The 144,179-nt window shown below is 44.2% G+C and overlaps 5 protein-coding genes across 6 annotated transcripts; 1 reads left to right on the top strand and 4 right to left on the bottom strand.

The window, feature by feature from the left end:
* Positions 1-15,674: 15,674 nt before the first annotated feature.
* On the top strand, positions 15,675-19,518 carry nphs2 (NPHS2 stomatin family member, podocin). Its single transcript, XM_014215965.2, has 8 exons — positions 15,675-16,109; positions 16,323-16,426; positions 16,991-17,063; positions 17,192-17,274; positions 17,442-17,645; positions 18,028-18,083; positions 18,260-18,338; positions 18,609-19,518. The coding sequence occupies exons 1-8, from the start codon at positions 15,749-15,751 to the stop codon at positions 18,897-18,899; spliced, it is 1,251 nt and encodes a 416-aa protein (XP_014071440.1). The 5' UTR covers positions 15,675-15,748; the 3' UTR covers positions 18,900-19,518.
* Positions 19,519-28,702: 9,184 nt separating this feature from the next.
* LOC106613566 (nardilysin) lies at positions 28,703-53,766 on the bottom strand. 2 transcript variants are annotated; one of them, XM_045687370.1, is made up of 29 exons: positions 53,723-53,766; positions 52,270-52,488; positions 51,776-52,034; positions 51,460-51,541; positions 51,088-51,241; positions 50,743-50,816; positions 50,382-50,477; positions 49,886-50,008; positions 49,566-49,623; positions 49,417-49,490; positions 49,243-49,312; positions 48,913-49,111; positions 48,631-48,744; positions 48,396-48,500; positions 48,052-48,175; positions 46,461-46,547; positions 46,129-46,248; positions 45,861-45,912; positions 45,587-45,737; positions 35,578-35,705; positions 35,124-35,286; positions 34,788-34,819; positions 34,172-34,310; positions 33,944-33,991; positions 32,384-32,436; positions 32,160-32,243; positions 31,508-31,715; positions 29,961-30,050; positions 28,703-29,760 (listed from the first exon to the last, which is right to left on the bottom strand). In XM_045687370.1, exons 1-29 carry the CDS (start codon positions 53,749-53,751, stop codon positions 29,524-29,526), a joined length of 3,372 nt encoding a protein of 1,123 aa, XP_045543326.1. In that variant the 5' UTR covers positions 53,752-53,766; the 3' UTR covers positions 28,703-29,523. The 2 variants fall into 2 exon arrangements, with proteins under 2 accessions (XP_045543326.1, XP_045543327.1); XM_045687371.1 differs by lacking the exon at positions 53,723-53,766 and adding an exon at positions 53,336-53,451 and having other exon boundaries at positions 52,270-52,490.
* Positions 53,767-55,047: 1,281 nt separating this feature from the next.
* On the bottom strand, positions 55,048-67,174 carry rab3b (RAB3B, member RAS oncogene family). The gene is made up of 5 exons (NM_001173892.1): positions 67,105-67,174; positions 66,142-66,366; positions 57,685-57,803; positions 57,369-57,493; positions 55,048-56,692 (listed from the first exon to the last, which is right to left on the bottom strand). The coding sequence occupies exons 2-5, from the start codon at positions 66,364-66,366 to the stop codon at positions 56,502-56,504; spliced, it is 660 nt and encodes a 219-aa protein (NP_001167363.1). The 5' UTR covers positions 67,105-67,174; the 3' UTR covers positions 55,048-56,501.
* Positions 67,175-67,789: 615 nt separating this feature from the next.
* Positions 67,790-78,135, bottom strand: LOC106613565 (ATP synthase mitochondrial F1 complex assembly factor 1). Its single transcript, XM_014215963.2, has 9 exons — positions 77,885-78,135; positions 74,327-74,435; positions 74,029-74,082; positions 73,757-73,819; positions 73,589-73,639; positions 73,440-73,487; positions 72,861-72,956; positions 69,065-69,172; positions 67,790-68,702 (listed from the first exon to the last, which is right to left on the bottom strand). Exons 1-9 carry the CDS (start codon positions 78,094-78,096, stop codon positions 68,523-68,525), a joined length of 921 nt encoding a protein of 306 aa, XP_014071438.1. The 5' UTR covers positions 78,097-78,135; the 3' UTR covers positions 67,790-68,522.
* Positions 78,136-78,414: 279 nt separating this feature from the next.
* On the bottom strand, positions 78,415-134,852 carry LOC106613563 (FRAS1-related extracellular matrix protein 1). The gene is made up of 37 exons (XM_045687368.1): positions 134,388-134,852; positions 133,106-133,172; positions 132,179-132,487; positions 131,879-131,973; positions 131,454-131,713; positions 130,549-130,748; positions 129,096-129,419; positions 128,771-128,879; positions 128,358-128,489; positions 123,499-123,843; positions 123,082-123,224; positions 122,607-122,803; positions 122,184-122,274; positions 121,893-122,060; positions 121,398-121,606; positions 121,167-121,260; positions 119,207-119,459; positions 116,694-116,888; positions 111,314-111,499; positions 109,978-110,174; positions 109,427-109,652; positions 104,885-105,029; positions 102,763-102,904; positions 97,210-97,405; positions 95,965-96,229; positions 93,516-93,933; positions 90,812-91,022; positions 90,292-90,436; positions 89,645-89,774; positions 89,358-89,430; positions 89,027-89,176; positions 88,215-88,513; positions 87,865-87,912; positions 87,401-87,610; positions 79,506-79,624; positions 79,255-79,340; positions 78,415-79,158 (listed from the first exon to the last, which is right to left on the bottom strand). The coding sequence occupies exons 3-37, from the start codon at positions 132,413-132,415 to the stop codon at positions 78,941-78,943; spliced, it is 6,516 nt and encodes a 2,171-aa protein (XP_045543324.1). The 5' UTR covers positions 132,416-132,487; positions 133,106-133,172; positions 134,388-134,852; the 3' UTR covers positions 78,415-78,940.
* Between the last annotated feature and the right edge of the window lie 9,327 nt (positions 134,853-144,179).

Raw genomic sequence — 144,179 nt, 5'->3', positions numbered from 1 at the left:
GCAGCTCCAGTACACATAGCCAGCAATAGATAGACAGAGAAGCCAATGAGAGAGCACACTGTTCTCATTGCAGGGAACATTCATTGCCAGTACAACCAACTTTTTTTTTTTTGGGGGGGGGGGGCTAAAAAAGCCTTCTTTCTATGAAATGGGAATAAATAACAGTCTTTAATAATTATGTACCCAAGAGTAAAACAGGATAACTTTTAATTCACCCGCCAGCGGGGTACATTTTCCTTCATGTCCCCGCTACTACATTCAGGGTGGCAGCTTGAAGACCCTGACCCTTGGCACACTCCCCATCTACAAGATGATGACAGCTGACAGAGTTGCGCTGTGCATCTGCATATCTATTACATGTGGCTCTCGTAAATAACCTGTAATGGAACTGTCATCTCACTAGTGCCATCACATATTAACTCCGCCTCAACTCCAACAGAGCAGCAGACGAGAGCTGTGCTTGACTACGGTAAACTGTGTTTGAGTACTGCAGATTGTGGCCGCACACTGGTATCCAGTGCACGTCTGATCGAATTAGGAGTGGATTGCCATCTCGAACCTGGTGGTTAAAAACCCATTCTCTAGAATGTTTTTGGGTACGGACCCAAGAACAATACACATCTATTTGCGGTTCAACTCCACCTCATCCCTGTCGCCAAACCCCTCCATCGGCGCGCCGCCCTCATCCCCCAACCCCATCCCCTGACCGCCTTACATAAACCACCAAGTCTTCATTGGCCAGTTATTCAGTTACGTAATATATGTGGGGTTGCCCGTCCCAGCACTCGTGTACAGGGGTTTTCCCTCTTTGATGAGGTTGCTAGAGCGTTTAAGTTACTAGTGAAAAGAGACAAAATGCTTGTTACCAGCGTGAAAAAATACTATTGCTATCACTATAATGTCTATAGAACTTGGATGATCAACCCTCATGCAATGGTTAACGAAATCGAATCAAATTTTATTGGTCACATACACGTGTTTAGCAGATGTTATTGCGGGTGTAGCAAAATGCTTGTGTTTCTAGCTCCAACAGTGCAGTAGTATCAAACAGTAATATCTAACAATTTCACAACAATACACACAAATCTAAAGTAAAGGAATGGAACTAAGCATATATTTATATTGGACGAGCAATGTCGGAGCAGCATAGACATAGATACAGTCGAATAGTATAGAATACAATATATACATATGAGATGAGTAATACAAAATATGTAAACATTATTAAGGTGGCCAGTGATTCCAAGTCTATGTATATAGGGCAGCAGCCTCTAATGTGCTAGTGATGGATGTTTTAACAGCATTTAACAGTCTGATGGCCTTGAGATAAAAGCCGTTTTTCAGTCTCTCAGTCCCAGCTTTGATTCACCTGTACTGACCTCACCTTCTGGATGGTAGCGGGGTGAACAGGCAGTGGCTCGGGTGGTTATTGTCCTTGATGATCTTTTTGGCCTTCCTGTGACATCGGGTGCTGTAGGTGTCCTGGAGGGCAGGTAGTTTGCCCCCGGTGATGCGTTGGGCAGACCGCACCACCCTCTGGAGAGCCTTGCGGTTGCGGGCAGTGCAGTTGCCAGCGTTAGTCGGTATGCGAAACCAAATATGCCCCGGGGGGGGTCTGGGGGGGACTCACTTTGCTTCCAATTAATTAATTCCTCAAATGTAATATATTGGAGATAATACTTTCAAAGCAGGATCAAAATAAGAATGCTCCTCATTTTTACATTTTGCTCTGCAGCCCGCTGTGCCCCTCAAACGCAAACACACACATAAATGCTCAAATAACCCGGTGCTCAGAGCCCCTCTTGAATATGGAGTTTATTATTGGTGCTGGCGGAGTTGGGCTGAAGCCATTAGAATTCAGCAGCAGAGACGGATGCAGCGGCAGCAGAAGACCCCAGCAGTGCATATAAGTGGGAAGTACAGTGGGAGCACAAACACAGCTAATGACTGTGTGTGCGTGTGTGTGTAAAATTGCTTACCGTATGTTTGCATATCGGTCCATATGCCCTGAGCTAGTTTTCTTGGGGTAACAATGTGAATAGGAAGATGGGATGGCATTTGCGGCTAGATCATACAACGGTTTGGACTTAACACATAGGCCTACTTTAGATTGTCTATCCTCCTACTGCCCTTCATCTCGGATATCTTCCTCATTCCTTTTTTTTGTGTGACTTAAAAATTATTACACGCGACAAACGTGATCAGATGATGATGCCTGCCGTTGTTCTTGGTCTGCAGTATTACATTTGAATCACTAAAGTGACCCTCGGGAGATGCTATATAGATTTCTCATCAACCTGTGACTCGTCAGAGTGTGAAGCAAATGATAAAGCAGTGTTTCTTAACTTATTTTTATACCCGGGAATAGGGTTGGACATTTGAAATGATTTCACTATTTGAATAATATCATATTTTTGGGGATATTTGGATATCTAGCGCGACTCAGGAGAGAGCTGGTGCGCTGTGTTCTGCTTGTTTCAGCAGAAGGTGGAGGGGGGGGGTAATAAAGGCCTTCTATGCAATCAAAAGGAACATAAAACTCAACATCCCAATTAGGGTTTGGTTAAAAATACTTCAATCAGTTATCGAACCCATTGCCCTCTACGGTTGTGAGGTCTGGGATCCGCTCACCAACCAAGAATTCACAAAATGGGGCAAACACCCAATTGAGATATATGGTGGAAATTACAAGCTTATTTTATAACACTTTTATTTTATCAAATGGTTGTTTTATGCAACAGAATAGAGGGTTCTTATAACTCTCTTGTGTCTGTGTGAACTGAAAGTGGACCTCTGGGGAAAAAACGAAATCTACACCGTTGGAAAACTGGGATTCCCCTCTATTAACCAGTAGCCATGTAATTGCGACAACGTTAAACAAATATTCTAAGGATAGCCTAATTGACAAATAACTTGCTGTGCATAGACCTCCCATGAAACATTAATATTTGAGCCTTATATAAAACAAGTTAGATACCTTGCTTTGAAGTAGCCTACCTAATCCATTTGATCCCTGATTCATTGATTGAGGAAACAATTTTATAAAAGACAAAAGTATTTGGTTGTAATGTTACAATATTTTACATCAAGGGTGGCAACCACATTGTAGGCTAAACATTAGCTGCTCAACAGGACCTTGATTAGCAGATTTGGCTGTTTCAGGGATGGATTAAAAGCCTTCACACCCAGGATCTCTCCAGATGGAGGGTTGACAACATGTGACCAGCAGTGCAGTTCTTCTACTTTGTGGGAGGTTAAGTGCCTTGATCAAGGGCACAACAGCAGGAGATGGTAGGCCTAAATGGGATCAGACACAGCAGCTTTCCAGTGTCAATAATGCTTACTTTTTCATGTAGGCTATAATAAGAGTCATGAAAATGTGGTTAAAAGTAATTGAGAAGTCATGGGAAATGTGAATAAACCCTTAAGAGTGAATAATCAGAGTTCTCTATAGAATAATGTCATTTGAGAAACTAGTTTAATGGGCCGTCAAGCACTGGCTATACAGCATCATAACAAGATGCTAGTCTGAGCATATTGCTGCACGTTTCAGGGCAAATCATGTTTCTGTGTTTTCCTCCCCCCTTTGAGCTGCAATGAGGCATAACCCTGAAGGCAGCCTACGTTCTACCTGCAAATGCCTTCTAAATGACCAGGCCTCCTCCGGGACCGCTGGAGCAGGGTTCATTAACGCTCAGTTGGTAGAGCATGGCGCTTGCCATGTCAGGGTTGTGGGTTCGATTCCCACAGGGGACCAGTACGAAAAAGTAAAAAAAATGTATGCACTCTCTACTGTAAGTCGCTCTGGATAAATGTACATGAAGGAACCTTTTCAGAGGCTAATTGACGCAGAGTTCGGTGTACAGCGGCCAGTGGGGATCCAAGGACACAACACCTGCGCTTCCGAGTGCATCCGGACCCCTGCCTCGCCATTGATTCCAAAATGGAGGACGGAAGAGGTCGTGGCAAGGGCAGCACCTCGGTAGAAGAAGACATGCTGTTTGGATAATTTCCCCCGTGTCCTCTCACAGTGATCGTTTTGACAGGGGGAACATTTTTAGATGCAGCGGTGTAGAGGAGTGAGTGGGTGGTGGTTACTGATGAGGCAGAGAGTAGTTTAGTCATAGGGAAACAAGTCGTCAACTTGGCTCACTCACGGCCTGATGCGGACGAGAGTTTGGCGCTCCACCGCAAGTTGTTTTATTTATTGTTTTCCCGTAATTATTCCAGGATGATTCACCCACTCGCTGAGTACACCTCGCCACGGCGTAGGCCCGCTGTAATGCATTATTGGAAGTGAATGCGCCTCAGAGTGCAGGGAGACCGGAGAGAGCATAAATAAATGAGGGGAACGAGTGAGTAAAGGGATGAATCAGTGGATCATGGTTGGGGGGTTACTAGTTCTGTCAGACGTGATGGACGCTCAGGGAGGTGATGGGTGAAGGCAGCCTTGGCCTGAGGGCCGGGGAGCCAGTGAGAGCACAGTGGGGGGCGACGGAGGGCGAGAGGCAGCTTTCTCCTGTCCTTTACTCTTTTTACATCCTAACCACCTCTTCACACTTATGACGACTACTTTGGGTAGTTGGCACAAACAGGAGAAAAGTTTTTGAAATTGTAAACAAGGCATGGTCTTTTGCGACAGGTTTGGGCATTGCTGTCCACAGTACTTCCTCTATTTCAAAAGGTTTTCTGTCATTTGTGTGTCATTTTACCCCAATGTGTGGCCATAATTGGTTGGACAGCACCTGGGCCACATTTAATAAGCATTTTGCAACCAGTTTGAACCTGACAATGGAAAGAGGGAACACAGTAGACCAAAAGGTCAAATAAAGATTCTACAAAACTAAATTCCACAAAACAAGCTTTCTGATTATTTTAGATATTGAGGAAGGAGCGATCGACTGTGCACACACTCCTCATAGTGTTAGCGAAAACATATGGAATTGTTTTAAGATGGTCATACCAAGGATCATTTAGATATTTGATTTTAATTTTTGGACCCCTTTAGGTATATAAAAAAATATATATATATAAACAATTATTTGATGTATTTGGCTTTACTGTTATTACCCCATAGAAACACATTGAATAACAGTTTCATACATGGAAAAACTGTCAAAAACTGTTCGGACGCTACAGATATTTTTGGGATGTCTCATGGTCTGACAAACGTATCATAAACATTTTGATGGGGATGTTTGTATTATCCTAATTACATTTCAATGCACGATTTCCGTGAAAGTCAGAGGTATGCATGCTTTGCTCAAGCATCTCAAGTTAAGATCTGTCCCAAAATTCATATAACAGCTAGACATAGAAGTAATACTGCTGCTGAACGATGGCACATTCTGTGTAAAGCTCAGCGGGCTTGTTGTACTTCATGGCCTGTTCGGGTCTTTTGTTCACAGCTTAATCGAAAGCACTGCACTGTAACAGTGTATCAATATCAAGCCTACTGCAATTAGGAAACCCAATTGGGTCAAATAGCTATGGTAACAGGTCTAATTGAATCGGTGTCAGTTTCTCAGTGCAGGGCCATCCACTAGTGGGGATGCAGGTTGAAATCAATATGCTCTGCTGGCGTCGATGGCACAGGCTAATTTCATTGCATTTTTCTAGCATCATTAGCGCTCCGGCTAACCCCTGTGTGTTGCGTGTGCACGTTGGGGTGGGAGCATGTTAAATGGTTACTGCATCGTGTGTGTGTGTATGTAATGGTTAGTTCACTGCATGTGTGTGTGTGTATAATGGTTTGTTTACTGCGTGTGTGTGTGTGTGTGTGTGTGTGTGTGTGTGTGTGTGTGTGTGTGTGTGTGTGTGTGTGTGTGTGTGTGTGTGTGTGTGTGTGTGTGTGTGTGTGTGTGTGTGTGTGTTAACTGTACCGTATGGGGCACTCTGGGTCTGCATCAGTCCAGGGTTTTGGAGGCTCAAGATTTTCAGTTTGGGGGTCATGAGGGACACAGGGGTCACTTTACCTCCACCATATACATGCCAGGTTGCTTCAGCTCACTAGTTCCCGCACTAGGTGGAGGAGGGGGCGGATGAAACGTCTGAGGGAAAGGGTAGGAATGTTTATTCATGCATTAACTGGGACTTTGAAAAGCGCCAAATCGTCGGAACAGACCCGGCTAAAGCGAATCCATATCTCAGGCACTAACAATGTAATTACACAACAAACAGAATTGAGAGTACCTTTAGAAGCATGTGAAAACAAAACAAAAGCCAACCAATGGAAATAAAAAGCTAATCTCAATGCCTATTTATGTTTTGTTTTGTTCCTCTCACAGGGATTTGGCACAAACAAGCTTTTTTCATTCCAGTCTTTTGGTTAATGAGTTCACCAATGAGAATGGTGGGAGAGGAATTGTTCTTCCAATTAACAAACAATGAAGTGTGTGTTGCCTCTGGGATTCCTGGGAGGATGTGCAGGGGCAGAGGTCTAATGCGTGACAAACAACACTACAACAGGAGGTGAGACTGCATTCTGCAATTGCTTTCCAATGAAATTAGTTCTAACCAGCTGCTTAGTCATGTGAGCAAAAGGCACATTGCCGGATAACGACTCAAACAACTGGACCTCAGGTAGAATATAGTAAAGTCTAGTTGGGACTTTGGTCATTTAGTTTTGTTTTAGGTCAGGTTTTATTCCCATGTAAAAAAAAATGATATAAAAAAAATGGCACTTTTCAATCTGGCAACAACATTTTTTAACGTACAATCTGGCAACCAAAACGTCTGGCCTCTGTCCTTACCTTAGGGGTATCTCCATGGTTACCCAGGTTTGATTTGGGCTGTACCACCTCTGGGCTGGGGGTGGTGGTGGGGTTGGGTGTCCAGCCCTGGTCCCAGTCACTACAGCACAGCAACGGGTTCTTACTCCGCAGAGCTGCAAACGAGATTGCCTTCTGGCTCCCCTGGAGAAACACAACCACACGACATTAGACAATTCCTTTTTTAACCCCAGTTGCACTATACATTAGCCTGGTTCCAGGTCTGTTTGTGTGGTCTCATCACGAATGACCAAAATAGTAGGCCCAAAACAGATATGGGACCAGGCTAATTACACACATGACAACAAGATATTTTAATGTCTACCTGTTCTAGAACTATGTTCTGATAAGAGTGTGTAACGGGGGGAGGGGGGGGTCAAAGGTCATACCTGCTCCTACAATTGCTTGACTTTTTTCCCACCCACAAGGTTAGGGGTCTAAAAATATGGATTACTCAACTACTGCACTTCATATGCAAATCCTTCTTCCCTCCTATCCTTGATAAAGTGACTGATATCACCCATTGGGATAGGTATAGGCAAGGATACCATTATAAGGCTTTCTAGAACCCCACTGTGTAAGGTGATCACTTTTGGGAAAGGAGGAAGAAAGGACATATTTTAAAGTATTCCAACAAGGCCGCTAATTTATGCCACATCATTTTTGACAAATATAATCATTCTCTCCCTGCACATCATGAGACTGTGGACTTTTAATATCCTTTTACTGCAGTGGGATAAATCAGGGTCACACAGAGTGTGTTTCTTGGTAGTCAAACAAATTCTTGGTAGTCTTCAACAAAAGTAAACACCTCACACACTTGCTCATGTGCTTAAAAGAAAGAAGACACCTGTACCATGTCAGATAATAGTTGAAATGTATTAAACAGTGAGTTTACCTCCCAGCATTACACTTTATATAGAGACTGAAATATAGCAAAACCGTTTGACATAGAAACGGCAGATTTTTTGGCTTAAAAAAAAAACTTTCAAAAAAGTGTATTAATTAGGACAAATATGAATAATATTCCACCAATGAGGACACTAAAAGGCATTTTTTTTCCCGAACAATTCGAAAATCAAAACAGATCTAAAGCTGAAAACGCCTCCAAATGTTCTATTTGATAAGGATTCCCATTAGCTGATGCCAATGGCGACCGCTAGTCTTACTGGGGTCCAACACAAAACAAAAACGTAATTACAGACAAAATACTTTACAGTTGACATACACTTAAAACACTGCAGACTTAAATGCGCGACAACAAAACCCATGTCTGTTAACCAGCCTCCAGCCAAGCCCCAGACCTCCACACAGTACAGTGTCCATAAAGGGTGGATGATGCTCTCTCTCCCTCTTCCATCCCCACATAACACAGCCCTGACGGACCACTGGAATTGATCACTTTCCTGTTTCAGCAGAACGACTTTAACTGCCCCTCCGCCCCTCTCTCTCCCTCCCTCCCTTGCCGTTTTTCTCTCTCCCCTCTCTGTATCCCCGTCCCTCCTTCTCTCCCTCTCCCCCTGTGGGTGGGGAGGCAGTGTGGCAGTAATTCACTTAGGGAGGAGCGGGAGAGCTAAAGCTGGAGCGGGGCCGTTGCTACTAACTCTGGGACTGCTCTGCCTGAGCCTCCTCTACTCTGATAAGGGCTGTTATGTGGACAGTGTTGGAGGAAGAGGAAGAGGAGGAGAGAATGCTATAGTTAATGAGAGAGAGGGAGGTAGACAGAGAGTTGTCTGCGTGTTTGTGTGTGTGTCAGTCTGTCTGTGTGCGTGCGCATGTGCTTGAGAGATAGGCCAGTTGTTCTGTACCGCGTGTGCGTGGGAAGGGGAGCTCTTAGGCTGGGGTTGGATGATGGCGCGCTGGGGAGTGGTGCTGGTGGTGGCGTCGGGGCAAGGCTCCAGGGTGGGGTCTTCGTCCTCTATTTCCATCCCCTCGTCGAACACGCCTTCGCCCAGATAGAAGCTTACGGGGTTGAACTGGCCACACAGCTGAGAGGAGGGATCGGATGAAGAGGTTATGAGAGATTGAATTGGATCATTGAATGGGAAACGTTTGTGTCTGTATGACTACAGTGTGTGTGTGGTGTGTTTGTGTGCTAGCACGTGTGCGCTAACATGTGTAATCTGTGAATGTAGTGTGTAGCGTGTGTGACCGACTGCTGCGCTGACGGCTGGGGGCGCAGCTGAGCCCGTGGCCCGTGGCCCTGCAGGGCGCTGTGGATGTACACATCCTCCTGGGTGTGTCTGTCGCACAGGAAGAGCTGCAGGAAGCCGGCGTGGTAGCTGTGCAGTTCCACCACCAGGGTCCGCTCCGGCTGCCCTGGGAGGAGAGAGAGAACACAAAGGGGGTGGGTTAAAACTGTTCTTAGACCAGTCTGTATGTATCAAAGTCAGAGGAGGAGTGCTGGAATGGGATTCGTTTTTTCGATTATATGGAATGGGAGGGGATCTGGTCCTAGATCAGGACTAATACTCTGAGACACTATATGAATGAATGAATGAATGAATGAATGAATGAATGAATGAATGAATGAATGAATGAATGAATACGGCCCAGGGATGGGAATGTCAGTCATGGTAGCATGTCAGTCATTGTGTAAACGGTAGCATATTAGGTCTTACACCAAAAGGCTTGATTCCTGCCAGCGATGAGGGGACTGCTTGTGCCGGGAGCTCTGAGCAACATGACCTGAGAGGGAGAGAATCCTTCTGTTACCACCTTGCACAGAGCAACACATCAACACATGGTGAGACCAGAGATGCAAACATTCACTTCAAATAAAAGGACTACATTTTACGGCTGTTGATTAGTCTGGGCAAGAGTAAGGAATAGATTGGCCACATCACAAGTGACACCCTATTCCCTTTTAAGTGCACTGAATGTCCGGTCTTCTCAGATCAAAACAAGTGCCTAGGGGTTGGTTGTGGACAGGGGTTCCATCCCAAACAGCACCCTATTCCCTATATAGTGCACTTCTTTTGAGCAGAGCAATAGGGCACCATTTGGTCCCAGCCAGGCCCTGCTTGAGGAACTTGAGGCTGCTCCTCCAGACAGTGGTGAGGCGTCCGATGTCCACGTGGAAGACCTCAGCCTGGGTGTGGCTGAGGACCCGGTGGACGACAACGTGGTAGAACCAGATGCCCTGGGGGCACCACGCAGCACACCTGGCAGGGTCGCACGTAGCGCTCAGACACCTCCAGACAGGTGTAGTAGCTCCTGGAAGGAGGGAAGGAAGGATGGATAGGGAGGGAGGGAGGGAGGGAGGGAGGAGGGAGGGAGGGAGGGAGGGAGGGAGGGAGGGGGAAAGATAAAGAGAGTGAGGGAAAGAGGGATAGAGAGGAAGGGAGAAAACGAGAGAGCATCCCCAAAACCGCAGGATCTCAATAGCGTTCAGTAGCTTCCTTCCCTTTTCTCCTGTCCTTCATCTGCACTGGTCTGAAAACAGTTTAAATAGTTGAGCCCAATATGGTGGACTCCTACTACATATGAGCAGTTATGGAAAATTCATACAGAATAAGGCAATTGGACTACATGTCTATGACTACAACTCCCACCCACTGAGGCAGGGAAGCCTCATGTTCCTCTCCCTAACCCTCCAGTCTAGCAGAGGGCTGTTGCGGTGTTTGTTGTGGTTCACCTCATCTTGATCATCCTGTTCTCCAGGGCGCGCGGCTCCTGGCTCTCGTCAAAGCGGATGTAGAAGTGTGAGAGCGACTCCACGTGCTCCACAAGCATAGCCACCAGCTCCCGGGGGCCCCAGGGCGTGAGGGTCCTCAGGCTCTGGGCTTGCAATAGCACCACCGCCCAGCGCCGACACCGCACCAAGCCGTAAATGTCCACCATCTGAGTGAGCGGAGCAGCCACACACATAATATGTGTGTCCATACATTACATTACGTATGTAATATGACGCATACATAAACACATATGGACCGTTGTGAGATGCTGGGAGACATAAACGGGGCGACATTTCCTGTCCACAAAACCGCAGCAATTGTGTAGGCTTTCATTCTTTCCCAGCACTATTTTATCTGAAGTTTTAGAACTAGGTCAGACACACTTAGCTGCCCTTTGTCTCAACACAAAAGTTTGGTTGTATTCATTAGGGCACACCGCAGCCAAATGTTTTGCAACGGGAAAAAAACTGAAAAACAGGCATTTCTGATTGGACCAGGTAGTCCCTTCCTTGTTTCAGTCCGTTTTTTACCCATTTGGTGCGTAATGAACACCACCTAGAAACTGGTCCAGCTAGCTCACCTGGTGAAAGGTGTTGATGGTAATGTGGAGCTCCGTGTCTTCCTCCAGGTCGGTGTTGGTCTCGCTTTCCTCTCCCCACCCGTCTCTCCCAGGGAGACCCTGCAGCTGAAGTCGTAGCCTGTACTGGACGGATTCAGAGCCTCGCCACCCTCACTGGGGCCTTCGGGCTCTGCCATGCCTGCCAGGCTGCCACAATACAGTACCACTTAAAGATAGCAGGGTGACACATTCATAGATATCGGTCGTGACATAGTAAGACCCAAAATACCTGTTTTCTTGAATCTTAATGTGCACCAAAATCTCCACTTTCTAGTAATAACAATTAGTTAATAATCAATTAGAATTTGATTGTCCTGAATTCTAAACATCTATGGCTGTGGTTAGGACAAAAGTGCTGGTAGTGGTGTAATCTGATCCTAGATCTGTGTTTAGAGCCCGAGATGTGAAGCAGACCTGGTTGTTGTGGCGCGTGGTGCCCAGGGGCATGATGGATGTCCATGACCATCATCCAGTGGTTGCCCTCGTCGCAAGCCACTGGCCGCGGGTAGAGTGTGTCGCTTAGGGCGCCCACGGAAGCTGCTCTGGACCACTGGCAGCTCCTTCCTAAACACCCCCGAGGGTCAACCGAGGGTCGAGAGGGCGTCGGCCAACAAAGGTCAGAGCAACAGGGAAATGGACAGCGGTTGCGGCACATCGGAGAGAAGAGCTACTTTGCAATTTGAAAGACGCTCAATGATTAGAATTAGGATTTATTAGCCATTCGTTAGAATGTAGGCATTCAAATGGGAAAGTGATTATTTGTCTACGTATGTAAAAGGAAACAGGGGACAATGGAAGGTAAATCCTTCATGACCTTGTATTCTGCAGGGAGATCATGAATGGATATTCCCTCACCGTTTTGAGCTACAACCTATAGGGGAATCTCCATGTGTTAGGAACTCTTTGGCTTTCTGAATGATAGATTTGGCTCTTGGGTGAGGTTGGAGACTGAGTGGACTGACCTAGTGTAGCTTGGGCTTCAGTTATGGACTGACCGTGCCCGCGAGCCCATTCTCCAGAATACGCTGCCTAAGCTCCTCCTCCAGTGGCACAGGCCAATCAAAGCAGGCAATACATGACAAGAGGGAGGGGCTACAGTGCATTTGTTACCGCTCTTCCCTACAGCTATTCAGAAGTTCATTCGATTCGCATCTCTAAAAATCATGACATAATTTGTTCTCCGAAGCTTCGCAAACACAGACGCAAATTACAGCGTTTGTTCTGTCGATGTTATAGACCTGAATGTTACATTGGAGGGCTTTGCACCCAATCAAAAACAAGCTCAAGGGGGGAAACGATTTCTATGTTGTTGAACACACATCACAGAGGTAAAGGCAGCGGCACACACATCTTGATGACACGCTTCTGAAACGGTTGTCTGTTCTGGCTGGGCTCAGGCTCAGATTGGCTCCATTGGCTGTGAGCCCTGGTGCCTCTCTGGGCCATTAGGGACTGCAGCCTCGGGGAATGGTGCCACATGATTCTGAGTACTGGACACTATGATGGGTTTTTCTACCGGGACTGGATTTCATACACAGACAGGTCAATACAGAAAATAATTTCTGTCATGACAAGGGAGAGATAACTAGTTTGATTATAATGCTTCTATGATGAAGAGACTACTCCAACTCTACCATTCAATACTACACTCGACGTTGTACTGAAAATAGCGTGAAGAAATTGTGAACCTAAACACTTCAGAAGTAGTTTGCAAAGTGCTCGCCACAGGTGCGTTTGACAGGTATGTGTTTTGCAGGATGCTTTGAATGGATACATGCAATGCGCAGTGTACTTGAGTAGAAATTCAATCAATTCAATTCTACAATCTGCCAACCAACCAAGCAACCTGAGTTCGTCTGTTTGTCTGTCATCGGCCTTACTCATCAGTGGCGCCCCCTCCGCCCCCCTGAGGGACAGCAGGGAGCCCATCTGGCTCTGTGTGACCGCCACCAGGTCGTTGGCCTCCGCCAGCATCTCGGCGGTGGAGTAGAAGCCGTAGTTGGTAGCACCTAAATGGAAGTCATAGCGGAGGGCAAAGGCGGTCTCCAGCTCCGACAGGCCCACGGCCCCTTGGGAGGAGCAGCCGGCGGAGTTGGGCAGGCAGTGCCGGGGGAGTGTGGCCGAGCCAGGGCAGGACCATGGGCCTGTGCTGCTGGTAGCATGGGGAGAAGAAGCCCACACCAACACACCCGGGCCTTGTTGGCGTTGTGCTGCCTGGCCACCAACTCCACGATGCCTCTGGTGGTGTCGTCCGCCACCACTGCAGAATGGGAAGAGAGAGAGAGGTTGGTCTGCTGAGTTTAGAAGGGAACAGAGCGGAATTGACATCTGTGTTGTACAACGATATCTGTGCTCAGCTTCTCAGACTCCTCATACTGCATACTACACTCAAGGAAGAACCAAAAATGTTAACTCCATAAACATGAAAACAATAGAAAGATATGTGCCAAAACATTATAACTTCATAAGCCAAAGATGGGACTAGTGCTCAGTATTACTATCCTTCAACACCAAGTTGCAATCTCCCAGATAGTCAATGTACACCACGTCAGGCATCTCCCGGATCAGGTCCAGCACTTTGCGGAAGCCGAGGGTCCTCAGGGGCACGGGGTGGCCCAGCATGTTGACGTAGTCCTGACTCAGCTGATCTGGGGTCAGGCCCTGCTTGGCTGAGATGAGCAGGGAGCGCACATCATTCTTTAGGCACTAGAGCAGCTGCTCCTGGGTCATTCTGTCAACTGTCAGACAGAGAGCGGTGGAGGGGGGGAGAGAGAGGTGAGGGTATGAGAGTAAATAAGTGGGGAGTGGGGGTGTTGGAATGCAATACTCTGAATGTTTCTTGAATGTTTGAATATTTAAGTGAATGTCTCTCCCATTTAAAAGTAGCTAATGCATTTTCTCAACAATGACACTTTGAAAGGTGCGAAGAATCCACCCCCACTGTCCACCCCTGGACCCAGAGCCATCTAAATATATGGCTCGAATTGTACCTAATTAGGCCTACAACAGGTGCAATTTGACTTAGAGAAAAACGGAATAATGCATCTGAACAACATTACCCACTGGGCACACACTGGTTGGAATCAACGTTGTTTCCAGGTCATTTCAATGAAACTATAGTAGCAGCATAGCACCTCTCTCCATTAAATATAGGCGGTTGACGTCAACAACCCTAATGAAATATTCCAAAAAGTATTAAAATAACTAGATGTATCCACCAATCCAAAGAGAGGAATAGGCGAGGGCTTAATATCCCGCCGTTCCGCTCCGTGGACAACAAATCCCATTGTTAGTGTGGAGACATAGGTCTCTCTCATCATTATATCCAAATCTCTGACAGGAGCTAGCTACATTCGTCTGAGGCTAAAGCTAATCGTTGCACAAGCCATACAGTTTTAAAGATAGCTAGCTACTCAGGTACCTATTTATTTCGTCTTCAAAATCCATTTGGCTTGTTCACATCCAATTACTAGTCTCAAAACATGTTTTGTTCAAAAACTACGCAACACAAAGAAAAATGTAATGGCTTTTACACACTTCAGTCAGATACATTTTCTCGTAAAATACAGCCACTGCACGCGCAAGCATGGCGACAGAATACGTATCCTTGTCAGTGAATTGATTAGAAACTGGGTGGTTCGAGCCCTGAATGCTGACTGGCTGAAAGCCGTGGTATATCAGACCGTATACCACGGATATGACGAAACCTTTATATTTACTTTTCTAATTATACCACAACCCCTAGTGCCTTATTGCTTAATGGACCCTCTTCTGGCCAGGGCAGTGATCCAGGGAAGTTACTGGAAGTGATCAAAAGTTATTACACACAATTACAACAATTGAAACAAAAATCTATTAAATTATTATAATACCACAATTAATACAAACCCATAAAATGGAGTGAGATTCCTTAAACGCTTTAGCTATAATAATAAATAGTATTTAATAATTAATAATAAAACATCTGAAATGCAGACTACTCAGTCATCTTCTAATTAAATCTAATAATGTCTAATCAACTGAACTACTTTGTTTCTTGCAGGCCTTATGAGAATAACTACAGCAAGGAAAATGTAGGTCATATGGTTCATTTACAGTCTAATTAAATTGTGTCTGGGAGGATGTGTGTCTTTCCTGTACAGAGAAATATGGGGAAACTGACATCAGCTTTTTGGAAAAGAGACAAACATCAGAGTCTGCACATTCCCAACAGTGACTCCCCAAGCACACAGATCTACAAGGTTGTCTCATTTCCAATGACAATCCTCACATATTCATCTCACATTACTGGCTACGATGTCAACAGGACAAAAACGTCAACTTATATTTCCAATGCCTTTCCAAAAGTTGTCCGTTTTCCTATCTATGTCATGTTAATAGGGTTTCAAGTTTAATGCCTACCCTGTGTGTGTGTGTGTGTGTGTGTGTGTGTGTGTGTGTGTGTGTGTGTGTGTGTGTGTGTGTGTGTGTGTGTGTGTGTGTGTGTGTGTGTGTGTGTGTGTGTGTGTGTGTGTGTGCGTGCGTGCGCGTGCATGCGCATGTGTGCTAGCAGGGAGGGAGGAAGGATAAACAGCAAAAGACAACAAGTATTGCCAGCTAGCAGCCCTTGTCATAGGCTTGTCGTAGGTGATTGCAGCTGAGGAAGAGAAGGGCAGTTGAAACCACCACTAGCTTTGGGTTGGATGCCTCTTCTCATCACAGAGATTCCAAGAGGGATGGAGAAACGTCCGGAGTCAGCTTCCCCTCGCCGCACTCCGCGAGCAGGGAGGGTGGCCAAGAGAGAACTTTCTGGGTCTCTGACTTCCAGGGGCCGCCGTCACAAGGGCACCAAGACAGTGAGGCTCCCTGAGGAACATGAGAAGAGAGAGGGGCCAAAAAGGGATACCCAGGAGGCAGAGACCAACGGAGAGGCGGATAAAATGATAGACAGGCCAGTCAAGTCCACGTCTACTGTTGTGGATGTGGATAATGTGAGAGAGAAAGAGAGGGGAGAGGAGAACGAGGAGTTCATGGCGCTACTAGAGAGTGAGTGGCAGGAGGAAGGTAAGACATGTTTCTAAACATCAATATTTGGACCCCTATTCGCAAAGCATCGTAGAGTAGGAATACGGGTCTAGGATCAGTTTTACCTTCGCAGTCATAATGAATAAGAGACTCTTATGAATATGGGCCCTGGTCTTTGATTTTAAATGATGATATCTTTGATAAGGACATTAGCTTACTGTGAGTGTGAATCGTGGTATTTGTCATCACCAGGCGTGAAGCCGAGGAGTCTTGGAGTCTGTGAGTGGCTACTCATGGTGATGGCTCTAACCCTGGTCATCCTGTTCTTTCCCATCTCCATCTGGTTCTGTGTGAAGGTAAGGATGTTCTACCTCCATTACATAGACAACACAGAACGAAAGGGGATGCCTAGTCAGTTGCACAACTGAAATTTGTCTTCAGCATTTAACCCAAAACCCTCTGAATCAGAGAGGTGCGGGAGGCTGCCTTAATCGACGTCCACGTCTTCGGTGCCCGGGGAGCAGTTGTTGTTGGGGGTCAACTGCCTTGATCAAGGGCAGAACGGTTCGAACTTGGTTACTGGCCCAACTCTCTTAATCGCTAGGCTACCTACCGCCCACAGGTGACACAGTATAACAACTTGATGATGACTGTGTAAAAAATGTTCAAGCAATATTTCAGAGTTGGACATCACTCACCAAATGGTAGATTTCTATAATGTACAATGAAGGCTCAGTGTCTGGTGAATGACGACATTTACAAGGATTCAGCACCTCATTTCTTGGTAAGAATAGTATCAACTTTGGAGTGAAAATGTGTGATTTGTAGGTTTCATTGAACGACACTGTGGGCTGTCTTCTGTCTGTTATTCCGTTATGGCAAAGTCTTGATTGACAGCTTGTCACTACGTTGACTGACAGGTTGTGAGGGAGCATGAAAGAGCTGTGATCTTCAGACTGGGTCACCTACTGCGAGGGAGACCCAGGGGACCAGGTTTGTGCTTGTTATTATATTACTTGAGGACTCGTTCGACGAGTGCTTATCAAACTGTGCATGTACATTACACAGTATGTACTAATATCCTCCAATCTCTCTCTACTGTATGTTCATTCGGGACCAAGGTCTACTTTTCTACCTCCCACTGCTCGATGTTTTCCAGAAAGTGGACATCCGTCTAAAAATGCTCAAGGTCCCAGCTCACACGGTACGGTAACTCCTCTGACAGCCTACAGAAAAAATGAAATCTACGTCAAATATCCCCCCCCAAAAAAAATTCCTCTGAGCATGAATCTTTTACTGCTGGGTTGTGTGTGTTTCTTCCTGTGTGTGTGTGTGTGTGTGTGTGTGTGTGTGTGTGTGTGTGTGTTCCAGGTGGTGACAAAGGATCTGGTGCGCACGGAGCTGAGCGCGGTGTGTTACTACCGTATAGAGAATGTGGCTCTGTGCAGCACGGCCTTGTCGGGTGTGAGTGCCGTGCTGCAGGCCCTGGTACAGGTGGCAGACAGAGACGTTCTTGCCCACCACAACTTCACCCACATCCTGCTGGACAGGAAGAGGATCGCCCAGGAGATCCAGGTACCTAACCTGCTGTACAGTCTTTGTATGGGTCTGTATATTGACCAGACCTGGGTTCAAATGCTATTTGAATTTGTGTTTGCTCTAACCTAGAATGCCAAATGGGTAGGGTTTACAGTTTGTGGACTATCCAATTGTTCCATTAAGTCAGGCAAGCTCAATCAAGCACAGACGAAGTATTTGAAATGATTTCCAATATTATTTGAACCCAGGTGCGATATTGACATTTGATATTGACAATGGTTATTTGTGTAATTTGGTATTGAGCGGTGTAAAATCACATGGATTGTCCAGGAATTTTAGTGAGTGGATGGGTGGTGACGTGGTGTGTCTTCTCAACACTGGAGCATGAATCATTCTGCTCTTTTATATCGATCCACAGGTGGCCATCGATTCAGTAGCTTGTCAGTGGGGGATCAAGGTGGAGAGAGCAGAAATGTAAGACTATCATCGATGACTGATTACATACAGGCATTTGTAACAACGAGTTGCCATGTTGGCTGGTGGTGTCGTAAACGAAGGTTAAAAGAACACGGTACATGTCGGAATGGTCAACTTGTGTCTTCCCTGCTGACGTGTGTGTGTGTGTGCGCTTTTCACTGTGCTCATTTCAGAGAGGATCTTTCTCTCCCCGCTGAGCTGCAGCAGAGCCTAGCGGCAGAGGCTGAGGCTAAGAGACAAGCCCAAATCAAAGTATGTCATCAGTTCTTTTGGCGTGTATGTGTACAGTGGGAAAGGGGAGATGCCTAGTCAGTTGTACAACTGAATGCATTCAACTGAAATGTGTCTTCCGCATTTAACCCATTCAAGCCTGCGCACACACGCGTATGTGTGTGCGCGTGCGTTGGCATGTACGCACGTCAGAAGGGAGGTAGGATAAACAGCAAAAGCGAAACGACAAGCGTTGCCAATTTGGGACCCTTGAACTCTAACCCCTAGGCTCCCCTCCTCCCTGTTCTGTAGGTGATTGCAGCAGAGGGAGAGAGGGCAGCCTGCGAGGCTCTGAAGGCATCTCTGGACTCCCTCTCTGGTTCCCCTGCCGCCATCCACCTCCGTCTCCTCCAGCTGCTACACACCCTCCGCACCGAATGCCCAGCACTGGTCCTCACCCTCCCCTCGGACCTTCTAACCCTGCCCCGTGACCCCTCACCCTTAGCCTTACCCGCCCCAGCTCCAAACCTGGCTCCAGCCAGTCCCATCCCAAAAGGAGGAGAAACCAAAGAGGAGCGGAAGACAGACTCGCCGATGATGTAGTAGACAGAGAGAAAGGGAAGCATCATAATTCGGGGTGCATTTCAATTGTCTGAAGTGGCTGCGCTGGTCTAAAGAGCTGTGTGGTGGGTACCAGGGAACCTGATTCTGCCTCTCCAGTTCTTTCATATCAGTGCTGATGAAGTGAAGAAAGCAGAGGACGCCACTTTCGACTATTGATATGCACCCCTCATATCAGATTGAAGAAGTGTGAAAATCGTATTCTATGATTGTTTTGTTTCTTCCTCTGTAAAGAAATGTTAGTCCGTATAGAAATGAGTGTTTTTATTGTATGATTTATACACCACACTGATGACACACTCCACCTACATTTAGACAGTGTGAGGGTAAATAGGGTCCATAATAAATCAATAATAATTATAATAATATCATTTAAAAAAAGGAACCATACAGTATCAACATGATTAAGGAAACATGTTTCACACCATTTTTATTTTTCATTTTTTATTTAACCTTTATTTAACTAGGCAAGTCAGTTAAGAACAAATTCTGACACATTCTTAACAGTAACCCTGTAGGACATGATTGCTTAACAAATAGCATGCAAATTACAGAACAACAAAAAAAGACAAATTATTAAATACTGTTGAATGCCCAGACATATGATACTTCCCTGTTCTTTTATTCATTTGTCAAATACCGAGGAGCCGAGTTCCCATTACCTCTAAAACTACTGTACTGTTTTCAAGGTTCAGCGTTTCTTGGGCTTGGTGTGTTTGGGGCTAGTCTCAGGCTTCTGACTCACTGTTTTGGGTTCAGGGGTGGACACCTTTGACTTGAAAAACCGCTGCCACAGACTTCTTGCTCACTGCAATGCAAATTGTATAGATGAGTGTCCAAATCCCAAATCCAACAGTGTTGACCTACAGATGTAGGATCTTCATTTGATCAGCCTGCTGCAGGAGAACCTTCCTGCAAAGCAGGAGATTTAAAACGTGTAGTGTATTTGAGGTTTAAAAAGGCTGAAGCTTGTCATTTCCACTTTGAAATTCAAGACATAATTTCCCTTTGTATCAAATGTATCAACCCCTACAAAAATGTCCAGTAATTATAATCCACATAATAATTCACATTTCCTGTTGCTGCAGGATTATGTGGCTGCTGTTAGCGAACTGGCTCAAATTAAGATCCTACAATCCGATGGTATTGCCCTACCGCTGAGGTATGTTACGGTATTGACCTACTATAGAGGTGTGTCTCGGTGTTGACCGACCTTTGGCCTCCAGGCAAGGCCTGCCCTGTAGCAGTCTCTACAGATCCTGGATCTTCTCCAGCGCTGACTGGAGGGCCTCCTCTGCCTTTAGGGCCCGCTCCTCTGCACTCTGGGCCTGAACCCCACTGACACACACAATTAAGTAAACAGTTGTGTACATTACAGTTGCGAAAAAGGCTTTTGTGACAAACTATTACGGGTGCAAGTGAAGCACTTTACAAGAGATAACCAAATGTGTGTGTGTGTGTGTGTGTGTGTGTGTGTGTGTGTGTGTGTGTGTGTGTGTGTGTGTGTGTGGGTGTGTGTGTGCGTTTTCAATGTAATACTCCGGTAATAATCCTTCGATGGGAGATACAGAGTGCTGAGGGAGTGTGAACCCTCAATAAAGACCAATAACTTACAGTAACTTGTGCTGCAGAATCCCCACTGTAGCCAGGGCATCAAAGGCTCTGCTGTGTGTGGATGAGCCACCATGACTCCAGTCTGCCAGAGGCCAAACAAAGAAGATTTGGACAGAATGCATGTCTTGCTACATCAATGTTTTCACAATGAAACGAGGCACACAGGACCCCATCCAGCTGAATAGTATCCTCCCCCGAGGGTTTGCTCAATGATGTTACCATCATGGCTTATCAGCTTGATAATAGAGCCGGCTAGTGAGCACTCCATGGGTCCTCCACCTCCACCTGCTGGTCAATAATAGGTATTGCAGACAAATTCCAAAACTGCAGTCGATGAGCCACAACCTACACTTTTTTTTTTTTTTTTTACATTTTATTTAACAAGACACTACATTACAAAAAGTATGTGGACACCTGTTCATTGAACATCTCATTCCAAAATCATGGGCATTAATGTGGAGTTGGTCCCCCCTTTGCTGCTACAACAGCCTCCACTCTTCTGGGGAGGCTTTCCACTAGATTTTGGGCGATTAGGCCTGGCTTGCAGTCGGCGTTCCAAATCATCCCAAAGGTGTTTGATGAGGTTGAGGTCAGGGCTCTGTGCAGGCCAGTCAAGTTCTTCCACACCGATCTCAACAAACCACTTCTGTATGGGCCTTGCTTTGTGTACGGGGGTATCGTCATGCCGAAACAGGAAAGGGCCTTCCCCAAACTGTACAGAATTGTCTAGAATGTTATTGTTGGCTGTAACATTAAGATTTCCCTTCACTGGAACTAAGGGGCCTAGCCTGAACCATGAAAAACAGCCCCAGACCATTATTCCTCCTCCACCAAACTTTACCGTTGGCACTATGCATTGGGGCATGTAGCGTTCTCCTAGCATCCGCCAAACCCAGATTTGTCAGTTGGATTGTCAGATGGTGACACCTGATTCATCCCTCCAGAGAACGCATTTCCACTGCTCCAGAGTACAATGGTGGTGAGCTTTACACCACTCCAGCCGGTGCTTGGCATTGCGCGTGGTGATCTTAGGCTTGTTTGCGGCTGCTCGGCCATGGAAACCCATTTCATTAAGCTCCCGACAAACAGTTATTGTGCTGACATTGTTTCCAGAGGCAGTTTGGAACTCAGTAGTGAGTGTTGCAACCGAGGACAGATGATTTTTACACACTTCAGCACTCGGCAGTCCCATTCTGTGAGCTTGTGTGGCCTACCAATTTGCGGCGGAGCCGTTGTTGCTCCTTGACATTTCCACTACACATAACAGCACTTACAGTTGACCGGGGCAGCTCTAGCAGGGCAGAAATTTGAGGAACTAACTTGTTGAATAGGTGGCATCCTATGACGGTGCCACGTTGAAGGTCACTGAGCTCTTCAGTAAGGCCATTCTACTGCCAATGTTTGTCTATGGATATTGTATGGCTGTGTGCTCGATTTTATACACTTGTCAGCAACGGGCGTGGCTGAAATAGCCAAATCCACTAATTTGAAAGGGTGCCCACATACTTTTGTATGTATAGTGTACTTCTGGCTCTGGACTTCATTCATTTTGAATGAAAATTAGTGAAGGGTGAAGTTGCCCCTAGGCCTAGACCTTGGGTCAGTTTAGCATTTCCCAATTAATGATTAAGGTTAGGACTAGAGGAGAAGCTGATCCTAGATCTGCAACTAGGGGAAATCTCACCACAAATCTGGAAGATGCAAATGACTAGCATTAATAATAATAATCATGATTATAATTAGTATAGTAATAATAATAATCATTAATATTAATAATAATAATTATTATTATTATTTGTTGAGCACCTCTCAGATACTGAACAGTTTTGTTCTAAATCTTTTTTGTGGTAAATTGGTCACCATGTGACTGCCCTCAGTTAATTGGTCACCATGTGACTGCCCTCAGTTAATTGGTCACCATGTGACCACAGTTAATTGGCCACCATGTGACCACAGTTAATTGGTCACCATGTGACCTCAGTTAATTGGTCACCATGTGACCTCAGTTAATTGGATCTGCCTGTCATTTTGCTCCTCATCTTCTTTATCAAAAGCCTCTAGTGGATACACCGCTACACTGCAGCTAGGTTCATCTAGTGATATCATTATTCTGTATATCACATCAACTAAAAACCTGTGATGCTACAAATGTTCAAATGACTGCCCACTGGGTGCAAGCTGGTTGAATCCACATCATTTCAACAAAATAATTATAGTATATATTTTTTTCCTGATGATTTGAAAGAACTCATCAATGTGAAATGAAAAAAATGTTTAACCTTTATCCAATGTCAGTTAAATCACTTTGAATTTACATCAGTAACTGCAAGGTAGAGAGGGACCCCAGTACAAGGATTATCACAGAGATCATATGCTGGGCAATGGGGGATGCAGTTCAGTGTGACGCACAGCTCCACGGAACTGCCCTTCACGTCAGACAGCAGGATCTGACAGGACTCCGTCCAATCGCCACACTCCCTCTGAGCAGCATAAGCACACACACACACACACACACACACACACACACACACACAAACTCTCTCTCTCTCTGCTGGCTCTTTTTGTAGATCAGGTCTGTACATTTACTCTACTGAAGCTTATTGTCCAAGAGGAGACCCAGGTATTTGTATTCCTCTACAATCTCTATATTCTGACCTCTGATAGATGTTGCAGAGGTCGGTGTTGTATGCTTCCTGAAGTCTATGCACATCTCTTTGGTCTTGTTGGTATTGAGGCTCAGGAAGTCCAACAGCCCCAAAACCAGCCCCCCATCTAAGGAGAAGTCCCAAACGAGTCTCTGTGCCAGAATGAAAGGCTGGATTGTGTTGAAGGCAGAAGAAAAGTCAACAAACAGAACCCTGACATGGGATTTGGCACCCTCTAGATGTCTATAGACCATGTTCAGAAGGGTAAGAATGGCATCATCAACTTTTCTGCGAGGCTGATAGGCAAACTGAAATGGGTCGAGAAGCTTCTGGGTGACGCTGAGAATATGACTTTTCACAAGTTTCTCAAGGCATTTCATTACTAAGGATGTCAAGGCGACAGGGCGGTAGTCATTCAGCACAGAGGGATTAGATTAGATTACAACTCTCTCAAACATTTGTAGTGATGCTTCCATTTGTTTTACCTCCGACACAAAGTTGTCTGATTCAAATCTTGAGAAGAAAACATTCAGTTCATTAGCCATGTTCTGGCCCTCATATCTCCCAAGGTCAGCACTGGTTTTTCCCCTGCCCATGTGGGGGGCACTAGCCATGGATTTAATCCCTTTCCAGGTGCGTGTGTACGCGCGCGCTTGCGCACACACACACACACACACACACACACACACACACACACACACACACACACACACACACACACACACACACACACACACACACACACACACACACACCCCCTGAGTGCAAAACACTGATAATGGTAGGACCCCTGTTAGCATGCTGCACATAGAAAGTCTGGGTGCGGGGGCATATGTGCCGGAGCGGAGGCCTTATCGACCTACTCCAGGAACTGGTTCAGTAGCTTTACATGGCGACATATTTGGAGAAGTTGTTCAGTTTCTGGGAGAGGTTCTTGGCGTCCTTCGCTAGTTGCTCCAGGGAAACCTCCATGGTGACGGTGGTGTGGGGTCCCGCCGGCAGGAGGGCTCGCTCCTGGTCGTCACAGTGGTCCGGGACTATCTGGAGGAGCAGGTCCACCATCCAGCGAGTCAGAGACGCGTGGATGGAGTTCACCTGGAAACCCAGGGGCATGGACATTATGTAAGGGAGATGATTTGTCTGTGTCCCAAATGGCACCCTATTCCCCTTTGTAGTGCACTACCTTTGACCAGGGGCCCAATCTTCCGTTGATTCATCCCTCCTGTAGAATTCATTGCTTTACCTTGATGTCCTCCTAATAAATCCTTTGTGTTTATAAAGTATGAGTTGCCTCGGAGATAGACAAGAAATTAATTGCCTTCAGACAGAATTATAAAATAAATTGTATTTCTCCCTTGTCGCTAAATTATAGTTCCTTATTGACTAAAAATAAACAAGTGGTGCCCCTTTTAATTTAACATGACGTCATCATAGCATATTCTTCTTTTTACATTTTTTGTAATTTTACCCCCTTTGCCTCCCCAATTTCGTGACATCCAATTGCGATCCAATTATGATCTTGTCTCATCGCTACAACTCCCCAACGAGCTCGGGGGAGGCGAAGGTCGAGTCATGCGTCCTCTGAAACATGACCTGCCAAGCCACGCTTCTTAACACCCGCTCGCTTAACCCGGAAGCCAGCTGCACCAATGTGTCAGAGGAAACACTGTTCAACTGACAACCGATGGTCAGCTTGCAGGCGACCGGCCCGCCACAAGGAGTCACTAGAGCGCGATGAGCCATGTAAAGCACCCCCCCCCCTCAGCATGAAAGGGGGAAAAAAATGTAATTCTCTGATCTGGTGGAAATGTCATAAAAAAAAGCCTACCTGATTACTTCTTATCCCTTGAGCAAGGCACTTAACCCAAATTGCTCCTGTAAGTCAGTCTGGATAAGAGCGTCTGCTAAATGACTAAAATTATCAAATGTAAGGTAAACGCATGCCTGTGTCTGCCAGTGTCTAGTACACAGTGTTTGTTTCACCCAACACCCAAAGTCTCCCTGCATATTTAAAACATTTAAAAAAAATTTATTTATTTATTACAAAAAACACTAGGAAGGGGTAACATTAAAGTATTAGAACATGAAGGACAAACAATACAGCATCAAGACACTATCAAACATGTATCAGTCTTTCCGCAACAGAGCCATCCTTGTGTGTGAGGGTGCGTGTGCATGACAGTGATATAAAATATATGTCATAGTTTCCTTTTTCATGATCACAATCTAGATCCCTCCACAGTTCCCCAATTCATTTCATTCCCCACCCCCAAGAACCTCCCAATGCACCAACAACCAAGAGAATGAACTAAAGAGAAACAAGGAAAAGATAAGAAAACAGAAAACAACAATGCAAAAATAATAAAACTAAATAATACATTTAAAACATAGGACATCAAGGACAACTGAAATCATAACAGCAATGCCAACTGTATGTTTGTGTGCATGTCTGGCACTATTACATGTATGTGTGTGTTCTTGTATGCGTTTATTTGAATGAGAGTGTGTATATGCATGTGTACCAACACCTGCATGGCATCAGCCTCAGGCAAACCGGCATTAGTTGTAAAAACACTGCCACTTAGTGTCATTCAAATGTACTTTTATTATGTTTTATTTTGACTTTTTTTCCCCCTTTATCTTTTGACCATCATTCTCTCTCTCACACAGCAACTCCACTCCCACACACCAACCCTCAGCTTCCCTCAGCCCATCCCATCTATCTCTGCTGGCCACCCACTTCGTATTTCTTCGCAACACATATCTTTCAACTACGTTATGATGTTTAACGTACAATTTCAATCTATCTAACTGAATAGAATCTACAGATTGCATGTTGAAGATAAATACTTTTACTAAGAGTATTAGTATATTAGTAATTGACTGACCCGGTCTCTCCAGATCTCCTAACAGTACTATTTCTAGGGTGAATTTTAGATAAATGCTATGCATTTTCAGCCATTCCTGAACCTGAGACCAGAAACAGGCTACCTGAGGGCAATACCAAAATAAATGGTCTATTGATTCTATATCCTTACAACAACATCTGCAGAGCTCTCCCTGCATATTTAGGTTGACTGTGATTGGATGCGTGACACCAACGGATGTCTCTCTCTCTCTCTCTCTCTCTCTCACTCAAATGACAAGGATGTGCACACATTTGTAATCCTGTCTACTCTCAGAGGAATAGCTTTTGATCCGTGTGATAGCTTTTATGTCCTTCAACCAAGATATGGGGGAATCAGGCAGTCAGCCATCATTCCACTGCTTCTACTCTGTGTCATATGCCAAAGAATAGGCTAGGAACCATCCATTACTTCCACCTATCAGTGATCACAAAGGGACAAAGTTAAGGAAGGTCAGGAACAATACGGTTGAGTTCAGGTAAGTCTGTAACAATATGGTTGAGTTCAGGTAGGTCTGGAACAACATGGTTGAGTTCAGGTAGGTCTGGAACAATATGGTTGAGTTCAGGTAGGTCTGGAACAATATGGGGTTGAGTTCAGGTAGGTCTGGAACAATATGGCTGAGTTCAGGTAGGTCATGAACAACATGGTTGAGTTCAGGTAGGTCTGGAACAATATGGCTGAGTTCAGGTAGGTCTGGAACAACATGGTTGAGTTCAGGTAAGTCAGGAACAATATGGTTTAGTTCAGGAACAACATGGTTGAGTTCAGGTAAGTCAGGAACAATATGGGGTTGAGTTCAGGTAGGTCTGGAACAACATGGTTTAGTTCAGGTAAGTCAGGAACAATATGGGGTTGAGTTCAGGTAGGTCTGGAACAACATGGTTGAGTTCAGGTAGGTCTGGAACAACATGGTTGAGTTCAGGTAGGTCTGGAACAACATGGTTTAGTTCAGGTAAGTCAGGAACAACATGGTTTAGTTCAGGTAGGTCTGGAACAACATGGTTGAGTTCAGGTAAGTCAGGAACAATATGGGGTTGAGCTCAGGTAGGTCAGGAACAACATGGTTTAGTTCAGGTAAGTCAGGAACAACATGGTTTAGTTCAGGTAGGTCTGGAACAATATGGTTTAGTTCAGGTAGGTCAGGAACAATATGGTTTAGTTCAGGTAAGTCAGGAACAACATGGTTTGTTTCAGGTAGGTCTGGAACATTTGTGTGTGAATGGTTGCGTGTAAACGTTGTTAAGTCCAAAAGCACTGATCTAAAGTCAGCCTGGGAAGAGGCCTGGAACCTGCCTCTTCACCTTAATAAGGCCAAGCCATCTATTGATATTAGAACTGCTTCGAGTAAGTCTGTATTACTTTAGAGGCCCAGTGACTAGAACAGTTCCTTTCTCACTCTCCTCTTGTTCCTCTGATCTGATCTCGTAGAATTCACTGGTCTTTTCCAACTCAGGTGTTTGACAACAGCTGATAAGAGAGATATGTTGACACGCTGCACCAGAATGAATGAATGGCAAGAGTCAACACAATGGAGCAGCAGAGGACTCAGTCTGACTACTGTATCATAAAGAAAGAAAAACCCTTGAATGAGTAGGTGTCCAAACGTTTGACTGGTAATCTATGTCTATATCACCGTGTAGTGGGCCTACAATAAGGTCCTCAAATGCAAATTGCCATTAAATCTAGAAACAATGGGGATGCATACTAATCCGCTTTCTTATGCATTGAGCTATAAATGTGCATGCTGAGCATGTTGTATTAGGTATAAACTGAGTGGTTCCAGCCCTGAATGCTGAATGGCTGACAGCTGTGGTATATCAGACTGTATACCACAGGTATGGCAAAACATGTATTTTTAGTACTACAACTACATTGATAACCAGTTTATAATAGCGATAAGGCACCTCAGGGGTTTGTGGTATATGGCCAATATACCACGGCTAAGGACTGTGTCCAGGCACTCTGCAACAAGAACAGCCCTTAGCCATGGTATATTGGCCATATACCACATCTCCTCAAGACTTATTGCTAAAGTATAACATTTTCTAAGGAACTCCAAGACAAGGTACAAAATGGTATTTCGTGAACATCAATGGAATATTATGTTAAAGCCTACAAGAAATATGCTATGAACTTCATAAAAACTAACATGTTTGGAAATTGCGGAACATTGTAGTAATGTTTGGTGCAACCTTCGGGAATATCACAAGAACATTCTTGCAACATCCCAGGCAATTCTGGGAACTTTCAAAAGAACCAATTTTCATTTGCAGGGTAGATATTGATTGCTTTACAATTAACACCCCCCACCAAGCTTGAAGGTCCTATCCACGAGAAGACAATCCACAATGGGTCTAGAGGGTCTCGGGTAACAATAGGTTGTGCATCGTTCCATACCCACCTGATCAACTGGGGATCGAAGGATCCAGCTTTGAGAGTTGGCATTAATCCCAGTGCTTTACATGTATTTCAGGGACAGTACAAGGTAAGTACGCTATGAAAACGTACCTCACCCATCAACAATGTTTCAGCACCAACTGTAAAATGGGCATTTAACAGAATTGGTCATCAATGCCGCATGACATCATATGAAAGAGAAGACCAAAAACACCTGAAATATCCTACATTTCACGTTTAATAAATATTTACATGTAAAGATGATAACAACAGGCTATAGATTAAAACATACCAGTCATCCAGTGGTTTTAAAGGCAGAGGTAGGGCTGAAATGTTAAACCTACAGTATACAGTAACAGTGAGGTTTTCCCTTTAGCCTCTTTACAAACACAATTACAGTTAAAACAATACCTTGAAAACAAATCAGAAACTACGTCACATACCGAACATGAATCAGGCTTACTGGTATGACAAACATACTTCACTTTTCTACGGTCAGAATCTTACAGCATGAACGGATGTTAACCCTGATGTCCATTGTTAAAATACACACAATCCTTCAATGTTAGCGGTGATGCTTCATACGATATGTGATAATAAGTTCAAAAAACAACAAAATGAAGATATGACAGATACATGATAGAACCCTCTCTTCTTTCCCACCCTCTCTGTCTGCCCTCCTGCCAGCCAGACCCGGAGTCCCTACTACTACCATTCACAGCAGAGGTGATTCCTCCGATTCAATCCATCAGGGACCGGTGAGAATAAATGGACAAGCTCTCGACCAATTTCGTTTAACACCGGCTGCTTTTGAGCCTAGCGAACTAGTGGTGATTGCAATTATTAATACTAGTGCCTGCTGCTGCTGTTATTTTATTATCTTGGATGAAAAGAGAAAGTGAAAAAGTGGGGAACGAAGAGGGAGAAAGGAGCGTTTCCCTTCTGACGACGCCACTGCACTGCGTTGTGGCCTGGATCGTTGTCCTGAGCTAATATGGCTCCCCCTGCTCCTTCATTCGCCTCCCGCTTTGCGGAAACGATTTACTTGAGGATTTTGTGGTAGGGGTAGAGGGTGAGGGAGGAGGTGAACGCGCGGATGTCGTTGATGAGCGTGGCGTCGGCCAGCATGGGCGAGGCGGGCAGGAAGGTCAGCTTGGACACTTCTCCGTAGGAGGAGGTTTTAAGGGCCTGGCCTTGGTCCTCGTTGCCCTCTGCGGGGTTCGGGCCGCAGCTGCTCTGGCCTGCCTGGTCGTTCTCCTCCTCTCCGAAGCCTACCACCTGACACAAAGAGACAGGGAGAGAGCGCGAGATTACAGTATGCTCTGGAATAGCTGAGAGTAGGATAGTGCCAATGACTGTGAATATTAAAAATGGACAAAGCGAATGAGATCCCTCTCCATTCATTCCATGGGGAATGCTCAACGCACTCCCTCTCCCTTGCACGCACGCACGCACACAGTCAAAGCTGGCAGACTTACATGCACGCTGAGTTTCTTGCTGGTGGTGTCTCTGTGCTCCATGAACCAGGACACCAGCTCTGCTTTGGTGATGAGCTTCAGAGCCTCAATCTGCAGCACAGCGGGACAGGATGACATAATGCATGAATAAACATTCCTACCCTTTCTCTCCCCCAGACGTTTCTTCCGCCCCCTCCTCCACCTAGTGCGGGAACTAGTGAGCTGAAGCAACCTGGCATGTACACTAAATATAGAAAAGTATGTGGACACACCTTCAAATTAGTGCATTTGGCTATTTCAGCCACCCTAGTTGCTGACAGGTGTATAAAATCGAGCACACAGCCATGTAATCTCCATTGATAAAACATTGACAGAAGAATGGCCTGTACTGAAGAGCTCAGTGACTTTCAACGTGGCACCGTCATAGGATGCCACCTTTCCAACAAGTGAGTCCTGCTAAAGCTGCCCAGTCAACTGTAAGTGCGGCCATGGTGAAGTGGAAACGTCTAGGAGCCGCGAAGTGTCTCAGCCGCGAAGTGATAGGCCACACAAGCTCACAGAACGGGATCGCCGAGTGCTGAAGCACGTAAAAATCATCGGTCCTCGGTTGCAATACTCATAGTGAGTGTTACAACCGTGCTTTAGCACTCACTGCCTCTGGAAGCAACGTCAACACAATAACTGTCAGAAGCTTGATGAAATGGGTTTCCATGGCCGAGCAGCCGCAAACAAGCCTAAGATCCCCATGTGCAATGCCAAGTGTCGGCTGGAGGGGTGTAAAGCTCACCGCCATTGGACTCTGGAGCAGTGGAAACACATTCTCTGGAGTGATGAATTACGCTTCACCATCTGACAATCCAATGGACAAATCTGGGTTTGGCGGATGCCAGGACAACGCTACCGGCCCGAATGTATAGTGCCAACGGTAAAGTTTGGTGGAAGAGGAATAATGGTCTGGGGCTGTTTTTCATGGTTCAGGCTAGGCTCCTTAGTTCCAGTGAAGGGAAATCTTAATGTTACAGCCTACAATGAAATTCAAAATGATTCTGTGATTCCATCTTTGTGGCAACAGTTTGGGGAAGGCCCTTTCTTGTTTTAGCATGAGAATGCCCCCATTCACAAAGTGAGGTCCATACAGAAATGGTTTGTCGAGATCAGTGTGGAACAACTTGACTGGCCTGCACAGACCTCAACCCCATCAAACACCTTTGGGATGAATTGTAACGCCAATTGCGAGCCAGGCCTAATTGCCCAACATCTGTGCCTGACCTCACTAATGCTCGTGGCTGAATGGAAGCAAGTCCCCGCAGCAATGTTCCAACATTGAGTGGAAAGCCTTCCCAGAATAGCGGAGGCTGTTATAGCAGAAAAGGTGGGACCAACTCCATATTAATGCCCATGATTTTGGAACGAGATTTTCGACGAGCAGGTGTCCACATACTTTTGGTCATGTAGTGTTTGATGGAGGGGTAGTGCCCCCCAGTGTCCCTGGAGGAGAGCCACCCCTGATGTCGACATTATGACAGAGTTCGAGTAAAGCATGCGGCTGTGACCGTGTACAGTCTTACCTCTCTGTTGAGGCGGTCGAAGACGTACTGCTGGGTGACCACCTCGAACCAGTTGCGGTCCACCTCCTCCCCCAGGTGCGTGTCCTCACACTCTTTGAGCTTGATGAGAGCGGTCACCTGGGTCTTGAAGGCCTCGTCCGTGAGGTTGGTCATCTTCTCCCCGAAGCTCACCAGGAACTCCTCGATCTTGGTCTCCACGTAGTCCGTGCTGGGAGGGAGAGAAAAGGACACCAGGGGCGTCAGACTGCCTCTTATTTGTATATATATAAAAAAAACGAAAGGGGATGGCATCTCCCAAAAAGAGAGTTATTTTCAATGCATCTGTGCTCTTTTTTTATACAAATCTTGCCCTTGTAATCTTTCGATAACCTTCTCAGGCTTATGAGAAGCATATTGTGAAGCTACTGTGTAATACACTTCTACTATCAACAATGCTAACCATCTGACCTGAATATGACGCTACCATCCTCCTCCTCTGAACTGCCCCTGACAAAACATCAGCAGCTGTCACTGACCCTGACGCACAGCTACAAGTTGGGTTTCCTTATGCATGTTGAATATTCCAATACATCATACATGAAATTAAATAATTGTATCGCAACAACATTTTGATCAAGTGTAGCGTAAGAGATTTACAGTGCTGGTGACTCACTTGAACTTGGTGGCCTGCGTTTCCACGGTGATGGAGAAGCCCAGGACTCCCGAAGTGTTTCTGCATGTGGGGTACACCTGATAGCTGATGGATACAAGGTCAAAGTTGAAATCAGTCAACACTGCTCTGTTAAGTAAATGGTTATTAAGTAGTAGTTACTTATTAGATATTATTACATTAGTTATTTTTTTTTTTATAGTTATGAAGGGGGGGGGGGGACTAACCCAAGAGTCTCCTTTGTCCTGAGGAAATCAAAGCAAGGTTCCTCCATGTGCATCTGGGAACAGAGCAGCAAAGATAGTACACCTCATTAAAGGGATAATTTGGGATTTTGGCAAATCAGATGAAGTCGTGGATACCATTTTTATGTCTCTGCATGCAGTTTGAAAGAAGTTGTTAACTAGCATTAGCTCAGTGACTGGAAGTCTATGGTAACAGCTAGCATACCATAGACTTCCAGTCATTTTGTGAACGCTAGTTAGCATTGGCTCTCGAAACTACCTCTTACTTCCTTCATACAGGATGCAGACATAAAAATGGTATCGATGAGTTCATCTGACTCTGAGGAAGTAGATAAAGGGCGTAGCAAAATCCTGAAGTATCCCTTTAACCCATAACACCACTCACTGACTCAGGGCTCTATTTTAAAAAACCTAACGCAATGGTAAATCGAATCGCTGGCGGTAGCACTATAGGTCTGTCCGAAATATTAGTATTTATTTTCACAGCTCGAATTTTGAGCGCAATAGTTGGCAGTGGTGCGAAAGGACTAGGTTTTGATGAATAAACAAATTGTAGGTATGACGAAAACTTGGCCACTCACTGGCCAATCAAAGTGTTCCATGGATTAATACTGTACTGCATGCATTTGCCTCAAGTTCTGTATGTTATTGACGGTCTTTGCATTGTCATCAACTCCAATTCGGCTGGGGGCATGGACTATTCTCATCCTGGTCCACTGTGGATTGGTACTACAGTTTATTAAACTGCATAGGCTACAGTAACGAATAGCCTAATAGCAACAGAAAAAAATTTCTAAAATATAAAACAGTACTTGCTCAACGCCTATGTTTGGATTGTCGGCAGTCAGGTCAACATTGTTGTAATTGGCTTCAATGAGTACAGCCCTCGGAAATTGTATTGTATGTGTGAAACACGTTCTCAATAAGCAAAATATAGCCTAGGCCTGTCGTTGATACTTAAATGATTCAGTCCTATAATGCAGTAAGTTAAGAGGGGTGCATCTTTGGTAACCAGACGCGCTCTCTGGCGTAGATACTTGAACAAACGAAATGAAGTACGCAGGTAGGATGTGCAGCGTATTTTCAATTCAAGGCACTCTGACGAATAGACCATTTAAACACCTTTTATGGATAGGCTACTTTGCAGGGCCAGGATTAAAAAAGACAAAGACACATTGCTGCTGGAGCAGCCTTATTAGTCTAGGCCTGGGGTAAGGGTCAAATATGGAGGGCTTGAAATGAAACGGAAAACAAGCACCTGTTTTTTAATACAACAATATTTCCAAATAGGATGGGCTGCAGGAAATTGTCACTTTGGATCTTGTATTTAAGGACACATCTCAAATATTGCCACCCCTCCCACCTCAGCGCGAGCGAGCTGTTAAGACGGGTAAATTGCCGAACCTGGCGTTAAGGCTGGAAAATGCCAGTGCACCAGGTTTTACGTGACGAAATTGCAAACTAACGTGCGTTTGACACTTGCGCCACCCGAAAATAGATCCCTCAGTATTCCAGTCAGGCCTTGTTAGCTACAACACTTACCACCAGTAACTCCATCAGCGTGTGTTCTCTTAGGTTCTTCAGGCCTGACTGGACAAGGACAGAAAAAGACAGGTTATTTATCGACAGCAAAAGACCACATACACAGACATAACCATAATACACCGAACTGTAATGTTGAGCGAATGTTGGTTGAAGGTCGGGGGAAATGTTTTTTTTTTGCTTAATGTTGGGTGAAGGTTGGCTGACTGTTGGGTGAACGTTAGGTACCTGGTAGTAGACAGTAACTTCAGAGTTGGCATCTCCTTTGTTGAGGGACTTGACTTTGCACAGGTAAGGCTTCTGAGGAAGCTCCACCACTCTGAAGAGCACAGGGACCTCCACGGACAGACGCTTGAACTGCAGTTTGCTGTAGAGCGCAGAAGATTATTGCATTTACATGTTATTCATTTAGCTGACGGTCTTGTACAGAGTGACTTACAATCAGTTCATTCAACTGAAGTAGGTCATACCAACCACAAATCTCAATCATCGCAAGTAATAACAATAGTAAGTACTGTGTTGCTTGACGATAATAATAAAAGCGGGTGCTTATATTTGTCCTGTTACACACAAGTGTGTGATGTAAATGTTTTATTTTATAAATTTTTTTGCATTTGCCAACTCCCCCCGAGTCACCCCGCAGAGAGTGGGGTCACGCCCAGGGTCGCCATTTTACAGGGCCCCTGCTAAGCTCAAGGGCACAGCGACAGATTTTTTTTTTCATTCACTTTGGTCGGCTCCGGTATTTGAACCAGCAACCTTTCGGTTACTGGTCCAACGCGCTAACCTGAAGGCTACAGACCTGCTTTTCAGAGTTAAGAAAGAGAGTGAGGAGGATACTTACTCAATAAAATACTGCAGAAACTTCATTGACTCCTGTGGGCAAAGAACAATTACATAATGCCTAATAGCATGACTATTATAGCATAGGGATAGCAGCAGAATAATTAAAATGTATTACTTCACATCACCTACTTGATTAGGACAATAATTAGCATGCAAGAAAGATCTGGGATGCAAGTGCTGGGGTTAGTGCTAAACAGCTATTTTAGTCTGTCCTCTCTAGACAAGCTAAAAACAGTGTGTGTAGGTGTGTTTATGTGCATCAGACAGTGTTCGTGTGTGTTTATAAAGAGGCTTACAGTGCTAGTGAAGTGTGTGTGTGTCAGTTTGTGCTCACAGTGCTAGTGAAGTTGCCCTGCACCAGCCCCTCGGTGTAGAGCTGGGCTTTGAGGCCGCTGACAAAGGTCATGAGGTCATCCACGGTGAGGCCCTTCATGATGGCCTGGTACTTCTGGATGACCGACCAGCGACAGTGTTCCAGGATCAACAGACGCACGTCCCTGAGAGAGGGAGAGGAAAGGAAGGAGAGAGATGTAGGAGAGGGGGAGGAAGAGGGAAAAAAATGTGTTCAAATAATTCACCATCACACCAAATGTATAATTGTTACTGTTTTGAAGGTAGTGTATCACTTTACAACTCTGACTCGTGTTCCGAGAGAGAGAGATAAAAGAGAAAGACAGCTAGAGAGAGACACATAAAAAGAAAATGGGTGGGTGGAGTTGCAGAGAACGAGCAGCCAGATGCTGTATGCTATACAGGGCTGAGAAGTCAGTGTCAGAAATCCAACTCACTTCCCCAGCCTCTCTGGCTTGATGAGGATGTTGAAGTAGGTCTTCTTCAGCTGCTCCGCGAACATGTTAAACACACCGGGCTCAGCCGTGAAGTCTGCCAGGTGGTCCACTATCAAGTTCAACAGCAACTAACACAGGGACAGAGGCAGGGAGGTTGAGTTGGCAGGTCAGCTTTAGGGTTGTCTGAAGCTAGGGCACATTTGCTGAAGTGCAGAATGGGTTTATAGACGGAGTGTACAATACATTAGGAAAACCCTCCTAATATTGAGTTGCACCCCCTCACTTTTGCCCTCGGAACAGCCTCAATTTGTTGGGGTATGTACTCTACAAGGTGTCGAAAGCATTCCACAGGGATGCTGGCCCATGTTGACTCCAGTGCTTCCCACAGTTGTGTCAAGTTGGCTGGATGTCCTTTTGGTGGTGGACCTTCTTGATACACATGGGAAATGTTGGGTGTGGAAAAACTGATTGAAGTGTATTTAACAAGTGACATCAATAAGGGATCATAGCTTTCTTTCACTTGGATTCACCTGGTCAGTCCATGTCATGGAAAGAGCAGGTGTTCCTGATGTATTGTACACTCAGTGTAGACTAGGGTTGCATGAATTGGTAGAATGAGTGCAGAATAGCTGTATGTAAGTGTGTGTATACTGTACGTGTGTGTGAGGGTGGACATAATGTGCGTGTCTGTATGTGTATAGAATGTGTATGTACAGTGCCTTTGGGAAGTATTCAGACGCCTTGACTTTTTCCACATTTTGTTGCGTTACACCCTTATTCTAAAATGGATTAAATGAACAAAAATCTTCAGCAACCTACACACAATTGAATGCCCTGTAATGACAAGGAAATCTTTGCTAATTTATTAAACTGAAAAAACAGAAATACCTTATTACATACAGTACCAGTCAAATTAGGATACACCTACTCATTCAAGGGTTCTTCTTCATTTTGACTACTTTCTACATTGTAGAATAATAGTGAAGACATCAACACTATGAAATAACACATATGGAATCATGTAGTAACCAAAAGAGTGTTAAATCAAAATGTATCTTATATTTGAGATTCTTGAAAGTAGCCACCATTTGCCTTGATGACAGTTTTGCACATTCTTGGCATTCTCTCAACCAGCTTCATGAAGTCACCACCTGGAATGCATTTAAATTAGCAGGTGTGCCTTGTTAAAGTTATTTTGTGGAATTTCTTTCCTTCTTAATGTGTTTGAGCCAATCAGTTGTGTTGTGACAAGGCTGGGGTGGTATACAGAAGATATCCCTACTTGGTAAAAGACCAAGTCCATATTATGGCAAATGACAGCATCATTACTTTAAGACATGAAGATCAGTCAATACGGAACATTTCAAGAACTTTTAAAGTTTCTTCAAGTGCAGTTGCAAAAACCATCAAGCGCTATGATGAAACTGGCTCTCATGAGGACACCCACATGAATGGAAGACCCAGAGTTACCTCTGCTGCAGAGAATATGTTCATTAGAGTTACCAGCCTCAGAAATTGCAGCCCAAATAAATGCTTCAGGGTTCAAGTAAGAGACACATCTCAACTGCGTGAATCAAGCCTTCATGGTCGAATTGCTGCAAAGAAACCACTACTGAAGGACACCAGAGAAGAAAAACTTGCTTGGGCCAAGAAACACGAGCAATGGACATTAGACCAGTGGAAATCTGTCCTTTGGTCTGATGAGTCCAAATTTGAGATTTGCGGTTCCAACCGCTGTGCCTTTGTGAGATGCAGAGTAGGTGAAAGGATGATCTCCGCATGTGTGGTTCCCACCGTGAAGCATGGAGGTGGTGTGATGGTGCTTTGCTGGTGACAATGTGATTTATTTAGAATTCAAGGTACATTCTGCAGCGATACGCCATCCCATCTGGTTTGCGCTTGGTGGAACTATCATTTGTTTTTCAACAGGACAATGACGCACCTCCAGGCAATGTAAGGGCTATTTGACCAAGAAGGAGAGTGATGGAGTACTGCATCAGATGACCTGACCTCCACAATCACCCAACCTCATCCCCATTTGAGATGGTTTGGGATGAGTTGGAATGCAGAGTGAAGGAAAAGCAGCCAACAAGTGCTCAGCATATGTGGGAACTCCTCCAAGACAGTTGGAAAAGCATTCCAGGTGAAACTGCTTGAGAGAATGCAAAGAGTGTGCAAAGCTGTAATCAAGGCAAAGGGTGGCTACTTTACAGAATCTAAAATATATTTTGATTTGATTAACACTTTTTTGGTTACTTCATTATTTCATAGTTTTGATGTCTTCACTATTATTCTACAACGTAAAATTAAAGAAAAACCCTTGAATGGTACTGTAAGTATTCAGAACCTTTGCTATGATACTAGAAATTGAGCTCAGGTGAATCCTGTTCTCATTGATCATCATTGAGATGTTTCTACCACTTGGAGTCCACCTGTGGTAAATTCAATTGATTGGACATGATTTGGAAAGGCACACACCTGTCTATATAAGGTCCCACAATTGACAGTACATGTCAGAGCAAAAACCAAGCCATGAGGTCAAAGGAATTGTCCGTAGAGCTCTGAGACAGGATTGTGTCGAGGCACAGATCTGGGGAAGGGTACCAAAAAATGTCTGGAGCATTGATGGTCCCAAAGAACACAGTGACCTCCATCATTCTTAAATGGAATAAGTTTGGAACCCCCAAGACTCCTCCTACAGCTGTCCGACTGGCCAAACTAAGCAATCGGGAGAGAAGGGCCTTGGTCAGGGAGGTGACTAGGAACCCGATAGTCACTCTGAAAGAGCTCTAGAGTTCCTCTGTGGAAATGGGAGAAACTTCCAGAAGGCCAACCATCTCTGCAGCACTCCACCAATCAGGCCTTCCTGGTAGAGTGGCCTAGACGGAAGCAACTCCTCAGTAAAAGGCACATGACAGTCTGCTTGGAGTTGGCCAAAAGGCACCCAAATACTCCCAAGACCATGAGAAACAAGATTCTCTGGTCTGATGAAACCAAGATTGAACTCTATGGCCTGATTGCCAAGCATCACGTCTGGAGGAAACCTGGCACCATCCCTACTGTGAAGCATGGCAGGCAGCATCACGCTGTGGGGATGTTTTTCCAGCAGCAGGGACTGGGAGACTAGTCAGGATCAAGGCAAAGACTAACAGAGCACAATACAGAGAGAGATCCTTGATGAAAACCTGCTCCAGAGCGCTCAGGACCACTGACTGGGGCAAAAATTAATCTTCCAACAGGACAACGACCAGTCTCTGAATGTCTTTGAGTGGCCCAGCCAGAGCCTGGACTTGAACCCGATCGAACACTCAAGTTTTTTAATACTATATCTGTTGACACATTGATGAAAATAGTCATCACCTCAACCTTCAAGCTGCATACTGGACCCTATTCCAACTAAACTACTGAAAGAGCTGCTTCCTGTGCTTAGCACTCCTATGTTGAACATAATAAACGGCTCCCTATCCACCGGATCTGTACCAAACTCACTAAAGGTGTCAGTAATAAAACCTCTCTTGAAAAAGCCAAACCTTGACCCAGAAAATATTTTTTTAAACTAAAAATAAATAAAATCGGCCTATATCGAATCTCCCATTCCTCTCAACAAATTTGGAAAAAGCTTTTGCGCAGCAACTCACTGCCTTCATGAAGACAAACAATGTATACGAAACGCTTCAGTCTGGTTTTAGACCCCATCATAGCACTGAGACTGCACTCGTGAGGGTGGTAAATTTCCTTTTAATGCTGTCAGACCAAGGCATCTGTCCTCGTGCTCCTAGACCTTAGTGCTGCTTTTGATACCATCGATCACCACATTCTTTTGGAGAGATTGGAAACCCAAATTGGTCTACATGGACAAGTTCTGACCTGGTTTAGATCTTATCTGTCGGAAAGATATTAGTTTGTCTCTGTGGATGGTTTGCCATCTGACAAATCAACTGAACATTTTGGTGTTGCTCAAGGTTCCGTTTTAGGACCACTATTGTTTTCACTATATATATTCTACCTCTTGGTGATGTCATTCGGAAACATAATGTTAACTTTCACTGCTATGCGGACGATACCCAGCTGTACATTTCGATGAAACATGGTGAAGCCCCAAAATTGCCCTCCCTGGAAGCCTGTGTTTCAGACATAAGTAATTGGATGGCGGCAAATGTTTTACTTTTAAACTCAGACAAAACAGAGACGCTAGTTCTAGGTCCCAAGGAACAAAGAGGTCTTCTGTTGGATCTGACAATTAATCTTGATGGTTGTTCAATCGTCTCAAATAAAATTGAAGGACCTCGGCGTTACTCTGGACCCTGATCTCTCTTTTGACGAACATATCAAGACTGTTTCAAGGACAGCTTTTTTCCATCTACGTAACATTGCAAAAATCCAAAACTATGTCCAAAAATGCATCCATGCTTTTGTCACTTCTAGATTAGACTACTGCAATGCTCTACTTTCCAGCTACCTGGATAAAGCACTAAATAAACTTCAGTTAGTGATAAACCCGGCTGCTAGAATCTTGACTAGAACACACAAATTTGATAATATTACTCCAGTGCTAGCCTACACTGGCTTCCTGTTAAGGAAACAGCTGGAGGCAGGGCTTTCTCCTATAGAGCAACATTTTTATGGAATGGTCTGCCTATCCATGTGAGAGACGCAGACTCAGTCTCAACCTTTAAGTCTTTATTGAAGACTCATCTCTTCAGTAGGTCTGATGATTGAGTGTAGTCTGGCCCAGGGGTGTGAGGGAGAACGGAAAGGCACTGGAGCAACGAACCTCCCTTGCTGTCTGCCTGGCTGGTTCCCCTCTCTCCACTGGGATTCTCTCCCTCTAAACCTATTACGGGGGCTGAGTCACTGGCTTACTGGTGCTCTTCCATGCCGTCCCTAGGAGGGGTGTGTCACTTGAGTGGGTTGAGTCACTGACGTGATCTTCCTGTCCGGGTTGACGCCCTCCTCGGATTCGTGCCGTGGGGGAGATCTTCGTGGGCTATACTTGGCCTTGTCTCAGGGTAGAAAGTTGGTGGTTGAAGATATCCCTCTAGTGGTGTGGGGGCTGTGCTTTGGCAAAGTGGGTGGGGTTATATCCTGCCTGGTTGGCCCTGTCCGGGGGTATCGTCAGACGGGGCCACAGTGTCTCCCGACCCCTCTCCCGGCTCAGCCTCCAGTATTTATGCTGCAGTAGTTTATGTGTCGGGGGCTGGGGTCAGTATGTTATATCTGGAGTATTTCTCCTGTCTCCGTGTGAGTTTAAGTAGCTCCCTCTAATTCTCTCTCTTCTCTCGGAGGACCTGAGCCCTAGGACCATGCCTCAGGACAACCTGGCCTGATGACTCCTTGCTATCCCCAGTCCACCTGGTCATGCCGCTGCTCCAGTTTCAACTGTTCTGCCTGCGGCTATGGAACCCTGATCTGCTCACCGGACGTGCTACCTTGTCCCGGAACTTCTGTTTTCGACTCCCTCTCTCTCTACTGCACCCGCTGTCTCTAACTCTGAACGATCGGCTATGAAAAGCCAACTGACATTTAGTCCCGAGGTGCTTACCTGTCGCACCCTCTACAACTACTGTGATTATTATTTGACCCTGCTGGTCATCTATGAACATTTGAACATCTTGGCCATGTACTGTTATAATCTCCAACCTGATAAAGCCTGACAGAGTTTCAGAGGATCTGCAGAGAAGATTGGTAGAAACTCATCAAATACAGGCGTGCTAAGCTTGTATCGTCATACCCAAGAAGAATCGTGGCTGTAATCGCTGCCAAAGGTGCTTCAACAACTGAGTAAAGGGATCGAATACTTATGTAAATGTGATATTTCCATTTTTTTTAAAGCAAAAAAAAATCTAAAATACTGTTTTTGCTTTGTCATTATGGGGTATTGTGTGTAGATGGATGAGGGGAAAAAACAATTTAATCAATTTTAAAATAAGGAAGTAACATAACAAAATGTGGAAAAAGTCAAGGGGTCTGAATACTTTCCAAAGGCACTGTATGTACAGTATGTATGATACCACAACACCCCTCAAGGAACTTCACTGGACTCTATGTAAACTGGAAACCATATATCCTGAGGCTGCATTTACTGTAGCTGGGGATTTTAACAAAGCAAATTTGAGAACAAGGCTACCTAAATTCTATCAGCATATTGATTGCAGCACTCACGCAGGCAATACACCGGACCACTACTACTCTAACTTCCACGATGCATAAAAAGCTTGCCCTCCCGTCGGCAAATCCGACCATGACTCCATCTTGCTCCTATCGTCCTATAGGCAGAAACTCAAAACAGGATGTACCCGTGACTAGAACCATTAAACGCTGGTCTGACCAATCAGAATCCACGATTCAAGATTGTTTTGATCACGCGGACTGAGAAACGTTCCGGGCAGCCTCAGAGAATAACATCGATCTATAGGCTGACTCGGTGATTGAGTTTATAAAGGAAGTGCATTGGAGATGTTGTACCCACTGTGACTATTAAAACCTACCCTAACCAAAAACCATGGATGGATGGCGGTATTCACGGAAAACTGAAGGCGCAAAACCACCACATTTAACCATGGAAAGAGGACTGGGAATATGGCCGAATACAAACAGTGTAGTTATTCCCTCCGCAACGCAATCAAACAAGCAAAATGTCAGTATAGGGACAAAGTGGAGTCGCAATTCAACGGCTCAGACACGAGACGTATGTGGCAGGGTGTACAGGAAATCACGGACTACAAAAAGAAAACCAACCACGTCACAGACACCGACGTACTGCTTCCAGACAAACTAAACATCTTCTTTGCCCGCTTTGAGGATAATACAGTTCCACCGACGCGGCCTGCTAACAAGGACTGTGCCCCCCCTCCTTCTCTGTGGCTGAAGTGAGCAAGACATTTAAATGTGTTAACCCTCGCAAGGCTGCTGGCCCAGACGGCATCCCTAGCCGCGTCCTCAGCGCATGAGCAGACCAGCTGGCTGATGTGTTTACGAACATATTCAATCACTCCTTATCCCAGTCTGCTGCCCCCACATGCTTCAAGATGGCCACCATTGTTCCTGTTCCCAAGAAGGCAAAGAAAACTGAACTAAATGACTACCGCCCCGTAGCACTCACTTCTATCATCATGAAGTGCTTTGAGAGACTAGTCAAGGAACATATCACCTCCACCTTACCGGCCACCCTAGACCCACTTCAGTTTGCATACCGCCCAACAGGTCCACAGACGATGCAATCGCCATCACGCTGGACAATGCCCTATCCCATCTGGACAAGAGGAATGTAAAAATGATGTTTATTGACTACAGCTCAGCATTCAACACCATAGTTTGCAGATGACAACAATAGTGGGCTTGATTACCAACAACGAGACAGCCTACAGGGAGGAGGTGAGGGCACTGGGAGTGTGGTGTCAGGAAAACAAACTCTCACTCAACGTCAACAAAACAAAGGAGATGATCGTGGACTTCAAGAAAAAGCAGAGGGAGCACCCCCCATCCACATCGAAGGGACAGTAGTGGAGAAGGTGGAAAGTTTTAAAGTTCCTCGGCGTACACATCACAGACAAACTGAAATGGTCCACCGACACAGACGGCGTGGTGAAGAAGGCAGAGCAGCGCCTCTTCAACCTCAGGAGGCTGAAGAAATTTGGCTTGTCACCTAAAACCCTGACAAACTTTTACAGATGCACAATTGAGAGCATCCTGTCGGGCTGCATCACCACCTGGTACGGCAACTGCACCGCCCTCAACCGCAAGGCTCTCCAGAGGGTGGTGCAGTCTGCACAATGCATCACGGGGGGCAAACTACCTGCACCCGATGTCACAGGAAGGCCAAAAAGATCATCAAGGACAACAACCACCCGAGCCACTGCCTGTTCACCCAGCTACCATCCAGAAGGCGAGGTCAGTACAGGTGCATCAAAGCTGTGACCGAGAGAATGATAAACAGCTTCTATCTCAAGGCCATCAGACTGCTAAACAGCCATCACTAACTCAGAGAGGCTGCTGCCTACATAGAGACTCACTCGTCACTTTAAACAATTCCACTTTAATAATGTTTACATATCTTACATTACTCATCTCATATGTATATACTCTATCTTATACCATCTATTGCATCTTGCCTATGCCACTCGGCCACCTCTCATCCATATATTTATATGTACATATTCTTATTCCATCCCTTCAGATTTGTGTGTATTAGGTAGTTGTTGGGGAATTGTTAGATTACTTGTTAGATATTACTGCACTGTCGGAACTAGAAGCACAAGCATTTCGCTACACTCGCATTAACATCTGCTAACCATGTGTATGTAACCAATAATATTTGATTTGAAATTTCATTTGATATGTATGTACAGTTGAAGTCGGAAGTTAACATACACTTAGGATGGAGTCATTAAAACTTGTTCTTCAACCACTCCAAAGTTCTTGTTAAAAAACTATAGTTTTGGCAAGTCGGGTAACACATCTACTTTGTGCATGACACAAGTAATGTTTCCAACAATTGTTTACAGACAGATTATTTCACTTATAATTCACTGTGTCACAATTCTAGTGGGTCAGAAGTTTACATACACTAAGTTGACTGTGCCTTTAAACAGCTTGGAAAATTCCAGAAAATGATGTCATGGCTTTAGAAGCTTCTGATAGGCTAATTGACATCATTTGAGTCAATTGGAGGTGTACCTGTGGATGTATTGCAAAGCCTACCTTCAAACTCAGTGCCTCTTTGCTTGACATCATGAGAAAATCAAAAGAAATCAGCCAAGACCTCAGAAAAAAAATTGTAGACCTCCACAAATCTGGTTAATCATTGGCAGTCAATGTCCAAATGCCTGAAGGTACCACGTTCATCTGTACAAATAACAGTACATAAGTATAAACACCATGGGACCACGCAGCCGTCATACCGCTCAGAAAGAAGAAGCGTTCTGTCTCCTAGAGATGAACGTACTTTGGTGCGAAAAGTGCAAATCAATCCCAGAACAACAGCAAAGGACCTTGTGAAGATGCTGGAGGAAACAGGTACAAAAGTATCTATATCCACAGTAAAACGAGTCCTATATCGACATAACCTGAAAGGCCGCTCAGCAAGGAAGAAGCCACTGCTCCAAAACCGCAATAAAAAAGCCAGACTACGGTTTGCAACTGCACATGGGGACAAAGATCGTACTTTTTGGAGAAATGTCCTCTGGTCTGATGAAACAAAAATAGAACTGTTTGGCCATAATGACAATCGTTATGTTTGGAGGAAAAAGGGGGAGGCTTGCAAGCCGAAGAACACCATCCCAACCGTGAAGCACGGGGGTGGCAGCATCATGTTGTGGGGGTGCTTTGCTGCAGGAGGGGCTGGTGCACTTCACAAAATAGATGGCATCATGAGGCAGGAAAATTATGTGGATATATTGAAGCAACATCTCAAGACATCAGTCAGGAAGTTAAAGCTTGGTCGCAAATGGGTCTTCCAAATGGACAAGCATACTTCCAAAGTTGTGGCAAAATGGCTTAAGGACAACAAAGTCAAGGTATTGGAGTGGCCATCACAAAGCTCTGACCTCAATCCTATAGAAAATGTGTGGGCAGAACTGAAAAATCGTGTGCGAGCAAGGAGGCCTACAAACCTGACTCAGTTACACCAGCTCTGTCAGGAGGAATGGGACAAAATTCACCCAACTTATTGTGGGAAGCTTGTGGAGGCTATCCGAAACGTTTGACCCAAGATAAACTATTTAAAGGCAATGCTACCAAATACTAATTGAGTGTATGTACATTTCTGACCCACTGGGAATGTGATGAAAGAAAAGCTGAAATAAATAATTCTCTCTACTATTATTCTGACATTTCACATTCTTAAAATAACGTGGTGATCCTAACAGACCTAAGACAGGGAATTTTTACTAGGATTAAATGTCAGGAATTGTGAAAAACTGAGTTTAAATGTCTTTGGTTAAGGTGTATGTAAACTTCTGACTTCAACTGTATGCATGTATGGATGTATGCATGCATGCATGCGACTCACAGGCAGCTTGTGGTTGAAGCCCTTGACCCTGATGACGAGGCCGTGCTCCCCGGCAATCAGTTTGTACTCCAGTTGGGCCACATCAGCCTCGTAGGCTGGCTCTGCCAGGTTATGGGCCAAGATGTTCACAAAGACATCAAACAGCACCAGGCTACAGGGGCACAATACATAGCCATTTAGAAACCACCTCTAGAACTTTTGCAGCTAGGAGTGATTGTGAATAGCAATCAAAAGCAAAGATTTAGTAAGAAATTGATTCATATAAAATACTAACTTCTCTGGAGATTTCTGAATCATTGGGGAGAGGAGGTTGAAACGGACATAAGCTAACAGAAGAAAGAAAATAGGGAAGGTATTAAATCACAAGAACATTATGTCATCTGACATGTGTTAAATAGCTTAGTAGCTACTAACATTTCTGTCTTACACATATTGAAACAGAGTAAATCACGTCACTACAATTCCCTTGGGTTATACATTACCAAAGTAAGCCAATAAACACACACTCCAATAAACAAACACACACACACACACACACACACCTTTAGGTATCTTGAACTTATTGTCCTTTTTGAACCAGAGACAGCCCCTCTCATTGTTCACTATCCGCACCGGGACTTCTGTGTCTGGACAGTCCGATGGTTTCAGGGTGAAATCCGTTGCTATGGAAACAAAGGAAAAGGATAAACGCCTATTGTCTGTGTCAATCCCAGTATTTATTTATGTTTGATTAAAAAAAAAACATTCACACACACACACAAAAAAAAAGATAGGACTATGGCCCCCCAAAAATTGTACACATCAATAGACTGAAAAGTGAATATTGTAGAGTCAATATGATTGGCACACAACAATGTCCATCATCTGTACTGACCAATGAACTTGTTTTCAGCAGGCAGGTGGAGGTCGGGGTTGAGGTCAAAGTCTCCGGCCCAGCGCTGTGCCCACTCCTCTGGGAGGTCTACCAGTACAGAACAGGACACTCAGTCAGTCACAGACCAACACAACACAATAACATCACACACCAACGTATCATGTCACGAAAGAAGCTGCTGAATATACGGCCACCGAGTATGTGTTTTTGCTTTGTCATTATGGGGTATTGTGTGCAGATTTCAGGGGAAAAAACGATTTAATCAATTTTAAAATAAGGCTGTAATGTAACAAAACGTGGAAAAAGTCAAGAGGTCTGAATACTTTCCAAATGCACTGTAAGCCTACTTTGTAGTTAACATTTAATTTAGAAGGTTTAGGGAAAAGTCTGTCTACCCAGAAGACGGTTATCTTTAAAGCTAACTGGCAACGTGCGCACCACACAGACAGGGGCAATATTGCTGGAAATGAATTGGCAGATAGCGTAACATTTGGCTTTTTATGCCAATTGTGGCTAACCAGGTGTGGGATAACGTCAATGTGAATTTAATTGGATCTTGAGGTGTCTGTGACGTGTGAGATTTGTTTACGGTAGTTTGTGGTGGAACAAGTGAAGAAAAAAAAAAACACATGCACTTTTAGAATTGTTTGGCGAGCTACTCATAGGTGGAACTGGAAGCTCGCGATTGACCTGTTGCAGAACCCCCTGCTCTAGGATGGTGTTATATACCAAGCTAACATATAAATTGTTTAAGGATGTTCATACAATGGAGCATTTAGCCATTTGATAGGACCCCTGGAGGTAAACATGCCTGGGTGAGCAGAAATAATAACAGCAAGCATAGGCATGGATCACAACATAACGCAGACGTTGTCAGCAATGGAATAATTATACAGACAAAGTAGGTCTAATAAACAACGCCAAGGAGACAGATAAAAGCGTCCGTATGGCCTCAGCAAAGTCTACAGAAAATACCTTGACTGAACAACAATGACTAGCTACGGATTCTGACTCATACATGTTGGTAGAAGGGGAGACTTGTGCCCTGAGACGAGTGGCGGTGCGAGTGTCTGTCTGGGGAAATGAAAGCCGAGGGAGAAGCGGCTTGTTCTGATCCAATCGTTGCAGCAGGCTCAACCGATACCCCGCCTGTTTCTTAACAGACAGAAGAACTAGCCAATAGTTATTTTGAGAACACAGCGCTTCACTCGGTTTGAGTGAAAGAGAGATGCGTGCTGGCAGATGAAAATTACTTTATTCTGATCGCGGAAAATAAAATAAAAATACTTGTGTCATAATCGTATTTGGAAAAATCTCCAAATCCTTTACGATACTCGTTTTGTCAGAGTATTCGGCACATCCCTACAGCACTGTAAGAAGAATCATATAAAAGGTAATATCTTGTTATGACAATAACAGCTATTGTAGTTCCAATTCAGCCAATCTCACTTTAAGCAAATCCTGGGCCGGTATTCACAGTGTCTCAGAGTAGTGCAGATCTAGGATCAGATTTGCCTTTTAGATCAAAATGAATGGAAAAGCGGCACCTGATCCTAGATCAGCACTCCTAATCAGAGACACTTGCTCTTACCCTCAATGCTGTAGTTGGTGCCGAACCACTTCTCCTTGTGGGCGCAGTGGCCCTCGTGCTCCGGGGACAGCAGTAGCAGGTTGGCCCTCTCTGGGGTAAGCAGGGCCAGGGCCAAGGAGATCACCTGTAGAGGACAGACACACATGCACACACTTCAATGAAGAATACAGTTGCGTGCATTCCAGTTACAGTACAGGCTTTGGTATGGGCAATTGTTCTGACAATACTGTGGGGTGACCTAACTTTTTAGGGCCTGCAAAAGTACAAAGAGTGTCCGGAAATTAGCCATTACAGATTAACTAGGAATGATCCAATGTCTACTTGGTGAGACAGACAGACAGTACCTCTGGGTTGTACTCAAACATGAGCTGGTCTCCAGTCAGGAAGTCCTCTTTGGGGAAGAGCTGCATGTTCTCACAGATGTTCTCCACATACTCTATGGGGTCGGTCTGTGGTGGGACAGAAGTTCGTACAGAGCCCTCACTCACTTATGACATGCTTATGACGCGTTATGTCATGGCAGTGACAGCTTAAAGTCAGCTTCGTGACAGAGGGTTAGACCGGGAAGTGTGACTGTACCTGCTCCTGGTAGTGGAACTCATTGGCTTCGATCTTCTGGATTTCTTCATAGATCCTCTGCTGTGGACCCAGAGTCTGCAGCATCTTCATATACTGGAACACTAGATGAACCACCTGTCCAGGGAAAACGGCTGCACTTTACATCCAGACTGTGTGTGTCATCACACATGGGCATGTATGAGTTTTTGCACAGTGTGTGTGTGTGTCATCACACATTGGCACGTGTGTGTGTTTATGTGTTTTTGCATGTGTGTGGGTGTGTGTGTGTGTGCGCCAGTTGACCTGATGAAAGTTCTGGAATCCTTCATCAGTGAGCGTGATAGATATGGAGAAAATGGAGTAGGTGGTGTTCTGGTCAAAGCCTGTCTCACTGTTCCCTCCAAACAGAGCCAGGGCCCAGCACTTCTTCCGGAGCAAGGATAGGATGCTGCCGGCGCCTTCGTGCCCAATCAACCAGGAGATGTAGTGCAGGGGCTTCACCCTACATGGAGACACCAAGACAAACCAAGCAGTTTGTATGGAGCGCAGGATTACTGTGAGGTGGAAATATTTGCTAAATTGATCTTTGAAAAGGTTCAACAAGTGAGGGTGCCATCGTTGAGGGGGGCTTACCTGTACTGCTTGCCCTGAGGAGGTAACGCCCAGGTGACTGTGAGAGCATGCACCTTCCTCACAGGAACAACTGCCACACACACACACGATTGAAATTGAGGAATTGGTATAGTCAGTAAGTAAGCACAGGTTGATAAAATGACATGTATGAATGTTAGTTTATAGCCTGTGTACTTCTGTAGAGCTTGTTGAAGGTTGGTGTGTCAAACGGGTCCTGGAGGTCAGAGAAGTCAGGTCTCGGTTGAGCGCTGCAAAAAAAGTGACGGAGTGAGCGAGCGAGCGCGAGTATGTTTGACAGCATGCATGTGGCCGTGTGCACTTACTTGTTGGGCACCTTGCTGAAGACCTCTCTAACCCATTCCTCCAGTGTGTTCAATGTCTCTGATGGACAAACAAGGACAGTTGAGTCAAGTTTACGTCAACAGATCGACTACAATCGTCATTCATTTCAGTAGACGGACCGCAATCCCCATTCACTTCAGTAGACCGACTACAATCCCCATTCACTTCAGTAGACTGACTACAATCCCCATTCACTTCAGTAGACTGACTACAATCCCCATTCACTTCAGTAGACTGACTACAATCCCCATTCACTTCAGTGGAGTAGGGATCCTTTGTGTCTGGCCGGGTGGCTAGCTACCTTTGGACTGCACTGTGAGGGTCATGTAGTGAGCAGAGTAGTATCTCTTCCAGAAGTCTCGGAGACGCTGGTAGGTGTTGATCTGCTTCTCTCTGGGCTCGTGCTTCAGTGTCTGAGCATTTCCTGGGGGAGACCGAGGACAGGGACATATCCGTTATTACACCTTCAATGAACGTTTTAAAACACAGTTATTTCAGTCATTCAAGTTATTACACTGTTATTCAGCATTATTAACCGCGCAGATAGACATTACCATCCTAAAGCATGTAATAAAAGCTCACCGTGTACATATTTAAAAGGCAGACATCACTTGACGATCACAGAGACATTTACAAGCAGGAAGGTGCAAATGAAAATACATCCAACTATTTGTTTTACAAGCAGGATAAAGTACAATTAGAATGTTTGTCGAACAACGGAAGCCTTTGGTACCTGGGTAGCATTTGCGATGGAGGAGAGATAATTGGGAAATGACAGCCAATGCGTGTATCCTTACCCCAGCAGAACTTGCCCATGGGGTGCTTGGGCCTGGCCAGGCTTCCGAACAGCATCTCCTTGCGGTGGGAGTCTGATGGACGAGCCAGTTGGTACTCTGCACATCAAAGGGAGAGGCATGGACAATCCATTAGAGGAGAGAGTGGGAACTGTGACTGAGGCTGGGGCATGGAAAAAGCCTGTGGTATTCAACATTGGAAGGGTCTCAGTTGTCTACACTGGTCTCCCTTCGTCGTGAGTCCTTCACTCATGCTGACCAGCTGTGTGAAACCAATCTGAGCAGATGAAGGAGAAAGGGGGAGGAGGCTTCTTTAGACTATTGAGACGCGGCCGTGGTTTCCTCTAACTATTCCCCGACTCACCACTGTCCACTGCTTCCACCTCTCTGTCGATGGCGTCCTCGATCATCAGCGGGCAGATGAAGAACTGGGCCCATCTGGGGAATGGGAGAGATCATCCAATGACAAACTGCACACCTGGGTCGTATTCATTAGGCACGAAACGGAAGGACACCTATTTAAACAGAGAGTAAACTTGTCCAATAATAAATACTTATTTTAATTTTCCATTGCAAAACTTTTTGAACAGTGTGCACTATTGTAAACGACCCTGGACAAGTTAGATTTAGGACCACTTTTGAGGCATGAAAACAGCTAACAAAATGTTGGTTTGGGGCTGAACTGTTCCTTTAAGGCTGCTTGGCTCACCTGTCGAGAGCCTCACGGAAGTACTTCCTCTGGACGTCAAACTGAAAGATGGTCCGCTCACAGTCGGTGGAGGCATTGTCGCTTCCGCCGTGCTTCTTCAGGAAGGCATCGAAGCCGTTCTCAGCGGGGTACTTCTCACTGCCCATGAACACCACTGAGAGAAGAGAGGAAGAGCGGAAAAGAGTGAGGGAGCGAGAGAGAGAGAGTGCAAAAAGAGTCAAGAGATTAGAGGGAAGACCAGGTAAAGAAATAGAGAGAAAGACAGACAGACGTGTTGTTTAGAGGTAGTGTTCCAATGTAGTGTTCAATTGAGAATGTGCATCATCTTCTATAGCACTACAATACATAAGGTCCCCTGTTAAAAGCACTCACTGTGCTCAAGGAAATGGGCCAGGCCTGGAAGGTCCTCCGGGTCACTGAAGCTCCCCACACTGATACAGAGAGCAGCTGCAGACTGGGAGACACGGGAGGGATGAGTAAACACATTAAAAAACACACATCATGCACGAACATGCAAGTATGCACACCTTTTCAGTTCATAAATTCCATCAGTCCCCACACTTTATCACACTATCCCTAGAGTGAACTAGCTGACTGCATAGCACCCTTGTGGCTATGCTCCCTCTGTGAGCTGTTGGATCAGTCATCTGAAAGCATTAGCCTAATATTGTGCTATAGGGAAACCAACCTGTTTCTCTGAACTCCCCTTCTTCTGTTTCCCTTCTTGCTCCTCATCTAGCTCCTCAAAGTCACTGTCGTGCTCTTCTTCCGCATCCTCGTCCTCCTCTTCTGTGCCCTCCCCTGAATCCCCCTCTTCTTCCGCTTCCTCTCCACCTCCTGATGCGCCATCCTCTTCCTCCTCCTCCTCTCTGCAGGCGTCCTTGCCGTCTGCCCCGCTAAAGTCTGAGATGAGGAGAACTCTCAGGCCATTGGTCAGCTCGATATACCTTCAGAGCGAGTAAAATAAATTAACATGATAAGCCAGTTCTATTTCAGTGAAACTGAAAACATCACAACCTGGGACGGGTAGAGAAATTCGCACGCACTCTGATGATGCAGCTATTAATCTCGGTTAACCCAGAACTAGTGTTGCGTAATTGGTCAGCTGCTCAATTAAGTTCTGGGTCCATACGCGGGCTATATCTGAATTTAGAAATGTTCTTTATTTCAAGTTGATCTTACCTGTACTTCTTAGGATCGCTGGGTGACTTGTTGATCTGGAGGTCTCCCTGGTCTTCATCAACTCCTACCCCTCCATCCCCAGAAGCCAGGTCCCTGGGCTCGGCTTGGGGTGGCGGCGGCTCACCGTGGTCTGGTGCAGAAACCTGCCCAGGGCCGCCTGCTGCAGAATTATTCACTTTACTCGTCTGAGGCATTCTCTCAGGAGCTGCAGGTTTCTCACTGCAATTGCACAACATGAAAACCCTCAGATAGTGCAGCATTTGAGCATAAAGAGTTAAGAATGTGTGAAATTGAGCACGCAGCCGAAATCAACTCTTAGCCCCCACCCACTCATTCCTATAGATCTGAGAAGATCAGACCTGTTTAAAGGATTTTAAGGGGGGGTTCGCCACATTGCCTACACCTTTCCAACCCCTTCAGATCTAATAGATAGGGGCAGTTGGGAATCAGGAGGGAACTGTGACAGTAGTTAGTTAGCAGGTCTGATGCTGAAATGTGGTGGCCAGACTAATCGCATTGTAGCTAAACAAGATCAGCAATTATGTCGTTACGCTGGCTAGTGTTTGTGGCTACATCATGCCCTGGCTGACTAGCTAGCTAGCTACCTTAACTAACTATTTGCAACGTCAAAGAGTAGTGGAAGATTCGGAAGATAGCTAGCTAACGTAAAACGTTAGTACCACACGCTGACATGATGAAGCGGATAAGACACATTAGTTCAGTGTCACGTATGCACAAAAAAGGGGTATCAACAGCCAGGGTCTGTTACTTTCTAGCTAGCTACGTCACTGTCAATGCAGGTCATCAGTCAAAACCCAAAATTGCAAAAAAAATTAAACAAAATACTAAATTGCAGACAGCGGGAGCTAGCTAGCTAGCTAGCTAAGAGTTAGCATGACGACTTTCAGTAATCCCATCCGGCTATCGATAGCAGCCAGACCGCCATTGAAATGTCGGATTTTGAATACAAAAACTGCTCTGTATCAACGTGTATAACACAATACCACTAGCTAATAAAAACATCAAATATTGGCTATTATGCACAGCATTTGTAAATGTACTTACCTTTTTTTTTCTTCTAAATAATGAAAGTTATCTAGCACTCGTCTCGACAACCTAACCCACTACCCAATCGTGTGCATGCCGCGATATGATTCGCTGGAAACAACGCACAGAGCAACAACGGAAAATCTGATTGCTTCAAACAGAAAATATATTTTACGACACACAGTAATGGTCGCTTGTTAGACCGGTGCAAAACATTTCAGCGAAGAAAAAAAACACACGGCTGAGCAGGATTATGCGCAGGTAAAGTGTGTGTGTGTGTGTGTGTGTGTGTGTGTGTGTGTTTTCACAAATCTTCACATACTCTGGATGGGATTATCAGCAATTGCATGAACGGATGTCATCCACATGCATGATTGATCCGCGATATGCCCTGAAGCATACTCACCACAATTTTCCGCAACACCACCAATTCATGATTATTTTTCAGGTGTGATATGACGGGGAGAATTGAAATAGACAAGAAAAATGTCACTTCACCCGCTTGACATTGATCTTTGTCTGTCTGACAATCAGAAAACAATCTGAAATATCAGTGATGATTCGGTCCTAAGAATAAGAATTCTATTGTGATGATTCTGTCCATATAATTAGAATGATTCATTCTAATTCTATGATTCTGTCATTGAATAAATACATGTATAAACTGGGTGGTTCGAGCCCTGAATTCTGATTGGCTGACAGCCGTGGCATATTTAAGATCCAAGGAGGTGTGGTACATTGCCAATATACCACGACAAAGGGCTGTTCTTATGCAGGATGTAACGCGGACTGCCTGGATACAGACCTTAGCCGTGGTATATCAGCCATATACCACAAACCCCCGAGGTGCCTTATTGCTATTTTAAACTGGTTACCAACGTGGCGCAGACAGAGAGGGCCACCTCGCTTCTAGTCCTTAGGAAACATTTCAGTATTTTGTTTTTTTTATGTATTATTTCTTACATTGTTAGCCCAGAAAATCTTAAGTGTTATTACATACAGCCAAAAACATTTTTTTCTCATCCATATATTTATATGTAAATATTCTTATTACATTCCTTTACTTAGATTTGTGTGTATTAGGTCGTTTTTGTGGAATTGTTAGATTACTTGTTAGATATTGCTGCACTGTCGGAACTAGAAGCACAAGAATTTCGCTACACTCGCAATAACATCTGCTAATCATGTGTATGTAACCAATCAAATTTGATTTGATTTGAATTAGAGCAGTAAAAATAAAAGTTTTGTCATACCTGTGGTATAGGGTCTATTATAAACTGGGTGGTTCAAGCCCTGAATGCTGATTGGCTGACAGCCGTGGTATATCAGACCGCATAGCACGGGTATGACAAAACATGTATTTCTACTATTGGCCATATACCACACCATAGCGGTCAGCCAATCAGCATTCTGGGTTCGAACACCCAGTTTATAACAGACCGCATACCACGGGTGTGACAAAACATGTATTTTTACTGCTCTAATTACGTTGGTAACCAGTTTATAATAGCAATAAGGCACCTCGGGGGTTTGTGGTACATGGCCAATATACCACAGCTAAGGGCTGTATCCAGGCAGTCCGCATTGCGTCGTGCTTAAGAACAGCCCTTAGCCGTGGTATATTGGCAATATACCACACCCGCTCATGCCTTATTGTTAATTAGATCAGAGTTATAGATTTTTTTTAACCAATATTACAGACTTCAATATCCCATAAATAAAATGAAGGAATTCAAGTAAAGATTTGTGCTTTAATATACTAAATTGCATCTACCTATAATATACAAACATTCACAATATTTTGTACAATCACTTTGTGCTTTTCTCCCATTTTTTCAAGGAGTTTACTGTAACACGTTTACATAAATGGTCTATATTTTTTCCCATGATACAGCATAAAAATAAATTCAGCAACACCATTATAGATTCTAACTCTATAATTTACTAATTTACTTAGAAAATAATTATATTAAGACATTGTCAGCGTTATTGCAAATCTAGCAATTCAATAAAAAACTGAAAATACACATGGTGGGAAGTTACACATAAAAACGTGCTACTATGCGATACATAAAGATTTGGCAAAGTATGTTTCACATTGGTTGTAATCCATCATTTTTTCAACAATTTTTTTCAATATTTTCAGTTTTTATCCCATTTCACAAAGTATTTCGATGTGTCTCAGTTGACATTACATGATTTAAAGATTTCACATCTGCCCAAGATACATCAAACACTAATAAAACCGTTACAACTGAACACTTAATTATACAGTATATGCTTTGCTTTCTAAAACGCACACGTTCATGAAATAAACATTGTAAACATGGCTTACATGACGGCTACAAGATTATATTAGCTGAAGGGTAAGGAGGGAAAAGGGTGTGCTCTTCAATGAACATCTATATTCTACAACGTTATAGTCCCTCAGAATGTCAGAACACCCTGAACATGGCATTGGCTTAGTGTTGGTGGTGCAAGACGTATTGGCCATCTTGTCGTTTTATCAGTGTTATTACTCCCTTCATATCGTTGAGAATGAAAAATCAACGGGGCAGATTACGTTCGTTTGTCTTAGCTTTAGTGCTTGCGAAATGCTAGTAGGATGGCCAAGAGCACGAGACAAAATGACTCGGGAACTTCTGCAGCTATCAAGGCTTATCTCCTCACCCGTGTAAACTCGTAACGTGAACAGCTGTGTGTGTTTCTTTGTGCGGTGGTGAAGCCACTTTTGTTTGGAGGAGGAGAGAGGCAGTGCTGTGCTTACCTGTATAACCCTGCTTAAGGTTCTCTGACCTCTGAACCAGCTGGAGGTCAAAGCTATAGGGGTGAAACAGATATGTAATGCTAAAGAAAAGTAGTAGTAGTAGTAGTTATTGGGAGCTTGCAGTCATGAAATATATTGTATGGAGAGCTACCTTTGGAAAGAGGTTGGTGGAACTCGTAATAGCTTAACAGAGAATAGGAAAAGACCAGTAGTGGAATGGCAAGTGTATTAGGGGAGAACTGGGTGACCAAATCAGTATTAGCTATTTCACACTATAGGGCCGGCTCGAACCGCACTGTTCTGAACATTTTCTTTTCACATTGTCCTTTGCAGCACGGTTCCAGCAACTACGGTGGATGCGTATCCAGGCCAGCCCAGCACGGCTCGGCATGGCTTGACTCGGCCCTCTAAGTGTGAGTCAGGCACAGGTGCACTTCTGAGGTAGCTGGGGGGGCTTGTCGGTGAGCCTTGTGGTCTTGATGCTGGGGGCCATGGGCGGCTCCACGTCCACTCGTTCGGACATCTTGACGCAGATGATGTCGACCAGCCGCTCAAACACCTGCCGGACATTAATGTTCTCCTTGGCGCTGGCCTCGTAGTACTCGAACCCTGCAGACAGGCAGGACGTGTACATACAGCATGGTGAGTACATAGCTCTGGTCCAGGGTGTTAGTAGAGGAAGTACTAACGCCCTGGACCAGAGCTAGATGAGTACACAGCACACTGGATATTATACAAGTGTACCATGCTGTGTGTTTCATGTACCAACACGCTTTAAGATTCAATAAGATACTCGTACGCAGTAGTCACACTTTAGCCAACTGTACAAACTTTTAAAGCAAGAAGCTAGCATAGTGCTCCAGGAGTGACAGTAGGTCTCAGGAAGATGACTGAATGAAACAGCTAGCAGGGAATAGCTTGCCTTCACAACATGGGGTGCAAAGCACAGACATGACACATTATAGACATTAAATGTGTAGACTGGTTTGCAAGCCAACTCTTGACAAGACTAGAGCACTGCTAATAACATCTATAGGAAGAACTTATGTGGATTTGCTTATACAGCCCCTGGGGATAAGTCTTTACAGGGTTTTATCAACTTGACGAGAGTAGACGCCATTTGTTCACCACCTCAATGCGTCAGTGGGGTTTTAATTCAAATCTCATGCAAAACAGGAAAATGTGGCTAACGCACCCACAGGCATGCCAGAAATTACAGAAGCTGGATGACAGTATGGTAGTTCAGAGTGCAATTTAAGGCAATTAACACCACCAATTAACTCACCTAATTGGTCAGCCAAGTGCTTGCCCTTCTCTGCGGGCACTACCCTCTCCTCGTCCATGTCACACTTGTTACCCACCATGATGACCTGAGCGTTATCCCACGAGTAGGTTTTTATCTGGGTAGCCCTGAAACACACACACAGTCGCACACACACACAGTCGCACACACACACAGTCGCACACACACACACACACACACACACCAGGTTTCACCAATCAGTGTCTTTTCACTAGTGGTGAGTAATGAAAGGAGGCGATCAGCAAAGGAAGCCATTTTCAAGTATTGAGATGCAGCCCCGGTGTCTCTGACCACTCACCAGTCCTGAACAGCATTGAAGGACTCTTCGTTGCAGATGTCGTACATGAGGATGAAGCCCATGGCTCCACGGTAGTAGGCGGTGGTGATAGTCCTGTACCTCTCCTGTCCTGCTGTATCCTAGGGGACAGGCATACGTATGTATTATTACTACCGCTCATATATCATCATATGATAGAAGAACGTTTTACCTGAGTCGTGTTCACTAGGAACCAAACGGAAGCAAACAGGCTGAAACAGGGTGTGCACTAATGAATAGGACCCTGTGCTGGGTTAAAGAACCACTGTCTACCAGAGAAAATTGCATGTTAGAAATAAGCCATTTGCTAATGTAACAGTGTAGGTTCCGTCCCTCTCTTCGCCCCAACCTGGGCTCGAACCAGAGACCCTTGCACACATCAACAACTAACACCCCACGAAGCATCGTTACCCATCGCGCCACAAAAGCCGCGGCCCTTGCAACGCAAGGGGAAACCCTACTTCAAGTCTCAGAGCGGGTGACGTCACTGATTGAAACGCTATTAGCGCGCACCACCGCTAACTAACTAGCCATTTCACATCGGTTACACTAACACAAATGCCCAGTTCCATAACATATTATGGCCTTCTACAGACATAAAGTGTCTTAATAGAGTGTGGGGCCAGCATGTGCCAGAGCAGCTTCAATAATACCTTGGCATACAATCTACAAGAGTCAGGAACTCCAGTGAAGTAAGGCGACACCATTCTTCCACAAGAAATTCCATAATTTGGTGTTTTGTTGGTGGTAATGGAAAACGCTCCAGAATCTCCCATAAGTGTTTAATTGGGTTGAGATCTGGTGACTAAAACGGCTGTGGCGTATGGTTTACATCGTTTTCATGCTCATCAAACCATTCGGTGACCACTCGTGCCCAGCATTTTTATACATGACCCTAAGCATGATGGAATGTTAATTTCTGAATTAACTTAGGAAGCGCCTGCTTTCAATATACTTTGTATCCCTCATTTACTCAAGTGTTTCCATTATTTTGGCAGTTACCTTTACATTTCCTGTGTATATGAAAGGCACAGATACTGGCATTAGCATCGGGAGACAGATCTCTGACAGAAACACTGATTGTGGTTAGGGGAGATTAAGACGTCTTAGCAGGAGTTGAGGAAAAGGGGAGGCTTGGATGGAAAGTGACGGCAATATGCTTATCTCGTATCTTCCAAATCTAGGCTTACAGTATACCTCTCTGCGAGGAACTGTTGCCTGGGAAAATCACATGACACACAATACATCTGTGAAATACCAGGAGAACGACTTGGATGTTGAAAATTACAGATCAAGCCTTTCTCACCTCGACCAATCAGTGGAGGCTGGTGGGAGGAGCTATATGAGGATGGGCTCATTGTAATGACTGGAATGGAAACAATGGAACGGTATTAAACACAACAAACATATGGAAACCACATTTGACTCTCTACCATGAATTCCATTCCAGCCATTACAATGAGCCCATCATTCTATAGCTCCTCCCGCTAGCCTCCACTGCAACCAATGGCACATGTGAAATGTGTGGAAGTTGCGATTTCACACTGACAATTACTACAGAAGCTTGAGCTCTCAGCTTGCCACTTATCATTTAATTAAAGATCAGAGTACATGTGGTTGGCCTGCTAACGAGGGGGGGGGGTAATCAAGCATCTCAGAGTAGGATTGCTGTTCTTGGATCATCCGCCCTCTTGTCCATGTAATCTATAAATAAATGGGGCCAATGTGTGACATTGGGATGAACATTTCAAAATGGTTTGAAACAAAAATAAAAATGATTCTCATGATGTTCCACAAGTGTACGTAGAGGAATAAAAGTGAATATATGCAAATTCACCCATAACTCCACTTATAGTCCGAGAGCCTTTAAGCAGGGTTCATACAGGCATTGGCAAGTCAAATTCAAGGACTTTAAGGGACTTTTTCAAGCACGTAAATGTCATTTTCAAGAACCTCTGTGTTATACAATTGTATAATTTATGTAATTGTACATATAGGGCCTAATATAGAACCGCACCTTCCCCCAAAAAGCATGCAAAAAGTGAAAAAAGAAAATGAAAAAATAAAGTAGGCCATTTATGCATAATACGTTTTTTAGGCCTTGCCAATGCATTGATATTTCAAATTATTATTACATTCTAAAATATGTGAGAAAAATGTGGACATTGCCTTACTAAATAGATTGGATGCATACCGATTTTTCTGCAGCCTATGTGGCTGATGCAAGCACACAATAAATCCATGAATAGCGGTAGCATTAATCTCACCATTTGAATCTCACCATTGCTGTTTTCATGATGAGAAAGTAACCAGAAACCAGGTTCTTTTTTTAATGGAAAAATGTGCATGGAAAGCCAAATTGAAGCCAACATCAGATGTTGTCGTCCTCATAATTACCACAAGAGTAGCGCAACACCCTTCAATTGAAGCGGCGGGAAACATACGAAAGTGGCCACATCTCTCACATAAACGGATCAAAAAGGAAATCACTGATCCGGAGAAATTGGCTACAAAAATTATTGGGCCTTTTTCAAGCACCAAATTGAGAAAATGTCAGATTTTTTGGTAGGCCAATTCCAGTACTTTAATTTCTGCGCTCCAAATTCAAGTAGGCTACTTCAAGCCCAAGTATTGTTTAAAATTGCAGGTGTAACATGGAAAACAAAATGTATTTGTCATTTTATTTCATTACCAGATCAAATTGTGAATAAGCCCACTAGGCTATGTAAGTTTTAGCCATTATATCCAGAATAATTCATATGAATAACGCTGGGTGTTGCACAATAGTCTCTTCTACATAACTGCGCACAGTAGACTCGGTGTCCAAACCGAGGCACAAAAACCTATGAAGACATGAACACATTACCTTGATGCTCTTTCTCTGTTAAATCTAATGAGACCCTGCTGTAAATCAACCAGACAACAACAGATGATCAACATCAATTCGCTAAAGATATTAGATCCAACGTGGATCCAGACAACTGTCTTCACCGGCGTAACGCATGAGACACCAAAATATTCTGGACATTCCTCATGAATACCTTTTTTTTCCAGCACTTGGCCTGTTGTTGCATGGCATGCGCTATCTATCACAACAGCTGTTCGTCACTTGACTGTCATTCGGAAAAATCCTTCCTGGATCAGATGATGATATCAGTGCGTAACTAATCCGCTGGATACCATATGCTCATCCAACAAGTATCATGCATAATTATTGAAGAACCACGTTAATGACAGTATCGATTTAGGTTTTAAGTATCAAGGTAAGGTGACTCTTTAGGTCAGCATTTGATTTTGTAATCACATGTATTATTTTGTATTTGTGTGCCCATGAAAACTGGTTTCCCCACTTAACATGAGAAGACACTAAATGTTACATAGTTACACTGCATTTCCGAGATCTAGATCCAGGATTCTTAAAGGGTTCAAGTTCAATGTATCAGTACCGTATATATATTTTACCAGGTAAGTTGACTGAGAACACATTCTCATTTATAGCAAAGACCTGATTAATAGTTACAGGGGAGAGGAGGGGGATGAATGAGCCAAATGAGCCATACGGTAGCTAGATGTTTGTGTAGAAAACAAAAAGCTGTGAGAAAGTCGAGCCAACGTCCTGAACAACGTTCAACATGACACGAAGCCTTTAACTGATTAATGCTTAATATATGATAGTACAACAACTTACACTGCCATAAATGCAAGGAAAGAAAAGTAATGTATTATGTCACACGATTTTGGTCAACTCCGTCAAGACACCAACCATGACAAAGGGTTAAACAGGTTTAAAAAAAAAAAAAAGACTTACATAATAGAATAAAACTTTATTGTCCATCCAGGATGGACAATTTTTCTTTGGCATCAACTTCCATTAAAAGAATCACACACACATACATTCTCACATCATACACATTTAAACCAGTCAGTCCATCATGTTGCATCCACTAACAACATAGAGGACATTAATACATTCACTCACAAACGACCACTGTTCCAACTGCACTAGATAGATAAGTACATATACCGATACAATTGACTTTGCATTTAGTAGTCCAACAGCACAAGGAACGAATGAATGTTTGAACACGTTCTTCTTGGCCATGGGCATTCTGAAGCGCCGGCCAGAGGGAAGCCTCTCAAACTGAGGGCGTAGAGGGTTGGAGGGGTGGCCAACGACAGCCAGCTCCTTCTTTTTGGTTGCCTTGTGAAACAGAATGGTGTTGGAGGGTCGTGTCTCTCTATCTTTGGTGTGAGTGTGTTTTCAGCTTGTCGTAGGACCTACAGTGCATGTTTGTGTATAGGCATGATGAGAGAACTCTGTAACAAAATCTGTAACAAGCTGTCCTGATTAGGAAATGCTCACTAGTTTATAGAAAGACCCACATATGGCCTCTGATGCTTCTGATCAATTGACATCATCTGTGTCCTGGCTATTTAACTGTAAGGGAAGGAGAGGTTTGAATGTGTAAGTGGGTGATATCTACCAATAGGCTGTTTCCAGATCTGTTTGTGATATATAGCCAACACCTATGGTCATACAACCAACACAACAAAATACAGACCTGGGACCAGGTTACCACACAAACATCTCCCTAATCATAATAAAGCCACTCAAAGACTCAATCTAACCCATATGTTGATCCCAAAGACATGTCCACTGATCTCCCCTCATCTAAATCTTAAAGTGACTTTCAGAGGCGTCAATTTCTTATCGTCCCAAAGGGAGCTTCCATTTTTCCAAATGTAACTATTTCAGAATGGAATTGGCTGTGGGGTTTCTTCCCATCTAAATATGGAAAGCTTGTTTTGCACTGATGCTGATTTGTTGCCATTTCACTGCCTCTCTGTTCATTCGTGCGGCAAATGCACAAAAGCAGAAACATGTAGGAAACAGCCCAGCACTTTGTCCTCATGTAATTAATGGGGATTTCACATACAGTTCCTTCGGAAAGGATTCAGATCCCTTGACTTTTTCCACATTTTGCTACGTTACGGCCTTATTCTAAAATGTATGAAATAAATAAAAATCCTTAGCAATCTACACACAATACCCCATAATGACAAAGCGAAAACAGATTGAGAATTTTTTACAAATGTATATAAAAAAATATATATATATTAAAACCTTATTGACATGGGTATTCAGACCCTTTGCTATGAGACTAAATTGAGCTTAGGTGCATCATGTTTCCATTGTTTCTACAACTAGATTGGAGTCCACCTGTAGTAAATTCTATTGATTGGACATGATTTGGAAAAGCAGTCACCTGTCTATATAAGGTCCCAGTTGAATGTGCATGTCAGCGCAAAAACCAAGCCATGAGGTTGAAGGAATTGTCCATAGAGCTCAGAGGCTTCTGGGGAAGGGTACCAAAACATTTCTGCAGCATTGAAGGTCCCCAAGAACACAGTGGCCTCCATCATTCTTAAATGGAAGAAGTTTGGAACCACCAAGACTCTTCCTAGAGCTGACTGCACGGCCAAACTGAGCAATCGGGCGAGGATGGCCTTGGTCAGGGAGGTGACCAAGAACCCGATGGTCACTCTGAAAAAGCTGTAGAGTTCCTCTGTGGAGATGGGAAAAACTTCCAAAAGGCCAAACATCTCTGCAGCACTCCACCAATCAGGCCTTTATGGTAAAATGGCCAGACGTATGCCACTCCTCAGTAAAAGGCACATGACAGCCAGCTTGGAGTTTGCCAAAAGGTACCTAAAGACTCTCCAACCATGATAAACAAGATTCTCTGGTCTGATGAAAGCATGATTGAACTCTTTGGCCTGAATGCCAAGCATCACATCTGGAGGAAACCTGGCACCATCCCTACGGTGAAGCATGGTGGTGGCAGCATCATGCTGTGGGGGTGTTTTTCAGCTGCAGGGACTGGGAGACTATTCAGGATTGTGGCAAAGATTAATGGAGCAAAGTACAGAGTTATCCTTAATGAAAACCTGCTCCAGAGCGCTCAGGATCACAGACTGGGGGCAAACGTTCAACTTCCAACAGGACAACGACCCTAAGCACACAGCCAAGACAATGCAGGAGTGGCTTCGGGACACGTCTCTGAATGTCCTTGAGTGGCCCAGCCAGAGCCCGGACTTGAACCTGATCGAACATCTCTGGAGAGACCTGAAAATAGCTGTGCAGCAACGCTCCCCATCCAACCTGACAAAGCTTGAGAGGATCTGCAGAGAAAAATGGGAGAAACTCCCCAAATAATGGTGTGCCAAGCTTGTAGCGTCATACCCAAGAAGACTGTAATTGCTGCCAAAGGTGCTTCAACAAAGTACTGAGTAAAGAGTCTGAATACTTATGTAAATGTGATATTTCAATTGTTGTTGTTTCATACATTTGCAAACATTTCTAAAAACCTGTTTTTGCTTTGTCATTATGGGGTATTGTGTGTAAAAAAAAAAAAGGAAATAAAAGTCAAGTCACCTTTCCGAAGGCACTGTACATAGACATAGGCTCCGCTGCCGCCTGTGACCAATCACAATGGTTGCACACTAAAAGGTGTCCACATACTCGGTTCGGTTTACTCCTAGCAGAACTCGGCTAGGCGAAGCGAACGTCTGAGAAAAAAACAGCAATATTACAGTTTGTCCCTCTTGAGATGCCATAGCAACAAATAGTCAATATACACTTCCTCAAAGTATTCTAAATTAATCTAAGATAAATAAAGACATCTGTAATAAAATTCGACGTTTTTGCAGAGCAGGTCTTAGTTGTAAAATTTTACATCGAACTAAGATATTTGGTGCAGTATTTCCCAAGTGGGAAAAAGTTGAATTACAACTAACTCTCAATTGAAGAATCCCTACTGTTGACCAATCACCGACGAAGGGCTACCGAACTTCGATTAGCCTCAAGAAAAAAATGTGTGCGCTCGAACAGCTGAAAAAAAACCTGCAGAACGCTGCCTAAAACCAAAACGTCACAACATATGAGCGAACTGACAGGGAAGCGAGCATACCGTAAGCTTAACAACAACACATTTACCCCTTAGAAAGTAAAACAACTTGCAGCAGGCCGCATCCCACTTCGAAGTCACACATTTGTCCGGATGTGTGGCCACCTTCCACCAGACCTGGGTTCAAATACCATTTGAAATCTTTCAAATACTTTGACCGTTTGCTCTAGCCTGCCTGTGCCAGATGGGCCGGGCTTGCAGTTTTGGACAATTCTATTGGTTCATTAAACCATCTTTAGTGAAGCTTGCTATCTGCTATCACAAAGCAAGTGCTATTACTGTAGCTTTTTGCTAGATTGTTGTTGCTGCTGCAAACATCAATAGCGCAGCAGCTGTTTTGAGTGCACAGTGTGAGTGCACTGCCTTCTATTTTTACACCTCCAGCCAAGCATTTAAAGACGGGATCAATCTGCGCTGATTACCACTCTCTGCTTATCACAAACTGTAATTTACTCTGGCAGTGTTGTCTGCCTAGACCCCCACTTCTGTACCCTCCGTGGGTTCTACCCGCTCACCCTAAGGGGCCACTATAATTGCCTGCAGGATCTCGTTGTTGGGGAGTAGTGTGAAGAGCTGCTGCCATGACAACCATCATCGCCTGATGATGCAAGCTCACCAGAAGCTTCTGTTGCCTCTTTTTTTCCTCCCTAGGCCTGCAGGAGAAAGATTATTCGAGTCTGAAGCGTTACCCTTGAGACGTCCAACAGACAGGAAGGATGTGTGTTTGATTGATTCACAGGTGTGTCTGTGTGCGTTGCGGATGACTGTCTGCTTATTTAATTGATCTATAGTACAGTAATGACATCGTCATGGCTGTAGACAGTCACGAGGACTGGGTGCGACTGTGAACGTGGGGCTCGAGCCAAAGAAACAAGCTAAGTGGATCAACAAAGCGTACCCGGAAAGGACAACATGTAATCATTATGCACATAATAACGCGATTACGTATCCTGTATGTATTGGCGCATAATGAATATAGTCCTTATGCAGAGTACACTCAAGCACTGTATCTTGAGCAGTGGACTTTCAGCATGTAACTACAGTTTATGTAGACTGACAATATACAGTAGACCTGGGTTGAACGGAACAGGGTCATTACCTCCTGTGCGGTCTTATCAAGCCCACTGACGGTCTGCAAACAGGTGACAAACAAACGACAGCTTGAACGACACCTGTGTCACCACATGGCACATTCATAGGGGCATAGATATAGAATGGAATAGTAATAGAATATCTTCAATTTGTAAGTCGCTCTGGATAAGAGCGTCTGCTAAATTACTTAAATGTAAATGTTCAAATTCCATACGGGGAGAATATATAGCGTGATCTGTTTGCGCTGTGATGGCAACTCCTTGTCACTCATTGTTATGTTTGGCATGAGAAGGAGAGGCATGATGGCACAAACAGCAATGGTAGCCAGGCTAGAGAATAGATTGGGTTGAATGGCACACAAGCAACTGCCACTACTCACCCATATCTGGAGCTTGACCCTCTTTTCGTTCCTGTAGACGGTCTTGACTTTGAAGTCGATGCCCACCGTGCTGACGAAAGAGTTGCTGAACGAGTCGTCGGCATATCGGAACAGAAAGCTGGTCTTGCCCACGCTGCTGTTGCCAATGATGAGGAGCTTGAACATGTAGTCAAAGTTCTGGTCGGAGCCATCTCTCTGCCCAAAGCGCTGGTCTGCCTTCGCCATCTGTGGAGCATTGGAGCATTGATCATGTGTGCAGACAGATGGGTGGATGAGTCAAAAGGGGTTGGAGAGAAGTGTTCACTCAAGAATGAATGCCTTTGCAGAGGAAACCATGGTTTCAGGACTATTATAGCCGGGCTATAATCTCCACATTTCTACCATCTTGATTATCTGTTGGGGCATCTTCTCGAACAGATTTCTCAGAAATGTCATGACATGAGGGAAAAATGAATGTTGCATTGTAGCTTTTATTATAATAGCCTATATATTATATAATGAATAAAAAGTGGTTTTAATATGCAATACTGTTAACTGAATATATTAGTTGAATGTATCAGACAGTGACGTCTAGATGTGTGTTAGTCGACTTTGTATGTAGGCTAAACGGTTGGTCAGTGCAAATGCCGGTTTAAACCGCAGGTGTGGCCCGTTATTCAAAACACACACAGGCTATTCAAAATGTACGACTAAAGCTATAACTAAGTGCAACATTTATGAGATGGCATCTTCATTCAGAGAAACCATAGACATCCAATGTCTGTACACAGTAGGCTTGTGAAACCATCATCCAACTGCTGCCATCGTTATGATTATTAAGGCACAGGTGCAAATACATAGGCTAATTCGACATTTGTCTTTGGTCATATGGTACTGCTGGCAGACTACGACCCATAGTTATTGCTGTAATTCTAAAAGTATACGGATAACCGGTAAAATACCAAGACATTAAATGTTTCTTACCTCTAAATCTTCTCTGGGTGGTTGTTTCCTCGCCGTTCTCCTTTCGTTGGCTCCGCGACTGAACTGCGCTGTATGCACCTGACAAGTCAACTCGTTGGCAAAATACTTCTTGATTATGTATATGAATCGGCTTCTGTCTTAATCTGTAGTTTATCCAATCGTGTGATGGGGGTCGAATCACTTGGAGCTTATTCCTGGTGTATTTACACTTATGTCCAACAATGAAAATTCAACATTTTTTTTAATTTTTCCTCAAACTTGGGGGGTGGGGGCAAATAAAACCACCGCCAGTGAAGAACCCTGCTCTACACTACACAACCATAACCATTGTCGGCAGTCATTCTGCAGAGGGAGGACAGTTAGCATTAGTGTCAGTACCTCCTTATGTAAAGAAAAAGTCATCGTAAAGAAACTCCTGTGAATGGAATGGAGCAAATGTGTAGACCGGCACTCCTCTGTAGGAACAGACGCCTATCACACCACAGAACGGCAATACAGGAATTTGCAGTGTTGATTATATTAGCCTACATGACTCATCCATGAAATAGGCAGACTACCAGTGAAAATATAGCTATACATTTATACTGGTCTGAGTTGCAGTAAATCACTTCACAATGTTGTTTAGGTTGATTGTGCAAAGTACACACAACCAGAAAATCATGTTATGAATACCCCGCTTGAACAGTATGGCATTGTCAATACCTCTAATTTATTACAAGGTATAAAGAGCGCAACAGGTGAATAACATGTGATCGCTCAAGTAACAACTATGTAACCATGTAGTACCAGTATAATAAAAGAAAGGAGGCAAATTGTCTTACCATTTTTTTTACTGTATTACACAGTTCATCCATCAACCACAAAGCTAGATAACTATGTACACAATCTCATTGTACACTTCCTTATGTTTTGAAAGCAAAATTCCTGCAGTTATTGTACACAAAAATATCAAGCATATATCATGGGAAAACACAAAACACTGGGATAGCATCCCAAATGGCACCCTAATCTGTTTTTTAGTGCACTACCCTTGACCTGGGCTCATAGGGCTCTGGTCAAATGCAATGCACTCTTTAGGGAATAGGGTGCCCTTTGGGACGTAACCCAGGCTCTAAAAATGGAAGATGAGACTACTGTCAAGTGCAACTGTAAGATTGACAGGGGCACAGTGAGGAAGAACATTTAAGGCTTTGATAAGATTAAACAACATTGATTCATTACATCATCTATGCCCAGGAATTTAGCATACATTTTGACTGATGAATCTGCTCAACCAGGTCATAAGTCCCAAGCAACAGACTTCATCCATTATCCCCTGCAAACGCAAGAAGAGGCTCCAAATGAATGACCACGTCCCCTGGCGATTCCAATCCTGTGGTGAATTGGAGCGTCATTTTACCATCCGACAACTCTTAGATCTAGTTTCCAGAGGTGAGTGCAGGACTGATGCCGCTCTGTTCCAACTCAGCGATCACTGCCATGTGTTTGAAGTCGGCTGGTTTGTGGTTAAAGGTCTCCACCAATCGGAAGGTCTCCTGCCGCTGGGTTCCGTAGAACAGCTGCACCTGATTGGCCAAGCACTGAGCCAGATGTACGGTCTGCAAAAATAGTGTTTCGTTAAAAGCTTTCCTCTACTTAGACCACAACAAATAGCTAAGCTATATATGATGACTACTGTGTAATAAGCAAACAAAATACCATAGGTAAAATGACATTGGAATCGACAGTCCAAATACTTGACCAATTACCATCTCACCCAGCACAGTTGTTGGTATAATTTATTCATGTGCTGTTTGTATACACATCTGACTAGACTGTATGGGTAACGGTTAAGTTGCATGTGAAGCATATGCATAATTGGATTCTTCTGCTGCTGATTTCAAACACTGACTTCAACATCTTTATGATCAAGTGGAACTGTATTGCATCATGTACGATGGCTTATTAAAAACCAACTTACCATAAACTTAGGATCCATCTCAGCAGTCATGAGCACTACACCCTTATCCTTCTGCAAGTCTGAGTAGTGGTAGAGGATCAACTGACTGGGGGCGTGCTCTCCCATGGTCTGTGGAGAGGGTCAGGAAAACATCATGTGTTATACAATATAGTAGTATATCATCAATATCAGGGGTCTCCAACCCAGTCGCTGGAGAGCTACCATCCTGTAGGTTTTAACTCCAACCCCAGTTGTAACTAACCAGGTTCAGCTTATCAACCAGCTAATTATTAGAATCAGGTGTGTTAGATTAGGGTTGGAGTGAAAACCTACAAGACGGTAGCTCTCCAGGAACAGGGTTGAGAGTCCTGATCTATACTATCTATTTGAATATCATGATTTTTATTACTTTCGGATATCCGGATAGTCAAAATACATGTGTTTTAAAGCTTTGATTGACTGACAATAACAACAAGGGTGAACCGTGTGTAGGTTAACCGAGGTAAAGTTGGTTTTATATTCACACATTCAGACATTCGCCAGAAGCCATTTAAAATGGTAAAAATCAATAACTAATTCATCGATTGTCACAGAAACATAAACATAGATATGGTTTATTCTATAAATGTCTAGCATACTTATACAACCTTTGTTTTGAATAAAGATTCTAGTTTAGATTAGATATAAATACAGAATCTATAAGATGCCATTTAAAGCAGTATAAATCAATAACTAATTCACTGTTTGTCACAGAAACATCAAACTTCGTATGATTTATTCTATAAAAGTCCAGCATACTTTTACAACTTTTATTTTGAGTGAAAATTCCAGGGGGGTTTCTAATGATCAATTAGCCTTTTAAAATTATAAACTTGGATTAGCTAACAACATGCCATTGGAACACAGGAGTGATGGTTGCTGATAATGGGCCTCTGTACGCCTATGTAGATATTCCATTAAAAATCAGCCGTTTCCAGCTACAATAGTCATTTACAACATTAATGTCTACAGTGTATTTCTGATCAATTCGATGTTATTTTGATGGACCAAAAAATTGCTTTTCTTTCAAAAACAAGGACATTTCTAAGTGACCCCAAACCTTTAAAACGGTAGTGTACGTATATACTGTGTATATACTGTGTGTTTTTAGCCCAGATACAAAACATGTACCGTCCACTTGTGTTATTGTTAGCCACCCTCTGGGATCTTTCAAAACCCATGCTATATATATAGCATGGGTTTTGAAAGATCCCAGAGGGTGGCTAACAATAACACAAGAAGTGGGCGGTACATGTTTTGTATCTGGGCTTAATGTATACATTATGATTTGTCTCTGAACTGTATGGGAACCCCTCTGCAATCTACTGGCACTAACCATTAAAAACTAGGACTTCAACTAGGCTGTCCCTATGCTATTTGCTCTCTTTCTCTCTTAAACTGCTAGCACAAAGCCTATGTGAACATTTAGTTTTTCACAAAAGATCATGAAAAAAAAAATAAACTGGCCCAAATCAGCTCTACATAATTCAGCAGGGAGGTGTGCAACTACCACACATTATACCAGTGCGGAAACTACATCACCTACATAGATATTAACGCATCCCTTTCAATTCACTTGCAGAAAGAACTATTTGCAAACCTATTTAAAATGTCCAGAAAGACAGTGGTCTTAGAAGGGTATTTATACTTTAAAATACATATTTTAAGTGAATGGATGTGGATGAAAATTCTGCCAGTGTTTTAATGTCCTAGTTTCATGTTTTTTTTGTCAGAATAATAGTAGAGAGAATGATTTATTTCAGCTTTTATTTCTTTCATCACATTCCCAGTGGGTCAGAAGTTTACATACGCTCAATTAGTATTTGGTAGCATTGCCTTTAAATTGTTTAACTTGGGTCAAACGTTTTGGGTAGCCTTCCACAATAAGTTTGGTGAATTTTGACCCATTCCTCCCGACAGAGCTGGTGTAACTGAGTCAGGTTTGTAGTCCTCCTTGCTCGCACATGCTTTTTCAGTTCTGCCCACACATTTTCTATAGGATTGAGGTCAGGGCTTTGTGATGGCCCTCCAATACCTTGACTTTGTTGTCCTTAAGCCATTTTTCTACAACTTTGGAAGTATGCTTGGGGGTCATTGTCCATTTGGAAGATCCATTTGCGACCAAGCTTTAACTTCCTGACTGATGTCTTGAGATGTTGCTTAAATATATCCACATAATTTTCCTTCCTTATGATGCCATGTATTTTGTGAAGTGCACCAGTCCCTCCTGCAGCAAAGCACTCCCACAACATGATGCTGCTTCACGGTTGGGATGGTGTTCTTTGGCTTGCAAGCCTCCCCCTTTTTCCTCCAAACATAATGATGGTCATTATGGCCAAACAGTTCTATTCGTTTCATCAGACCAGAGGACATTTGTCCAAAAAGTACGATCTTTGTCCCCATGTGCAGTTGCAAATCGTAGTCTGGCTTTATTATGGCGGTTTTGGAGCTGTGGTTTCTTCCGTGCTGAGTGGCCTTTCAGGTTATGTCGATATAGGACTCGTTTTACTGTGGATACAGATACTTTTGTACCTGTTTCCTCCAGCATCTTCACAAGGTTGATTTGCACTTTTCGCACCAAAGTACGTTCATCTCTAGGAGACGTCTCCTTCCTGAGCGGTATGACGGCTGCGTGGTCCCATGGTGTTTATACTTGCGTACTATTGTTTGTACAGATGAACGTGGTACCTTCGGCGTTTGGAAGTTGCTCCCAAGGATGAACCAGACTTGTGGAGGTCTACAATTGTTTTCTGGGGTCTTGGCTGATTTCTTTTTGATTTTCCCATGATGTCAAGCAAAGAGGCACTGAGTTTGAAGGTAGGCCTTGAAATACATCCACAAGTACACCCCCAATTGACTCAAATTATGTCAATTAGCCTATCAGAAGCTTCTAAAGCCATGACATCACTTTCTGGAATTTTCCAAGCTGTTTAAAGGCACAGTCAACTTAGTGTATGTAAACTTCTGACCCACTGGAATTGTGATACAGTGAATTATAAGTGAAATAATCTGTCTGTAAACAATTGTTGAAAAAATTACTTGTGTCCTAACCGACTTGCCAAAACTATAGTTTGTTAAGAAGAAATTTGTGGAGTAGTTGAAAAACATGTTTTAATGACTCCAACCTAAGTGTATGTAAACTTCCGACTTCAACTGTAGTTTGAAGTTTCTGTGACAAACGGTGAATTAGTTATTGATTTATACCGCTTTAATAGGCATTTTATAGATTGGATGTATTTCTATAAAATCAAAACCGGAATTTGTATTCAAAACAAATGTTCTAAAAGTATGCTAGACATTTATAGAATAAATCATACCTAGTTTGATGATTCTGTGAAAAACATTGAATTAGTTATTGATTTTTACATTTGTAATGGCTTTTGGCGAATGTCTGTTGAATGTAAAACCAACTTTACCTCGGTTGTAGGATGCCAGTGCGTCTTCTGTATGCTCATAAATACGGTCACAACTGTTTTATAAACATAGTCATGTAATGGTTTATCCTTGTAGGCTATGTAGCAAAGTCAGAAAAATACTTTTATTACATTTTAGACAAAGCATTTCCCCCCCACAAAAAAATACGCACATTTATTTCTCAGAAATGAATACTCTCCCAAGTAATTGAATATTAACATCCATTTGGATATTTGAATATTCTAATAATTGTGCCCATCCCTATATTTTAGATAGGTTTTTATCATCTGCTATGTATTTTATCTATGGTTTCGTTTGGATAAGTGATGATGGATTGATCATTGAACTTTTATGGGAATAATACCTGGACATTGATGAGGGAGGTGAAATGGAGCTCGTGGTCCGACCACTGGCCCAGGAAGAACTCATAGCCCTCCTTCTGGGGTAACGCATACAGGAACTGGAGACAGGGGAGTCACAGATTGTAATCATCATCACTGCTGTCTATTTTCAACTGTTTCTTTACTAAACTATCTGACATTAAATTACCATCATTCTGCTTTGCGACCATCAACCAACAAGAGTTCCAATTGTACTCAAGAGTATAACATCTAAAAAATTATAAAATGCAGGGACTCAATCATATCTCAATTCACTGTTGTTCTATTAGTCATACATCATTCAGGTTGTGGTTAGCATGAAGCACTGAACTAGTTGAAGCTGGAGCGTACCATTCTTTAGTAGAGCAATACTCCCACCAAGTGGTCTTTATTACATGTTACAATCACATCTGCTCTGACTTTAGTCATTACGCCAGACAAATTGGCAAAGAATTTATTTGTTCGCAATTTGTATGCGTCATTGCAAACACACTTTATTATCATCAAATATTTTGACATATTACAGCACAGTTGTAATAGACACTGAGCAGTGAGATTCTTACCGCAGGGTTCGACTTAGCTCGGTTGAAAATGACTTCAAAAATGTGAGCCTAAAATGTAGGAATAATTATGCAATTATCAGAAAACATTAGTTAAGCCAAGCAAGTCAAATTACTGGCAAAAGTGTTTTCTGACAAAATAGCAAACTTACTGGTATGACAGCACTGATGGTGTCTTTTGTGGCATAATACTGCCTCCACAGCTGAAAACAGAGAATGAAAGTTAAACATGTTTCATTCCTCTTATGACAACATGAAAAATAACACGGTTCTTTACCTAGATATGACATTTAATCTCCAAATATGTAAAATATCCATACCTCTGCAATTTCTTCTCCTGAATTATCCCGGATCAAGTCCAAGTTGAGGATAGATCCTAGGGTCTGTGCAAAAACAAAAAAGAAGTAAATGGGATCACCCAGGTGTACGGGGTGAGTTACCCTCATACATGGGTAACAAGTAATGGGCTCGTAAACCTTGTGAAAAGATGTATACAAATGCAATCCAATAATGTCAATAGTATCAATCAATGCCGTTCCACATTCTCTTCAGCAATTTACAACGCTATCGAGGACAGCATGTTCATTTTCACCTTGTCTTTAGTGAATCTGCCTGAACCATCAGCCTGCTTGTCACGCTTCTCCAACTGCAAATAAGGTAAGATTTGTTGCATATCAAATTGGAGACAATCAAACAGTGTTTCCCTCCATTGGTGTAGTGCATATTGGCACGAAGGCTGTCAAAGCTACATCTATGGGCTCGCAGTCTTTCAGCGTAAAGATTCCTACAACAGGGGAGAGGATGCACGCACCCCAAAGCAACGGTGGGTAGCCTAACAGACCATGTTTAAGCATTATGATTACACCCAACAAAATGTTGTGTTAACTTACCTCCTGCTCCATGACTTTGACAAAGTCTCCTTGTTTAGAGTGTCCAAGAGGCTCCCTCTTGACTTCAATCCGCTTCTCGAGCCGAGCATTGAACTCCTGAGGTTTGGCACTAAAAAAAAAATATGAAATAACTTCTGGTTAGGAAATGTTTAAATTCTGAACTAAGGTACAGGTCAGCCTAGCCCGTGATCATGACGCAGATCCATTACTCATAAGAGTCATTGGACGAAGGAGTCTTCTGTACGGGGGTGTTTTGTTAAGAGCCCAGACGCTCAATCTGAACATTGACACGCATGGTTGCGGTACGGTTTTGGAAGCAATAAGGACCTTATCTTTCATGTCAGTTGGAAATACATTTTCAAAAAACAAAAAAGTTAAATTGATACACACGTTGATAGGGTAAGGGTTAGAGTTCCCACACGCTTATATCGATCTTCATGTAACAGCGCTTGTTTACATAAGACAAGATGCGACCACCTGTGCTCAGTCACTATCTATCATGCTCCGAACACCTGTGTACAAGCCTAACTCAGGAAGTGTAGCGGAAGTGTAGTTTGGAGGCAAGGGCTCCCGAGTGGTGCAGCGGTCTAAGGAACTGCATCTCGGTGCTTTAGGCGTTACTACAGACACCTTGGTTCGATTCCAGGCTGTATCACAACCGGCCGTGATTGGGAGTCACATAGGGCGGCGCACAATTGGCCCAGCGTCGTCCGGGTTTGGACGGTGAAGGCCGTAGCTGGATGGATCTGTGGAAAACGGCTACATCAAGTGTATATTTGTTTCTTTGAAGGATTCTTTCTTTCTAATCAAAGATAAGGGCCATGCGTTTGCGAGCAATGATAATTGAAAAATACAGCGTCGGGATTATAGTTCACATGAGGTTGTCGTGGGCGAAGCTAATGGTTAAACTGTAGGGCGGCAAAATGCCACCTAGAGTTTGAGAGCTAAAGGTCAGCCTAGAGCAGTGGTCACCAACCTTTTCTGAGTCAAGATCACTTTCGGAGTCAAAATGCATGCCGAGATCTACCGCCCTGATTTTTTATTAACATGGCTTAAAAAATGTTAGCCTATGCAACATTAACCAATTAAAAACAGTACTGTAGCAATGAGGTTTGTGCAGTAAGCTATAGGCCCAACACATTATCACCGCATACTGGCTTTGCTTGAATTTACCTGCCAATGCATTGTTGTTCGGGACATTTAAAAAATATATATTTCAAAATTTGAGGTAGGCTATATGATTACACTAGTAATAGATCCGTTATTGTATTACTTGTGAAGCACGGCTGAGTGAGCATACATTTAAATCATTTGCTTTTTATTTTACTGGGCTGATGGTGCCTGCATCTGATGGTCAGTCTCAGCGGAGGGAGAGCAGCAGACTGAGGGTCCGTCTCTCAACGTCCCTCCGCTCTCCCTTTCCTCCACTGACACTGACCAAAAAGGGACACAGTCTTCCAGCTGATGGCAAAACTCGAGTCGCACCGCATTATTTCTGCCTCATGCACAAATTCATGTCGTTACTCACATGAACAGAGAAAGTGAAATATTCCTCGATATTAAAAAAGACCCAAGCCGCTAATAATAACAACACAAGCCTATAGATACACTTTCCTACTCATTCACTACTGCTGCACTGTTTGCTGCAGCGCTGAGTGGAAATAGGAAGAAAGCACATTTCATACAGTGTTGACAGTGCGGAGTAAGAACTTAAACATGAACTCACTAATAAAAACAGCAGCTCTTTGATGTATTCGTGGACAGTCTCTCTCTAGTCATGGATTTGAAATCTCACAGTATACATTTTGCCGTAGCTTTCTTTTATGCCTGCTACGTTACTGCAGACTCGGTCATCTGAGCAATCTGATTGGCCAGCAATTATTTCACTTATAATTCACTGTATCACAATTCCAGTGGGTCAGAAGTTTACATACACTAAGTTGACTGTGCCTTTAAACAGCTTGGAAAACTCCAGAAAATGATGTCATGGCTTTAGAAGTTTCTGATAGGCTAATTGACATCATTTGAGTCAATTGGGGGTGTACTTGTGGTTGTATTTCAAGGCCGACCTTCAAACTCAGTGTCTCTTTGCTTGACATCATGGGAAAATCAAAAGAAATCAGCCAAGACCTCAGAAAAAAAATTGTAGACCTCCACAAGTCTGGTTCATCCTTGGGAGCAACTTCCAAATGCCGAAGGTACCACGTTCATCTGTACAAAAAAATAGTACGCAAGTATAAACACCATGGGACCACGCAGCCGTCATACCGCTCAGGAAGGAGACGTGTTCTGTCTCCTAGAGATGAACGTACTTTGGTGCGAAAAGTGCAAATCAATCCCAGAACAACAGCAAAGGACCTTGTGAAGATGCTGGAGGAAACAGGTACAAAAGTATCTATATCCACAGTAAAATGAGTCCTATATCGACACAACCTGAAAGGCCGCTCAGCAAGGAAGAAGCCACTGCTCCAAAACCGCCATAAAAAAAGCCAGACCACGGTTTGCAACTGCACATGGGGACAAAGATCGTACTTTTTGGAGAAATGTCCTCTGGTCTGATGAAACAAAAATAGAACTGTTTGGCCATAATGACCATCGTTATGTTTGGAGGAAAAAGGGGGATGCTTGCAAGCCGATGAACACCATCCCAACCGTGAAGCATGGGGGTGGCAGCATCATGTTGTGGGGGTTCTTTAATGCAGGAGGGACTGGTGCATTTCACAAAATAGATGGCATCATGAGGCAGGAATATATTGAAGCAACATCTCAAGACATCAGTCAGGAAGTTAAAGCTTGATCTCAAATGGGTCTTCCAAATGGACAATGACCCCAAGCATACTTCTAAAGTTGTGGCAAAATGGCTTAAGGACAACAAAGTCAAGGTACTGGAGTGGCCATCACAAAGCTCTGACCTCAATCCCATAGAACATTTGTGGGCAGAACTGAAAAGGCGTGTGTGAGCAAGGAGGCTATAAACCTATAAACCTGACTCAGTTACACCAGCTCTGTCAGGAGGAATGGGCCAAAATTCACCCAACTTATTGTGGGAAGATTTTGGAAGACTACCTGAAACGTTTGCCTTTAAAATTGTTTAACTTGGGTCAATGCTACCAAATACTAATTGAGTGTATGTAAACTTCTGACCCACTGGGAATGTGACGAAAGAAATAAAAGCTGAAATAAATAATTCTCTCTACTATTATTCTGACATTTCACATTCTTAAAATAAAGTGATTCCTAACTGAATTCTTACTAGGATTAAATGTCATGAATTGTGAAAAACTGAGTTTAAATGTATTTGGCTAAGGTGTATGTAAACTTCCGACTTCAACTGTACATACATACCGTTACATTACATATATATATATATATATAGCTAGTTAACACAGTAGGCAATACTTAGCGGTCACCAGGTCTTACCCATGGTTGTTACACCTGGGTATTTCATTTCCCTGTTCATTATCCAGTGACAAACATCAGTTGGAGTTGTACACCAAACTAGCTAGCATATTAGCCTGGTGCTAACTAATCTTTGCTAGCGTTTGACTTTGCGCTTACTTTCGTAGTTTCTTTATCTTTTCCTGATATTTATTATAATATGGATTGTCTTCCAGTTCCGGCTCTTTCTTCACAGAAAATGCTCTAAAATGCGAAGGCACCAGACCTGGGATGAACGGTCGTATTCCAGTTGCCCTGACCGCTAGCATGCCACGGTACAAACAAGACATTTGCACCATGGCCGCCGCCATATTTCCCTCGTTGTCGCACATAAATAAAGCGCCGTGAAGAAACACTATCAACTTAATCGTTCCGAGGACCTGTTCTGTGTGTGTCAAACAGTAAATGAGAAAGGTCCATATAACTATATGGATATGCCTAAATGTTTGTCTTTTTTTGTTAATCAAGTGGTTTAAGCATTTTAATTAAATCCATAAATGTTCCAAATCACAACACAACAGTCTTCTAAAACATTTGCATTCATTTCGAAATCAGTTTGGAATGCATCAAAACAAGCTTGGAATGCAACAGTAATGCACATGAATGCACAGAGTATGTTAGAATAGTAGCAATGGTGAAAACACATTTTAGAAGATTCAAGGTTTTTATTATGAACAAATTTACAGAGCAGCTTCAAGGTAAACTGTAAATAATGTCAGAGACCATCTTTTTTTTAGAACTGAAACCTTTCGGTGTTTGAACTGAAGTACAACGTAGTACAATGTAGTACTGCAGTAATTGAGTTCCTAACCCCACCCACCCCCTAGAATAGCACCCACTTATGGCTTATCTTTTGTCTGAAGGGTAATGTAGTTATATTGACATTTTCCTCCATAAAATAACTCCATAGTATATTTGGGTCTCACTTTATTTGGATAGTCCTTTACAGGTGATATTTTTGATTCTCAGATGATGAATAAACTCTCTGTCGACATGCAATAACTAGTAGGTTTGCCATGTATCCTTCAACCACCCTGGAAAACCAGCTGACGCTATCAATGATTCAGCTTGTGCTTAGTTACTGTAGTTAAACATCTATAGCACACTACCCCAAATAAAATATTGCCAATATTTGTGTTGGTATTGCCCTTTAAGTGTGGTAATCCACATTCCTCTTCAGTGATTCTGTGCTGGCGATGAGCAAATGTATCTGCGTTCTGGTGCCGTGGTGCAGGTCATGGGTGTCCATGTTTTCTGGCTTTGGGCTAACACACATGTGGATCTAGAGGCAGCACTCTCGGGCTGCTGCTCTTGGGCTCGGTCTCTCTTGAGTCTGGAGAATGACAGGGATCTGCCGTCCGTCCAGGTCCAATGTCCCGGGCTGCCTGACAGGCCTGTAAACATATGAAACAAGTATTCAGGAAAAATACAACTCTGTGTTCTGCTTTAAGATAATTTGCGAACAGAGAATATGGCAATGTTCCCCTTACCGATCCAAAAGGCCTGTTTCCCAGCAAATTTCCATAACCAAGCCATGTCTTTTTTTGACTGGACACCTGTTAGATTGCTGTCAAACCTTAGAAAGAGCATTAAAAACAGAACATTACTAGTTAATGCACAGGCGGATCACCTATCCTCCAGAACCAACAGAATAGCTAGAGGCTACTAAAGATATTCCTTATATAGCAGTAGCTTACTACTTTTGACCTGGGCCTATAAGTAGTAATGCAGCTCTCCTTACAGTAAGGTGCAAGCCCGTTGAGCACTGCTCCAGCTGGCCACGCCAGGGCTCAGGACGTAGCAGTGCCTCCTGTAGTGGCTCCAACCCGTGGGGCAGGAAGTGCTCACTGACCTCCCAGCCTGGGCCATTCAGGGAAGGAAAGAGAGAATTAATGAATGGATGGATGTTCTAAACAGTGTTGTGTTCGAGACCGATTCAAGACCAGAGCAAAGCAAATCTGAGTCAAGGCCGGAGGTGGGGGAGAGACCGAGTCAAGACAGAGACCGGGAGGTCGACAAGGGGTCCAAGACCGAGTCAAGAAAAATGTGTCCAATTCAAGACCATGATTGCAATTTTGCCAAATCACCACCGTAATAAGAGTTCAAAATGTCCAGTATTTCTGTGTTCATATTTCAGAACAACATATGGATTCTTTAGACATTCAGAATAGTGAAAAAATGCATACTGAGGGTAAATAGAGCCACTCTACAAATGATTACTAACCCAAACACAGTGGGGAACAATAGGCTTTCTAGCCTTCAGAGAAGGGCTAAGGATTTATACAATAATTCTTATAATAATATACAAATTATGATAACTACATTGTTATTTTCAATGATGTTCTGATTTAATCTCTTCAGTTTTTGTTGGCTTAGGGTTAACATTCTCTATTGTACTACATAATTGATAAATTGTAATACATCCACTACACTACTTTTATACGCATCAGTATGGATTAAGAATTGAGTATATGCAATGCCCACTGAAACAAAAAAAGTGGGTATACCCTCCACTATACCGCTGTAGTGGAGGGTATACGCAGGTATAACTCGTATACCCAATTTTTGGTTTATCAGTTATGTAGTACAATAGAGAAATCATCTGCAAAGTAGCCTACACAATCGCCATTTGTGTTTTAGAAAAAGCTCACTGCTACATGAGTGCGCTGGTATTACGGTTGCTGTCCTTTCAGAAACACAAACCTGTCACACACTGAAGGCCTAGGTCCAATAGGTTCGCCACTGCACAAACATGTCTATAATAGATATAAAGGCTGTTTTAAGATATTCAATGTTTCTAGAAAGGAGTGTACATATTTGGCCTGGCAAAGCGGTTTTATACACTGACTGAATGGAAGCTGATAATTATGAGTTTTTCAATCCGCTGGTCTCGGCAAGAAATGATGAATCCTCACTGTCTGTGACCAAGCACAAATGTATCAGACACCGAGACAAGATCGAGACACTCAATATGTCTCGAGACTGACCTACATAGGAATAGTTTATTTGATTATAACAGTAAGACTCTTCTGGGCTTTGAGATTGCCAGTCAGTTGTAGTGTGTCTCCATCCAAAACATCCAACCAATGTTCCCTCAATTTTTTTCGGCGCTGACCAAATTTCAGGTCTGCTGAGTGCAAACTTTAAAATTGTGAAAATTCTGTGCAAATTCCAGCGAGCGTGTACTATGAACACTGAGGCTGTACCCGCTTTAAGTTACAGTTTTATCAGTGGCCAAGAAGGCAACTGTGGCTATCTGATCATTATGTAGGCCTATCAGAGTGGCCTACCATCAAAAACAATGGAGAAAATGCATCCCATAACATTTTAACATGGAAATAGCTGTTCTATCATTCAGCCTACAGTAGCAGCCAATATGTGGTGTTCAATGTAGGCTTGATATTAACCTGTTTATCCACTTGTCCTTCAGACAAGGTTACTGAAAATGTTGTTGTGATGTTTGATGCAAGAAACCACTTTACAAAATAAAATGCATTATTATTCCCATACCATTATTACAGCGAATCAGACAAAGTATGCTACCCTTTGCCTATTGGCTACTTAGCTTTTTCAAGCCTGTCTCAAAATTCTACACTGCCCCTTTAAGACAAAGAAAAGCTCTTTACCTGACTCGCTTTTCAAAAGCTGTCTAGAAATGTACACGTTTTGTGCTCTTGTAGAAAGCAATCACTCCCCTATTACTGACTACAAACGATCTATAACTGGGATAATAACTCACTAACTAGCAAAGGATATGAGGTTTTTTGCATACGTGGCTACATGCAGCTCTTGCTATGATCTCAAAACAAATCAAATTTTATTTGTCACATGCACCGAATTCAACAGGTGTAGTAGACCTTACAGTGAGATGCTTACTTACAAGACCTTAACCAACAATGCAGTTTTAAGAAAAAAAAAGAAAAAAGAAAGAGAGAAAGAATTTCAAATAATTAAAGAGCAACAGTAAATAACAATAGCGGGGCTATATACAGGGGGTACCGGTACAGAGTCAATGTGCGTGGGCACCGGTGTCGTGGTAACATGTACATGTAGGTAGAGTTATTAAAGTGACTATGCATAGATAATAACAGAGAGCAGCAGCAGCATAAAAGAGGGGTGGGGGTGGGACAATGCAAATAGTCTGGGTAGCCATTTGATTAGCTGTTCAGGAGTCTTATGGCTTGGGGGTAGAAGCTATTTAGAAGCCTCTTGGACTTAGACTTGGCGCTCCGGTACGGCTTGCTGTGAAAACAGTCTATGACTTGGGTGGCTGAAGTCTTTGACAATTTATAGGGCCTTCCTCTGACATGGCCTGGTATAGAGGTCCTGGATGGCAGGAAGCTTGGCCCCGGTGATGTACTGGGCCGTACGCAGTGATGCAACCCGTCAGGATGCTCTTGATGGTGCAGCTGTACAACCCTTTGAGGATCTAAGGACCCATGCCAAATCTTTTCAGTCTCCTGAGGGGGAATAGGTTTTGTTGTGCCCTCTTCACAACTGCCTTGGTGTGCTTGGACCATGATAGTTTGTTGGTGATGTGGACGCCAAGGAACTTGAAGCTCTCAACCTGCTCCACTACAGCCCATCGATGAGAATGGGGGCGTGCTCGGTCCTCCTTTTCCTGTAGTCCACAATCCTCTTCTTTGTCTTGATCACGTTGAGGGAGAGGTTGTTGTCCTTGCACCACACAGTCAGGTCTCTGATCTCCTCCCTGTAGGCTGTCTCATTGTTGTCGGTGATAAGGCCTTCCACTGTTGTGTCATCGGCAAACTTAATGATGGTGTTGGAGTCGTGCCTGGCCATGCAGTCATGAGTGAACAGGGAGTACAGGAAGGGACTGAGCATGCACCCCTGAGGGGCCCCTGTGTTGAGGATCAGCGTGGCAGATGTGTTGTTACCTACCCATAGCACCTGGGGGCGGCCCATCAGGAAGTCCAGGAACCAGTTGCAGAGGGAGGTGTTTATTGATGAGCTTTTAGGGCACTATGGTGTTGAACGCTGAGCTGTAGTCAATGAATAGCATTCTCACATAGGTGTTCCTTTTGTCCAGGTGGGAAAGGGCAGTGTGGAGTGCAATAGAGATTTCATCATCTGTGGATCCGTTGGTACGGTATGCAAATAGGAGTGGGTCCAGGGTTTCTGGGAAAATGGTGTTGATGTGAGCCATTACCAGCTTTTCAAAGCACTTCATGGCTACAGACGTGAGTGCTATGGGTTGGTAGTCATTTAGGCAGGTTACCTTAGTGTTCTTGGGCACAGGAACTATGGTGGTCTGCTTGAAATATGTTGGTATTACAGACTCGGACAGGGAGAGGTTGAAAATGTCAGTGAAGACACTTGCCAGTTGGTAAGCGCATGCTCAGAGTACACGTCCTAGTAATCCTTCTGGCTCTGCGGCCTTGTGAATGTTGACCTGTTTAAAGGTCTTACTCACATTGGCTACGGAGAGCGTGATCACACAGTCGTCTGGAACAGCTGATGCTCTCATGCATGCTTCAGTGTTATTTGCCTCGAAGCAAGCATAGAAGTAGTTTAGCTTGTCTGGTACGCTCGTGTCACTGGGCAGCTCGCGGCTGTGCTTCCCTTTGTAGTCCATAATAGTTTGCAAGCCCTGCCACATCCGACGAGCGTTGGAGCCAGTGTAGTACGATTCAATCTTAGTCCTGTATTGACGCTTTGCCTGTTTGATGGTTCGTCGGAGGGCATAGGGGATTTCTTATAAGCGTCCGGGTTAGAGTTTCGCTCCTTGAAATCGGCAACTCTACCCTTTAGCTCAGTGCGGATGTTGCCTGTAATCCATGGCTTCTGGTTGGGGTATGTACGTACGGTCACTGTGAGGACGACATGCACTTATTGATGAAGTCAGTGACTGATGTGGTGTACTCCTCAATGCCATCGGAAGAATCCCAGAACATATTCCAATCTGTGCTAGCAAAACAGTCCTGTGGCTTAGCACCTGCGTCATCTGACCACTTCCTTATTGAGCAAGTCAATGGTACTTCCTGCTTTAGTTTTTGCTTGTAAGTAGGAATCAGGAGGATAGAGTTATGGTCAGATTTGCCAAATGGAGGGTGAAGGAGAGCTTTGTACGCATCTCTGAGTGTGGAGTAAAGGTGGTCTAGCGTTTTTTTCCCCCTCTGGTTGCACATTTAACATGCTGGTAGAAATGAGGTAAAATGGATTTAAGTTTTCCTGCATTAAAGTCCCCGGCCACCAGGAGTGCCGCCTCTGGATGATCATTTTCTTGTTTGCATATGGCCTTATACAGCTCGTTGAGTGCCGCTTTAGTGCCAGCATCAGTTTGTGGTGGTATATATATAGCTACGAAAAATATAGATGAAAACTCTCTTAGTAAATAGTGTGGTCTACAGCTTATCATGAGATACTGTGGGATACAGCTTACCTCGAGACTTCCTTAATATTTGATTTTGTGCACCAGCTGTTATTTAGAAATAGACACAGACCGCCACCCCTTGTCTTACCGGAGGCAGCTGTTCTATCTTGCTGATTCACCGAAAACCCAGCCAGCTGTATGCTATTCATGTCATCGTTCAGCCATGACTCTGTGAAACATAAGATATTGCAGTTTTTAATGTCCGGTTGGTACGATAGTCTTGATCGGAACTCATCCATTTTATTATCCAATGATTGCACGTTGGCTAATAGGACTGATGGTAGAGGGGGATTACTCACTCGCAGTCGGATCCTTACAGGGCACCCCGACCTACGTCCCCGATATCTCCATCTCTTCTTCATGCGAATGATGGGATTTGGGTCTTGTCGGGTGTCTGAAGTAAATTTCTAGCTTCCCGACTTGTTAGAAAAAAAATCTTCGTCCAGTACGAGGTTAGTAATCGCTATCCTGACATCCAGAAGCTCTTTTCAGTCATAAGAGACGGTGGCAGAAACATTATGTACAAAATAAGTTCCAAATAACGCGGAAAAACACACACAATAGGTTAGGAGCCCGTAAAACGGCAGCCATCTCCTCCGGCGCCGTCTATCCATCTATCAGTAGTGGTGCGTGGGTAAAATTACTGGGGAAGCCAAGCCATCCACCCTGCCAAAAAAAGCCATATTACAACCTGTGTTGTGATAATTGCATTGTTTGCTCTAAAAATCTGTTAATTCATATGCTTTGCGACCGTGATATTTAGGCCTAAAGGCCGAAACAATAAGAAGACACAGTGGCAGAAAACATTCAACCACACCTTTGTTTTATCACAAAACCGGATATCAACCTCTGTCCAGTGAAGTCCACAAAGCATATTGCATGTAACAGAATGGTCAAGCAAGTTAATGTTTCCGACATGTTTGGACCCCTAAACAGCTATTGATTTAAAACCACAGAGGGTTACCGCAAGTCCCAAAGACAACAGGAGCTGCCTCCACTATTCCAGCACCATTTCAACATTATCAAATCACCTCTGCTTAGTCTAATACAGTGACAACTAAAAGATACCAAAAACAATTTAGTCCAATCAACGTAAGCTAAATATTATGTGGCTGTCCAGGTTCTGACTTCTGTGTGCGTGTGTGTGTGCGCATTCGTGCAAGTAGAAAAACATGTTGACTCACCCTACTTGTAGAGAAAAGCCAATGCCATCCTCCTCTCTTTCATGTTGATGAAATGGTCTATCACTCATACAGTACACACTTTTATTTTTTGTTGTGCTAGGCTACCTGGTTAAAATGTTTGCTCTCTAGCCTAACTTCCATTCATAGGCAACGTTAGCTATTTAACATTAGCCTTCTACATCTAGCTACATATTAAACTTCCATCCTCTCAGTGTATGAATTAATGGTTGGATCAGAATCGACATTGTAATCATTGTCCAGTACGGAGAATTAAGTAAAACCATGAGTCCAAATCCCTATCTCCATCCATGGCTAATTTAGGAAAGAGACAATAGCTACAACAAGATGCAACAATTCAAGTTTTTCTGTCAATGACGTATGCTCTCAATAGGATTTGATGGGAGAATCGCCAAATCCAAGCTGGCTTCCCTTGACACTTTTTTTTAGGTGGGCCAGGACCATTCCCCAGTTGAGCTCGCTTAGTTTAGCTCAATGCTGATTGGCTCATTTTGCATACTTTTTTTTGTCAAGGGAGGCCAGATGCTCACTGGCTTCCCTTGCGTTCAATGCTAGGAGCGGCAGCAATGTCATACTCATTTGGACCAGACAGCATCAGATAGATGGCCTACACTTAGAGAGACAGAGGGGGCGCTGTTTCACTCACTCGGATGCTTTCTCCTGTGAGATACATTCAGCCTCTTGCGAATTGAAGGAAAATGATGAAACAGAGAGATGAAAGAAATTATTTAATGTTAAAAAATAAGTAATTGTTGGTAAAAAAAATTGGAAAGCCTGGCTTCCCTTGGCATCCATGAATACACACCACTGCCAATACGCTATTACCGCACATTGGATTTACATGAATTTCCCTGCCAATGCATTGTTGTTCGGGCCATTTAACAATATATATATTTCAAATTTGAGGTAGGCTATATGATTACACTAGTAATAGATCCGTTATTGTATTACTTGTGAAGCACGGCTGAGTGAGCATACATTTAAATCATTAGCTTTTTATTTTACTGGGCTGATGGTGCCTGCATCTGATGGTCAGTCTCAGCGGAGGGAGAGAGCAGCAGACTGAGGGTCCGCCTCTCAACGTCCCTCCGCTCTCCCTTTCCTCCACTGACACTGACCAAAAAGGGGCACAGTCTTCCAGCTGATGGCAAAACTCGAGCCGCACCGCATTATTTTTGGCTCATGCACAAATTCATGTCGTTACTCACATGAACAGAGAAAGTGAAATATTCCTCGATATTAAAAAAAGACCCAAGCCGCTAATAATAACAACACAAGCCTATAGATACACTTTCCTACTCATTCACTACTGCTGCATTGCTTGCTGCAGCGCTGAGTGGAAATAGGAAGAAAGCACATTTTATGGCTTATAAAAGTGTTGAATACAAAGTGTTGACAGTGCTGAGTAAGAACTTAAACATGAACTCAATCATAAAAACAGCAGTTCATTGCTGTATTTGTTGACAGTCTCTCTCTAGTCATGGTTTTAAACGTTTTGAAATCTCACAGTATCAACTTCGCTGTAGCTTTCTTTTATGCCTGCTACTTTACTGCAGACACAGTCATCTGAGCCATACGATTGGCCAGCGGTAAACGTAAAGTGCACTTGATTTGCTCTCTGGGGTCCTCCGCGAAGGAAGAGTTTGTACCTTCAGACACATTAAATGGTTCAAAATGGCAACCGTTCACATATCCGGTTCGCAGGGCCAGGGCAGCTGAATCGGGTGCACCTACCACCAGCAGCCTGAGAAAAATTGTAAAAAAATAGGAACACAATGCTTTATCGTTGTTTTTTTTACAGAAATGTTTGGCGATCGACTAGGAATGCCTTGAAATACGATCGACCAGGTTGGGTGACCACTGCTCTAGAAAGTTGAGTGAAGTTCAATCTCGTGGTTCTCTCTGTGGGCTAATATTTCTGCGCAGCAGTCCTGGGGAGCTGCACGGCAGTCTCGAGGCTACTGCGAGCTCACGCGCAGCTTAGAGGGAACATTGCACCCAACCCCCCTAGCCCCCCTTTAGTTAAAACAATGCCCTCACCTTGCGCTGGCGACCAGCCCTGTGTTGTTTGTGCGAGGGTACAGGGGCATCATCCTGGGGGGCATCCCCCACCCTCACCTCATGGAGGAACTCCCTGTGGCCAGACCAGCTCCAGATGGGGATCACCTGGAGGTCCGGGTGCACCTGGGGGATGGGCTCTGGAATCGGCAGCCTAATTTCCTCTAGTCTCAGTGGGGTGAGTGCATGGAACTAGTGGAGAGTGGGGACACAATAAAATGTGACACATAAATACAGTCAACTCCTGATAAATGCAACAGTTTGACCCTGTTGTGGCAATGAGAACTAAACCAGAGCACGCCGTTATCATGAGAAAATCAAATCAATGTTCAGACATTTGGACTGGAAAGGTATATTGCACTTAGGTAGCGAGTACACTTATCAGGAGTCGACTGACCTCTATCCTTCCAAAGTTCTGAGGTTTACAGTATATGGAAAAGTCTTACCGTCCAGACTTTCTCTTCACTCTTTCTCTTGACACCTGAATGTAGGACCTAGAATCACAGAGGAGAGACATAGCTAACATGCAGTATAGATGCTGGCACTATTCATAAAACCACTATGTTGAATTTGACATATTCCCTTCAGGAGAAATTCTACAACCAATCAATAGTAAATGGCAAGTTTATGTCTGGCTTCGACAACTCTCTTCCGCAGACATCATTTGAATATCAAAAAACCTCCAAAGTTTCACATCAGTTTCTCAAAAAATAAATGCTAAAGTCAACATTGTGTTGTTGATAGTAATTGTTGTGCTGGGCTCCAATCAAGTACTTGGTGAAACTCAGAGGCTCACCGTGCGACTGTTGCTATTACTGTTGCTGCTGCCCTGCAGTCTGAGTTGTCTGGTGGCCTGGCTGTGAAACTGAGTAGCCTGGGCCTGGTCCTGGGGCTCCCCCTCTCCATCCCCATAGTCAAGGAAGGGCCTCCGGTTGGGCACGTCCCCCCTTGGTGGATGGGGGCGGCTCTCCCACAGCAGGTCTGTTTCAGTGTCAGTGACGTGCTCCTCTAGCTGTGGGGACTGGGGGACGTGAGCGGTTGAAGGTACTCTTTTTTCATCTTCCTCAACCCTCAGGTCCTCTGGGTCGCACATTCCTGTAGCGAGAGAATGCGAGACAGAGCGACAGCGAAACCAGGGTCATGTTCATTAGGGCACACAACGGAAAACATTTCAAACTGTTTTGCAGTGGAAAATAAAAATGAGCGTTTCTTATTGGACAATTCCACGTAGTTCCTTCCTGTTTCAGTTTGCTTTCTTCCGTTCGGTGCTTAATGAACATGACCCTGGGTTATGTCCAGTAAAGTACAACAAGAGAGAGGAAACAGAAAATGACAAATGTGTGTACTTATTGGGCATATTCAGGTAGGGCCTCCTTGTCACAAAGTCTTGTGGCACGCAGACGCCCCACGCTCGAAACCCAGACATCACACACGTATGACATTTAAACATCACTCTGCATCAGTATATCAAATGTTCCAATTAACCATAGGCAACATGCACCCTCTGCTGCCTAGGAAGGCTTACAGCAAGACAGAGTACAGAGCATCAGAACGCAGCCCTCAGCCTACTGTATTATATAACCAATCACTGAATCATTCTTAACTCGCCTCCTCTAGGATCCACTATCTCCACACTGGCTGAGTTCCTCTGACCCAGAACAGTGTTCTTGGGGCCATTCAGAATCACGGTGAACGTCTCATGGTTTTCTTCCAGGCCGTCGTCTTTCAGGTAAATGTTCCAGGTTTTCACGTTGACTCCTAATCAGTCATACAGGGAGAGTGAAGAGGAGGTAGCTATATCAACTAATAACATTATTATAGGTATATCAACTACCCCCCCACCCCCCCCACACACACACACACACACACACACACACACACACACACACACACACACACGAGCAGGGTTGGCCACCCTTTGATGTGGATCATCACAGACCTGGATCGAACTGGATCAGACTGGCCGTGCTGTGGGTGAAATCTTTCCCCACCTTGGCAGTACCATCTTCCACCTGAAAACAGAGAAAGAGGGGTTGACATTCTTAGACTTAGATTCAAGTCCCATTCAATTCAACTTACACAACTTTACCGCCAGACATTGTTTTACAAGGTCAATTCAATATGAGTGAGTAGGATTGTTAACCCTTGACCCTAGCTGCTCTAGTCCACAGCTCGGCTGTTCAGTTGACTGGTGTGAGTTGTGTTCAGGACACCACTCTACTGTACCTGAATAGCAATGTAGGCTGGGTCCATGCTTTTCCCACTGCGCGTCAGCTGCACCTGCAGCATGCCTGCGTTCTCACACACCCGGTAACACGTAGCCGACAGCTCCACCCGAGACCACGTCAGCTGCAGTCTGTGAGACAGGCCACAGGTGCGGTCAAGAGTGAACATGAGAGGTCAAGCGTGGCTAGACTCCTCTTTATTTTACCCTGGTCCCATCTGTATGTGCTTTAGCCAACTCTGACTATCATTGTCATACCATTGACATGCAGTACATACAGATCTGGGAACAGGTTATTTTTTTATATATGGTATCAGTCATGACATTTGGGAAGATTCTAAGCTGTGCGTGAATCGGTCTATTGTACCCACTATAACTGTGCACAGAAAGTGCTCACCTCCAAATTCATCTATGTAGTATAAAGCAGTGTCTCTCAACCTTTTTTGGACCGTGAACTGCTTACTTACCAGCCCTTTCCCAACAATGCAGAATTAAAAAGTATGAAAATATATATATATTTTTTAAATTATTTTTATTATATCGCAATAAAATAACGAGGCTATATACACGAAGTACCGGTACTGAGTCAATGTGCAGGAGTGCGAGGTAGTTGAGGTAATACTGTATGTACCAATGGAATAAAACCTACATTTCAGGCAGCATGGTGTTTCCCGCGGGGTCAGTGACACGGAACTCAAAGCTGTCCCCTGTCACCTCCATGTCGGTGGGGATGACATAGAGCACGGCGCGCTGCTCCAAATCCCTCTGGGTGAAGCGTCCTTTGATGTACGCCCCTAGGCAAACGCAAAGAACAGAGAAAAAGCTGTCACTACACTGCACAGTGCACACATGGACTACAGAACACTTTACTATAACCCTGATGTATTCACTACTACTGCAGCTCATTTCATGTAAGGTACTGTACTTTCAAATGGCACCAAGACTTGTTTTGTATCCACAGATTGTAACATGTACTATAACCCTTTCTTGAAGGTACAATCTAGATATTTCACTGAACATACAATATCCTCAAAACCTACCACCTCTCACTCAACATACCTACCCCCCAAAGTAAAAAAAAACATTTTATCACCAAAAATGTAAATAATTCATCTAATTTCCCCTCTGTTTATCTATAAAGTTGATACAATTCAAAGAAAAGGAGCTACCGGTGAGGGAGTTCTCTAGGTAGCCGAAGCGAGGCGGCCGTGTGATGGTGAACTCCAGTTCCTGGGCGGGACTGTCGGGGTCAGAGGCCTGGAGGTCACGTGACGTGATGTAGATGCCTTGCTTGTCCCCTGGTCCCCCTGAGAGGTTCTCCACTGTACTGGGGATCCTCTTGGTCACCAGGCTGGGGGGATTCCTGTCTACATGCTCCACCTAGAGGTGGACAAGATCGTGCTCATTAGCAGAGAGAACAGTCTATGACTTGGGTGGCTGGAGTCTTTGACAATTTCTAGGGCCTTCCTCTGACACGCCTGGTATAGAGGTCCTGGATGGCAGGATGTACTGGGTGATGTACTGGGCCGTACACACTGCCCTCTGTAGCTCCTTGCGGTCAGATGCCGAGCAGTTGCCACACCAAGCAGTGATACAGCCAGTCAAGGTGCTCTAAATGGTGCAGCTGTAGAACTTTTTGAGGATCTGAGGGCCCATGCCAAATCTTTTCAGCCAATACTGGTCCTGGAGACCTAGATGTTGCGCAGGCTTTTGTTCCTGCCCAGCACTAACAAAAACAACTGATTAAACTGATCAAGGTCTTGGTGATCAGCTGGTTAGTTGAATCAAGTGTGTTAGAGGTGGGCTGGAACAATAACCTGCACACCGTGTGGTTCTCCATGACCAGTGATAGTGACCACAGTAAATGTACTGTCACCCGCACTTCTATCAATAGGCCAGAAGAGGGTGCTCTGATTATGTCTCATGACATAAGAAACGTTGGTCGTTGAGTATTTTAATTCCACTGTAGGAGACAGCAAGTCTTCATAGATGCAATTACAAAAAAGAAGCGTATTGTATTCTGGTACGTTATTTTTTTATAAAACATCAGACGGAAAAAATGGACATGTTTGGCCCAAATAAAGTCCTCTCTGATTGCGTACAGAGAAGAATTATAGAGAAATAAGGGCTAATATATTAATTAAGGATATAAGTGATAGTTATTTACACAAGTTGTTATCATGCACTACCTGTACTATAGCCTCGGAGGTCCTCCACTTGGGAGGTCTGTTGTAGATATTATTTATGATGCTAGTGCCACTGTACTGAATGCATAGTACAGTCTTAATGGGGCCAGAGGTTGAGCATTGAGAGGAGCGGACCCACGTTGTTTAGCTCACAGTGGCGTAGCGCGGCTCTAGCCAAGTGACAGACAGAGAGTCCCGCTAGACCGAAGGGGACATTTGCTGGCCAGGCTGCCTCACCTGTGCCTGCCTATGACCACCCCCACCGAGGCCCAGGGCAGGGTGGGCTGGCCAGTAGGTTATCCGCCTGGCTGACCGTTTTCAGCTGTAGAATATGTGAGTGCGTGGTGGGCCACAGGAGAGGGGAGGCACAAGGAACACAGTGTCACAGCAGCAGCCTCATCCACCTGGCCACAACAGCCCGGCAGGCTGACAGTTTAGTATGCAATACTGTAGGGAGGCCTGGGTTAACTCTCTCCCCTCTCCCTGTCTGAGTGAATACCACTATGAAGATAGCTCACGGTGAAATCCTTGCTTGTGGGAAGAAGAAAATACATGATTGATAGTTTGGATATTATTCATCTTTTCATCACTTTATTTCCCCAACATTTTGCTCTCCCTTTTATACTTTATTTCCGTTGCAAATGAAAGCCGCAAACGTTTAGTACATCTGTGTACTGTATGTTTGGTGACACTGTATGCTTAGAAGCCTGGGTTCATATTCCCAACGCGTCTACGAGTAGGAATGCTGATCTAGGATCAGGTCCTTCATGTCCATATACACTGAGTGTACAAAAACACTAAGAACACTTTCCTAATATTGAGTTGCACCCCCTTTTGCCCTCAGAACAGCCTCAATTCATCGGGGCATGGACTCTACGAGGAGTAAAAAGCATTCCACAGGAATGCTGGCCATGTTGACTCCAATGCACAGTTGTGTCAAGTTTTCTGGATGTCCTTTGGGTGGTGAACCGTTCTTGATACACAGGGGAAACTGTTGAGTGTGAAAAACTCAGCAGCTTTGCAGTTCTTGACCCACTCAAACTGGTGAGCCTGGCACCTACTACCATACCCCATTCAAAAGGCACTTAAATGTTTTGTCTTGCCCATTCACCCTCTGAATGGTACACATACACAATCCATGTATCAATTGTCTCACGGCTTAAAAATCCTTCTATAACCTGTCTCCTCCCCTTCATCTACACTGACTGAAGTGGATTTTACAAGTGACATTAATAAGTAGCTTTCACCTGGTCAGACTATCTCATGGAAAGTGTTCCTAATGTTTTGTACACTCAGTGTATATTATAGCAAGGTTTATTTCAGCTTGTACACATTCACAGCTAAAAGCTGAGTTACAGTACACAGACAAAAAGGAAATCAAAATGAGAAGATTTTAGGGGAAAATTAAGAGTTGATTAAAGCAGTTCGGGACTGGAGTGAGGGAGGGAGCACTGTATAATAATGATCTAAAAGGCGTAACTGGTCCGAGATCAGCGCTTATATTCACACAGGCAACCCAATTCAACCTTTTAAAAAATTTTTTTTTACTAATTGGTCTTTTGACCAGTCAAATCAGATCTTTTTCAGAGCTGATCTGATTGGTCAAAAGACCAATAAGTTAAAAAAATATCAGAATACGTCCCTGGCATACAAGATTTGGTGAAGTATAAAAATCAGTAAAGCCCACCTGTATTGTGAAGACCAGCGGCTCCTCCTTCAACTGTCCATACTCCAGGTATCCTCTGTTAGTACCATCAGACGGCATCAGACTAAATCTGTCAATCTGGGCCAGGCTGCCCTGGTAGTGCTGGTAAGCCAGGTCCATGTTGTTGATATCAGTCTGGGTAAAACGGGGTAATGTCAGTGGGTACCCCTTGAGGAGCAGCTTGCCGTACTGCGGGGGCTGGGTGAGGGCATAGGTCAGGTTCCCCACAGCAGTATCTGGGTCGGTGAGCTCCAGGTGGTCTGGTGTGATGGACTTCACCGCTCCCTCTGTCAGTTGGAGGCCGGTATTGCGGTTGAGGGACGGCGGGATCCGGTCACTGTGTTCTATGGTGAAGTGCAGGGAGCCGCTGTGGGAGCTGATGCCGTTGGTGACGACGAAGCTGTGGGGAGGAAATGGAAAAGTGGATGGATGAAGTTTGGTTATTGGCATGTAGTTAGGCGTATACATTTATATAGGCACGTAGTTGGGTTTTGTGGTTTTGCTGTGGGCTACTGCGGTGACGTGTCCATTAAAACACAGGAGATGGAGGTACAGTTCAAAGGGCAGATGCCAACTCGTGGACAGCTTGTATAACAGCAAAAGAGGGATGGGGAAAGTGTGCAAATTTAATGATAAGTAAACAGGCCATTTTTTGCATGATGCCACTGGCAAACACGATCTGTATGATAGAAAGTACTTTTTTTTTTTTTTTAATTAGCAAAAGCATTGAAAAATAACTACCAAAATTAATATAATCTCAAAGTGATCTAAAAACATAAAATCCATCACATTATTCACCCATGAGGCTAGCTTTATTACAGATCCAATTTAAAAAGGCAATATGTCAATCATAGGGGCCCCTTTCCCATTTTCAAGCTGGGTGAGTCTTGTTGTGTACTCACAGACTGGTCCATGGCTCACCACATGCTACAGTGACAATGTACTGGAGCTGAAATGGGGACAGTGGTTTGTGTGTGTGTGTGGACAGATTTTAGCCCTCGTTCAACCCTCTGCCAAGTCAATCTGCCTCTCACACACACAGCCCTGCAGCTGAGAACTGCCCTAGGCTCCACCAGCCACCACGAACAACACACTGGCCACCACACACACACACACACACACACAGGTCCCCCTCTCTAAGCCAAACCGGTGCAACATCTGCCATCTCCACCATCCCATATTTGCTAGGTAATTGTTCCCAGAGATGCCTGTCTGTACTCTGTACACTCCTTTCTGGCCGCCATGGCAACCGATGCCAGCCGGCATTATCATTCTCCTAATAATGCCCATTCATCATCCGCTGTCACGGTGACCAGAAGAGGGGGGCATAGAAAACACCTTCTGCCTGGGGCCTGGGCCAGGCCCCTGCTCTGATGCACAGGTGTGTGCTCAGGTGTGGCCCCATCTGAGGTGTCAACCGCTGCCATCACACACTGCCACCAGTCCCCCTCCAAATGGAACATTCTGTATCACACACCAATACAGCGTGGAGCTGGTCAGATACGCTCATACACATAGGTTTAGCCAGAACCAAGTAGAACCCAGTAGAAATAGTCACAGTTAAACAGATGCTTTGGATCTAAGGATGTGGTTAGTTTGTATTTGAGTGCTGAGAAGCGGGTGGATAACATGGCTGATTGCTCTATTGGGTTCAATGTGTCAGTTAAGAAATACCAGTACTACTGCCCCATGCTGGACGGCTATCACCTCCCTCTTTGGCAGAGAGCATTGGCAGTGTGTGTGCCCCCACTTAAGTGCTCCCCCCCTCTCATCTCCTCTCAACCTCGGCTGGCTTGGCTGCAGAAAGGCTCCTGGCTCCCAGCTGACCCTGAGGTGAAACACAGCCAGGCTCTCTCTCTGTGAGTGTGTGTGTGTGTTTGTGTGTGCCAGGCTTCTGGGTGACAAACCAGCGTCCTCAGACACACCAGGGACGGAGAGGAGAGCAGACAGAGGAGAGGACAGGTCAGCCATACGCCGGTCATCTCTCTCTCCACCCAAGCCTCCTGCCAAATTGGCTGGAAGAGGCACATAAACATACTGTAGCAGAGCTCTCATCTCTTCACACTTTTCATTTTTTTGCTGAGCTTCTTTTGATGCTCAAATACTCCGTCCGAATTTGTGTGATACTTTTTGGGCAGGCACTAAAAATCTTTCTTATTCAGTTAATATCAACAGACTAATTAATGACATTTTATGCCATATCGTTCAAGTCAAAAGGAGATATTATTATTTTATTGTTAACATAATTGTGCCTGAAATTTGAGCCAAACACACATCCAATTAAATCTGAATGAACAAGAAAGCTTTAAATTTAATCATCCAATATTCCACTAACGTGTCAGTCTGAAATGTTTGTATCGGCCCACAAGTCTTGTACGTCCAACAAAAAAAATACAAAATGAAACAAAATACCACAACGTGTCAGTCTGACCTGAAGGAGTCCTGCTCAGCCGTGTGACTGTTGTCATGGGTGTAACACACACGCTGGGCCGCCACGTCCAGCTGGGAGAAGCTGAGGAACGGCATTCCGGGACGCTGGACGTCGTGGACGTGTCCGTGTTTGGGCGGAATGGACACGGTGTAGAGCACCTCCCCCGGTCTGGCGGCCCCGTCCGTAGCCAGTAGGATGTCTGTGGTCAGGATGAGCCGCTCTCCCTCCATCAGGGTGACCGGCCTGGTGACCAGCACTATGTCACCTGGACATAGGAGAATAGTCATTTAGGTCAAGCAATAGCAGCTTTTTGTATCAAGGCTTCATTTTTTACTTTCTGAGTTTAAAATCGATAAAAAGTGTATTATAAACATCAAATAAAGCATGTTAGTGCCCAATTTCAGGGACTGTCAGCTTATCTTAGATGCACTTGATTCGATAGGCTAGCACAATATGAACAGTACCAAAAACCTGTATGAATGGTTTGTTTTCAACAATAGCCTGGCAGTGACTTGAGCGAGCAATGATGACGACAACACAACAATAAGAGAACCGCAGAGGCAACCAAAACTCTACGTCTGTTCACCCCCTACATCCTTCAATTATTCACGTTCCGAGGTGGCTCTTCCTGCGGTGCCGAGTGTGTGGGCTTTTCTCACCTTCGCTCCTCCAGGATCAGAGGGCACCGAGCCAAGAGGGCCAAGCGCACCCCTGATTGCACTCCCTCTCCTCAACTCTCTTCGCTTCTATACGCCTCGCATGTCATGCTCACCCAACTGGAAAAGCTGGCCTGGCTATAGGGAAAGCCACCTATTCAATTATACATGGCCAAGACGCAGCGGCTGGAGAAAGTTTGTTTTGGGACGTTGCTGATGCATGTGTGGTGCGCTGAGGCACAAAATGGCTGCCGTGCCGTGCTCCACCCAGGTTGTTGTTGTTGTGTCTTCGTGGGTTAACAAGGTGTACTGAATTTACCTATTTTTTTTTAACCTTTTTCTTTGCCAGCCAAGTACTACGTAATGCTAGATCTATAGACAATACGGACTATGTGTTATGTGATTGATAAAGTAGTTACATTATGCTGATAAGAGGAGGCTCCTCCAGAGAGGAAGAGATGGTCCACCTCAAAATGTTAAAGACAAATTTCCTGAAAACAAAATGGTGTGCTTGTTTGTCTTAAAGTATTTAAGCAAGAACTCTAATCATAATAATAAAACTGTGCCCATGAGGCTGTCCTGTCCTCACCCTTCTGGATGGTGCGTACTGAGATGAAGAAGCTCTGAGGAGGGGACTCGTTGTCTAGGTCACTGAGGGTGAAACGGATGCTGTCATGACCTTTGAACCCGGTGCCAGTAGTGTGGGCGTACCACAAGCGGTTAAACTCCACATCCTCCTGGGTGAAGTTCTGACCCGCTCCAATGTCTGTCCAGCCAGCTTCTGTCTGCACAAAGGGAAGAGGATACACAAACACACTCAAATGTAACTTTTACACTTGGTCAGATGTAGGTCAGGAGGGTAACATCAGATGTATCTGCGGAGGCTATAGTGGTTCTTCCTTTAAAAGTTACGTCGTACAAGTCACGTCATACTGCAGCACAGCTTGCGGGGCTGCCGCAGAATTCTATGGCACATTATTTAAGTGTCAGCCACTGTTGTCATTAATGCTAGTTTGACCCCCAGAGAGCATCTTTGAGAAGCGTTTGACTGTTTTTAATATTGTCTGTACTAGAGAATTTAAAATATTTTTTTAAAGAACATAGTATATTGGATTCATTTTAAGATTTTTTGCTTAACTCATTTGATTAATATTATGGTGCTTCTATTCCAAGAAAAACGAAAATCTAAACAGTCAGCGTTTCCGTTAGGAAAATATGGAGCTGTACAATGTAACCGGCCGGGAGTAGGCTACTAAGTGACTGCGAGTGAAGAGCAAAATAATCCTAACATTTCCACACCCTAATTGTAGGCTGACCAATACCCAAACGGAGATTCAGTGAAAATAAAAATCTCATTGATTTATCAAGACCAGTCCCCATGCTTGTCTCAGAGCAACGCGAAACGGTGCTGAAATAGTTGACCACACGTGGGTAGTCTATTGCTTCAAATCCTATTACAACAATTGGATGACTTTTAGTGTTCCATTAAGCAACACTTTGTTGCCTTCATTAGCGTACTTTATTCCAATATTTCTGTCATTCAGTGATATTTATTCCCATAGTAATTCGTTATGGATCCATCCAGATGTGGTTAGAAAACAATGCATTTGGTGGACTTTGTAAGAATCTATTGTCCTGCTGATAGCCCATCAAGAGTGCATGGCTTTTTCTATATTCTTTAAAAAAACTCCAGCACAGACAAGAGAAAGGAGCCTTGAATAATTAAACATGTTGGTAAAATACTGTTAGACTTGGGGATTATGTTCACGGACAGTGCTATTCGCCTCTGTTACGCCGAACGCGAAAACCAAGGAAAATGAACGGGTATAGTAGACTACAAAACTGTAAAGTAGGCCTAATAATGCTTAAATAAATTGACTGCTGGTCTTTACTGTATGCTGCACATTTTTACATTGTATTCCATTTCCAGCGAGACTATTCAAGCCATCGACTCACTGATGGTTGAAGATGATGGGTGGTCGGCAAAGGCAATCTGGAATCTGCTGGCATCACCGCACAACATTGCTCTAATCACAGTCAGAAGACAGTTGAAGAAACTTAAGTGGACTTATGGAAAGGCTCGGTAAGATATTTTATATATATATATATATATATATATTGTCACAGGCGTCGTAGTGAAAAGACCAAGGCGCAGCGTGTATAGTGCTCATCTTTAGATTTTAATGAACGCACTTCAAACAACAAAATAAAAAACGCACAACAGTTCCGTCAGGTACAACAACTAAACAGAAAGCAACCACCCACAAAACCCAAAGAAAAACAGGCTGCCTAAGTATGGCTTCCAATCAGAGACAACGAAAGACACCTGCCTCTGATTGGAAACCATACTCGGCCAAACATAGAAAACGAAACATAGAAATAGAAAACTAGAACCAATTCCCCTAGAACAAAAAAAAACCCAAACCACACAAAACAACCCCCCTGCCACGCCCTGACCATACTACTATGGCAAATGACCCTTTTTACTGGTCAGGACGTGACATATATACATATCACGCCCTGACCATACTACTATGGCAAATTACCCTTTTTACTGGTCAGGACGTGACATATATACATACATACATACATACATACATACATACATACATACATACATACATACATACATACTTACATATACATATATATATATATATACAGTTGAAGTCGGAAATGTACATACACCTTAGCCAAATATATTAAAACTCAGTTTTTCACAATTTCTGACATTTAATCTTAGTAAAAATTCGCTGTCTTAGGTCATTTCGGATCACCACTTTATTTTAAGAATCTGAAATGTCAGAATAATAGTAGAGAGAATGATTTATTTCAGATTTTATTTCTTTCATCACATTCCCAGTGGGTCAGAAGTTTACATACACTCAATTAGTATTTGGTAGCATTGCCATTACATTGTTTAACTTGGATCAAACGTTTCGGGTAGCCTTCCACAAGCTTCCCACAATAAGTTGGGTGAATTTGGGCCCATTCCTCCTGACAGAGCTGGTGTAACTGAGTCAGGTTTGTAGGCCTCCTCACTCGCATACATGTTTTCAGTTCTGCCCACACATTTTCTATAGGATTGAGGTCAGGGCTTTGTGATGGCCACTCCAATACCTTGACTTTGTTGTCCTTAAGCCATTTTGCCACAACTTTGGGAGTATGCTTGGGGTCATTGTCCATTTGGAAGACCCATTTGCGACCAAGGTTTAACTTCCTGACTGATGTCTTGAGATGTTGCTTCAATACATCCCCATAATTTTCCTGCCTCATGATGCCATCTATTTTGTGAAGTGCACCAATCCCTCCTGCAGCAAAGCACCCCCACAACATGATGCTGCCACCCCCATGCTTCACGGTTCAGATGGTGTTCTTTGGCTTGCAAGCCTCCCCCTTTTTCCTCTAAACCTAACGATGGTCATTATGGCAAAACAGTTCTATTTTTGTTTCATCCGACCAGAGGACATTTCTCCAAAAAGTACGATCTTTGTCCCGATGTGCAGTTGCAAACCGTAGTCTGGCTTTATTATGGCGGTTTTGGAGCAGTGGCTTCTTCCTTGCTGAGCGGCCTTTCAGGTTATGTTGATATAGGACTTGTTTTACTGTGGATATAGATACTTTTGTACCTGTTTTCTCCAGCATCTTCACAAGGTCCTTTGCTGTTGTTCTGGGATTCATTTGCCCTTTTCGCACCAAAGTACGTTAATCTCTAGGAGACAGAACGCGTCTCCTTCCTGAGCGGTATGACGGCTGTGTGGTCCCATGGTGTTTATACTTATGTACTATTGTTTGTACAGATGAACGTGGTACCTTCAGGCGTTTGGAAATTGCTCCCAAGGATGAACCAGACTTGTGGAGGTCTACCATTTTTTTCTGAGGTCTTGGCTGATTTCTTTTGATTTTCCCATGATGTCAAGCAAAGAGGCACTGAGTTTGAAGGTAGGCCTTGAAATACATCCACAGGTACACCTCAAATTGACTCAAATGATGTCAATTAGCCGATCAGAATCTTCTAAAGCCATGACATCATTTTCTGGAATTTTCCAAGCTGTTTAAAGGCGCAGTCAACTTAGTGTATGTAAACTTCTGACCCACTGGAATTGTGATACAGTGAATTATAAGTGAAATAATCTGTCTGTAAACAATTGTTGGAAAAATGACTTGTGTCATGCACAAAGTAGATGTCCTAACCGACTTGCCAAAACTATAGTTTGTTAACAAGAAATGTGTGGAGTGGTTGAAAAATGAGTTTTAATGACTCCAACCTAAGTGTATGTAAACTTCCGACTTCAACTGTATATATATATATATTTTGTACTGTTCTGTAGTTTCGAACTTTGCGTGCTGCAGGCCCAGGCATGGATCAAAGCTGGCGAGACATTAAATGACATCATCAAGAGATATGCTGTACCCTATGTCAGAGAGGTGTTTTTGGGACCACATCGTGTCTATTGTCCTTATGAAAAACAAGAGTTTGAAAACATGTTTTCAAAATGCCTCCAGGGCCGACAGACAAGTTCCTTACTTTTCCCCCTTCCACTTGCCTCTTCCATTTTTGTGGTAATGCTGCAATGAATTGGTTGTAATGTTGGGTAGAGCGGACATTTCCATATATTTGTGTTAGCTGCATGTGTGACATAACTCCACCAGTCCTATTTATGATATAGTTTACAAAGATTACACCTTTTTCTTTTTTGGGGGGGTGAAAAAGAAAGGCTTTTTATCAATTAGTATATTTGAGTTTAACCACAATATTTGTTGAATTATTTGTTCTGTCTTTTCTGGTGGATTAAACTGAAATTCCAACCAACTTTCTTTGGCTTGTTTAAAAATAAATATATTTTGAAGATTATTTTGTTTTCAAATAACCGAAAGTGAGCAGTTGTAATCTGATTAAAGGGGAAAAGGCCATTATTGAACATGGGGTGAGACATTCTTACTACTTTGCTAGATAACCTGTTTGGTTTTAAGTACACATTTTGTATGACTGACGCCTTCAGTGAGAGATCTAATGCTTTAATATGTAATCATTTCTGCCCTCCGAATTCATATTCATTATATAAATAGGCCTATGTGCACCTTCATCAGATGAACCGCAACATGTCGGCTAAATCGATTTAACTCATGAATGCATTTGAAAGTTTTTAATATTGTGATAGTGAAGAGCAAAATAATCCTAACATTTCCAAATAAAAATCTGAATGATTTATCAAGACCAGTCCCCATGCTTCAGTGATATTTATTCCCATAGTAATTCGTTATGGATTCATTAATATATTTAAAGTCCCTAAACTCGGCTAGAGTCTATTGTGCTGCTGATAGTTGAAATAAACATCTGCATTTTAAGAGTATTTTTATGATTATTTTATTAACAGAAGCATAAAGATGTTGATGTCGAAATACTGTACAGTATATGCTTTACACAACATTTTGCAGTTGCATGATGTTTTGTAGTTAGAAATTAAAAACTTTAGAGTACTTAATACATTGTAAATTGGGGGGATTTTTTTCACACCTAGCCAAGCTATCCTTTTGTAAAGGTTGAAGAGTCTATTGTCCTGCTAATAGCCCATCATGGAAATGTTGTTTGCCCCCATAGGTTTTAGGCCTGCAGTGGGTTATAATAATCCATGCCTTCTGGGAATGTTTAAAAGTCCAAAAGTTATGGGTGGAGTTACAATTTTGGCTGTCAGAAGTATTAAAATCAACCAATGTCAGCCTTTAAATGCTTTATTATCCAAATGTTTAAAGTACGTGTGGGCGATGGAGAGAAAGCATTTGACTGTTTTTAAAATGAGGGTTTTCCGGAGGAACGGAAAATTGCGTGTCAATTCATTAACCATGTGCCATGGAATCGGTACATCGAAAATCTCTTCCCAACTATTTTGCAATCTATATGGCATAGCTGTCAATTTTACAAACAGATTTTTGCCACAGTTTAGACTACCTATAGATCAGCGTTCTAACTCACCCTTGTGGTAGTGTGGTGCAATGACAGAATGCCACCATCTACCACAAATGGTTGCGGCATAAGCTCAAACCTTTTAAAGGAAGAACCACTGTATATATAACGTTATACATATTTTGATATAAATATCTTCTGGGTATCATTTGAAGAGGGGCTTTGCTTTGCACTAACCTTGACCTGCAGCTTGCCAAACCTGGGCCCAGCATTGAGGATGTAGTAGAGCTTACTGGTAGGAGTGTCCAGGTCTTCTGCCTCCAACACCACACTGGAGATCACCCTCCTGTCCATCCAGTCCACCTCCACTCCTGCATTTCTGACAGAGAAGATACACGATATGGTCAGGACCACAGTGACACAAAGAAACATACTAGGGGCTATTCAGAGACAGAGAAAGAGAGAAGAAAAGCAAGAGAGAGACATTATTAGAGAGTTCAATCCCCAGCAAAGACACTGAGGGCCACAGAGACATTGGGGACCAAAGGAGGGGAAGGTATACAGTACCAGTCAAAAATGTGGATACACCTACTCATTCAAGGGTTTTTCTTTATTCTTTTGCATTGTAGAATAATAGTGAAGACATCTACAGTAGACACAGGCAGAGATAATCCGTTCACCTACTCTGCGTCTCACAAAGACACGGCGGTTGGAACCAAAATTCTCAAATCAGACCAAAGGACAGATTTCGGACGGTCTAATGTCCATTGCTTGTGTTTCTTGGCCCAAGCAGGTCTCTTCTTATTATTGATGTCCTTAAGTAGTGTTTTTTTGCAGCAATTCGACCATGAAAGCTTGATTTCACGCATTGTCCTTTGAACAGCTAATGTTGAGATGTGTCTGTTACTTGAACTCTGTGAAGCATTTATTTGGGCTGCAATTTCTGAGGCTGGTAACTCTAATGAACTTATCCTCTGCAGCAGAGGTAACTCTGGGTCTCCCTTTCATGTGGCGGTCCTCATGAGAGCCAGTTTCATCATAGCTCTTGATGGTTTTTGGAACAGCACTTTACGAAACTTTCAAATTTATTGAAATGTTCCACATTGACTGACCTTCATGTCTTAAAGTAATGATGGACTGTCATTTCTCTTTGCTTATTTGAGCTGTTCTTGCCATAACATAGACTTGGTCTTTTACCAAATAGAGCTATCTTCTGTATACCACCCTTAACTTGTCACAACACAACTGATTGGCTCAAACGCATTAAGAAGGAATGAAATCCCACAAATTCACTTTTAACAAGACACACCTGTTAATTGAAATGCATTCCAGTTGACTAACTCATGAAGCTGGTTGAGAGAATGCCAAGAGTGTGCAAAGCTGTCATCAAGGCAAAGGGTGGCTACTTTGAAAAATCTCAAATATAAGATACATTTTGATTTAACACTCTTTTGGTTCCTACATGATTCCATGTGTATTATTTCATAGTCTTGATGTCTTCACTATTGTTCTGCAATAGTACAAATAAAGAAAAACCCTTGAATGAGTAGGTGTGTCCAACCTTTTAACTGCTACTATAGATGTAAGCAAAGTACCAGTTCCAACTCATATAAAGCTCCCTACAAGCAGTACCGACAAGCACCAGTCAACTGAGGAGCCCCAGCCCAGTGAGAGAAGGACAAACACTGTGGGCCACAGAGACAGACACATGCAGCTAGGGCCACAGAGCCCTTAACACCCTAGCCTCCCTGAACCTAGCACGCTCAGATGAGTCCTCATCCTGAACACACGTCAACAACACCAGATCCCCTCCCTCCCCCTGCTGCCTGGCATGGAACAATGGGCCAGGCGAGCAGGAGAGACCTGTCAGAGCCATCCACCAGGGCACCGCAAACAAGGAAGTGGGCGTCTGCCAAAAAGCCACATTACTTCTGCCTATGCGGCCTTTATGGACTGCGAACCGTGCCAACGCACTGATTCAAAAAAGTCCTGATCTAAGGAGAAATAGAGGAAAAACAGGAGGAGGAGGACAGAGGAGGACAGAGGAGGACCTATTCAAGGATGTAACCTGATTCCCAGTCACTCATTCGAGTGGGGGACACAGGGAGATTAAACATATTCCTGCACCCGCCACATGTGCTGTACAGGTTGTGTGTGTTGACCCCTGAGTCCATACCCCCCACCCTCACCACCCCCCTTCTGTCCCAATCCTCCACCTCCCCCATCCCCAACTTCACTTCTCTCCCTCCCACCATTCATTCCACCCCTTCCTCCACCTCCCTTCCCTTTCTCACCCATCCCTCCCTTATCCCCTTCTTGGCTCTGAGTGTTTCTCCCAGGGCGTTCTTCTTATCCTTACTTTAGCAGCCGGGGCTTTTCATCGTTGACTGGTAGGACACGGAGGTGAGCGGTCCCCTGGATTGTGTGGCGGCCATCTGTCAGCTGCACAGTGAACGAGTCCTTCAGGGTTTCCGTGTCATCGTGCATGTACATGATCCTCATTCCTGCAGATAGGGGCCAAGAGGGGAAGAGTCAGGGAGAGGATGGGAGAACGGTGGGAGAGGGTGAACGGGAGGACAGTTTGGTTGGTTTTGGGCTGGGGTGTTCGGTCACGTTGTAAACAGAGTAGCAACGTGTGTAAATATGTGTTTTTAGGGTAGAGACGTTGAAGTATTTCTACTAAAATCTTAAATGTGGTCAAAACGAGAAACTGGCTTTTCCAAGAACTGTAATATGTTGTTGCAAAAAAAGGAGTGCTCTCAGCGCATCACATATTCCACTAGTGTTCACAACAGTATCAATTTGGCCTCATCACACAAACACACTGGCAATTTTCACTATTGCTATGGTCTTTGAAGAAGCCAAACCAAACAGATTGGTCCTGTAGGTGAACAAGGTCAATCAAAAGTTTGGACACAACTACTCATTCAAGGGTTCTTCTTAAGCTTTACTATTTTCTACATTGTAGAATAGTAGTGAAGACATCAAAACTATGAAATAACACATGGAATCATGTAGTAACCAAAAAAGTGTTAAACAAATCAAAATATATTCTTCAAAGTAGCCACTCTTTGCCATTGACAGCTTTGTACACTCTTAGCATTCTCTCAACTAGCTTCATTAGGTAGTTACCTGGAATGCATTTCAATTACAGGTGTGCTTTGTTAAAAGTTAATTTGTGGAATTTCTTTCCTTCTTAATGTGTTTGAGCCAATCAGTTGAGTTGTGACAAGTTAGGGGTGATATACAGAAGATAGCCCTATTTGGTAAAAGACCAAGTCCATATTATAGCTAGAACAGCTTAAATAAGCAAAGAGAAATGACAGTCCATCATTACTTTAAGACATGAATGTCAGTCAATACGGAACATCTTAAGAACTTTGAAAGTTTCTTAAAGTGCTGTCCAAAAAACAATCAAGTGCTATGATGAAACTGTCACTCATGAGGATCGCCACAGGAAAGGAAGACCCAGAATTACCTCTGCTGCAGAGGAATGGTGGGAGGGAGAGAAGGGAAGTTGGGGATGGGGGAGGTGGAGGATTGGGACAGAAGGGGGTGGTGAGGGTGGGGGGTATGGACTCAGGGGTCAACACACACAACCTGTACAGCACATGTGGCGGGTGCAGGAATATGTTTAATCTCCCTGTGTCCCCCACTCGAATGAGTGACTGGGAATCAGGTTACATCCTTGAATAGGTCCTCCTCTGTCCTCCTCTGTCCTCCTCCTCCTGTTTTTCCTCTATTTCTCCTTAGATCAGGACTTTTTTGAATCAGTGCGTTGGCACGGTTCGCAGTCCATAAAGGCCGCATAGGCAGAAGTAATGTGGCTTTTTGGCAGACGCCCACTTCCTTGTTTGCGGTGCCCTGGTGGATGGCTCTGACAGGTCTCTCCTGCTCGCCTGGCCCATTGTTCCATGCCAGGCAGCAGGGGGAGGGAGGGGATCTGGTGTTGTTGACGTGTGTTCAGGATGAGGACTCATCTGAGCGTGCTAGGTTCAGGGAGGCTAGGGTGTTAAGGGCTCTGTGGCCCTAGCTGCATGTGTCTGTCTCTGTGGCCCACAGTGTTTGTCCTTCTCTCACTGGGCTGGGGCTCCTCAGTTGACTGGTGCTTGTCGGTACTGCTTGTAGGGAGCTTTATATGAGTTGGAACTGGTACTTTGCTTACATCTATAGTACCAGTTAAAAGGTTGGACACACCTACTCATTCAAGGGTTTTTCTTTATTTGTACTATTTCAGAATAATAGTGAAGACATCAAGACTATGAAATAATAGAGAGAGTGTTAAATCAAAATGTATCTTATATTTGTGTCACGTCCTGACCAGTAAAGGGGTTATTTGTTATTTGAGTTTGGTCAGGACGTGGCAGGGGGTATTTGTTTTATATGGTTCGGGGTGGTTGTGTATGTAGAGGGGTGTTAGATTTATGTATTCCGGGGTTTTTGGTTATTGTTCTATGTTAGTTTATTTCTATGTTCTGTCTAGTCGTTTGTATTTTGATGTTTTGCTAATTGGTGTTGGGGCCTTCAGTTGGAGGCAGCTGTTTATCGTTGCCTCAGATTGAAGGTCCTATAATTAGGAGTATGTTTGTTTTGGGGTTTGTAGGAGATTGTTTCTTGTATTTCTGTGTGAGCCTACAAGACTGTTTTGTCGTCCGTTTATCATTTTTTCGTGTTTGTTTTGGATTAATAAAAATGAGCATTCACATACCCGCTGCGCCTTGGTCCATCTATTACGACTACCGTGACAATTTGAGATTCTTCAAAGTAGCCACCCTTTGCCTTGATGACAGCTTTACACACTCTTGGCATTCTCTCAACCAGCTTCATGAGTTAGTCAACTGGAATGCATTTCAATTAACAGGTGTGCTTTGTTAAAAGTTAATTTGTGGAATTTCTTTCCTTCTTAATGCGTTTGAGCCAATCAGTTGTGTTGTGACAAGTTAGGGGTGTTATACAGAAGATAGCCCTATTTGGTAAAAGACCAAGTCCATATTATGGCAAGAACAGCTTAAATAAGCAAAGAGAAATGACAGTCCATCATTACTTTAAGACATGAAGGTCAGTCAGTACGGAACATTTTAAGAACTTTGAAAGTTTCTTCAAGTGCTATGATGAAACTGGCTCTCATATGGACTGCCACAGGAAAGGAAGACGCAGAGTTACCTCTATTGCAGAGAATAAGTTCATTACAGTTACCAGCTTCAGATAGCAGCCCAAATAAATGCTTCACAGAGTTCAAGTAACAGACACATCTCAACATTGACTGTCCAGAGGAGACTGTGTGAATCAGGCCTTCATGGTTGAATTGCTGCAAAGAAACCACTACTAAAGGACGCCAATAATAAGAAGAAGAGACTTGTGTGGGCCAAGAAACAAGAGCAATGGACATTAGACAGGTGGACATCTATCCTTTGGTCTGATGAGTCCAAATTTGAGATTTTTGGTTCCAACCGCCATGTCTTTGTGAGACGCAGAGTAGGTGAACGAATGATCTCCGCGTGTGTGGTTCCCACCGTGAAGCATGGAGGAGGAGGTGTGATGGTGTGGGGGTGCTTTTCTGGTGACACTGTCAGTGATTTATTTAGAATTCAAGGCACACTTAACCAGCATGGCTACCACAGCATTCTGCAGCGATACGCCATCCCATCTGGTTTGCGTTTAGTGGGACTATCATTTGTTTTTCAACAGGACAATGATCCGAAACACACCTCCGGGCTGTGTAAGGCCTATTTGACCAAGAAGGAGCGTGATGGGAGTGCTGCATCAGATTACCTGGCCTCCACAATCACCCGACCTCAACCCAATTGAGATGGTTTGGGATGAGTTGGACCACAGAGTGAAGGAAAAGCAGCCATCAAGAGCTCAGCATATGTGGGAACTCCTTCAAGACTGTTGGAAAAGCATTCCAGGTGAAGCTGGTTGAAAGAATGCCAAGAGTGTGCTAAGCTGTCATCAAGGCAAAGGGTGGCTACTTTGAAGAATCTAAAATATAACATATATTTTGATTTGTTCAACACTTTTTTGGTGTTTTTTTTTGGTGTTAAACATGTGTTATTTCAGAGTTTTGATGTCTTCGCTATTATTCTACAATGTAGAAAAATCCTTGAATGAGTAGGTTTCCAAAATTTTGACTGATACTGTATGTTTCCATGGGTCTGCTGCTTACAAGGAGTGTGTGTATGTGCACGTGCATGCTTGTGTACGTGTGTCTACACACTTGCATGTGTGTGTGCATGTATGTGTGTGTGCTCAGTGACTGAACATAGTGCACAGTGGCTGTGAGGTAATTGTGCAGGCAGCAGCAGCAGAGAGCGAGAGAGAGAGAGCAGTTGGAAGGACAGTGTGCAGCGGAGGCAGCAGCAGCACCACGGGCGCTCTGCGACCTCTGTCTCGAGCATCTGTTCAGCAGGGGCCTGACCCCCGACAACGACGACAACACAACGCACAGCCCTCTGGAAGGAAGGCACAGCCCAGGCTGGGGGAACAGAGGGGGAGGAAGGGGCAGGCTGGCCTTGTAGTTGGATGTAATGCCTGTACCCCCCCGAATAACAACCCAACAACCTCAAACTCAGAAAGGCATAGACTAACAAACGACACTAGTAAACATATGGCACTAAACCAAACGAAGACACAGTGATACATGCAGGCAACTGCTGCCCTACTATAGTTCAAAAACATGCACTTAACAAAGTGCACAACAATTCTTCCAGGTGCATGGAACAAAAGACAGGCCTACAGTAAGCCATACGCTCCTGTATAGTTTATGGAAATATTTCAAAGATAAACTGTACAAGATTATTCAAATCAATTCTGTTTAAATCATTCTTGGTCCCCCTAAGGGCAAATACTTTTTGGGCTACAGTGGTGCTTCAGACATATACATCAAAATCAAGTGTCTCACCTTGTTTGAGCTCCTCCATGGTGAAGGTGTGTACTATCAGGCTCTGCAGAAGTAGCTTGGGGCCCATGTTCTTATAGCGGCTCAACTCCGTTCCATAGATCCCGTTCAGCAGGGTCCCGTGGGCTGGGGGAACCAATACTGTGAAGGTCAAAATGTCCGCCGGGGCGTCCAAGTCCAATGCATTCAAAATGGCCGGACTCAGCTCCTTTATCCCTCCCTCGATCACCTGGGGGAAAAAAGAGGGATGAGGAAAAGGAGGATGAGTCCGAAGGGAAAGAAAGGAGATGGAGGAGGCATCATAGGAAGAGAGGGAAGGCGCCGTCGCAGACCATGGACCTGTTTGAACACAGTGAAATGCCTCCTTCCTTCACTCCCTTCCTTGAGGTCTGGTCTAACACGGTTGGATATGCGAAAGCAAAAATTCCACTCCATAGCTTAGACCCATCAAGTCATGTCAGAGCAGTGGGATGACAGCAGGGTGCATTTTCCAAAGTATTTAAACATGGCCAAAGACATAAAAGCGTTAGATGGATGGATGTGAGGCAACTTACAGTGAAGTTGCTAAGTGTCAGAGAGGGAGTCTCGTCGTTGGTGGGGTGGATGATGATGTAGAAGGGGATGGGGGGAGACTTGTGCCTCCCGTCGCTCACACTGATCACCAGCTGGTCCACGGTGGGCTCAGTCCCCTGGTGCTCCGCCTGGACGTAGTTGATGTATCCCGCTCTGAGGTGGAGCAGGCTGAATGAGACTGAACATACCACAACAACAACACAGCAGGGTATGAGTAGAAATTAATCTTTTCTCATTGTACTCTTGTCGACTTAGAGTTAACTGTGTGCATGGTCCATACTGTCTGAGACTGAGTGCCCAGAACACAACAGCCGTGTACGGGAGAAGAGTGGGTCTAGGCAGTACCTTATTCAACGCATTTTTCACAAAGCTTTACTGCCATATAAGCATGATATAACGTGTTAAAAAGGCTTATTGGTCCTTCGAGCCGTATATTGAATTACTTGTCCTTCGAGCCGGATTAATTAAAAAAACGTATTTTTTAAACAGTCATAATAGTTTGTGTCGGTAGATATCAGCAAGATAACTAATGGCCAACTTTGAACTAACCATGGCTAACCTTTTGACTAAAGAGCTTAAAGGGATAGTTTATGCTAAATCTATATTTGGGTGAAATTCCCCTTACCTTGAGTTGTGTCTGAAGGCCTATATTGACAGAAACCACAATAATCCATTGTTTACTTCTGTCACAGCCAGGAGTTAGAATAAAATTAGCATTTTCCAAATTCATTCATGTATTAGCGGTACTGATGTTAGCAAAGCTATATTGCGAGCCAAAACTTCCTCAAAAACACTTCAAACTGTTTGGTAGCGTCTATGCTCGCAAAGACCCTGTCCATGTTTTCTTGCCCGCGAGAATGTCGTTCTTTTTGCAGTAATATTCCAATGCTCTGATAGTTCCATCAAGCCTGGTGAGTTTGTTCACAGCTGGTAATCAATCCGAGTGCCCAATGGAATACAATGCAATACAATAAAAATGTATTGTCCATGTTACAGCAAACGGAAACAGTTGCGGCTTTGAGACTACTGTACATGTGGAAATAGTTCATGCTTAAATTATCCCTGCACCAACTAAGGAACTTAGTTTGAAGTGTTTTTGAGGAAGTTTCTGCTAGCAATGCAGCTTTGGTAACATCGGTACCGCTGCTTACATTCATGAATTTGGACGATGCTAATTATGCTAACTCCTAGAGGTGGCAGAAGAAAACAACGGATTATTGTTGATTCTGTCACTATGGGCCTTCAGACACAGGTCTGGGGACTTCCACCCCAAATATAGATTTGGCTATCACTCTTAAGGATCTGTGTGCCACTGACCCACTCTGAGGCCTGCGTTGCTCTTCTCGAAACCTGGTGAGGGCAGGGTGTTCTCCAGGAAGCCCTGTAGGGGTGGGTTTTCCAGGAGGAAGAGGAGCTCTTCAGGGTACGTATCGGGGTCCTCGGCCCCCAGCACTCCCCCACATAGACAGGCTGAGGAGCCCTCGTCCACCACAAACATGTCACCTGACAGGGACACACAGAGCGAAATGACAGTGAAAGACACATGAAATGATGACATGAAATAATTGCACCTGAAATAATTGCAATGGAATTCTCTCTCGCAATTCTCTCACATTTTTAGTAATGGTTTCAGAAGCTTAAGAGGCATGATAGAGAAAAACAGTAAATGTATCCATCCATCCCTAAACATATGCCAATCTTCCCTCCCTCTCCTCTCTCACATTCTCTCTCTTTCTCTCTTTCTCTCCCCCTCTCTCGGCTCTTGGCCAGCACGCTGCCACCTGGTTGCTGATAAAGCCATCATGCCCCTGCTTGCTGGCGTCTGCACCCATTTACAGCACTGATAAATAATGAATGGAGAATGGGCAATGGTGGGATGAAGGCTTGGATCAGGATCCACCCTGATCCAAGGGGGGATGAGGTGTGTGTGTGTGTGTGTGTAGTTAATGACCAAATGTCTGGGATACAGGTGATAAAAAAAGAAAGAAAAAAAACATTGTCCACCAAACAAGAAAAGAGGCAAAGCCGGATTCCTCTTTGTTTTGCTCCGCTAATTCTCTGATGCGGTCTCTTTATTCAATGCAAATTAATTAGACAACTACATTTCCCCTGCAAACTACTCCGGATTTTGTGGGCCTGCTATGCAGCGGTGAAGATTGAGAATAAATATTCATTTTTTTCTTGGCTGGGATTAGCGAATTAGCTGATGATGGTGGAGATGGGGTATAGCGGGCCGGGATGGATAATCTTGGCAGCAAGAAGGGTGGAAGGGAGGCCTAACGTGTGTTCTTTTGTGAGCAAGGGATGCTCCTTTCTGTCTTTTGTTTGCTGAGGCCTTCATTGTCCGGTGGCCCTCGTGGGGAATTGGTGTCTGCTCGGCGCCCACCGGTTCGCTAACGTTAGCTCCCCTCCCCAACACAGCAGAAGAATAATCCCGACCAGCTGTGTGTGTGCCCTCTGCACGCTAGAACACACCACAACACCATGCAGTAATTCATAACAACACCCAGCAAGGGATTTCCATTAAATGCCCTAACAAACCCCTTTTTACCTACAAACACGCACACACACACACACACACACACACACACACACACACACACACACACACACACACACACACACCCCATGCTCACAACAGCCACCCTCAGTCTCTGCTCCCCATCTCCTAACACCCTTCTTAGTCCTCTCATTCTCTCCCAGTGGTCACTGTTCCCTATTGATAACCACAAAGTTGCCGGTCACACACAGGGGGCTTTACGGTCCAATCCCTCTTCTTGGCTCGGGCTCTAGCGAGAGACGTTCCCTCGCCGTCCCCAGGAATCCATGTGTGTTTTGTGTGTGTGTGTGTGTGGGGACACAACGCTCGCCCTGCTTCCTCTCCTAGTGCAGAGTGTGTGTGCTCGGCTGATTAAGAGATTCTCGCTAGCGCAATGCGTTCTACCACCTGCCACCGAGCTCCCCGCTTCAAAGCAGAGGGCAGGCTGGGAAATTACAGAGCGTGTGTTTACCGGCATTAAGGGGATTGTGATTATCACAAAGTAGTTAAACCTTTACACAACAATAGAACTGAGGTGATGGGGAATCTTGTCTTATTTGATGCACCCAGCTCCCCATAGAGCGGCATTGACAAGACAAAGAAAGATGAGGCATCTCTGGTATTCCCTTGTTTGCACCTAGAGCAGAGGTGTCTAGGCTCCAACGTGGCCTGCGGGTGGTTGGAGTAAAAATACAACTAATAATAAAATAAAAAAATCCAAGATGTTGATTTTTGTCTTTTGGGGGGAAAAGGAACTTAATATACTTTCAAATGACTGAAAACAAATGAAAACTACATTTTATGCAGTTTCTTGTGGCCTCTAGCTCGCTAATAATCACCAAAATTAAAGCCAGCAGTCAAGGAGTATCGAAAATTCAGAAAACGATGGATAGACTATATTTTGTATGTTTTGATGGCGAGGAAATATAGCCAATTTTCAGTGGGGCCCTCCGGACATCGTTGAGGACCGAATGCAGCCCCCAAGGCAAAATTTGTTTGACACCCCTGATCTAGAGCCATATATAGAGTGTGTCTAAATATGTCTCTCTCTATGTTTCTATAAATGGATCTCTTTAATATGTCTTTAAATACAGCTTTATATGTCTCTCTATACAAGTATATATGGCTCATATGTTTCTCTCGATATAGAGTGTGGATCTATATAAACTCAGCAAAAAAAGAAACGTCCCATTTTCATGACCTTGTCTTTCAAAAATAATTAATAAAAATCCAAATAACTTCACAGATCTTCATTGTAAAGGGTTTAAACACTGTTTCCCATGCTTGTTCAATGACCCATAAACAATTAATGAACATGCACCTGTGGAACGGTCGTTAAGACACTAACAGTTTACAGATGGTAGGCAATTAAGGTCACAGTTAAGAAAACTTAGGACACTAAAGAGGCCTTTCTACTGACTCTTAAAAAACACCTAAAGAAAGATGCCCAGGGTCCTTGCTCATCTGCGTGAATGTGTCTTAGACATGCTGCAAGGAGGCATGAGGACTGCAGATGTGGCCAGGGCAATAAATTGCAATGTCATTACTGTGAGACACCTAAGACAGTTCTACAGGGAGACAGGACGGACAGCTGATCGCCCTCGCAGTGGCAGACCACGTGTAACACCTGCACAGGATCGGTACATCCGAACATCACACCTGCGGGACAGGTACAGGATGGCATCAACAACTGCCCAAGTTACACCAGGAACGCACAATCACTCCATCGGTGCTCTCAGACTGTCCGCAATAGGCTGAGAGAGGCTGGACTGAGGGCTTGTAGGCCTGTTGTAAGGCAGGTCTTCACCAGACATCACCGGCAACAACGTCGCCTGACAGGACTGGCAAAAAGTGCTCTTCACTGATGAGTCGCGGTTTTGTCTCACCCGGGTGATGGTTGGATTCACGTTTATCGTTGAAGGAATGAGCGTTACACCGAGGCCTGTACTCTGGAGCGGGATCGATTTGGAGGTGGAGAGTCCGTCATGGTCTGGGGCGGTGTATCACAGCATCATCGGACTGAGCTTGCTGTCATTGCAGGCAATCTCAACGCTGTGCGTTACAGGGAAGACATCCTCCTCCCTCATGTGGTACCCTTCCTGCAGGCTCATCCTGACATGACCCTCCAGCATGACAATGCCACCAGCCATACTGCTCACTCTGTGCGTGATTTCCTGTAAGACAGGAATGTCAGTGTTCTGCAATGGCCAGCGAAGAGCCCGGATCTCAATCCCATTGTGCACGTCTGGGACCTGTTGGATCGGAGGGTGAGGGCTAGGGCCATTCCACCCAGAAATGTCCGGGAACTTGCAGGTGCCTTGGTGGAAGAGTGGGGTAACATCTCACAGCAAGAACTGGAATATCTGGTGCAGTCCATGAGGAGGAGATGCACTGCAGTACTTAATGCAGCTGGTGGACACACCAGATACTGACTGTTACTTTTGATTTTGACCCCGCCCTTTGTTCAGGGACACATTATTCAATTTCTGTTAGTCACATGTCTGTGGAACTTGTTCAATTAATGTCTCAGTTGTTGAATCTTGTTATGTTCATACAAATATTTACACATTTTAAGTTTGCTGAAAATAAATGCAGTTGACAGTGAGAGGACGTTTCTTCTTTTTATGAGTTTCTGAGAAATTGTAGCAAATGTATAAAAAAAAATGGAAATATATAATTTACATAAGTATTCAGACACTTTACTCAGTAGTTTGTTGAAGCACCTTTGGCAGCGATTACAGCCTCAAGTCTTCTTGGGTATGACGCTACAAGCTTGGCACACCTGTATTTGAGGAGTTTCTCCCATTCTTCTCTGCAGATCCTCTCAAGCTTTGTCAGGTTGGATGGGGAGCATTGCTGCACAGCTATTTTCAGGTCCCTCCAGAGACGTTCGATCGGGTTCAAGTCCGGGCTCTGGCTGGGCCACTCAAGGAAATTCAGATACTTGTCCTGAAGCCACTGCTGCATTGTCTTGGCTGTGTGCTTAGGGTCGTTTCCCTACTGGAAGGGGAACCTTCGCCCTAGTCTGAGGTCCTGAGCGCTCTGGAGCAGGTTTTCATCAAGGATCTCTCTGTGCTTTGCTCTGTTCATCTTTCCCTCGATCCTGACTTGTCTCCCAGTCCCTGCCGCTGAAAAACATCCCCGCAGCATGATGCTGCCACCACCATGCTTCACCGTAGGGATAGTGACAGGTTTCCTCCAGACATGACGCTTGGCTTTAAGGCCAGAGTTTAATCTGGGTTTCATCAGACCAGAGAATCTTGTTTCTAATGGTCTGAGAGTCCTTTAGGTGCCTTTTGGCAAACTCCAAGTTGACTGTCATGTGCCTTTTACTAAGGAGTGGCTTCCATCTGGCCACTTTACCTTAAATTCCTGATTGATGGAGTGCTGCAGAGATGGCTGTCCTTCTGGAAGGTTCTCCCATCTCCACAGAGGAAATCTGGAGCTCTTTCAGAGTGACCATCGGGTTCTTGGTCACCTCCCTGACCAAGGCCCTTCTCCCTCGATTGCTCAGTTAGGCCGGGCGGCCAGCTCTAGGAAGAGTCTTGGTGGTTCCAAACTTCTTTCATTTAAGAATGATGGAGGCCACTGTGTTATTGGGGACCTTCAATGCTGCAGACATTTTTTGGTACCCTTTCCCAGATCTGTGCCTTGACACAATCCTGTCTCAGAGCTCTACAGACAATTTGTTCGACCTAATGGCTTGGTTTTTGACATGCACTGTCAACTGTGGGACCTTATATAAACAGGTGTGTGCCTTTCGAAATCATGCCTAATCAATTGAATATACCACAGGTGTAGTCAAATCAAGTTGTAGAAACATCTCAAGGATGATCAATGGAAACAGGATGCACCTGAGCTCAATTTCGAGTCTCATAGGAAAGGGTCTGAATACTTATGTAAATAAGGTATTTTCGTTTTTTCTATTAACCTGTTTTTGCTTTGTCATTATGGGGTAATGTGTATAGCTTGATGAGTAACATTTTTAATTCAATCCATTTTAGAATAAGGCTGTAACGTAACAAAATGTGGAAAAAGGGAAGGGGTCTGAATACTTTCTGAATGCACTGTATATCTCTATATATGTATCTATTTGAACCTATACCCCAGTATTGTTCCTTTCTGAGATTGAAGTGAAAGTGGGGAAAGGAGGCTTACCCATGGTGATGACTGGGGTCTTGTTATTGACAGGAAGCACCGTCACGTTGAGGTCGTAAACAGGAAGTGTCCCGTGGAGAGGTACGGGTGGTGGCAGGGCGTCTCCATGGCAACAGCTGTCCATGCCCCCTGCTTCTCCGTCCGACACGATGAGAGTGACCGAGTCAGACACGGGACTGGCTCCAATCTCGCCCCCTATTGGTCAGAGGAAAACAGGAAGTTAACATATGTAACAGTGTGTTTACTGGTTGATAGACCCATGAAGGGGATGATTAAGATGTCTTTAGTTGTCAATTGTACACCAAAATTTTACTTCTGCTTCATTTTAACCCCTCCCAAAGACACACATACAGTTGAAGTCGGAAGTTTACATACACTTAGGTTGGAGTCATTAAAACTTGTTTTTCTACCACTCCACAAATTTCTTGTTAACAAACTATAGTTTTGGCAAGTCGGTTAGGACATCTACTTTGTGCATTACACAAGTAATTTTTCCAACAATTGTTTACAGACAGATTATTTCACTTATAATTCACTGTATCACAATTCCAGTGGGACAGAAGTTTACATACACTAAGTTGACTGCGCCTTTAAACAGCTTGGAAAATTCCAGAAAATTATGTAATGGGTTTAGAAGCTTCTGATAGGCTAATTGACATCATTTGAGTCAATTGGAGGTGTACCTGTGGATGTATTTCAAGGCCTACCTTCAAACTCAGCGCCTCTTTGCTTGACATCATGGGAAAATCAAAAGAAATCAGCCAAGACCTCAGATAAAATATTGTAGATCTCCACAAGTCTGGTTCATCCTTGGGCGCAATTTCCAAACGCCTGAAGGTACCACGTTCATCTGTACAAACAATAGTATGCATGTATAAACACCATGGGACCACGCAGCCGTCATACCGCTCAGGAAGGAGACGCGTTCTGTCCCCTAGAGATGAACATACTTTGGTGCGAAAAGTGCAAATGAATCCCAGAACAACAGCAAAGGACCGTGTGAAGATGCTGGAGGAAACAGGTACAAGGTATGTATATCCACAGTAAAACGAGTCCAATATCGAGATAACCTGAAAGGCCGCTTAGCAAGGAAGAAGCCACTGCTCCAAAACCGCCATAAAAATAACATACTTCGGTTTACAACTGCACATCGGGACAAAGATCGTACTTTTTGGAGAAATGTCCTCTGCTCTGATGAAACAAAAATAGAACTGTTTGGCCATAATGACCATCGTTATGTTTGGAGGAAAAAGGGGGAGGCTTGCAAGCCGAAGAACACCATCCCAACCATGAAGCACGGGGGTGGCAGCATCATGTTGTGGGGGTGCTTTGCTGCAGGAGGGACTGGTGCACTTCACAAAATAGATGGCATCATGAGGCAGGAAAATTATGGGGATATATTGAAGCAACATCTCAAGACATCAGTCAGGAAGTTAAACCTTGGTCGCAAATGGGTCTTCCAAATGGACAATGACCCCAAGCATACTCCCAAAGTTGTGGCAAAATGGCTTAAGGACAACAAAGTCAAGGTATTGGAGTGGCCATCACAAAGCCCTGACCTCAATCCTATAGAAAATGTGTGGGCAGAACTGAAAACATGTGTGCGAGCGAGGAGGCCTACAAACCTGACTCAGTTACACCAGCTCTGTCAGGAGGAATGGGCCAAAATTCACCAAACTTGTTGTGGGAAGCTTGTGGAAGGCCACCCGAAACGTTTGATCCAAGTTAAACAATTTAAAGGCATTGCTACCAAATAATAATTGAGTGCATGTAAACTTCTGACCCACTGGGAATGTGATGAAAGAAATAAAAGCTGAAATAAATCATTCTCTCTACTATTATTCTGACATTTCACATTCTTAAAATAAAGTGGTGATCCTAACTGACCTAAGACAGGGAACTTTTACTAGGATTAAATGTCAGGAATTGTGAAAAATGTTGTTTAAATGTATTTGGCTAATGTGTATGTAAACTTCCGACTTCAAGTGTACATGTGCAGGTTGGAGGTTGGAGCAGGGGGCTGCCACACTGGGTGCCCGTGGTGCAGTTGTTGTGGGGGGTTAAGTGCTAAGATTTGATACCAGCAACCCTCCAGCTGCCAGCTCACTTCCCACCAGATTTGTCCTGTCAGACCTGGGATTCGAACTTGCAACCCTCTGGTTGCTGGCTTGCCTCTCTAACCTCTAGGAGTCAAAAGTTGAGTTGACTCTCAAACTCTTTCTCTTCTGTTAGAAGGCACTAGGTTAATTCAGCGGAGTCCATTGCACTTACATATATGCTTCCTGGTTAAACCAGACTGAATGCTACGATCAAACCAGGCTACCTATGGATTGCGCTCATGGAGAAAGCATATGCATTTTTAACCAATTGTTTCCCCCAATGATCCACACCTAGCCTGGCCCCATATCTGTTTGTGCTGTCTTGTCGACTCCTATGCTCATTGTCCTATGGTCATTGTCCTAAGGTCATTGGCGAAACAGCACAAACAGACTCGGGATCAAGCTAATCCTCACCTGTGTGTATGTAGTAGACGAGCCCCTGCAGGACGTCCTGTTGGGAGAACTTGTCCACAGTAACCCCCCCTCTCTGCAACTCCCCCCTGGCAGGGGTCCGGGCCAGCATGTAGATTAGCCTGGCATCATCACTGTCTGCGTCCGTGGCAAACAGGTACTCAGCAGTGACCTGAACATGGCCCCCTTCCTCACAGGTCAGCCCCCCACGCAGCCCTGGTCCTAGTTGGGGGGGCTCATCATTCACTGGTAGGATCTGTGTAGGGGGAGGGTGGGAGAAGGCCACAATGGAGCAAGAGAATGATGGCATTCGCACATTCTACATTTCCCATTTTCCTTTCATACCTAGACTACACTACCGTTCAAAAGTTTGGGGTCACTTAGAAATGTCCTTGTTTTCCATGAAAACAAAAATGAAATTGGCTGCAAAATGAATGAGAAATATAGTCAAAACGTTAACAAGGTTATAAATAATGATTTTTAATTGAAATAATAATTGTTTCCTTCAAACTTTGCTTTCGTCAAAGAATCATTTACAATTACAGCCTTGCAGACCTTTGGCATTCTAGTTGTCAATTTGTTGAGGTAATCTGAAGAGATTTCACCCCATGCTTCCTGAAGCACCTCCCACAAGTTGGATTGGCTTGATGGGCACTTCTTACGTACCATACGGTCAAGCTGCTCCCACAACAGCTCAATAGGGTTGAGATCCGGTGACTGTGCTGGCCACTCCATTATAGACAGATTACCAGCTGACAGCTTCTTCTCTAAATAGTTATTGCATAGATTGGAGCTGTGCTTTGGGTCATTGTCCTGTTGTAGGAGGAAATTGGCTCCAATTAAGTGCCGTCCACAGGGTATTGCATGGCGTTGCAAAATGGAGTGATAGCCTTCCTTCTTCAAGATCCCTTTTACCCTGTACACATCTTCTACTTTACCACCACCAAAAAAACCCCAGACCATCACATTGCCTCCACCATGCTTGACAGATGGCATTAAGCACTCCTCCAGCATCTTTTATGCATCTCACGAATGTTCTTCTTTGTGATCCGAACACCTCAAACTTAGATTCGTCTGTCCATAACACTTTTTTCCAATCTTCCTCTGTCCAGTGTCTGTGTTCTTTTGCCCATCTTAATCTTTTATTTTTATTGGCCAGTTTGAGATATGGCTTTTTCTTTGTAACTCTGCCTAGAAGGCCAGCACCCCGGAGTTGCCTCTTCACTGTTGACGTTGAGACTGGTGTTTTGCGGGTACTATTTAATGAAGCTGCCAGTTGACGACTTGTGAGGCGTCTTTTTCTTAAACTAGATGCTCTAATGTACTTGTGCTCTTTCTCAGTTGTGCATCGGGGCCTCCCACTCCTCTTTCTATTCTGGTTACAGCCAGTTTGCGCTGTTCTGTGAAGGGAGTAGTACACAGCGTTGTACGAGTTCTTCAGTTTCTTGACAATTTCTCGCATGGAATAGCCTTCATTTCTCAGAACAAGAATAGACTGACGAGTTTCAGAAGAAAGGTCTTTGTTTCTGGCCATTTTGAGCCTGTAATTGAACCCACAAATGCTGATGCTCCAGATACTCAACTAGTCTAAAGAAGGTCAGTTTTAGTGCTTCTTTAATCAGGGCAACAGTTTTCAGCTCTGCTAACATAATTGCAAAAGGGTTTTCTAATGATCAATTAGCCTTTTAAAATGATAAACTTGGATTAGCTAACACAACGTGCCATTGGAACACAGGAGTGATGGCTGCTGATAATGGGCCTCAATACGGCTATGTAGATATTCCATAAACATCTGCCGTTTCCAGCTACATAGTCATTTACAACATTAACAATGTCGACACTGCATTTCCGATCAATGAGATGCTTTTTTAATAGACAAAAAAAAAATTGCTTTACATTCAAAAACAAGGACATTTCTAAGTGACCCCAAACTTTTGAACGGTAGTGTATACAGCCTACTCACCTGGACTGGTAAGAACACATGAGCAGAGTTGACACCATCAGTTACTGTTAGACCAACAGTGTCCTCCACAGTCTCAGAGTCATCATGGATGTACCTGCAATGAGACATTTAGTTTTTTTTTTGGTTAAATGGACCCACATAGATTGGGTTGCCGTGATTAACCTCAAACGAAACCACGGGCTGCCTCCCTCTATTGTCTAGCCCCCCTTATCGTGCCACTATATGTCCCACCTGACTCGGAGACCTCGCAGGTCTTGGAGGATGAAGGTGTCACCCTGGCGGAGCTCTCGCCCCTGCAGCTCCAGCTTCCCATGGATGGGCGTAGTCTGCACCCCTACTCTGAGCTTGTCCTCCAAGCTGTCCCCGTCCCGCACCAACAGGTGCTCCTCCGTGAAGAAGGCCCCTCCTCCTTCCTCCACTCTCAGTAGGTTGGTGAACACCTGAGGAGGTCCAGGATAACCAGACAGAAATCGATGGAGGTGGAGATAGAAACAGAGTTGATAGAGTAAGAGAATGGAAACGGATTCGTTTGGTGCAGATACCGAGTGGAATGGATTTTCGCGTTTGAAATGTTTCAACGTCTATGTCATGGTTCCGTCAATACCAAAGCAGTTCATAAAAGACACTGTTCACCTTCATGACTAGCATTTCTCTTTTTTTTTCTTCCTCATGTAACATGGTGTTGTTGATAAATATTTTACTTGACCAGAGAACCCCCCCCCCCACCTCAGGAGCCTGGTTGTCCACAGGAGTGACGGTGACGTTGAAGAGCAGGTCAGTGGTGGTTCCCCCGTGGTGGTCACTCACAGAGAACAAAAACTGGACAAACAGCGGCTCTGGACCGATGTCCTCGATGGGAGGCATGTACCCCACCTTCATGTGGTTAACTGCATGCTGACGGACACAACACATGTTGCTGCGTGAGGTTTAGTAATGATAGGCATTTGTAATCAAAATGAATATGCCTGCACACTACATGCATGACAGTGTATTGGCGCAGTATATTGGTGAGCGTACCTGGGTGAATGACTTTAACACAGGGACCATTGGGTCTTTCTTCATGGAGTGGGTGCTGTCTGTGTAGAATAGTCGCCCTGCATCAGGAAGCCTGCAATCAGGGCCACAAACACACTCTGTTAGACGGTGCTAACCATTCCCATTTATTTAGGCTTGGGGCGTGATTGTCCTTGTCCAAATCCTGCTGGAGTGGTATGATTTTCATTTTGAAGAGCATTTTCCCTTTAAACGTCATAAACCTTATGCATTAAACAATACATCTGAAACAATATTTATGAAGCACGCATTGGCCTCAGCTAAGCTGGTGACACAACCCCAGTAAAGTCCATGAAGTGAACAACCATGTTGTGACTATGAGAGAGAGAGAGAGAGAGAGAGAGAGAGAGAGAGAGAAAGAGAGAAAGAGAGAGAGAAGTACTGTACCCTGGCCGTGTGGGGCTGAAGCAGGGTGTGGTGATGAAGAAGGAGAGGTCAGTGTCTGGGTGCTCTGTGTCCCTGAAGTGGATGTGACTCTGGGTCAGGTAGACCACGTCAGTCTCCCTCACCGTAACCGAGCGAACGCTGCCAGACACCTCCACCGGGAGCTGGTCTTTGACTGGGAAAACGTGGATCACCACAGTCTGTGATGTGATTGGAGGGCACAGAGGACAGCACAATGCAATATGGACCATTGATGGAAAACGGAACATTTCAGATGAATAGATATTTAAAGGTGTTGTAATATAGACATATGATCCAACAAATCTTTTTTTTCAGATAATATTTTGGGCTTTCACTGTATTCACTGTATTCACTGCCTTACCATCGACTTCTAGTTAAAATATCCCCAATTTCAAATATTGCAACGTAACAGTAATGTGCCATATGGAATATCGGGTTTAGATCTTTGCACACTTACGTGTCTGTGGGACAGGTTTGGGGGTTGATGGCTGTCTGAGAGGGTGAAGTCAAAGGTGTCCTCAAAACACTCCTCTCCAGAGTGTCTATAATAGATCAGCCCCATGAACAGATCCCTCTGCAGGAAACTCTTCACTGGCACGCCTATAGGAAATCACAACCCAGTCATCAACATAGACATCGAATGCATAGAATGAGAATTTTCTCAATGCAAGATGGTAGATACAGAAGGAGAGCTAACTACCCGTCTCGTGTTTAAGGCTAGTCTCATCAGACCTCAACAAACACAATCAATGTAGTTCACACACAGGTTGAACCTAACTTGCTTAAATGCCAATTCAACGGGGTTGGACTATCAGTTACCAGGAAATTATAGCAAATATGCTTTTCTATACAATTTGTGATGATATCCTATTACCTGGCTGTTGTGGGTGGGCCTTCTTGACCACCTCTCCAGCGCGGGGGAAGGTGAGGAGCTGGTACAGGATGTAGTCATCACTCGAATCCAGGTCGGAGGCCAGCAGCATGTACTCTTCCACCAGCAACTCGCCGCCCTCCTGCACTTCCAGTGCCACGTTGTTGATAAGGAACGGTGCCGTGTCATCCTTGGGCAGGATGTTGATGGGGAACTTGTGGCGGATGCTGTGGCGCCCGTCTGTGATGCGGAAGACAATGTGGTCGCGGGTGGTGTCGCTGTCCGAGTGATGGTAGACAACCACACCCTCTTGTAGGTCCCGTATCCGGAACATAAAGCCTTTACCACCTGGGAGGAGATGCGAGTTCGAATGAATGAATTGGAAAGGTGACTTTTCTTTGGAGGATTTTTTCATTTATGTAGGCTAGTGAGATTCAAATCGACTGATTTTGGAATGTATTTAACCCTTGTTTAAATGTTTATTACAAATTTCTGGTCACTATAGTGTGTAGTATGTCCTCATGGTAACACTTTCTTTGATGCCCAGTGTCACAACACGTTATGACATGGTCATAATCATGTCATAATATTTCCTAACGGCTGACATAACTTGTCATAACCTGTCATAATATGGTCATAACACTCATGACCCATATATATACACGTGGTGACATATATTGCGTTATTTTATGGCTGGTTATGACATCTCCAGTTTAAGTCAGCCGTTTACATACACATTAGCCAAATACATTTAAACTAAGTTTTTCACAATTCCTGACATTTAATCTTAGTAAAAATTCCTGTCTTAGGTCAGTTAGGATCACCACTTTATTTTAAGAATGTGAAATGTCAGAATAATAGTAGAGAGTGATTTATTTCAGCTTTTATTTATTTCGTCACATTCCCAGTGGGTCAGAAGTTTGCATACACTCAATTAGTATTTGGTAGCATTGCCTTTAAATTTAACTTGGGTCAAACGTTTCAGGAGGTCCTCCACAAGCTTACCACAACAAGTTGGGTGAATTTTGGCCCATTCCTCCTGACAGAGCTGGTGTAACTGAGTCAGGTTTCTAGGCCTCCTTGGTCGCTTTTTCAGTTCTGCCCACACATTTTCTATAGGATTGAGGTCAGGGCTTTGTGATGGCCACGTCCAATACCTTGATTTTGTTGTCCTTAAGCCATTTTGCCACAACTTTGGAAGTATGCTTGGGGTCATTGTCCATTTGGAAGACCCATTTGCGACCAAGGTTTAACTTCCTGACTGATGTCTTGAGATGTTGCTTCAATATATCCCCATAATTTTCCTGCCTCATGATGCCATCTATTTTGTGAAGTGCACCAGTCCCTCCTGCAGCAAAGCACCCCCACAACATGATGCTGCCACCCCCGTGCTTCACGGTTGGGATGGTGTTCATCGGCTTGCAAGCCTCCCCCTTTTTCCTCCAAACATAACGATGGTCATTATGGTCAAACAGTTCTATTTTTGTTTCATCAGAGCAGAGGGCATTTCTCCAAAAAGTACGATCTTTGTCCCGATGTGCAGTTGCAAACCGTAGTCTGGCTTTACTATGGCGGTTTTGGAGCAGTGGCTTCTTCCTTGCTGAGCGGCCTTTCAGGTTATGTTGATATAGGACTCGTTTACCTGTGGATAGAGATACTTTTGTACCTGTTTCCTCCAGCATCTTCACAAGGTCCTTTGCTGTTGTTCTGGGATTCATTTGCACTTTTCGCATCAAAGTACATTCATCTCTAGGAGACAGAACCCGTCTCCTTCCTGAGCGGTATAACGGCTGCGTGTTACCTTCAGGTGTTTGGAAATTGCTCCCAAGGATGAATCAGACTTGTGGAGGTCTACAATTTTGTTTCTGAGGTCTTGGCTGATTTCTTTTGATTTTCCCATGATGTCAAGCAAAGAGGCACTGCATTTCAAGGTAGGCCTTGAAATACATCCACAGGTACACCTCCAATTGACTCAAGTGATGTCAATTAGCTTATCGGAAGCTTCTAAAGCCATGACATAATTTTCTGGAATTTTCCAAGCTGTTTAAAGGCACAGTCAATTTAGTGTATTTAAATTTCTGACGCACTGGAATTTAGATACAGTTTATTTCAATTATAATTCACTGTATGTAAACAATTGTTTGAAAAATTACTTGTGTCATGCACAAAGTAGATGTCCTAACCGACTTGCCAAAACTATAGTTTGTTAACAAGAAATTTGTGGAGTGGTTAAAAAACGAGTTTAATAACTCCAACCTAAGTGTATGTAAACTTCCCACTTCAACTGTACATAAGAGTGTCAAAACCCACATTTATTCAAATGTGTTTTTTCCCTGCCAAGAAGTTTCCTTTCATTTGAAAGTTTGTTTCCTAAGTTCTTTGTTGTTGTAATTCATTATTTACAGTCATGTTTTTTTTCATCATATTTTAAATAACTTGCAGAAAATACACTTTATGACACCATCATATCTGCTCCTGAAATCTGCTCCTGAAATCTGCTCCTGCATTCATCCCAGTCATCAGCAACAGAGCATTGGGCTAGATGCATGCCTGACATCAATTTGTTCCGCAATTACAATGATCATTTAGTATGGTTAATTTCATAAAATGTTAAATAACAAACATACTGTTGACAAGTAGGCTACGGTGTAATGGAATGTTTTGCTTGTGTGGTAGGTTCTGGGGGTTTTGACACTCTTATGTAGGTGTCATAACCAGTCATAAAATAATGCAATATATGTCACAACAGGTCTAAATATAATGGTCATGACAGTGTTATGACCATATTATGACAGGTTATGTCAGCTGTTATGACATGGTCATGACAGTGTTATGACCATATTATGACAGGTTAGGTCAGCTGTTATGACATGGTTATGACTGTGTCGTAACATGTTATGACGCTGGGTGTCATGGAAAGTGTTACCGGTGACATGTACTGTAAGTTAACCCCACTACAGCATAATAAGCCTAACCATACAGTACATTAGGAAATTGGTCACTTGGATATTTAACATGGTGTTATGAGGAAAAACCCGAAGGTGGACATCCCCCACTCTTGCCAAAGCCACTTCATGTTTTCATTTATTAATGATTTCTCACAAATAAGCAGTTTTTTTAATGTTGGATGCATATTGTCATTTGGAAATAACAAGTTTTGCTTTTGCCTAAAGGCACTACGCGCTGGCTCAGGCTTTTCCCTGTCGCTGAAAAACAGAGAGGGAAAGATGGCGTCCTTCCCAGGCTAGCGTGCTGTGGCGGCTGCCCAACGCGACGATGGCCCACTCCTGCTTGCCAGGGAGACAGAAGGGCAAGGTCACAAGACAGATTGAGTGATGAATGGTCGCGCACGAAACCTCATTAGCAGCAACTTTACTGCGGGGGAAATGGGGGAAACGGCTACAAGTCCAATGGAGAAACAACTTGGTAATTGGGCCCAAAGGTGGCAGTGGGCAGCAGGCCCAAAAACAAAACAAAAAACACAGGTTCCCAAGTCGGAGGACAGTGTGGAGTATGAAGGAACAGTCAGGCAGCTTTCCATTTGGCTGAAGGCGTTGGACCAAACGTGCTCTGACACTCCCCAGCGTCGACGTCCCGAGTCGGAGGTCAAGGGTGAGCAATTCCCTCTGCCCGCCAAGTCCTCCAGAGACACTGTGTATTGGTGGGCCAGAACTCTCACTGAACTGAGTGGAGCCATGAAGAAAATTAGCAAACAGGTTCTGATAAGGGAGAACGGGAGCCAAAACTTTTGGTTCCGTTTTTTGTCCTCGCTCTCTATATATCACGGGGGGGGCGGCGGGTTGTCTATCAGTATGAAAACGACCCTCCCCCATCCAAATAACAACAACGTAAACAGCAATTAAAGTGATAGTGGGATGGGTGCGGGTGGGACGGTTGTTTGAGCAGGTGCTGCTGTTCATCGGATGGCCCTACAGGAGGGAATGGGATGGAGTCAGTGGCCGATGGGAACTGAAGTTAGTCCAAACTGGAAACTACCAAACTGAAAGAAACGACCAGCTCAGCCTCTCTGTAAGGGACTAGCCTTCTACACAGCCCAGATTGACAGAGTAAAATTGTCCCTTATGAGGGGTTCAAAACAATAACCAAAGCCACTCAGTCGTACGCGTCACCACTGTAACCTCAATAAAACCACACAAAGCATTTGCGCTTCTCTCTCACTGTCCAAAGTAGCCATTAAAGGTTACGTCCCTCGTCTTCTCTCTCTCTTAAAAAAAAAAAACAGGTCTGCGCTTGGGACAGCGCATCTGCTCTTTGTGCACAGTGGCATGAAATGACATAAGTCTCCCCAATCTGCTTCACTCAGGGCCTGTGCAAACAAAGGCCTGTCTCCCCGTGCGCTGGAGTGGAAGGACAGACGCCGGCACGCCGAAGACAGCTTTGTGTGTGAGGGCCCCTGGCGAAAGTGGCGACGGCCCATTTTACACCTGATTAGGAAACACATGCAGGCCACCTCACATATGCTGCAGGAGCCGCGCCGCCGTCCCCAACGGATGGGAAACACATGGAAGCAAAAGGGCGGAAAAGGGCAGGCGTTCCTGGGAATCTTCAGGGTGGCACTCCAGATACCAGCACAGAATTCCAAGGAAGGGTTAAAAAATGTGTAATTATTTTCCTGAATGCTCTGTGATAAGGAAGTGCATTAACTATTCAACAAATGTTTTGGTTGTGCATTCTTTTACTTTGTAGTGTGACATTTTGTCATTTACTTTGAATAGTGACAATGTCTAGTTTTCTTGTCTCATTTTCCATGTGTGTCATATCAAGACAGTTCTATGTTACAGTTCTATCTGCAATGTTCTGAAAGTTTCACCTAACTGAACCCACCCCATCTGGCCTCTCACCTCTGACACTGAGTCGTCCATGCAGAGGTCCGTCCACGGCCACCAGGTAGACAGCGTCAATGTTGTCACTGTCCACGATCTGGAGATCCTCCCAGGTGATTGGCCGAGACTGACCCTCCAACAGATCCAACCCTGCCAGGATAGGTTGGTATCAACATCCTGTCTTTATCAGTGTATTTTTGATTTTATTGATTTGATTTATTTGACCATTTAAAAAATGTAATTCAGCCACACAAGTGGATAAACTGAATGAACACCTTGTTCCCACTGTGGACTCAATGTACTGATATGTCGAATATACCACATACAGTAGCCTACAATACCAGACATAAATACAAGCTCCTCAATGGGTTTGCATCATTCAATCTCTTATGATGGCAATTGTTTTGCAATTCAATGTGATGTTTTGATACCCATGTTCCACGAGACTCTGGGTGCGTTTGTCTCTGCTGCTCTGATGGAGAAGTGAACCATAATGGGTGGGCTGGCTACATAGGAACCGTCAATAGCCTGGAACTCAACCTGCAGGAAATAGAATAAATATAGCATTAGTTTAATATTACTTTCCCACTTGATCTACAGCTACAATCTCTCTAAATGTGACTTTGAAGATGAGAAAGGCACTGGAAAGCATTTTTCATTAACGAGCAGGCCAGCTCAGTAGAAGCTTGGCTCGGCTCGACTTGCCTTAGCTTGGCTCAGTGGTGTGAAAAGAGCTCTATTGCTCCACCTCAGTACCTCATAGTTCCTCCTCCCTGTATGACTACTATTGGGCGGCTGGTAGGCTATCTTCATCTCGTGTAGGTCCTGCCAGATGAAGGAGTGGCAGGTTTTGGTGTGGTCGTCCAGGTGGGCGATGTAGCCCTGGGCGGGGGGCTTTGTCACATTGAACACCAGGCGCTCCTGGGGGGTCTCTCCGTCCTTGGCGTCCAGCGCAGCCGTGGTCAGGGGGGTGAGGATGAACTGGTCCACCTCCAGGATGAAGGAGGCCATGAAGGCGGCCTGCGGAGGCTGGTTCTGCATGGCCCCATGGATCAGCACGGGCAGCCACACAGCCTCCGTCTGGGGGACAGGCAGAGGTTAGCGGCCTTGAATAGGTTAAATGCACCTTTCTTTTCTAATGAGATACTACTTAAAGCTGGGATTGAAGGGGGAAATAGTGCCACTGGTCGCCACAGGCACATTTGTTATTGTTTTTGTTTTGTTGACAAAACGGAGGTGAGCAGCGTCATTAATATCTTATATTCTGAGAACATGGCAGCCGTGTTCTGTGGATGTTTGGTAGGACGTTGATGGAATATTCTCCTAACCCATAGAAAACTGGACACAGGGATGTTGTTGCAACCTTCCCATGAAACATGTCTAGAACATTAATATTGAATATTCTGAGAACATGGTAATCACGTTCTGGGTCATTTCTGTTTGACATTAAGTGAATAGGTCTCTTGGAAACGGTCCTTACACGTTACTGACCTGATGAGATTCTTAAGAGAACGTTCTCTAAAGTTGTGGGAAAGTTTGTTGTTAGATGTGAAACAACTCATCCCGTTCAGCATTGTGGTCTGTAACATCCAATCACAGAGCAGATACAAGTCACGTGACCACGGGACTCATTCGCTAAATATATGTATCTCCCGCCCCCCTTAGTGACTGTTGTTAGTCAAGCATGAGCCAAAACAATGGATTCTAATACAACTACACAAAGAATTGCCACAAGAAATTGTATTATATCCCTAAAATAAACCATGAGATCTGTTAGCGAACAGATGGTGGCACTCGATAGCACTGTCACAGGCGCAAGCTGAACTTGTAGGTCCTGTTAGAACAGACCCAGGGCCTGTTTCTGAGGGCCAATCTTTTTTCTTGAGCGGATGGTTGTGGGGACAGAACATAATTATAAATAATTTGTACACTGCAAATTGTCTGCAAGAAGCCCAAAACAGATATAGTATTTGACAAAAACATAATCATTTTAAACCTCGATTACATTATGATTTAAACGTGAGAATACTTGGGAAAAGATTTCCTAAATTAAAATAGCTTGGAGCTGATTTCCTGGTGATTTTTACAGTGTTTTCTGTCCAACAGTGAAAATTCGCAAATAAAATCAGCCGCGGGATGAATTTGGCTCACGGGCTGACTATTGGGGAGCCCTGCCATACAGTATGTTACAGTTACAGTAGTCTCTTACCTCCAGCAGTGCTCTGGAGGCCTGGTCCCGTAGCTCCACTCTGATAGGGATGTAGTCAATCTCCGGAGAGGGGGGACTCAGGTGCTGGTACTTCAGAGCCAAGCTGAGGAACTCGTGGCAGGTGGCTTTGAGGAAACGCACCTCCTTGGTGCCATGAAGGCAGGGCTTGTTTCCTGGACAAGGGTCTCCGGTTTGTCTGCCTTGGGTGAATGATCGTTGGGAGACGTATGTCAATCAATGGAGGTTTACCTGAGGCTTGTTAAATATACAGAGCAACTACGGAGAAGAATCAAAGAGAGTGGCTTTGCAAAATGACGTTCAACACAAGGGACAAAAAAGTGAGTGACAGTGTTTGATTCCTTTGCTGTACATGTTCAGTAGTATCAATTATCTGACAGGACAAAAGCTCCCAGATGTAATGCCATACGGATGTAGGATCTTAATTTGAGCCAGTTTGCTACAGCAGGAAAATAATCCTGCAGCAACGGGAAATATTTTTGTAGGGGTTGATGCATTTTTCAAATCTGCCATTTTGTTAATACATTTTAGGAAATTACAACCTTCAGCTGCCTTTTTAAACCTTAAATACACCACAAGTTTTAAAAGTCCTGCATTGCAGGAAAGCTTCTGCAACACGGTGATCAAATTACGATCCTACATCTGTAATGCCAGTCTGGATCTAGGCCAAATAATTATACAATAACTAAAACACTGCGTCTATAAGACTGCATTGATAATAGGCCTACTGATCCAAATTCTGCATCGGATCGTCCATCCCTGCCACGAGGGAACTGGGATTCAAACTCATATTCACAGCAACACAACATACTCACGAAGCACCTTCAATATCATTGCATTTCCAATGTGTTGACCAGTAGCGGGATATGGAAGATGCCATGCTTTACCTTTCCTCAGCCCAGGGTCCTCCTCGGTCACCAGCTGCCCCAGGGAGGGTACACTGGTCTCTGGGGTGAGCAGCCGCACGGTGCAGGCCACGTCGGGCTGACTGCGGATGCTAAGGACGCCGCCGTCGATGGCGTTGGACAGGCCGTAGAACTGGGGGACCACCAGGGGAGTGCTGCCCAGCTCTACCAGGCTGCTCCCAGGTTCCACCACAATCATCCTCAACACCACCATCTCCACCAAGGTGTCGGAGTCTGTGAACCTGAAATTAGTTGGAGCACACTCACCTCGACTACTTTTGAGATCTGAAAACATATTATGACAAACATATTTTCTAGCCCTGTTTCCATTCATCTCAGTTAACGAAGTGTGACGTGTGCTAAAGGCATTAAAAATAAAGTTGGAATTTGAATGTGTGAGGTCCTACCTGTATACTCTCAACATGACTGTGTCTTCCTCCAGCAGGGGACTACCATTATGGATGTACTTCACTTCATCAGGCAGGAAATGGCAGTCAAACACCTGCAACAAAATCAGCCACGACACCGTTACACTTCACATAACTAGACAGCAACACACTGATATAGAGCACGCACAGCCAAACAGTAGAATACCCTGTCAAAATAGCTACACATTCTAATAAGAAGCAGAAACAAAATGGCCGCTTTGCTTAAGATTTGCTTACATTTGTCATCATTGAAAAGTAACACGGACTAGATCCTCTCACCTGAGGAGTGAGTTTCCCTACTCTTTGAGTCACCGGCTCATTGAGCACCACCTCCACCTTACAGTCTGATGTCTGGTCCACGTTGAACTGCAGCTCCTTGTCTGTCACAAACACAGACCTCCCCCGGCCAACCTGGACCGCTGAGTTCACCTGCACCAGACTCTGCTGGGCGCAGGCATGTGGTAGAACAGCCATCAGGATCAACAACATCCAGGAATGGACTCCGGCCACCGCCATTTTGGCTCAATGTCTGTTGGTTTGTTTTCTGTGGCAGGCACTCAGAGCTGTATCAGGTGTTTTGATGGAGGCCTGAGAAAGGGTTTTATCACAAAACAATGAGACAGATATTTCACCGGATGTATAAATGTGAAGCATCCGGTTGGCGTTTCCACTCACTACCAAATATGGTAATGAGAGGAAGCCCAGTGGCCGGCAGTGGGGAAAGATGGAGTGAGATGGACTGCAATGGCCGACATTCTGCAAATTTTCTCATTGATGAAACATTTGATCTCTATACAGTTTTCTGTTTCCAAAACTAAAATCTGTAACAAACAGAGTGGACTGTGTTTTTAAGACTTTATCCTTTGTCAAAGTTCCCAAAAAATGACATTGTTTAGAAGGAGTACATGGGCGAATTGAGTTATGGCACACACGCACTTCACAGAGTAGGCGTTCCTAAACAGAAATATGCAAATAAATTCTAGAACGAACCAATAGGATCTAACTAGCTAGTGCTTGGCTCTACCCACCTCCTTGCTTGTTCTGCCCACTATGATTCATTTGCTCCCATTGGAAACGACAGGCTCTAGTCTATCTTGGGTTAGTTATACAAATCTTTGGTTTTACGGTGGGGTTTGATGTATAGGAGGCACACAATGGACTCTGCACAATCAGGCAGTTTCTCTAGTCTTTCAATGTCTCAGATACCTTTAAGACGATTGTCTCAGCAATGGCCAACTTTCTTGTTCCATCTCCATCTAATAGTCAGCAAAACCTGAAGGAAAAAGATTAAACAAACTCTCCAACACAAAGTCTGTCTATAATCAGCCAGCAGTCAAACGCAGCCAGTAGTCTACTCTACAGGCGACTCGCTCCGGAAACGCCTTCATCCTCCATTTCACTTCAAAACAAGCCCCCATTGCAGGAAACAAGGGGTTAATCTGTGTGACCCCAGAGAGGTGCTGGAAATGGCATCGGGGGGCGGGAGGATCAAAGGGGGGGAGCCCGCGTGTGTCACTTCCCATTCTGCCAGACGTAGTACGTTACATCGTTAGCGTAGTGAAGGCTAGCAGCCTTTCATCTATCAGCCAGACAAAGGTAGGCTAGGACCATAGAATTCGAATGACTAGAGAGTCTATTTCTATGCTAGACTCAATTGCTAGACTTTGAGCAGAGACAATCAGCACAGTAAAGAGAAAGAGTAGAAAGATTGCTGGTAGGCTAGAATAGGTCTGTTAACATTTCACCAGCTGTTTCTATTGTCTGCAGTTAGTCACTGTAGCTAAATCGAAAACATATTTGTTTAGTTGGACAATTGTTAGGCAAGCTAACAATGTAGCATACCTCCTCATAGCCCTCTAGGAAGAAAAAATGAAATGTATCTGGATATTTCTAAGAAGACACCTAGGCTAATTTATCGGGTGTGTGGTAGATTCCTCCAGTTTCATTACTGAGAGGGAGACAAATAAATAAAGTAGATCAACACTTATCATTTTCTCTGCCTATCTATGTGCACTTAACATTAACATGACATTTAATAACAACTGGTTAACTTGAAGGGGAAGTCCAGGATTTTACAACTTAATGTAAGCACAGCGGAAATGGAAAGGTTTGTGTTCCTGTGTGGATGTCTGTGTTACTGCAGCAGTTAATGTCTAAACCATACATCCTTAGAGCAGAGTCATTAATGAAGAGTGGCGTGGCATTGTGCAACGACTTTTCCGTGCTCAAGAGACGGCAAAACCCTCCAGAGAACGTTTCCAGTAAACCTCCACTGCTCTAATTGTTAGTCGTAAGTGTTAAAGAAGCAGAAAAAAAGAGAGAGAGAATAAAAGAGAGCAATTCCTACTTTTACCGAAACTGGCCAGGAGGTAAGGCTCTTATCATAGTGCGACAAAGTGCTGGAAGTGTGTGTGCGTGTGCGTGTGCGTGTGTGTGTGTGTGTGTGTGTGTGTGTGTGTGTGTGATGCATGCAGCAGTTGGCACATACCTGCAGTTGGAGCTGTCCTAAAGGTCCCTTCTCCGGCACCATCTGCACACGCTCAGAGAGGAGGGATCCTGTCAACTCACACACACCCCCACACACACACACACTCACAACCCTCCTGAAACCACTCCGTCACTGGGAAAACTCTGGCATCCCAACACAAAAAAAGGACCACAGCCGAGACAAAACACAGTGGAAAGACCTGTGAGATAGTGAGAACAAAAGCACACACTCACAGGGTTCTCCACGTCTGTTAGAGGTCGTCTTCCTGCCAGACTGTTGGGAAGCACACAGAGAGAGTGAAAGAGAGGGAAAGAAAGAGGGAGAGAGGGAGAAGGGGAAAGGGAAGGGGGAGAGGGGAAAACTGCTTAACCTCAAAAACACAGGAAATGTGCGGAGCAGTTCCAAGAGTTTTACTTCTCTATCGCTCTCTCCTGCACTCACAATCCCAGATGTTCTTATTCCCCAAAGAAGACAAACCTCAGACCCCACTGCAGTCAAAGAGTGCAGGGAGAGAGAGAGAGCGAGAGCGAGAGGGGAGAGAGGGGGAGAAGGTGAAAGAGAGAGGGGGAGTGAGCGGAGGAGAAAGAGAGAGAGAGAGAGAGGGAGAGCGAGAGACGGCGAGAAAGGAGAAAGAGAGGCCTTGATTTGGTTAGAGAAAACTGTAGTTCTTCTGAAAGAGGGAAGAGCCAATAGCTTAGAAGTTAAAAGGTTTTTGTTGAGCCAACCTGTTTGCTGTGAAGCAGTAGCTTTGATGTTTTATGGCATCACAGGCATCCTGGAAGGAGACTGGTGCTGCACAGAAAAGGAAAAGAAAGGAACAGAAACACAAAGGGTTTTCAGGAATCACACACTTTCTCTCCTTCTCCAGTTTACACTCACACCAATACTCTGCCTCGTTCTTGTTCAACTCTTTCTTTTTCACTCTTAAATGCACGAGCGGACACACACACACACACACACACACACACACACACACACACACACACACACACACACACACACACACACACACACACACACACACACGCCCCAGGCTGACCTGTGGGACAAAGACATACCTCTCCCCTGCTGGGCTGCCTTTCTCAGTTGAATGAGGGGAGAGGAGTTGCCCTCTTCACCCTCACAATCTCTCTCTCTCTCTCTCGTTCACACATGCACACGCAAGCACACCCCCCCACACCCCTCAGACCAAGCCCAGAGATCAACAGCACCAGCAGTCCACTCACCCCACACCTCAACAGGTCATTATCCTATAGATAGATTCTGCAGGCGTGCATTGCATTGAGGACAAACACATTGCTAACACTTAGGGAGCGTAACTAACGAGCACGTAGCATATGGCTAAGTACATAAACAAATTACTTCATAACACTACGACAGAAACCGTTACTTAACTCGTTGGCTAAAGGTTTAGCCCTGTTATGACAGTGATCCATACTTCCGTTGATGGCTGAAGGTTGGACAGGGTGTGCAGACATCCCAACCTGCCATTGTTGACATAGGCATTCCCATTCGTCCATAGCTTACAGGCAGAGGGGAAATGGTGTGATTTCCTCAGGGAAGCATTCTTGTCAGAATAGGGCTGTAAGTAAGGGATATATCTTTAGACAAAGAAAACACTAGAAAGTACCATTTAGATTGACTTAGATCGTCTCTCCTCATCTAGACTATCTAGACAGGTTATCAAGCCTGTCGAAATACACAACCCTTGGAGGAGGGGGGGGGGGGGTGCTCTTGTACCACAAACTAATGCAGCAAAAAGAATAATCTACAGCAGAGGTATTCAACTCTTGCCCTACGAAGTCCGGAGCCTGCTGGTTTTCTCTTCTACCTGATCATTAGAATTACACCCAGCTGATGTGCCCGGTCTAAAACAGTCCCTGACTAACCTATACGTACATTCGTTCCTGTGGTCTTTGGTGGGCTCTGTATGGAACACCAGCAGCTAAAGGAAACGGCAATTTGTTAGAGCTGCATCCATCCATTCATATCCCAGATAACTCCCTGGGTTTCCCTGAGTGATAAAACACATGTAGTAAAGAAAAAAACAGAGGCTTCCGGACCTGGGCTACTTCAACTATAGGTTCACTGATGACAACTCCATTTGCGGACCGCTCCGGAAACGTCCGATTCCAGAAGTCCTTAAAACTGTAACCTTACGGAGTTATGGAGTAGGCTGTGGATAATTCAACTTGATAACTGCCGTAGGCCCATTGACTGAATACTACGAATTGCATACGCACTGTTTTGTCCTAACCTGCTTAGATACAAAAGCGTGTACGCATGTACACATGAACCAACACACAACCCTAACCCTCAAGCCTAAAAAAGACTTTTTCCTTGTGGGGACTGGTGAAATGTCCACTTGTCTGAATTTTCTCTTTGTTTTACTATCCTTGTGAGGACTTCAAGAGCACACACACACACCCCACACAAACATACACACACTGGATGAGCAGTTTAAATGCTCAGTGATTACTCGAGCAGATTTGGAGGCTGCACGCAGGCTGAGCTGAAGGCACAGACCTGTCAGTCGTCGTTAAGTCGCCACTGCGTCCAATCAGGGGTGTGTTCAGGCGTGTTTAATGAGGGGCTGACACAAAACACGGCCACTTGTTCTCTGCCTTGATCGAGCCGCTGGCTCAAATAAGCCTCTCAATCTGGTCCCCTCAGATAAAAGCCTCTCAGATTCAGATGAGAACCTCTCCCTGTAGTGTTTTTGCAGTTTCACATAGTTGGCCATTGATCTCCACTGCACTCTTAAGAAGAATTATGAAATAACATGAGGACGATTATGTGAAATAAGATTCTATTGAAAGTTTGGTATTTTTTTTACAAATAATGTTCTGTTTTGTAGTGTTTAATATCAACTTATTTGGAAGCATTTGCTTGAGGATAGCTCAACTCAACAGCGTGAAGTGAATCTAAATATTGACGATAATTTTTCTCAGTAAATTTTAGATCAATGGGAGAAAGTCATTGGGAGAAAGTGAAAGTTTGTAATCTAGTTATATGTAATATCTACATTTGACATTGTGCAGAGTAGAGGCACTGCCAGAAACGTTGCTGTAGCTAGTTTTGATTGCATTTGAATCAAGTGTCCAGTGACTGTTGATGAATTCTGACTCGTACCCTTTGCGTTGTGACTTTAGGAGCGTGGTGGCACAACACTGGCCCTATGCCCACCTGACCCTGCAGGGGCCTGTCATAGCTCGGCCACCGCTTCTCCACTTAATTTCTCTCCACTGTTGACCCATGATTAAATTCTGGAATGCTCTCCTCAGACTGAAATAATATTATTTTCGATTGAGTTAGCTGTTAGTTATCAGGGCACGAAGTTGAAAAACATATCTATCAGCACCAGTAAAAAAAGACACCCGAGTTCCGTAATTATCAGGTATAAAACTGACACCCTCCAACGAAAAAGATCCGTTTTGCAATGTGGTTCTGCTCCACGGCCGTGAACAAAGTCACTAAATTAAAGCAAAATCCGGCTCAATTCTTCAGAGAATCCTGCTACCGGTGGGTGAGGTTGGCAGCCGATGAAGCCTGGGAGGCTGATGGCAGAGATTGAGATGCATGGCACAGGACCATGGGTGCCATCTTTCTTCCTTCCCAATCTCCCTCCACTGTACCACGGTGAATTCAAAGTGTCTTTATTGGGATATCCGGGATAGCGTTCGTATTCCTGAATACATTGGTTCGTACATGCATTCATCATCAAAGTTGTTCAGATTGTTTGAAAACTTTGTATACTACAAACATACAGACTTGACTTATCTCCTGGAACTGAAGTTCTCGTCAAGTCCAGGATATTCAGTGAATGAGTTATAAACACTAAAATGAATTGGAATAGAATGAACGGACCATAAACTCGACGTATCGGATGGTCTCCGTTTGTTTAGAGCCTTGAGAACATTTGTCAAGTGACAAAGGCCATGGCGGTCAATCGTCGTTTCTATATCAGTAATACTCTGTTGGTCACCTGTGGAGGTTAATCGGCATCATCACACAGTTACAACCTGTCACAGCAACTAAACTACCATCACTGACGCGTGATCCCTACATCCCTTCTTTCTGGTCATGAGAAGACAGATGGATGAAGGAGGGATCGTGAGATGAGTAGAGAAATGGATCTGAGGGACAAGTCGCCCTGTCTGGCACCCACCCCATTGCAACCCATGGCCCCAGGCATCAGGTAGGGGTATATGTAGGGATAAAGGAGGATTAAAGGAGGGGTGATCATCTTCTCCCAGGGAATGATGGGACAGAATGGTTGACCTTCACTAGCGGCAGTGGTGGTGGGATGGAGGGAGGAGGAGGAGTTGATCCTCCGATTATGCAAATGAGGCGGGCTTTGACGCAAAGCGCCCCAGACTGGTCACCAATGTTTCACGAGTCGTGAAAGGGCAAGGCTCCCTGGGAGAAATAAGGCACATTAGCTGAATGGAGAGATGAACATGGGTGCCGGGGAGAGGGAGATGAGTGAGAGCAGAGGAAGAAGAGAGGAAGAAGAGAGGAAGTAAGAAGGGAGGAGAGAGGGGTATAAGCTCCTGAGGTCCTAATGAGCTGGACCGGCGACTCCTCCAGCACAATACATTATCATATTTCCACGTAATTAGTTTGTTTTTCCACTTGAAATGAGTGAGCGGGTTGGCGGTGCATTCAGTGCCGCGGGGGGGGCTGGTCTATCCCATCTCCCTCTCCACGATGACTCCTAACCCCCCTCTCGCATGACCACTTCTTCTCCCCATTCTCCTTATAGTAAACCCCTCATATCCACCCATCATATCCTGAGCTATGCTCACTTCGCTGTGGGAGATGATAGGGAGATGAGATGAGAGAGGGGGTCCTGGCTATAGATCTCATGAATAGTGTATGTATGTATATGGGGGGGCCGACGATGGAAGTGTTTTGGTAAGGTGAGAGGATCTGTGGCGGAGAGACACGAGCAGATGACTGGTGGCACTGTGGCTCTCTGTCAGAGCTGTGGGGAGCCTCAGGGGCCCACACTGCCACCGCACTGGGCTCCTGGGTCACAGACCGCTACTATCAATTATCAACACATTCTTCAAGGAACGGTTTCAATATGTCTCCTTATTGCTACAGGGCAGTGCCCTATGATACTGTACAGGATGTTACCAACTGTAAGGCCAAAGTACTTGGGTTCTATGGTGCGGGCAACTCGAGGGCAAACCTCTTGGTTCTTTTCAAAAACATGTAATAGAAATACGTAAGATGGAGATGCTCCACTCAAACATGAGATTTGATCTAAAAAGTGTTTAGATAATCATATGGCATGACTAATACTATAACTAGTTCCTCTACCAATGCCTCACTAGACACTCAGGCTATCCGGAAGGCCAAAGTTAGTTACTTTTATGGAGCAGTTCTCTCTCTGTGGGTGTAACCCCAAGAAGTTCTGGAAAACGGTTAAAGACCTGGAGAATAAACCCTCCTCCTCACAGCGGCCCATGTCCCTTAATGTTGATGTGGTTGTTACTGACAAGGAGCACATGGCTGAGCTCTTTAATCACCACTTCATTAAGTCAGGATTCCTATTTGACTCAGTCATGCCTCCTTGCCCGTCCAACATTTCCTGATCTCCCACCCCTTCTAATGCAACTAGCCCTGATGCTCCTCCCTCTTTTTCCAATGCCCCTCTACGAAGTTTCTCCCTGCAGGCGGTCACTGAGTTGGAGGTGCTAAAGGAGCTTCTTAAACTTGACCCCCCAGAAATATCTGTGTCAGATGACCCTTTCTTCTTTAAGGTTGCTGCCTCTATCATCGCCAAGCCTGTCTCTCCTCTCTGGGGAGGTTCCCATTGCTTGGATGGCAGCCACGGTGTGTCCTATATTTAAAGGGGGAGATCAAGCTGATCCTAACTATTTCTATTTTGTCCTGTTTATCAAAAGTGTTGGAAAAACTTGTCAATAATCAACTGACTGGCTTTCTTGATGTCTATAGTATTCTCTCTGGTATGTAATCTGGTTTTCGCTCAGGTTATGGATGTGTCACTGCAACCTTAAAGGTCCTCAATTATGTCACCATTGCCCTTGATTCTAAGCAATGTTGTGCTGCTATTTTGGCCAAAGCTTTTGATACGGTGGACCATTCCATTCTTGTGGGCCAAAGCTTTTGATATGGTAGAACATTCCATTCTATAGAGTATTGGTGTCTTTGGCCTGGTTTTCTAACTACCTCTCTCAAAGAATGTATTGTATAAAGTCAGAACATCTGCTGTCTCAGCTACTGCCTATGACCAAGGGACTACCCCAAGGCTCGATCCTAGGCCCCACGCTCTACTCAATTTACATCAACAACATAGCTTAGGTAGTAGGAAGCACCCTCATACATTTATATGCAGATGATACAGTCTTATACTCAGCTGGCCCCTCCCCGGACTTTGTGTTAAACGCTCTACAACAAAGCTTTCTTAGTGTTCAACAAGCTTTCTCTGCCCTTAACCTTGTTCTGAACACCTCCACTGGTGTGTTTACTACCCCTGAGGGTTTAGAGCTTGAGGTAGTCACCTCATACAAATACTTGGAAGTATGGCTAGACTGTCCTTCTCTCAGCACATATCAAAGCTGCAGGCTAAGGTTAAATCTAGACTTGGTTTCCTCTATCGTAATCACACCTCTTTCACCTCAGCTGCCAAACTAACCCTGATTCAGATGACCATCCTACCCGTGCTAGAATACGGAGACCTAATTTATAGATCAGGTAAGAGATTTGCCACCAATGCTCCTTATTGGACACATCACTGCACTCTATACTATCTACTGCAGCCCTCATCCTCCACATACAACACCCGTTCTGCCAGTCACATTCTGTTAAATGTCCCCAAAGCAAACACATCCCTGGGTCGTTCCTCTTTTCAGTTTGCTGCAGCTAGCGACTGGAACAAGCTGAAAAAAACCGAACACTCAAACTGGACAGTTATCTCCATCTCTTCATTCAAAGACTCAATCATGGACACTCTTACTGACAGTTGTGGCTGCTTTACGTGATGTATTGTTGTCTGTGCCCAATCATGTTTGTACCCTGTTTTGTGCTGCTACCATGTTGTTCTGCTGCCATGTTGTGTTGCGACCATGTTGTTGTCGTGTTGTATTGCTGTGTTGTCATGTGTTGCTGCCATAAGTCTCTCTTTATGTAGTGTTGTGGTGTCTCTCGTCATGATGTGTGTTTTGTCCTTACATGGTTATTCTATGTTTTATTTTTAATTCCAGCCCCCATCCCCGCAGGAGGCCTTTTGGTAGGCCGTCATTGTAAATAATAATTTGTTCTTAACTGACTGGCCAAGTTAAATAAAGGTTAAAGAAAAGTTAAAGAAAAAAATAAATAGACTACATAGTTTCAGCTGTTCACCTGTCAACAGGACTGACGAGCGGTAAGATCAATCAATGCTATTAGGAACCAATGCTTCACAGTAACACATTTACCCACACAGTCAAGCCAAGTTCTTCAGCTTGTGACAACCAGACACATGACATCTCCTTATACTCCGGTTGTCCTGGCGGGCCTGCTGAGGAGATGCCAATTTGCTTAGGGTGGTGTAGGCTGTTTCGTGGCTGCCTCTGCGCTGGGCTTTGACCTGGTGTGACATGGCTGTGCAGTAGGCAGGCAGGAGGACTGACCGATGGCTACGGCTAGGTCACGTTAGCGTGTCTCCCCCGAAACTCAGTCAAGCAGCAGCGGTAGCAGCAGTAGCTTTGCATTAGGAGCACAGGCTGGAGTGGACTTGGCGACCGTCCTGGCTTCATGCTTCATCACATACTGTCCACAGGGTGGAAAGCTTCTATCTTATCTAGCTCTACTGTGTTGCAGTTTGGATTCTCTCTCTGATGTGGATTTTAAATAAATGTTTTAATGGGCATAGCCTGACTGGCTGAAGGGACATTATACATGAGAATCGTGATAGAGGTTCACTGTACAGATATGCTATCTTAATTTGATCACTCTGTTGTCACAGATAATTTTCCCGTGCAGCAGGAAATGCAAATTATAGTGTATTCAAGGTTTCTAAAGTTGGTAATTTCCACTTAAAAATGTCAGACTTGATTTATCCTAACAAAAAAATTAATTATAATCCACATAATAATCCACATTTCCTGTAGCTACAGGATTATTTTCCTGCTGTGAGAAACTGGTCAAATTAAGATAGTACACCTGTATAGCAGCCAATGTCAGCCCACTGCTACTGTTTGGGACTCAACAATTGATTAAGCAAGAAACGGAATATTAAATGTCTGAACTCTGGAGAATTAAAAGGAAGTTTGAATGCAGTGGAGACAGTATTTGCACGATAAAAAAACATTTAGAAAAATGTTGACATGATGGAGGAAGGTCACATCTTGTCCCTCTTTGGATCTTAGTTTCTATTCTAGTTTTGCAGTGAGAGTTGGTGTAATGATTCAAAGTAAAAAAGAGAGGGTATACTCTTTGAAGCACTCAAACACAGACACTCATATGCATTCACACACACTGTCTTTCTCTCTCCCTCCTCTACCCCCCCCCCACCACCACCACCCACCCTCCATACACACAAACAACCCACCATCCCAGTGGTTTTCATGTGTACTTGGGCAGCGGCTCCACCTCAGCTGCAGCAGCAGGCTGGGTCTAGTCTCAGCAGAGACAATCTTGGCTGGCCGGTGTGCCCAGACAGGGGCAGCATGGCGGGGCTCCAGTGCTCTGGCCGGGGCCCAGTTGGTGCTTAATCACAGTGAGCGGTCAGCCTGCCTGTGCAGCCCTCCTTCGCCTTTCACAGCCAGCTGACATCACAAATACAGGGGGAGAGTCAGGGGAGTGGTGCTGGCTCACTCCTTCTATCCTCCCTCCCTCCTCTCTCTTTCAGCCTGCTCCACACCAACCGTGCAGGTGTGTAATCTTGAGCCAGGGACAGCGGCGGCTGGTGGCCCCAAATTGTGGGGAGGGGAGGGGGTTTGTATGTAAAGGGATAGGGACTAGTGGATGAGGGGAAGGAGGGGGGAGGAGGTGGTGGTGGGTCAGGGGGACCTGCCAAGACCATGAGCACAGATCGTGTTGGAGAGCCAAGGCCGGAGCCTGCCAAAAGCTGGGTGACCAAGTCGCTCTCCAGACCCACCGCATCTCTGTCACCAATGTGCCACTGTGGGTTGTATATGTGTGTGTGTATCATGTTGATGTGTGGTAGGTACAAACAGAAAGTGGGACAGAACCTTGTAAAGTGCCTCAGCAAGCACATGACAACTTGGCTGGGAAAGTTGCTATAACATTACAACCATCTTGGCCGACAGAAATGTGATCGCCTCAACTATTGTACTAATAGCTAGGGCTACACTGTGGCACACACAACATTAGACAAGTAAGACAACACTAAATGTCTATAGCCTATGTATTACCATTTTTGGGACGAGACTACTGCTGAAAGTGCACAAATAAAAATGGGGCACCAATGGGACACAATAGAAACAAATCAAGTAGGTTGTAGAGCCTGACAGGTAACGCCTTAGATTATGGGACACCAGTGATCTCCAACCTTTCCGGAGTTTACATTTGTAAATTTTAGTCATTTAGCAGACGCTCTTATCCAGAGCAACTTACAGTAGTGAATGCATACATTTCATACATTTTTCCCCCCGTACTGGTCCCCCGTGGGAATCAAACCCACAACCCTGGCGTTGCAAACACCATGCTCTACCAACTGAGCCACACGGGACCAGTTAAGATCACATTGAGTCAAAATGTAAGCCGAGATCTACCCCTCAGATTTGTTTTTAAACATGACTTAAAAAAACGTAACCC

The sequence above is a fragment of the Salmo salar genome, chromosome ssa10 (genome assembly GCF_905237065.1).
Source record: "Salmo salar chromosome ssa10, Ssal_v3.1, whole genome shotgun sequence".
Taxonomy (NCBI): Eukaryota; Metazoa; Chordata; class Actinopteri; order Salmoniformes; family Salmonidae; genus Salmo; species Salmo salar.
The sequence above is the reverse complement of the archived record's forward strand: the minus strand, read 5'-3'. Positions and strand labels throughout refer to the sequence as shown.

What these genes read in the sequence shown, in the direction of transcription:
- rab3b (NM_001173892.1), bottom strand. Translation starts at nt 66,366, where the DNA reads ATGGCGAAGGCAGACCAGCGCTTTGGGCAGAGAGATGGCTCCGACCAG. An exon ending in TTCAATGCTGTTCAGGACTG is followed by an intron (nt 57,494 to 57,684) that starts GTGAGTGGTCAG and finishes TGTGTGTTTCAG; the next exon opens with GGCTACCCAGATAAAAACCT. An exon ending in GCACTTGGCTGACCAATTAG is followed by an intron (nt 56,693 to 57,368) that starts GTGAGTTAATTG and finishes GCCTGTCTGCAG; the next exon opens with GGTTCGAGTACTACGAGGCC.
- LOC106613563 (XM_045687368.1), bottom strand. Translation starts at nt 132,415, where the DNA reads ATGGCGGTGGCCGGAGTCCATTCCTGGATGTTGTTGATCCTGATGGCT. An exon ending in TGGACAACCAGGCTCCTGAG is followed by an intron (nt 121,607 to 121,892) that starts GTGGGGGGGGGG and finishes GGACCTCCTCAG; the next exon opens with GTGTTCACCAACCTACTGAG. An exon ending in CGCTGGTCTTCACAATACAG is followed by an intron (nt 91,023 to 93,515) that starts GTGGGCTTTACT and finishes GTCCACCTCTAG; the next exon opens with GTGGAGCATGTAGACAGGAA.
- LOC106613565 (XM_014215963.2), bottom strand. Translation starts at nt 78,096, where the DNA reads ATGTGCGACAACGAGGGAAATATGGCGGCGGCCATGGTGCAAATGTCT. An exon ending in GAGCTAAGTCGAACCCTGCG is followed by an intron (nt 72,957 to 73,439) that starts GTAAGAATCTCA and finishes CCCTGTCTCCAG; the next exon opens with TTCCTGTATGCGTTACCCCA. An exon ending in AGATGGATCCTAAGTTTATG is followed by an intron (nt 68,703 to 69,064) that starts GTAAGTTGGTTT and finishes CTATTTTTGCAG; the next exon opens with ACCGTACATCTGGCTCAGTG.
- LOC106613566 (XM_045687370.1), bottom strand. Translation starts at nt 53,751, where the DNA reads ATGAATTGGTGGTGTTGCGGAAAATTGTG. An exon ending in CATGGGCAAGTTCTGCTGGG is followed by an intron (nt 50,009 to 50,381) that starts GTAAGGATACAC and finishes GGTCTCCCCCAG; the next exon opens with GAAATGCTCAGACACTGAAG. An exon ending in CACCAACTACAGCATTGAGG is followed by an intron (nt 46,548 to 48,051) that starts GTAAGAGCAAGT and finishes CTGTACTGGTAG; the next exon opens with ACCTCCCAGAGGAGTGGGCA.
- nphs2 (XM_014215965.2), top strand. Translation starts at nt 15,749, where the DNA reads ATGCCTCTTCTCATCACAGAGATTCCAAGAGGGATGGAGAAACGTCCG. An exon ending in AGGGAGACCCAGGGGACCAG is followed by an intron (nt 17,064 to 17,191) that starts GTTTGTGCTTGT and finishes TTCGGGACCAAG; the next exon opens with GTCTACTTTTCTACCTCCCA. An exon ending in AAGGTGGAGAGAGCAGAAAT is followed by an intron (nt 18,084 to 18,259) that starts GTAAGACTATCA and finishes TGCTCATTTCAG; the next exon opens with AGAGGATCTTTCTCTCCCCG.